Source organism: Chiloscyllium punctatum, chromosome 7 (genome assembly GCF_047496795.1).
Source record: "Chiloscyllium punctatum isolate Juve2018m chromosome 7, sChiPun1.3, whole genome shotgun sequence".
Lineage (NCBI taxonomy): Eukaryota > Metazoa > Chordata > Chondrichthyes > Orectolobiformes > Hemiscylliidae > Chiloscyllium > Chiloscyllium punctatum.
Window position 1 is genome coordinate 131,446,327 of NC_092745.1, and position 144,179 is coordinate 131,590,505.

A 144,179-nucleotide genomic window follows, 5' to 3' on the forward strand; every position below is an offset into this window, starting at 1 on the left:
GGTTTGCTAGGTGTAATTGTACTTACATTTAACTGTTCATTTTCATCAGATGCAAACCTACAATATACCAACTTCCAGGCGGAAAGTGTTCAAAGAGAATACATTGACAAGCAAGAGCTTTGCAATATTGTTTGGGAAGATTACAGCTGAAGGTCTCATAGTAAGAACATGCAACAAACAACTTTTTATTCTTTCACAGGATGTGGGCACCACCAGCTGGGCCAGTATCTATTCAGAGAATCAACCCCATTGCAGTGAATCTGGAGTCACAGATAGGTCAGACCAGGTAAGAACAGTAGTTTCCTACCCTAAAGGATACTAATGAACCAGATGGCATTTCCGCTCCCCCCCAACAATGGTTTCATAGTCATCGTGAAACTCTTCGATTTTCATTGAATATCAAATTCTACTACCTGCTGTGGCAGGATTCAAGCCCATGGCCCCAGAACATTACCTGAATCTCCACCTTCCTTTCTGGTGATAATACCACTAGGTCATTACCTATCCTCAAAGAGAACTGCAAGTTGAAATAGAGTACTAGTCAGATCAAGGTTCACCTTCTCCCATGTAAACCAATCTCTGTTCACCAGTTTAACATAACACATCACTGTTGTAAATGTGAGGGAGGGATTTGATCCAATATTGTTAAGTATTCCAAAGATGCATCACTAACAATAATTTCCACCCTTGTCAGCAGAATTAATTAATTTTCAGGACTAAAAACATTTCAAATGCTTTAAAAATTTGAACCTGTATTATTTCTCCCCTAGATCACTAAAACAATGAAGGATTTCTCCTTATTAAAAGCTAGGTTTTGAAATGAAAAATACATGAACTTTTTATTTAAGATTGTCTTAACAGAAACCTGTTGGTTGTCACATGAAATAAACAAGAAATTCAGTCAAAGATAAAAAGATTTTACCAAAAAAAATGTATACAAAAATCTTCTTTGATATTTTGGCAAAAGTTGAAATATTTAAACACGATTAAATAATATTGCAATAATTTCACTGTTAAAAGGGTGTTTGGCAAGAAACATCTGAAATGACTGTTGCAGTTTGATTACAAAAGTGACTAAGGGCAGTGTATAACGCATGGATGTGATGAGAAAGTCACTTGGAAACATAACCAAATTCAAACTAATAGCCCTTCTGGTAAAATAGTAGCACAATTATAATGTTGCTTTGAATGTATACTTCTTCAAACTTATGAATATGAGTGGTGCAAGTTAAAATGGACCAAACGCATTCAATGTAGCATTGGCAATGACTTTTATTTCATTCACATGAAGCAGATGAAGAACACAACAAGCAATCAAATTTGACAATCGTGAGACATGGTAATGCTTTGTGGCAAACTGAAGACAAAGCAGCCTTTGGCACAAACACTGGCAAACGAGTCAACCTGACTTAAACAGAACCATTGCCCCAAGTAAGGTCGAAGACAGAATGGAGCTGGGTCATTTAGAATTATTCATTACTGCGAGGTCTATGCAATGTCAAAGCAGGTTGTGGAATGCAAACGAAGGAGACAGTTGAAGGCATGCAAGTCACCAAGTGTTGTATTCCAAAACCTGCGCTGCGAGATATTAACTAGCAACTTTTTTCATTCGTTGGAAAAGAACCAAAACAAAGGAAAACTAATTCCCACTTACAAAACAATCAACTGTAGTAAGTAAATAAAAATTGTAATCATTCTCTTATAAGATTAAATTCACCCTTTTAACATCTGAATATATATATATATCCTCGTCAAAATTTCTGAGCAGTTAATTCAAAGAAAAGGAAGTTATACAGAGTTTTAATCACAAGGTGGCAGTAACAGTCTACTTGATCCCAGCCTTCCAAAACACAGCATTCAGAGCACAGTGGAAGAGAAGGGTTTAGAAGAACTCAAGTAAAGATTGTAGTTTCAGAATAGATTCAGTAACATAGTAATCACATTATTGCCAATTAAAAGAAATTTCTTTTTTTGTTTAAAAAAGAGGAGCTTCATATTTCAAGCGCCTTTGTTCAGAAGTATGGAACAGCAAGTAAGGCTTCCATCAACTTTGGCCAGTTCAGTGTTGGAGACTGGAATCAATGTATAGTTGACCAGGCTTTTAAAAATCTGGGAGGAAGAAAGAGATAAACACATTTAAAATCTTCTCGAACTCACATGCAGACATATGTGTCGCTGAGACCTTTTGTCTTGTTTCAAACAGGATGAGCCACAAGAATGCCAAATTTCAAGTAATGTGGGGAGCTAACAGTCTAGTGGTATTATTGTTGGACTGCTAATCCAGAGACCCAGGGAATTGTCTGGGGAAACGGGTTTGATTCCCATTATGGCAGATGGTGGAATTTGAATTCAATAAAAAAAATTCTGGAATCAAAAGTCAAATTGTCGATTGTTGGAAAAACCCATCTGGTTCACTGCCTTCCTTACCTGGTCTGACTTACAGGTGACTCCAGACCACAGCAATGTGGTTGACTCACAACTGCCTTCAGGGCAATTAGGGATGGGCAATAATTGTTGGACTAGCCAGTGATGCCCATGTCCTGTGAGTGAATAAAGAAAATCACAACAGGAGCAAAGGATGGGGATTGGTGACAATTTGACTCTTGATTAATTGAAGCATTTTCATGGAGAAAGCAACTCCATTCCCCTCAACCCTCCAAGTTATTGCTGTGATTGTTTGAAATTTGACATTCCTGCATTTGTCCTGATGAGCGCAAAATAAAAACAGCTTGAAAGACATTTTCAAAAATGAATCACAATCTAATGACGACCGAGTTGAGAACTTTAAAGGCTGAAAATGAAATGAATTTCCTGGTTCTAAATGATTCTGAGAAATATTTCTGACGCACTGAGTCAGACGGTTTGGAATTCCCATTTTTAAAGTAAATTATGCTTCACCCTGAATTAAAAATCATTTCAAACACACTGTTTGCAGATTTAACAAAGTTATCATTTCTTGTGGGTACCAACCAGTTAGAAAAGAGTGGACAATTTATATTTCTCAATTGGAAAACTTTGCAGAACATGTTACAGCGACTTGAAGTATTTTTGAACTGTAGTCACTGATGCAATAGGTAATATAGAAGCCAATTGTGCACAGCAAGATCCCATAAACAGCAAAGAGACAATGTATAAGATAATCAGGGGCATGGGCAGGGTGAAGAGAGAGCAGCTGTTCCCCTTAGATAAAGAGTCAATCACAGGAAGTGGGGCAAGGAGGGGTTTTAAACTAAATGACAGGAGGCTTGAAACAGGTTTGAGGTGAATTGCTTTCACGCAGAGGGTGGCGGGGGTGTAACATGCACTGTCTCGGAGGGTGGTTGTATCAGAGAACCTCACAATCTACAAAAAGTACTTGATGACCACGTGAAGTCTCATAACATAGAGGGCTATAGGCCTCGTGTAGCAGAGTGGGGTAAGTGTACAGAGTATTTTTGGCAGCACAGAATTGATGGGCCAAAAGGCCTCCCCTGACCTGTATGAGTCAATGATTCCATAATGACCCCCAACGGCTTGTATCAGGTGATGCTGATTGAGGGATAAATATTGAAAAGGCCACAAGAACAACACAGCTTTTCTTCTTCAGTCGGTTTAAGGTGAGAGGGAGAACACTTCAAGGAGGTTTGTGAGGGAAGTCTTTTACACAGAGGGTGGTGGGTGACTGGAACATGTTGACAGGGGAGGTGGGAGAAGCAGATATGCCAGCAACCTTTAGGAGGAATTTAGACAGACACAAAAACAGACAGGGAATAGAGGGGTATGGAGTGTGTGCAGGCAGATGGGATTAGCTTAGAATGGCATCATGGTCAGCACAGACTTGGTGGGCAGAAGGGACTGTTCCTGTGCTGTACTTGTCTGTGTTCTATGTACTATAGTGCTTGCTGGTTTGGAGGGCTAATAGGACCTTGATTTAATATTGCATCCCAAAGACATTGCAGCACGCTCTCTGTGCTATTCTGGAGGTGTCATCCCAGATAACCGTACTCGAGGCGATAATAGGAGTCTGATCACTAGCCTGTCGGTCAAAGGGAGGAATCCTCCTAACAGAGCCAAGGCTAACAGAGAGCTTCAAAAAGACCAAAAGCTGTAATGGCTTGAACCCCCTGAGTTTCTGCAACATCGTCTCCAGACTTGTTCTGAGTGATGCTGCAGGAGACCTGCTCGTTCAACGAAAGCAGCCAACAATAAATTTCAAGAAATATATCTTTATTCCAAGTGACAAGTGATTGTTTTGAAGATATATCAAGCAATTCAATAGAAATAAAAGCACTCAGGTGGATCAAAATGTGATTCTATGGCACACAAGGAGAGTTGTTAGGGCTAGAGTATTAGTGTGCATAGAGGACTGGTTGACTAACACGAAGCAAAGAGTGGGGATAATTGAATTGAATTGAATTTATTGTCATGTGTACCGTGGCACAGTGAAAAGCTTTGTTTTGTGAGTAATACAGACAGATCACAGAGTTAAGTAGCATCGATAAGTAAAAAAAAGGAAAACAGCAGCAAAAACAAAAACACAGGGACAGGCGAATGTTAAGAGTTTGTGAGTCCATTCAGTACTCAGTAGATAAGGAGCTGTTTTGAAACCGGCTGGTGCATGTGTTCAGGCTTCTGTACCTTCTCCCCGATGGTAGAGGTTGTAGAAGAACATTGCCAGGGTGGGAAGGATCTTTGAGAATGCTGGCGGCCTTTCCTTGACAGTGGGCCTGGTAGATAGATTCTGTAGATGGGAGGTTGGCCTTTGTGATTGTATGGGCCGTGTTCACCACTCTCTGTAACCGTCTCCGATCTTGAATGGTACAGTTGCCATACCAGGTAGTGAGACACAAGAAACAATTTGATTTCAGATAGTCAACATGGTTTCATCAAGGGCAGGTCGTGTCTCACAAACCTCACTGAGATTTTTGAGAAGGTGACCAGGCATGTAGATGAGGGTAGGGCAGTTGACATGGTATACGTGGACTTCAGTAAAGCCTTTGATAAGATTCCACATGGTAGGTTATTGGAGAAAGTGCAGAGGCATGAGATTGAGGGTGATTTAGCAGTTTGGATTAGAAACTGGCTTTCTGAAAGAAGGCAGCGAGTGGTGGTTGATGGAAAATACTCAGCCTGGAGTCTGGTTACTAGTGGTGTGCCACAAGGATCTGTTTTGGGACCACTGCTGTTTGTCATTTTTATAAATGACTTAGATGCAGGCATAGGTGGATGGATTAGTAAATTTGCAGATGACACTAAAGTCGGTGGAGTAGTGGACAGTTTGGAAGAATGTTACAGGTTGCAGGGGGACCTAGATAAACTGCAGAATTGGGCTGAGAGTTCAAATGGAGTTCAATGCATCTAAATGTGAGGTGGTGCACTTTGGGAAGAATAATGGGAAGGCAGAGTACTGGGTCGATGGAGAGATTCTTTGTGGTGTGGATGTGCAGAGGGATCTTGGAGTCCATGTACATAAATCCCTGAAAATTGCTACCCAGGTTGATTGTGCTGTTAAGAAGGTATATGGTGTGTTAGGTTTCATTGGTAGAGGGATTGAGTTCTGGAGCCGCAATGTCATGCTGCAACTGCACAAAACGCTAGTGCGGCCACACTCAGAATATTGTGTACAGTTCTGGTCCCCATATTTTGGGAAGGATGTGGGAGCATTGGAAAAGGTGCAGAGGAGATTTACCAGGATGTTGCCTGGTCTGGAGGGAAGATCTTATGAGGAAAGGCTGAGAGAATTGGATCTGTTCTCATTGGAAAGAAGAAGGCTAAGAGGGGATTTGATAGAGACATACAAGATGATCAGAGGATTAGATAGGGTAGACAGTGAGAGTCTTTTTCCTAGGATGATGACGTCAGCGTGTACAAGAGGGCATAACTACAAATTGAGGGGTGATAGATTTAAGACAGATGTCAGAGGCAGGTTCTTTACTCAGAGAGTGGTAAGGGCGTGGAATGCCCTTCCTGCTAATGTAGTTAACTCAGCCACATTAGGGAGATTTAAACAATCCTTAGATAAACACATGGACGATGATGGGATAGTGTAGGGGGATGAGCTGAGAATTGTTCACAGGTCGGTACAACGTCAAGGGCCAAAGGGCCTGTTCTGCGCTGTATTGTTCTATGTTCTATCCAGACATAATGTTCTCAATGGCGCACCTATAAATGTTGGCAAGGGTATTCACCGTCATGCCAAATTTCCTCAGCTGCCTGAGGAAGAAGCGATGTTGTTGGGCCTTTGTAACCAGTGCGTCCACATGAAGAAACCAAGAAAGCTTGTTGTGGTTGACCACTCCCAGGAGCTTGACACTCTCCACTCGTTCCACCTCTGTGCTGTTAATGTGTGTGTGTGGGGGTGGTCATGCTCTGAGTGCACGGCCTGGTACTCCGTCTGGTCCCATCGCTTTCCTTGGATTCACTTGAAGGAAAACTGATCTGCCCTCTGATGCAGTGACTGTTGGGATAGGTTCGTGAGGACTTGTCGGAACAGGTGTTACCTCTCCATCGAAATTCTGCTCAAAGCAAGCGTAGAAGGCGTTGAGATGATCCGGGAGGGATGTGTCATTGTCTGCTATCTTGCACTGTCTCTTTTTAGAACCTGTGATGTCATTCAGTCCTTGCCATAGTTGCCGGGTGTCTCCTCCACACACTTGCTGATAGAGTCTGTGATGGCTGTGGTGTACTCGTCCAGGGTACCTGCGGCCTGTTTGAACATGTCCCAATCAGCCAATTCCAGACAGTACTGGAGTTGATCCTCTGCCTCCTCCGACCAGCACTGGCCCTGTATCCACGAGGGAGTCTCCTGCTTGAGCTTTTTCCTGTATGCCGGGAGCAGAAGCACGGCATTGTGGTCGGGGTTTCTGAAATGAGGGTGGGGGATGGAGTGGTAGGCATCTTTCACAGTGGGTGGAGCAGTGGTCTAACATGTTCGGGCCCCTGGTGGGCCAGGTAATGTTCTGGTGGTACTTGGGCAACACTTTCCTTAGATTGGCTTGATTGAAGTCACCAGTCACAATAAACAGGGCCTCAGAATGTTCTGTCTTCAGGGTGTTAGTGGTGGAGTAGAGCACATCCAGACCTTCCTCAACCTTTGCTTGTGGTGGTATGTACACTATTCTGGCTGGCAGTCAGTGACTAGTGGTGTGCCTCAGGGATCCATGTTGGGAACCACAAATTATTTATAATTTATATCGATGATCTGGAGTTGGGGGCCACGTGTAGTGTGTCAAAGTTTGCCAATGACACTAAGGTGAGTGGTAGAGCAAACTGTGCAGAGGATGTGAAACTTTGCAGAGGAACATAGATGCATTGAGTGAGTGGGTTAAAGGTCTGGCAGATGGAATACAACATTAGTAAATGAGACATCATCCATTTTGGTCAGAGTAACAGTAAAAAGGATTATTACTTGAACGGTAAAAAGATGCAGCATGCTGTTGTGCAGAGGGACCTGGGTGTCCTTGTGCATGAATCACAGAAGGTTGGTCTACAGGTACAACAGGTCATTAGGAAGGCAAATGGAACTTTGTCCTTCATTGCAAAAGGGATTGAGTTTAAAAGCAGGGAGGTTATGTTGCAGCTGTACAAGGAGCTGGTGAGGCCACACCTGGACTAGTGTGTGCAGTTTTGGTCTCCTTACTTGAGAAAGGATGGACTGGCACTGGAAGGGGTGCAGAGGAGGGTCACTGGGTTGATTCTGGAGTTGAGGGGGTTGGTTTATGAGGAGAGACTGAGGAGACTGGGATTATATTCACTGGAATTTAGAAGAATAAGGGGGATCTTATAGAAACATATAAAATTATGAAGGGAATTGACAAAATAGAAATAAAGAGGATGTTTCCATTGGTAGGTGAGACTAGGACAAGAGCACATGGCCTCAAGATGAGAGGGAACAGGTTTAGAACTGAACTGAGAAGGAATTTCTTCACCCAGAGGGTTGTAAATCTATGGAATTCCTTGGCCAGGGAAGTAGTTGACGCTCCTTCAGTAATCACCTTTAAAGCGAAGGTAGATACTTCTTTGAAAAATAATGGAATTAAGGGATATGGTGAACCAACATGTTAAGTGAAGCTGAGGCCATAAAAAGATCATCCATGATCTTATTAAATAGGGGAGCAGGCTCGATGGGCTGGACGGCCTCCTCCTGCTCCTGATTGTATGTTCTTACGTCAATGTGAAAACACAAACGAAATTGCTGGTGAAGCTCAGCAGATCTGGCAGCATCTGTGAAGAGAGACCCGAAATGTTAACTCTGATTTCTCTCCATAGATGTTGCCTGAGCTTTTCCAACAGTTTCTGTTTTTGTTCCTAATTTCCATCATCCGTAGTTTTTTTTTGGTTTTGGAGAAGTGTTAACATCCCAGAAGGTAATGAAGCAGGCCAGGTGTTAGAATTGGAGGTAGGTGAGCACTTTGGGGACAGTGACCACAATTCGGTGACTTTTACTCTAGTGATGCAGAGGGATAAGTGTGTACTACAGGGCAAGAGTTATAGCTGGGGGCAGGGAAATTATGATGCGGTGAGGCATGACTTAGGATGCGTGGCTTGGAAAAGTAGGCTTCAAGGCAAGGGCACAATTGATATGTGGAGATTGTTCAAGGAGCAACTATTGAGTGTTCTTGATAAGTATGTACCTGTCAGGCAGGGAGGAAGGGGTCGTGTGAGGGAGCCGTGGTTTAATAAGGAATTGGAATCCCTTGTTAAAGGGAAGAGAGCGGCCTATGTAAAGATGAGGCGTGAAGGTTCAATTGGGGCGATTGAGAGTTATAAGGTAGCCAGGAAGGATCTAAAGAGAGAGCTAAGAGCAGCAAGGAGGGGACATGAAAAGTCCTTAGTTGGTAGGATTAGGGAAAACCCAAAGGCTTTCTATAGGTATGTCAGGAATAAAAGAATGACTAGGGTAGGAATAGGTCCAGTCAAGGATAGTAGTGGGAAGTTGCGTGTGGAGGCTGAAGAGATTGGGAGACACTGAATGAATACTTTTCGTCAGTATTCACTCAGGAACAGGACATTGTTGCCAATGTAAATACTGAGTCACAATTAATTAGAATGGATGGCTTTGAGATATGTAGGGAAGAGGTGTTGGAAATTCTGGAAAAGGTGAAAATAGATAAGTCCCCTGGGCCTGATGGCACTTATCCTAGGATTCTCTGGGAAGCAAGGGAGGAGATTGCAGAGCCATTGGCCTTGATTTTTATGTCCTCGTTATCTACAGGAATAGTGCCAGAAGACTGGAGGATAGCAAATGTGGTTCCCTTGTTCAAGAAGGGGAGTAGGGATAACCCTAGTAATTATAGGCCGGTGAGTCGCACTTCTGTTGTGGGCAAAGTCTTAGAGAGAATTGTAAGGGATAGGATTTATGAATATCTGGATAGGAATAATGTGATCAAGGATAGTCAGCATGGTTTTGTGAAGGGCAGGTCGTGCCTCACAAACCTTATTGAATTCTTTGAGAAGGTGACTAAGGAGGTGGACGAGGGTAAAGCGGTAGATGTGGTGTATATGGATTTTAGTAAGGCATTTGATAAGGTTCCCCATGGTAGGCTACTGCAAAAATATGGAGGTATGGCATTGAGGGTGAGTTGGAGGTTTGGATTAGGAATTGGCTGGCTGGAAGAAGACAGAGGGTAGTAGTTGATGGTAAAAGTTCATCTTGGAGTGCAGTTACTAGCGGTGTTCCGCAAGGATCTGTTTTGGGACCATTGCTGTTTGTCATTTTTAAAAATGACCTGGAAGAGGAGCTAGAAGGTTGGGTGAGCAAGTTTGCAGATGATACAAAAGTCGGTGGAGTTGTTGACAGTGAGGAAGGATGTGGCAGGTTACAGCGGGATATAGAGAAGCTGCAGAGCTGGGCAGAAAGGTGGCATATGGAGTTCAATGTGGGTAAGTGTGAGGTGATTCACTTTGGTATGAGTAACAAAAAGATGGGGTACTGGGCTAATGGTCGGATACTTGGTAGTGTGGATGAGCAGAGGCATGTTGGTGTCCATGTACACAGATCTCTGAAAGTTGCCACCCAGGTAAATAGTGCAGTGAAGAAGGCATATGGCGTACTGGCTTTTTTTGGTAGAGGAATTAAGTTCCGGAGTCCTGAGGTCATGTTGCAGCTGTATAAGACTCTGGTGCCGCCGCATCTGGAGTATTGTGTGCAGTTTTGGTGGCCATACTATAGGAAGGATGTGGAGGCACTGGAACGGGTGCAGAGGAGGTTTACCAGGATGTTGCCTGGTATGGTAGGAAAATCGTATGAGGAAAGGCTGAGGCACTTGGGACTGTTTTCATTGGAGAAAAGAAGGTTTAGGGGTGACTTGATAGAGGTGTACAAGATGATTAGGGGTTTAGATAAGGGTGACCATGAGAACCTTTTTCCACGTATGGAGTCAGCTATTATGAATGGGCATAGCTTTAAATTAAGGGGTGGTAGGTATAGAACAGATGTTAGGGGTAGATTCTTTACTCAGCGAGTCGTTGAGTTCATGGAATGCCCTGCCAGTAGCAGTGGTGGACTCTCCCTCTTTATGGGCATTTAAACGGGCATTGGACAAGCATATGGAGGATAGTGGGCTAGTGTAGGTTAGGTAGGCTTCGGTCAGCGCAACATCGAGGGCCAAAGGGCCTGTACTGCGCTGTATTCTTCTATGTTCTATGTTATAAGGCTCACCATCTTTGAATTTTGCTCATGTTTGCAAAAGTCAGCTCTAAGGCTTCAGACAAATTCTAATTTCATGTTTATTTGCAAGCCACAGGCTAAATTAGATTACTTACAGTGTGGAAACCGGCCCTTCGGCCCAACAAGTCCACACTGTCCCTCCGAAGCGTAACCCACCCAGACCCATTTCCCTACACCTAACACTATGGGCAATTTAGCATGGCCAATTCACCTAACCTGCACATTTTTGGAATGTGGGAGAAAACCAGAGCACCCAGAGGAAACCCACGCAGACACGGGGAGAATGTGCAAACTCCACACAGAGTCACCTGAGGCAGGAATTGAACCTAGGTCTCTAGCACTGTGAGGCAACAGTGCTAACCACTGTGCCACCGTGCCACCCAGAACAAGGCTATCTAAAACAAAGATAGCAATAACATCAATTTAATTCCGGTCACTGCAATATCTCCATATGATCCCTGTCATTTGATGTTCCTTGGTCTGGTTTATGTTGTGTTCACAAAGAGAAATTCAGCCAATTCTCACAATCTTTGCATTTACAAAAGGAAAGTTTTTAAAGTTACTCAAAACTGTCATTGAACTGAAATGCAAAACATAAAACTAAATGACATGTTTGACAATGTTTTAAAAAATGCCAAGCAAGACAAAAGTAGTTTTCTTCTTACAAAATTCCCAGATTCCAAGGGGTGGTATCTGAAAACCTTTATGAGTGATTCATCTCTGTACTGTGTTTTGTCTCATTTACTTCAATCATTTGCAAGTCTATCTTCTTATTACCAAAAGAAGGGCCATAACTTGTCTTCCAGGGCTGGGCTGTGGGTATAAATTGGAGGATCTTTCAAAGAACTGGTCGACATATGATGGGCTGAATGGCCACTTGCCACATGCTGAGATACTATGATTCCATTGGGAAAATGTCATGACTGCTGTGTAACTTAACTCATCTTCATATTTATTCAGTGGAAACACGGTCAATAATAACTTTTCAAAGAAATTGCATTTAACCCTCAGCATTGAACACTGTACAGGAGCAGGGGGCTGAGAACATTGCAAACAATGAGCCATCATAGGCATCTTGCAGTGCTGGGGATTTGATGATTTTAATATGGGTAGCATGGACTTGTTCCAAATTGCAGCTTCTTAATAATAACAAGGAAATGTAAGAACAATTTTGTTCCCCCTTGCTTGGGGAAGGATATAGCTATATTGGAGGCAGTTCAGAGGAGGTTCACTAGATTGCTTCCAGAGATGAGAGGTTTGTCTGAAGAAGAGAGATTGAGCAGGTTAGGCCGACACACGGTGAAGTTTCCTCATGTTGGGTGATCTCGAATGTGAAGTCATTGTTTTAGGACAAGGGGTAGTAGATTTAAAACAGAGATGGGGAGAAATTATTTCTTTCTAAGTATCATGAATCTGTGGAGCTCAGTGCCCAGAATGTGATGGATGCTGGGACCCTGAAGTAAAATTGCAGGAGGAGGTGGACAGGTTTTTCACTGGCAATGGGTTGAAGGGCAGAAAAATGGCATTGAAGCTGAGATGAGATCAGCCATCATCATATTAAATAGAAGGGCTAAATGGCCTACTGCTGTTTCTAGCTTTTTTTAATTCATTCATGGCATGTGGGCATTGCTGGCTCGGCCAAGTAGTTATTTCCCAACACTTATTGCCCGGGGGACAGTTCAGTGTCAGCCACATTGCTGTGGGTCTGGAGTCACATGTAGGCCAGACCAGTAAGGATGGCACTAAAGGGCATTAGTGAATCAGATGGGTTTTATAATAGTCAATAGCAGTTTTATGGTCATCAGTAGATTCTTAATTCCAGACATTTTTATTTATTCAATTTGAATTCCGCCATCTGCTGTGGCGGGATTCGAACCCAGAACATAACAGTCTAGCGATAATGCCACAAGGTTCTTATGTAACAGCAAGTTAGCTATAAAAGCTCCTCTTCTGAGAAAAAGTTCGTTAAGAAGTTCACCAAAGTGAGAGCAATGTTTGATTTACCTTAGCACTTTCAGGAAACTCCTTTGCAGTTCGGTGCAGTAGAATGTGGCCCTTCTCTGGGCTGTTCAGGTAAACACAGTTTGCAGCTTCATCATCTGGCAATACAAGTGTGCTGTAGCTGTGGTCACTCAAGCTCAGCATTTGCTGTTGAGTAAAAGAAGTCAGTCAAACTCAGTGAAGCAGCCACAGTAAAGCCACACTTAACTGGCTCAGTTAGCAGAGACAACCTCTTCCTTTATTTTCTGACCTGATGGGAGCAGGATGTGGCTTTCTAGCCTGTTCCATCAGTTCATGAACTGATCGTCGGTCCAACCAGGGACAGGCATGTCCAGTTAGTTTTCACCATACAGAGAACCAGGTGAGAAAGAGGTGCTCATTTTTTTCATTACACTCTGAAATAATTCTGAGTGATTATGAAGAATTCACAGTGTAGAAACAGGCCATTCGGCCCAACAGATTGATGCCAGTCTCTCTGCTGTGTGTGAACCTCCTTCCTCCTCATATTGATCACACTATCAGTACATCCCTCTGCTGTTTGTCACTTGTACATTTATCTGACTTCCCCTTAAATACATCTCTGCTTTTCTCATAGTAGTGAGATCCACATTCTCACCCCTGTCTCTAAACAAGCTTTCCCCTCTATTAGTTAGTTCATGGTTTTAATTGGTGGCTCTTATAGCTGGCCATTACTCTACCAGAAAGAATTAACTTTGAGGTTTTTTTTATTCATTCACAGGAGGTGTGAGTATCACTGGGCCAGTATTTATTGCCCATCCCTAATTGCCCAGAGGGCAGATAAACTGAGCCACGTTGCTGTGCACCTGGAGTGACACGTAGGCCAGACCAGGTGAGAATGGCAGTTTCCTTCTTTAAAGGGAACCTGAGGAGATTTTTCCTGATTACCGACAATGAATTCATGGTCATCATTAGACTCTTAATTCCAGATTTTTATTGAATTCAAACCCACCATCTGCCATGGTATGAGTCAAACTTGAATTCCTGGAATTATATCTGGGTCTCTGGATTAACGGTCCAGTGACAGTAGGACATTGTCTCCCCTTGACTATCTATCACCATCCTGACTTGGAACTATACTGGTACAACTTCAGTGTCACTCAATCAAAATCCTTGATCTTCCTCCTTCATAGCTTTGGGAATGTTACAACACCCAAACAACTTGGCAGCTCTAAATCAGCTTGTCCAGGGTAGTTAGGTTTGGGTGATAAATACTGGCCTAACATCTATTGAATGAATAAAAGAACTCACCCACTTTTATGCTTTATTTCTCTAATATTTTTCTGTGCCTTCCATCACACTGTTATGGCTATACTGCTGTCTCACACTACTGATCTCCACACAGTCAGGAGCTTTTATTGACACATTTTGAGTTACACCTCCAAACCCAACACCTGCAATTTCATTAATATAAAACCAAAATACTGCAGATTTGAAATAAAAACAGAAAATGCTGGAAAAGCCTGATGGATCGGCATGGTGGGATCTGTGGAGAGAGAAACAGGTTTAATATTTTGAGTCCTGTGCCTCTCCTCGATAACCAAAGGGAGGTAGAAATACAATGGGTGTAGCTGATCAAAAGGATGGCATGGGAAAAAGAGGGGTGGATTCAGATAGCAATGAGGGCAGAGAGGCTACATTACATTAAAGATGTCACAGAACAAAAGGCAAAGGAAGCAGTGGCGGCTTTAGGAAAGAAACAAAGTGTTGATCTATTGTGTGTGTTAAAGACAGAACAATGAACAACTGTGTCTGAGAATAAAACATGGAGACAAGATTTAAACCACTAAGTGGTCAGCATTCACCCTCAACAGAGAGTGAAAAAGCCTTCTTAGTAAGAGGATTAAATTATAACCTCCAGGATGCGGACAAGAAAGATTTCTTAGCAGCAGCACAAACAACATTGAAAGACAACCAACTCACAGGCAGACTATCAGACAGACAGTCGCACCAACATTCAGCAGAAAAAAGGAAGGAAACACACTCAATACACAAGAAAGGAAAGGATTTTTAAAAAATAAAAATGTCGCTATGCTTCCTGCAAACAAAGGATGCTTGACAGTCATTCTAAATCAAAGAGACTACATTGAGAAAGTGAATGCAAAAGTGTTGCAGATACCAACACTTACCAACAGATGGCGATAGACCCGACCCCACAACAAGAAAACCGAATCACAGCCCTACTCAAAAACACTTTAGAAATTTGGAGAAATAACTAAGACTGACTTCCAAAAAATGAAACCAGATGGATCCAACACACCACGCTTGTATGGATTACCCAAAATTCACAAACCAGGAGATACCCCCCACTCAGATCCATAGTCTCACTGTCTGGAACTCCAACTTATAGACTGGCCAAAGACTAATACTTAGTAGAAGACTCACCCCTCTCCATCCACTCCACCCAAGAATTCCTGAAGACCATCAAAGACACCAAGATGGAAGAGGATGAACTAATGGTCTCCTTTGATGTAACAGCCCTGTTTACATCAATTAACATTAACCTGGCCAAGGAAACACTGACTACACTATTAGAAGACCCAAAGACACATACACCAAACACCATTAACTTCATCAGCAAGGACAGTATCGTCAAACTAGTGAACCTATGTCTTGCCACACACTTCACCTTCAACAACAAAATCTACAGACAAACCAACAGAACACCCATGGGATCTCCGATATCAGGGTTCTTAGCAGAGGCAGTAATGCAGAGACTCAGACAAACATCTACCAACCATCCAACCCAAACTCTGGGTCCGCTACGTGGATGACACCTTTGTCATCACCAAATGAATTAAATTAGAGGAAACCTTCAAGACCATCAATCATACCCTTACTGGCATAAAATTCACTAAAGAGGAGGAAAACAACAACAAACTGCCATTCCTAGATGTTACGGTCGAGCGAACAGCCAATGAGGAACTTCAAACCAGCGTCTACAGGAAAACAACACGTACAGACCAAATACTGAACTACAGAACCAATCATCCCAACACCCACAAACGAAGCTGCATCAGAACATTATTTTAACGAGCCACCCACACACTGCAGCAGGAACTACGCAGAGCAGAGGAAAATCACCTATACAGTGTATTCAAACAGAACGGGTCCCCAATGAACATAGTCCGCCGATTTAGAGTCATAGAGTTATAGAGATGTACAGCATGGAAACAGACCCTTCGGTCCAACCCATCCATGCTGACCAGAATCCCAAGGAGAAAGTGAGGACTGCAGATGCTGGAGCTCAGAGCTGAAAAATGTGTTGCTGGAAAAGCGCAGCAGGTCAGGCAGCATCAAAGGAGCAGGAGAATCGACGTTTCGGGGATAAGCATGATTCCTGAAGAAGGGCTTATGCCCGAAACGTCAATTCTCCTGCTTCTTGGATGCTGCCTGACCTGCTGCGCTTTTCCAGCAACACATTTGTCAGACCAGAATCCCAACTCAATCTACTCCCACCTGCCAGCACCCGGCCCATATCCCTCCAAACCCTTCCTTATCCCATCCAAATGCCTCTTAAAAGTTGCAATTGTACCAGCCTCCACCACTTCCTCTGGCAGCTCATTCCATATATTTTAAGTTTAATCAAGAGACGTATCTCCAAAAACATATAACCAAGAAAGAACCCACTCTACTCACTACTGCAGCCTTTCTATTGGACACATTTAAAACAGCGATTAACTTATCTGATTCTGTGCTGTGAACTTCGCCCAAACAGGTTCCTCCAAGATTAGTTGTGAAATTCACTGTTTGTTAATTTTCCCAGATGCACTCCGATGTCCAGCAATACATGAATTCAAAAAAGCAAAGGCAGTAACTGTGCAGATTCTCTCTCTCTCTCTCTCTCCTTCCCACACTGTCCTCACCATGTGCTTCCTTTGTCTGTTCTTCTCTCTTTTAAAACTGCTGTTGTTTTGACTTTTTTTTCCCAAAGTTCCAAAACAATGCAACAGCATATAAAACAGTAATTGCTGCTCCTGGAATTCGAGGAAATCACCTCCAACACCTAAAATACCTCAAAAAAGGAGCAGCCGATACAGCCAGAAATTTTTCCCGTCCTCCATCTTGGATTACCCAGAATCCTTCTGAGCAACAAACCCAAACAAGCAGACAAAGCACATCCAGAAACCCTAGCCACTCTCCCCTACATCAAAGACATTTCGGAAATGACTGCCAGGCTACTCAGACTCCTTGGCATCATGGTAGCCCACAAACCCACCAACACATTAAAACAGCAGCTAATGAACTTGAAAGATCCTATATAGACAAGTCATTTACAAAATACCTTGCAACAACTGTAACAAACACTATATTGGACAAACAAGCAGAGGACCAACCAGCAGGATACATGAACATCAAAAAGACATGAAACCTCTCTCACTAGTATCCTTGCATACAGATGAGGAAGGACACCACTTCAACTGGGGACAATGCATCGATCCTAGGGCAAGCCAAACAAAGACATGCACGAGAATTCCTAGAAGCAAGGCATTCCAACCGGAACTCTATCAACAAATACATTGACTTGGATCCCATTTACGGCCCCCTGAGAAAAAGAACAGGATATTACATCATCATAGGAAATTATGTCATCACAGAAAATGATGTCGCCAACCCAAGGAAACCTAAACACATAAATGAAAAGTGGGCCATACCACCAGTGCTTCACTGGAGGCTCACTGATGATATTACCTAGTATGGTGATGAGATGTCTCCCTGAAACCAAACCTTCCAGCTCACTGAGCAAACATACATCCAGAAGCATTTATTGTCTCAAACTGTTGAACACAATATTGAAGTGACTTCCATATTTAAGACGTTGATAATTCCAAATAATATGCCTCCAATGTCAAGATTACTCAGCTTTCCAGTTGTGCTTTTATTTAAATTTTTACCTCACCAATTACATTACATCCTCCCATTATTCACCACCATTACAATTCACCAAAATAATTCACAGCTCTAATCATTCCCAGAAAGAACATCAATAATTTTTATCAAATCCCTACAGCATGGGAATAGACCCTTTAGCCCATCAAACTCATACCAACCCTCTGGAGAGCATCCCACACAGAGCCACCCCCCTGCCCTATCCCTATGTTTTCCTATAGGTAATACACCTAACTTACACATCTCTGGAATCTATAGGCAATTTAGCACAGGCCAATCCACCCTAACCTGCACATCCTTGGACTGTGGGAGGAAACTGGAACAGCCAGAGGAAAACTACACAGACAAGGGGAGAATGTGCAAACTCCACACAGACAGTCACCTGAGGCTGGAATCAAACCTGGGCCCCTGGTGCTGTGAGGCAGCAGTGCAAACCACTGAGCTACACCCCGTGTGCTGCTCTCGCTGACTAATCAGCCAGAGTTCCAGATGCTATTCCGATAAAATGCCTGGTGGAGGAATGACAGGCGAAAACATTCAAATAAAAACAAAACACTGCAGGTGCTGGAAACCTAAACCAAGCACAGAGAATGCTGGAGAAACTCAGCAAGTCTGGCAGCATCTGTGGAGAGAGAAACAAAGTGAAGGTTTTGAGTCTGTTATGATGAAAAAGAGTCATATCAGACCCAAAACGTGGTGAAGCGGTGTCTCTGAAGTGGTGTCACTCAGCCCGTGTCGAGATGGCTGTCATGTTAACTCAGTGTTCCATAAAGAAAATGCAGTGATGCTGGAGCTCTGTTGGATGAGGCTGAAAGGTACTGAAAGGGTTAATGCTGAGGCACACCCGCACTGTAGTGACATGGGGAGAGAATGCCTTCATATCCTCAAGCAGCGAGAGTTATCTTTGCACAATCACCATGGTACGGATCCAGGGATGTATAGGGACATGGGAATATTAGATCTAAGAGCAGGAGAAGGCCATTCAGCCCCTTGAGCATGCTCCACCATTTGATACAATCATAGCTGAGCTCATCTCGGTTCATCTCCACTCTCCTGCCCTCTCCCAATAGCCCTTCAACCCATTACTCAGTATTAGAGCTGCACTAATGTTCCAAAGGCATGGTCTCCAATCCCAGCACACCAGTTGGGGAATTTAAAATTCAGTCCATTGGATAAAATCTGGACTGGAAAGCTTTGTTAGAAACCTCTTAAAGAGAGGGAACCACTCTTCACTGGCACAAATCCCTGCCCTCTGACACTGCTGGGACCCAGGTAACTCCAGGGGAGAGGGTGCTGGGGTGGAAGGGCTTGATTACCTCAATGGGGTAGGGTTTGGATTCTGAAGTATAGGCTGAGAGACACCACCTATCCGCTCCATCCTCCTCTCCGACCTATCACCTTCATTCCCTCCCCCATTCACCTATTGTACTCTTGGCTACCTTCTTCCCACCCCCATCCTCCTCTCATTTATCTCTCCACCCTGGAGGGTCCCTGCCTCCATTCCTGATGAAGGGCTTTTGCCCGAAACGTTAATTTTCCTGCTCCTCGGATGCTGCCTGACTTGCTGTGCTTTTCCAGCACCGCTCGAATCTAGGCTCTGATCTCCAGCATCTGCAGTCCTCACTTTTGCCTTGGAAGGATATTTGTCAAGAGCAGGTGGTGGGACTAGTTTAGGTTGGGATAATGTTTGGCATGGACTGGTTGGACGGAAAGGTTGTTTCGGTGCTGTCTGACTCAATGATTATGACATTGATCAAACAAAATTCAACGCCAAAGCCTGCAAGGACATTATAAATCCATCTGGAATAGGAGCAGGAATAGGCCTTTTGGCCCCTTGAGCCTGCTCTGCCATTCAATAGGATCATGGATGATCCGACATTCCTTACGTCCACTTCCCTGTGTTTTCCCTGTAATCCTCGAAGAGTTACCAGGCGTGTAATATTAGCTCTGGTTTCTTCCCTCAAATGTTGCCCAGCCTGCTGAGTTTCTCCAGCAATTTCTGTTTCTGTTAACGTGGTAAAGAAGGAGAAAAGGGGCTAGGACAGATGACACCCCTTCTCCAATGGGCTCACCCTATCAGTGAACTGAAATCGATTCACTCAGAACTGAGTCCTGACTACATTGGGGACTCCCTGGTTTCAAATGTACCTTAGTCACAGGCTAAACACCAGCTATGCTGGAGATTCAGACAAAGTCACGTTGCTGAAAGGAAGTTCATTTCGGACATGAAGTAGGCCACCTTTTCTCAAACTGCTGTGTTTCAGAAATAAGAACCAGCAGATTATGAGAGATGTTAGTTTGCTCAGAGCTAGACTACCTTCCAGCACAGATACAGCTGCTGAGCACAAATCCCAGCACAGCTACCCAGAGAGTTCAGCCACATCATTCACTGGTCTCCAGTACCTCCCTGACACTGATGGGAAGGGACATGAACTGAAAGCAAAGCATTCAATGATTCAGAAAAGAAGGAACACAGACACAGACAAAAATAATAAAGGACACACAGAGTTTGCGCTCAGCTGCAAGTACAACATGATGTCGGGGAGCTGGTGTTGGACTGGGTCAGAGGTCACATGACACCAGGTTATAGTCCAAAAGGTTTGTTTGAAATCACAAGCTTTCAGAGCGTTGCCCCTTCACCAAGTAAACTGATGAATGCACTGCACCTGACGAAGGGTCAGCGCTCTGAAAGCTTGTGATTTCAAATAAACCTGTTGGACTATAACCTGGTGTCATGTGCCTCTGACAATTACAACAGACAGGTTTGCAAGGTTGTGATGGATAAGTGCACAGCAACTCCCACGACCAGTGACAATGAATTCAAAATTCTCACATTATTAATTTCTATTTGAAACCAGGCTCAGCAGAAGTCGATTCAAAAAACCTTCTCATTGTGGTTTCAACTGACCTTTCAGGGTACCCGGCCTTATTTATGACAATAGGCAATAGGTGCAGGAGTAGGCCATTCTGCCCTTCAAGCCAGCACCACCATTCATTATGATCATCCTCAATCAGTATCCTGTCCTGCCTTATCTCCATTACCCTTGATTCCACTATCCTTAAGAGCTCTATCCAACTCTTTCTTGAAAGTATCCAGAGACTGAGACTCCACAGCCTTCTGGGGCAGAGCATTCCACACACCCACCACTCTCTGGGTGAAGAAGTTTCTCCTCAACTCTGATCTAAATGGCCTACCCCTTATTTTTAAACTATGTCCTCTGGTTCGGGACTCTCACATCAGCAGAAACATGCTTCCAGAGTGTCCAATCCTTTAATAATCTTATATGTCTCAATCAGATCCCCTCTCAGCCTTCTAAACTCAAGGGTATACAAGCCCAGTCACTCCAATCTTTCAGCGTAAGATAGTCCTGCCATTCCGGGAATTGACCTCGTGAACCTACATTGCACTCCCTCAATAGCCAGAATGTCTTTCCTCAAATTTGGAGACCAAATCTGCACACAGTACTCCAGGTGTGGTCTCACCAGGACCCTGTACAGCTGCAGAAGAACCTCTTTGCCTCTACACTCAATCCCTCTTGTTATGAAGGCCAGCATCCTATTAGCTTTCTTCACTACCTGCTGTACCTGCATGCTTGCTTTCATTGACTGATGTACAAGAACACCTAGATCTCGTTGTACTTCCCCTTTACTTAAATTGACTCCATCCTGATGAAGGGCTTTTGCCCGAAACGTTGATTTCGCTGCTCGTTGGATGCTGCCTGAACTGCTGTGCTCTTCCAGCACCACTAATCCAGTATTTGATTTTCAGCATCTGCAGTCATTGTTTTTACCTCCATTTAGGTAGTAATCAGCCTTCCTGTTCTTGCCACCAAAGTGGATAACCACACATTTATCCACATTAAACTGCATCTGCCATGCATCTGACCACTCACCTAACCTGTCCAGGTCACCCTGTAATCTCCTAACAGCCTCCTCACATTTCACCCTGCCACCCAGCTTCATTGCACAGCTGTTAACAATTCTTTTGTCACGTATAAATGTTTGTTTACTCGGTGGTAAAGACATTATCTGATTTGTTTTGTGATCTCTATCGCCTTTGTCCTTGCTGTCTTCCTGTAATTGGAGTTGCATTTTACTCGTGCCCTGGTGAGAGGTTGGTGTCTGGATGAGCATGAGGAAGGTGGGTAACATGGTGAAGGAAGGAAGGGGACAAACTGCCCATCAGGTTCTCAATGCCAGAACATTCTGCCAACAATACCCTGGGACGGTTTGATGGGGACAGTGTACAGAGAACTTTACTCTATATCTAACCCCGCGCTGTCCCTGTCCTGGGAGTGTTTAATGGGGACAGTGTAGAGGGGGCTTTACTCTGTATCTAACTTCATGTTATACCTGTCCTGGGAGTGTTGGATGGGGGATAGTGTAGAGAGAGCTTTACTCTGTAACTAACCTTATGCTATCCCTGTCCTGGGAGTGTTTGATGGGGGATGGTGTAGAGACAGCTTTACTCTGCAGCTAACCCCGCGCTGTCCCTGTCCTGGGAGTCTTTGATGGGGACAGTGTAGAGGGGGCTTTACTCTGTATCTAACTTCATGTTATACCTGTCCTGGGAGTGTTGGATGGGGGATGGTGTAGAGAGAGCTTTACTCTGTAACTAACCTTATGCTGTCCCTGTTCTGGGAGTGTTTGATGGGGGACAGTGTACAGATAGCGTCCCCTGGCTACCCCCAGCCACCCTGATTTGCTGACCCCTGGAAAATGGCAGAAGCTCCAGTGACATTTATTGAACTAGAATGAGAATACAGCCGAGCTCCCAGTAATGTCCATGCAGAGTCACTGCTCACTCTTCAGCCCGTTGTTAGGTCAGGCAGAACTGGACTTAATCCGATATGGGGAAACTTGCACAATGAAAATCATTGCAAAATTGCACAACGCTGAACACCATCACTCCTCAGATAGTGAAGCAGTCCTTGTTCAAACACAACAAGATCTAGACAATATCTAGACTTGGACTGACAAGTGGCAATTGGGCGCCACGGTGGCACAGTGGTTAGCACTGCTGCCTCACAGCACCAGAGACCTGGGTTCAATTCCCGCCTCAGGCGACTGACTGTGTGGAGTTTGCACATTCTCCCCGTGACTGCGTGGGTTTCCTCTGGGTGCTCCGGTTTCCTCCCACAGTCCAAAGATGTGCAGGTTAGGTGAATTGGCCATGCTAAATGTAGGGGAATGGGTCTGGGTGGGTTGCGCTTCGGCGGGTAGGTGTGGACTTGTTGGGTTAAAGGGCCTGTTTCCACACTATAGGTAATCTAATCTAAAAAAAAATTGGTACAAATTTACAAGTAACATTTGCACCACACAGGATATGACCACGAGTGTGGTGGAATACTCCTCACTTGCCTAGATGGGGGCAGATCCAACAACACTCAAGAAACTCGATACCATTCAGGACAAAGTAGCTACTGGATTGGCACCACATCCACTCCCTCCAGCACCGATGCTCAGTGACTGCAGTGTGTACCATCTACACGATGCACTGCAGAAACTCATCAATGATCCTCAGGCAGCACCTTCCAAACCTACGACCACTTCCATCTAGAAGGACAAGGGCAGCGGATAGATGGGAGCACATTCCCCTCCAAGCCAGAAACCATCCTGACTTGGAAATATATCGCCATTCCTTCACTGTCACTGGGTCAAAATCCTGGAATTCCTTCCCTCAGGGCATTGTGGGTCAACACACAGCACATGGGTTGCGGCGGTTCAAGAAGGCAATTCTCAAGGGGCAACTAGGGATGGCCAATAAATGCTGACCCACTCTGTAATGCCTATATCCTTTTTAAGAAAAGATCCTTACCAACACCCTGCACAACTTCTGGTCCCTTTCATGTTTTTAATTCATTGGGGATCTGAGGCTAATTAACTGAATTCCTGTTGTGGCTTATCATCCTGTTGCCATTGTACCTTATTTGTCAGTACTATGATCCTACATTTATATAGCACCTTTCCTGCCTGCAGGAACTCTCGTGGTGCTTGTAGTCATTGTAATATTATTGAATAGTTGTCCATGTTGCCACTGTGTAAAACCAGAGGCTGGGAGAGAGGTCAGAAACAGTTCTTCATAACAGTGCGGCAATGCTGTGGAACTCTCTTGCACAAAGCACATTATGTGTTTGTTCGGTAAACTCTGAGCACCCGCGATTGGAGGAAACGTTGCGGTGTTGTGGGGAAATGGCGTGAAGGTTAGCAGCAGCAATTACCAATGCGGATTGAGTGCCTCTTCCTGTTATGTCCTACATACCTCCAGAGTCTTCTCAGCATCTACGCTTGAGCCAATGGCAATCAGGTCAGGACCAGCCATAGTGCAGAAAGTCTTCAGATGCAGAGTACCTGTCACATTCACTGTGGAGACTGCATAGTCCTGTAATCAACAAATATCAGCTTAATCTGTTATTGGCTGAACCAAATCAATACCTCCAAAATTACAGCTAATTGCACATAACCAGGACTATATTCATCTGCTGCCTAAAGATTGTTCTGTGTCGTATTGACTTTTTGCCTGCTGTTTTTTCTGCAATACTCTGATTGTTATTTTCTGTGGTGTGGGCCACTTCATCTTTCCAGTGTTAAATCTGTTGTTTCAGTGTGGCTCTGCCTGTGAGGGTGTCCCGAGAGTACTTAGTGCAGGGAAACTGGGTAATATCACAGCTACACACACACACATGCACATAAATACACACGCACACACAGACACATGCACACACAGTGACAGACACACACAGGTACACAAACACACACACAAATACAGAAAACACACATAAACATAAAAAGACACATATGCACAAAAACACATGGATACATAAATGTGCAGACACACACAATCTGATATACACAGACACAATTAGACAGATACAACACACCCACAGCAATACCAGCATATCATGCCAACAAACCTATTCATGTCCACACAAGCTAACACATCATAGTTTAAAAGTAGGAGGTCATCTACTAAAGCAGAGAAAAGGAAACAGTTTTCTCAGAGGGCTGAGGGAATTTCCTTCCTCAGAAGGCCATGGGTAAACGAGCTTTGAAGATTTTTAATACAAAAATGGACAGATTCTTGATGAACAAGCGGATGAAAGATTCTGGGTAATGTACAGTAAGGGTAGAAACATTCAGCCACAATCTTATTGAATGGTGGTACAGGCTTGAAAGGCTGAATGGCCTACAATTGTTCCTTGTTTGTATCTACTGAGAGAGCAACAAGAATGGCTGAACAGTGACCCTCAGTGGGAACCTCAGGTGAACTTTGCTGTGGAGTAATTCCACAAGACCCCACTAGCAAATTAGAGTGAGTGTGAGGGCAGTGAGCATCACTGGCAAGTCACCACTGAGGAAGGTACAGCCATGAATTGGTACCCGACCGACAGAGGGCTGTGATCAAATAGACAAGGAGGAACCAGATCAACAGACAGAACAAATCAGTTTTGGTAACTGGCAAAACAATTAGAGGAGAATTGTTATGTTTTGAAATATGCTGCCTGAAAGGTCAGTGGAAACAGCCTCAATAATAACATTGCAAAGCCAGTGCGTGAAGAGCTATGTGGGGAAGCAGGACCAATCAAAGATCCAGTACTGGGCTGAACAAGCTCTGATTGTGTTATAAAATTCGATGATAAGACAAACACTTAATGAACGCACATACATATGAGTGTAAGTCACTGAATAGTGCTACTCAGTGTCTGAATACTGGATGACTGGTTTGCGCCACAGGGAGACGCTGAATAGGCTTTTTTTCCCTGGAGCATCGGAGGCTGAGGGCTGACCTTATAGAGGTTTATAAAATCATGAGGAGCATGGACAGGGTGAATTGACAAGGTCTTTTCCCTGGGGTGGGGGAGTCCAGAACTAGAGGGCATAGATTTAGGGTGAGAGGGGAAAGATATAAAAGGGACCTAAGCGGCAATTTTTTCACACAGAGGGTGGTACGTGTATGGAACGAGCTGCCAGAGGAAGTGGTAGAGGCTGGTACAATTACAATATTTAAAAAACATTTAGATAGGTTATTGAATAGGAAGGGTTTAGAGGGATACAGGCCAAATGCTAGCAAATGGGACTAGATTTATATAAGATCAGCACGGACAAGTTGGACCAAAGGGTCTGTTTCTGTGCTGGACAGCTCTGACTCAAAGTGCAACTGCTGTTCCCAACTGAGAACTGAAACATAGAGAGTCAGGGAGTAATTGCTCAATAAATACTGAATAAAATCATGTTTTCCCATGAGTGAATAAATACAAAAACAGAAATCTGTCACTTCGAAAATAATTCACAGGACACAACATGCGTTCTTTACACTTAATCTTTGGCTTGCCCCTCACGAACAGCCATTGAACACCTCACCATTCCCTCCCACATCAACTCCTCTCCTCCAGATACATCACAGACTGAGATTAAACAGAGTGTTTACTCACCTTAAAAACATCTGCCAAAATTTGGGCACCACGCTGATTGGTTCTGCTCGAAAGACCCACAAAAAATTCTTTACCTGAATAGGAGCAAGTGCAAAGAGTGCAATGTTGGAATTGTATCAAGCACACAGGCTCCTACAGAGGAGATGAATACAACTGTTAAAGGGAGTGTGGTGCTCCCTGGTCTGCAATGGCATTTGGGTTAGGCTTAGGATCACTCTTAGGGCTAAAGCTAGTGTTACGCTTAGTGTTAAGATTAGTGTTAATTTGGGGGGGTGTTAAGGTTTGGGTTCATGTTAGGTTGGGGTTACGGTTAAGGTTAGTGTTACTAACAAAGTTAAGTTTGGGTTAATTGAAAGTTAGGTTGACTGAAAAGTTAAGGTTAAGTGATAAGGATAGGGCGAGGTCTCTGGGAGAGTGGGACAATCTCATCACCTTGTTGACAGTCTACAGCAGGTAGGAGAGACAGAGAGAGAATACCAGAAGGGGAATTCTGTGCAAGTATTGACCTTTGGACACAGATCAGCTCCCCCCCCCCCACCCTGCTCTCAGTCCTGGAATCCTCCCAACACCCTCACAGATCGTTCCAGAAAGGACAAATCAAAGCTGTCCCAGTTAGTGAAGAAGGACTGAGGGATGAGGAGAGACAGGATTGGGGAGGCTGATATTCACTACAGTTCAGAGGAATGAAACCCCAAACTAAACAGGTTAAACACAGCAAAGGATGTTCCTGATGATAGGCGAGTCCAGAACCAAGGGGGGGTCACAGTCTAAGAATATGGGGTAGGCCATTGGGGACAGAGATGAGGAGAAATATCTTTACCCAAAAAGCAGGACGCATCGCCACAGAAGGTAATTGAGACAAAAACATTGAATATTTCCAAGAAGGAGTTAGATATAGTTCTGAGGGCTAAAGGGATCGAAGGACATGGGGCGAAAGCAACATCAGGGGACTGAGTTGGATGGTAAGCCATGATCATATTGAATGGTGGAGGTCACTCAAAGGGCCGAATGGCCTACTGCTGCTATTTTGTATGTTTCCATATCATCGTGAACAGCAGTGCAGCAATTGATGTAGAAATGAGATTCATAAAGAAACTAGATAGAACAAACTGCAAACCAGCCTGTGAAAATAAAGGTGTCAGACTACCTAAATGAGTGTGAAAGCAGTGTTCTAGTCTCTATTGCAGTAATTATTAAAAGTTTCCACCATCATTATTCACAAGGCAACAACATTACAATTTGTGCAGTTAATTCCAGTGTCACAGCGTAATAATGTCTCAAGATTTTGCGCACGATATACTTTTCATGCAGAAATTGAGACAGAAGAATATTTGTGTATTTTAAACAAGATGTTCCCCGTGTTGAGGCTGTTCCTTTTGCCAATTGTCTTAAATCTCTGGCTTCTGCTTATTGCTCTCTCCGGCACTGCATTCAGTTTCTCTTGTACCCAAGTACTGTTCTGCAATGATGATCATTTTTGGAACTGCTCCATTCTACAACATCCTTTTTTCATTTGGGATCTGCAGTTGATTTTCTCAGTGTGCTAGGTCAGCGGTTTTCCGAATACTGGGAAACGTGGAAGTAGAACGACGGGGAAGGAGAAATTCTCTCAAAAACATCTCAACTCCAAGCACCAAAACAAATTGTTAAAATCTATAAACACTACAGCGTTGTCAACTTCTGCAGAAGAGTAAGCAGCTGAATATTTTAAATTAGAAAGAGTCAACCAAACACTAAGAATCATTGAGATGTACAACATGGTAATAGACCCTTCGGTCCAACTCATCCATGCCGACCAGATATCCTAACCTAATCTAGTCCCAGTTGCCAGCACTTGGCCCATATCCAAACCCTTCCTGTTCATATGTCCATTAAGGTGCCTTTTAAATGTTACAATTGTACCAGTCTCCACCACTTCCTCTAGCAGCTCATTCCATACACGTACCACCCTCTGGGTGAAAAAGTTGACCTTTAGATCCCTTTTATATCTTTCCCCTCTCACCCTAAACCTATGCCCTCTAGTTCTGGACTCACCTACATTGAGAAGAGAGATCCTATCTATTTACCCTATCATGCCCCTCACAATTTTATAAACCTCTATAAGGTCACCCCTCAGCCTCTGATGCTCCAGGGATAACAGCCCCAGCCTTTTCAGCCTCTCCCTGTAGCTCAAATCCTCCAAACCTGACCACATCCTTTCTTCATTATCCTATCTATCTGCAAGTCCCCTTTCAAGGGGAGAGAATGCCAGAAGGGGAATTCTATGCAAGTATTGACCATTGGACATAGATCAGCTCCCCTCCCTCCACCCCTAGCCCCAGTCCTGGAATCCTCCCAACACCCTAACAGATCGGTATCTGAAAGGACAAAACAAAGCTGTCCCAGTCAGTGCAGAAGGATTGAGGGATGAGGAGAGATGGGATCAGTGAGGCTGATATTCACTGCAGCTTAGAGGAATGAGGGGCTTAATGCATAGAAACCTAGAAAATTCAAACAGGACTAAACAGACTAAATATAGGAAGGATGTTCCTGATGATAGGCGAGTCCAGAACCAAGGGGGGTGGGAGGGGTCACAGTCTAAGAATATGGGGAAGGCCATTGGGGACAGAGATGAGCAGGAATCTTTCTGCAACTCCTCTTTCAAGGAACTATTTTTGTATTTTTTAAAAATTCAACCATTGGATGTTGAAATCACAGGAGAGCCCACATTTTGGACTTAATGCTGAGTTCAACACCTTCAGATTGTGAACCCACTCACACTCCTTCCCTTTCTTTGAGCTTTACTTGTTACATTCTCTGTCACCATGCCCTCTCTCTTCCCTCCCCCCACCCCAATGGGTCTATCTGTCCTTTCCAGTCTGACAGTTAGACACACCATTGTTAGTGAATTTTGAGAAAATTTGTAGCTCAGGTTGAGGTTCTGGATGTAGGTTTGCTCACTGAGCTGGAAGGTTCATTTCCAGACGTTTCGTTACCTTACTAGGTAACATCTTCAGTGGGCCTCAGGGGAAGCAGTGTACACGATTCCTGCTTCCTATTTATATGTTTGGGTTTCTTTGGGTTGGTGATGTCATTTCCTGTGGTGGTGTCATTTCCTGTGGTGATGTCACTTCATGTTCTTTTTCTCAGGGTTTCAGGTCCAGAAACGTTAACCACTCTCCCCTACATCAAAGACATCTTGGAAATGACTGCCAGACTACTCAGGCCCCTTGGCATCATGGTAGCCCACAAACCCACCAACACACTAAAACAGCAGCTAATGAACTTGAAAGACCCTACACAGATAATAAGCAAAACTACTGTCATTTACAAAATACCGTGCAAGGACTATAACAAACACTAAATTGGACAAATAGGCAGAAAACTGGCCACCAGGATACATGAACACCAATTAGCCACAAAATGACATGAACCTCTCACACTAGTATCCTCACATACAGATAAGGAAGGACACCACTTCAACTGGGACAACACATCTATCCTAGGACAAGCTAAACAGAGACATGCATGAGAATTCCTAGAAGCATGGCATTCCAACTGGAAATCTATCAACAAACACATCGGATTAGACCCCATCTACCACCCCCTGAGAAAAAGAACAGTGAATGACATCACCACAGAAGGGTTTGGAGGGATATGGGCCGGGCGATGGCAGGTGGGACTAGATTGGGTTGGGATATCTGGTCGGTATGGACGGGTTGTATTGAAGGGTCTGTTTCCATGTTGTACATCTCTATGACTCTATGGCATCACCAACCCAAAGAAACCTAAACATATAAATAGGAAGCAGGAATCATATACACTGCTTCGCCTGACCCCCACTGAAGATGTTACCTAGCAGGGTGACGAAACATCTGGAAATGAACCTCCCAGCTCAGCGAGCAAACCTACATCCAGACACCATTGTTCTGCCATTCTCACATTCCAATCACTTAATCAGCACTATCAGCAGCCTTCCTATCCCAGCACTCTAACAAAGCCCCCAACTATAGCTTTAATGCTGTCCCCCTCCACACTTCACATCAGCTCTGGTGAAAAGTCATCTCGAATTGACATAGTAGCTTGCTGTCTCTCCATGGATGCTGCGTGACCTGCTGGGATCTCCAGCATTTGTTGTTTTCAGTACAGATTTCAGCATTGGCAGTAATTTGCTCCTAGAGGCTGGGCCAGTATTTATGCCCATCCACAGTTGCCCTTGACCTGGATCGCTTGCTGGGGTTACTTCAGAGGGCAATTAAGAGTCAACCACATATCTGGGAGCTTAACACGTCATCCAACATTGTCCAAATGCAATAGATTGCTTTGATATGTCACTATAACATGGACAATAGCATTTTCCACCACGGCTACAAAAGCTAGAAAGGGGTCATAATGTTAATGTGCCTCAGACTGTGATAAGGAGAATGTTCTTAACTCAGAGGGCCATGAATCTTTGAAATCCTCTGTCACAGAAAGCTCTGGGTGCAGAGACCTTGGCTATGCTCAAGATTAAGGGGTGGTACAGAGGCTCAGTGGTTAGCACTGCTGCCTCACAGCACCAGGGATCCGGGTTCAATTCCGGCCTCAGGCCACTGTCTGTGTGGAGTTTGCACATTCTCCCTGTGTCTGCGTGGGTTTCCTCCGGGTGCTCCGGTTTCCTCCCACAGTCCAAAGATGTGCAGGCCAACTGTATTGGCCATGCTCAGGTGCCCATAGTGTTAAGTGCATTAGCCAGGGGGAAATGTAGGGAAATGAATCTGGGTGGGTTGCTCTTCGGAGGGTCAGTATATACTTGTTGGGCCGAAGAGCCTGTTTCCACACTGTAGGGAATGTAATTAAGAGCTTTGGACACTGAGAAAATCAAGAGATATAGGGATCAAGCAAAAAGGTAGAGTTGACTTGGAGATCGGCCATAACCTCAATCAGTGTTCGAGTGGACCTGAATGGCTGCTGGTTGTATGTAATTTGACCAAGATCCAGCTCGCAGTGTTCAGGAACAAACAGACTGAGAGGGCTGACTGAATGGACTGACTGCTTGCTGAGTTCCTGTATACAAGACACATACCTGTAAAGAGGACATCCCCACCATCAAGAGTTGCTGTCTCGTCCTTCATTTCAACGATATTGAATTTAAGCCGCTCCAGAGTTTGCTTCACACTGTTCACCTGTTAAGAAAAGGAAATGGTTGGTTTCAAATGGCAGGAAAGAAGCAGGCCCATGTGACCCCAATCATCCTTGCTAGTGGGCCTTCTCCACAACCCTGAACTTTCATAATATACAATATACTTATCTAGCTTTCCCTGACGTGAACTATTCACCTCAACCACAAACCACTTGCCCTTCTAGATGGAAGTGGTCGTGGGTTTGGGAGGAGCTGTTTGAGGATCTTTGGTGAGTTTCTGTAGTGCATCTTGAAGACAGTACACACGGCAGTTAGGGGTGGAGGGATTGGATGTCAGAAAAGAGAAAGCTTAGGAGAGACCCGATTGAGATGTAAAGAATGAAAACGGGCCTGGATGGGGAGGATTGGAAGAGTTCATGTCTCTTAGTAGAGTGAAAAATAAGAATTAGAATAATTGATAGAAGGATTGGGGTGCCTCTGTTTTAGTGGGGCTCCCTGGTGGATGGAGTGGCAGAATTAGTAACCCTGATTGTGTAGATATGGACTTGACATTCAGATCCCTGCAGCTAAATGAACCAAGAGCTGGAAAATGGGATGAGAGTGAAAAACTCATTCTCAGTAAGCATGGACACAATAAACCTCGTCAGATTACAGTGAGTGAGCACCTTTCACTCACAGGGTTAGGGGTAACAGGGAAGGTCTGAGAAGTGCCCCTATCCAGATTTGGGATTGATTAGAATGGAGTGATTAGAAATATGACACCATAAAAATAGGATCAGGTGGAGGCCATTCAGCCCCCTCAAGCCTACTCTGCCATTTGATGGGCTTCTCACATCCACTTTCCTGCCCTTTTCCCTGGAATTCTTGATTCCCTAACTGATCAAGAATGTCTCTCTCTCTCAGCCTTAAATATCCACAAGGTCACTGCCCCCACAGCTCTCTGTGACAAGGAGTTCCAAAGACTCACAACCCTCTAAGAGAGGAAATTCCTCCTCATCTCAGTCTGAAATTGGTGCCCCTTTATTCTGAGTCTGTGCCCTCTGGTTCCAAACCCTCCCATGAGGGGAAACATCCTCTCAGCATTGACCTTGTCAAGCCCCTTAAGAATCTGATATGTTTCAATGATATCACCTCTCACTCTGCTAGACTCCAGTGAGTAGAGTCCCAACCTGTTTACCCTAAGCTTTTAAAACAATCCCTCCATCCCAGGGATCATCCTAGAGAACCTTCTCTGACCTACCTCCAATGAAATGATATCTTTCCTTAAATAAGGGGAGCATAACTGCTCACAGTACCTCAAATGTGGTCTCGCCAGCCCCTTGTACAGTTGCAGTAAGACTTCCCTACTCTTATACTCCAACCCTCTTGAAATGAGGGCCAACATTCCCTTAGCCTTCCTGATTACCTGTTGTCCATGTGTACTGGTTTTCTGTGTTTTGTGCACAAGTTACCCCCAAGTCCCTTTGTGTCACAGCTTTCTGCAGTATCTCTCCAGTTAATTAATGAGGAAGAAGTCTTTTTTCTACTTAGGTACATTTTAAGCAGAAGGGACTCCCTGGTGAAACACTAAGTAAGAACAAAATGAATTTTGTGTTGCTTTTTCTCCTTTGGTGCTTTTTGACCTTTGGTACAGGCCAATAGGAGAAAGTGAATTAACCAGGAACTATTAAGATATTCTGCTTCCCTTGCCCTGCACCCCCAGTAAGCCAGGCCTCAGCCTGTTATATTCCATACTCTAACATGTGAATGGATGTGACATGTGAACCAGCAATGCTGGCTCCTTGCTCCACGTGCATTTGTGCTCAGCAGATGGGTCCCTTTCTTTATAACTTGAAGCTACAATGCTTTTCACCAGGTCAGACCAAGCATCCTGCATGCATTAGTTTCTCTTGCTTTCCGACAGCATCTTCATACAGCCTCGAATTGCATGGCATCTCTGAGAGAGCACAGGGGAGATTTCCCAGAACGGCACAGCAAATGAGAGGTTTTCCCCATGAGGTCGGGAGTGTTCGTCCTGGAGCAAAGGAGGTCGAGGGGAGATGTCTTCACATAAGCGTACAGATGAGGAATGGGCCATTTGCGACCCCTCCCCACCAAGAAGACCAAGGCTGATTTGAATACTCCACATACATCCCTGCCAAACCCCAGGAGTCAATCACTGCCTTGCCCAGCCAGGACCTAACCCCTTCTGCCTCAACCATATTCACACAGCCTGCTTCCACCGCCTTTCCAGGAAGTCAGTTCCAAAGGTTCAAGCTCCTTGATGAGAAAACAAATTCTCCTCATCGCTGTCTGAAATGGTTGCTCTTTTATTCTTAAATAGTGACCCTTAGTGTCAGAGGCTGAGGGGTGACTTTATAGATGCCTATAAAATCATGAGGGGCATGGATAGGGTGTCATTGCAAGAGGGTTTGAGTACATGAACAAGGAGTTTTACTGTAGTTGGACATGGTGATGCTGAGACTACACAGGAGTATAGACAAGGTCTTTTCCCCGGGGCGGGGAATCCATAACTAGAGAACATAGGTTTAAGGTGAGAGGGGAACGATTTAAAAGGGACCTAAGAGGCAATTTTTTAATGCAGAGGGTGGTGTGTGTATGGAATGAGCTGCTAGAGGAAGTGGTGGAGGCTGGTACAAATACAACATTTAAAAGGCATCTGTAAGGGTATATGAATAGAAAGGGTTTGGAGAGATATGGGCCAAATGCTGACAAGTGGGACTAAATCAGTTTCGGATATCTGGTTGGCATGGGCAAGTTGGATCATGCTGTATATCTCTATGACTATACAAGTAGCACTCCGAAAGTTTGTGATTGGACTGTAACCTGGTGTCATGTGATTTCTGACCTTATCAGGCAGTGCATTCCAAATCTTCTTCTAATTGGCCAGATTTTTCTGTCAGTCATCCTAAATCCTCTGTTCACTCTAATTTCAGTTGTTGGAATCAATTTCTCCTTAGTTACTCTTCTCAAAATCCTTTATCATTTTAAACATCTCTTGATCAAATCTCCTTCTAGCCTTCTCTGTGCTACGCAGAACAGCCTCTCCTTCCTCAGTCTCTCCACATAGTGTAATCTCTCCACATTGGATCTGTTCTCGTAAATCCTTTCTGCATGGAGGCTCCAAAGCCTTCATAATATTCTTCCATGGCACTCCAGTGTGTAATCAGGCCACAGAAGCAGTGTTTCAGGATGTGTGAAGAGAATGTTGGAACATGGCTGAGTACAAGACCATTGCAACACCCCTGGCCATGTTCTAGTGCATACGTAATGTCAACTTAGCATTGGACCGAAGGGTCTGTTTTCATGCTGTATGAGTCTATGACTCTAAATCCTACTGCTGTACATCAAACATGTGCACAGCTCCTTATTTGATTCTCCCCAGGCCTTGCTGATGCAAGGAGGAAGGTAAAGTCACTCTTTTTGCTCTTTTTAAGCAGCTCAGACCTGTGCATCATTCCCCTTAGCCACTAGATCTGTGCATATAAATAATGAACGCGACCAGGGGTAGATCATTTGATTCCTTGAGCCATCTCTGGCATTGACTGAAGGCACAGTCATCTGTTTGTGTTGTGAATTCCACATTCCTGTTCACCTCCAATAATCCTCCAGGCCCTGCCTAACCAGAATTGATCCCGTTCCACCTTCATAATATTCACTGACCCTACCTACCCTGCCTTCTGATGCTCAGGGTTCTTCCATCTTGTCATCTCCGTTCTGAGTCGGTGATTCTTCATCTTAAAACACTGCTGTCTAGTTCTGGACTGACCTATGAGAGAAAATATCTTTCCCACACCCACCTTGTCCAGATCATTCAAGATCTGATACATTTCAATCAGGGTCACCCCCCTCCCCCCACTCTCCTAAACTCCAGCAGAAACAAGCCCAGTCTGTCCAACCCTCCCCCATAACCCAACCCACTCCTACCTGGGATCAATCCAGTAAACCTCCTCTGAACTTTCTCCAATGCATTTACATCTTTCCTTAAATAAGGAGACAAAAGCCGTGCACTATGTCATAGAATCTGCACAGAGGGGAAACAGACCATTTCTCCAATCAAGTTCACGCCAACCCTTCAACCCCCAATCCTGGGCGCTACAGAACAACTTAGCATGGCCAATCCACCTAACCTGCACATCTTTGGACTCTGGGAGGAAACCGGAGCACCTGGAGGGGGACCCACGCAGACACGGGGAGAATGTGCAAACTCCACACAGTCTCCTGAACCTGGAATCCATCCCAGGTCCCCAGCGCTGTGAGGCAGCAGTGCTAATCATTGAGTCACCGTGTCACCCAAAACAGGATTCAGCAACAGCCTGTCTAACTGAAGTATAACACCCTCATTTCAATCTTCAATTCCTCTTACCATAAAGGATAACATCCCATTAGTCTTCTTGGTTATTTACTGCACTTGAATACTGAGTTTTTGTGACTCATGTACCAGAACACCTCGATCCCTCTGCACCTCGGAGTTCTATAATTATCTGTGTTTAAGTAATTCTTTGTTTCATTATCATCCTTGCCAACATGGCCGACTATAGGAGCGTCTTTACACTGACGACAGTGGTTTAGGACTGGACAATGTACACTGGCCTTGCCTACATCCCCAGAAGGTATAAAGGATCAAAATGAAACTCACTGAGAGAGAATGAAAAGCTCAATTAAAGGTTTGCAAGGTGACCACATAACTAAATAAATACAGAAAAGACTTCTGCTCTTAAAGTGACTCCCTTCAGACCAGCTGCATGGCTTTGAGCTCGAAAACGAAATCATCTAAAATAAAAGAGTGTTAAATCCCCATCACTAAAGAAGCCACTATCCTCACTTACTCAAGGTGATAAAACCAGTAACGAGAAAGTTAACAAATATCACCTGCACAGCATGGTAAAAACAGAGAACATGAGAACAAACTGCAAGCAGCCGTTGAATAAATTTTCTGCAGTGCAGCACGACCTGTTTATTTCCATTAATCTCAGGAAACCCAAGAATCAAAGAAATTTAAATTATTCGAGTCAGGCTTTTGGGATGCAGTGGTAACTCTGAGCCAGGAGGACCTGGGTCCTATTAGCTCCAGAGATGTATCCACATATGCCCGAACAGGTTGTTATAAAATATCTAAAACATTCTTGTGTAGATTTCCAGCAGGAGGTGTACAAGCTCAGACTTGCAGAATGTGGCTGTATTGGACAAACCATGTCTTTATAAATAATGGGTGATCAATGGAACGTTAGCACCTGGGTCCCTTGTGCTTTGTCTCAGCTCGCACTGTGGCTGGGAATGCAGTGCGTTCATAATCATTCTGACAGTGAAATGCCGCAGAATATTTCAGGCAATGTGGAGGCTACTTATTTATTCATCATTTTTTATCTCATTATTCGGAAGTGGGTACCTCTGACTGGGCCCAGTATTATTACCTGTCCCTAGTTGCCCCTTGAGAAGGTGGGGATGAGCTGCAGTCCATGTGTTGTGGGTAGACCCACAATGCCCTCAGGGAGGGAATTCCAGGACTTTGACCCAGTGACAGTGAAGGAATGGCGATATATTTCCAAGTCAGAATGGTGAGTGGCTTGGAGGGGAATGTGCAGGGGATGCTGCCCTTGTCCTTCTAGATGGAAGTGGTTGTGGGTTTGGAAGGTGCTGTCTGAGGATCTATGATGAATTTCTGCAGTGCATCTTGTAGACAGTACACACTGCTGCTACTGAGTGTCAGTGGAGGAGGGAATGGATGTTTGTGATTGTGGTGCCAATAGAGCAAGGACTGCTTTGTCCTGGATGGTATCAACCTTCTTGAGTGTTGTTGGAGCTGCCCCCATCCAGGCAAGTGGGGAGTATTCCATCCCACTCCTGACTTGTGCCTTGTAGATGGTGGACAGGCTTTGGGGAGTCAGGAGGTGAGTTACTCGCTGCAGGATTCCCAGCCTCTGACCTGTTCTTGCAGCCACTGTGTTTATAGTTTGTTCAGTTTGGTTTATAAGTTCCATCACTATCTTAAGACAGAATTGGTTTAAAAAATACACTGAAACCTGCTTGGAACTTCTTCTTAACATGACCATAAGAATAAGGAGCATGAGGTGCTGACTGTACCCTTGAATCTGCTCCACCTTTCGATGAAATCATGGCCAAGTCCACTGTGACCATAATTCCTTAAAGTGGAAAGATTTCTTATTCTCTTGGGACATAGCTATTGCTCAACAATAACGGTGTGTGTTTGTGGGATCTTGCTGTGCGAAACTGGCCACTCTGTGTCTCACATTCCGACTCTCTGAAAGCCCTTTCTGTAGGAAAGACAGTAATGGTTCATCTAGAGATGGAGAATGGATGCCAGCCTTGCCAATAGACCCCACACCCAGAGTATGCGTAAACAAAGAGATAAAGGAATGAATTCCGTCGTATCCCAGTGTGCTGGGGCGTGGGTTGCTGCACAATTTTCTTTCGGTACAGTTCAATCCAACAGCTCACAAAGAAATCAGTTTGCAGTTACACATACGTTCTTAATGTGTGTGATGAGAACTCATTGAGCTGGAATGCTGGGCTGGAGTTTAGGTATTTGGTGAGGTGAAGGCAGGGGAACTGATAATGAACGATTCCAACTCTATTCCATTCATTCCACACCCGTGCGCAACATGAAAGTTGGGGGTGGGGTGGGGGTTAGGGTGGTTCTCTGTTGAACCCAGTCTGGTGGGTTCAGGTGGATGAGGAGCTGTGCTGTGAACATACTGCCAGTCACAGCCAACAATCTGAAAGCCCCCTCCCTTCTCATCATCACTACGTATTGCACACACTCCAATTCACTTCATCCACCTTCATGCCAGCTCCTCCGAATTGGCACAAAACACTCCCAAACACTTCCTAGACAGATATCCGGAAAACGCAGGTGGACAATGAAACACTGCACACAACTGGAACACTAACAAACCCAGAAGCTTGTTCATTGGTGATTTCAAAATAGCACATGGGTTTCTGATTTCTGCAGTCGCTCTCCAGTAATCCGAGAGGCTTGATGCAATGACACTCAGAGGGTGGGAGGAGTGACAAACACAGACAGTGCTGGAGAAACTCAGCAGTAGCCACAGAGAGAAATCAGGGCCCATGTTGCGGGTCCAGTGACCTTTCTTCGGGAGGTTCTGAGAAATGCCCACATAGAAAACTTGGGGCGGTACGGTGGCTCAATGTTTAGCACTGCAGCCTCACAGCACCACTGACCCAGGTTTGATTCCAGCCTCGGGCGACTGTCTGTGAGGAGTCTGCACATTCTCCCTGCGTCTGCATGGGTTTCCTCTGGGTGCTGTCGTTTCCTTCCACAATCCAAAGATGTGCACATTAGGTGAATTGGCCATGGAAATTGCCCATGGTGGTCAGGGGTAAATACAGAGGGAAATGGGTCTGGCTGGGTTACTGTATGGATGGACTTGTTGGGCCAATGACCTGTCTCCCCACTGCAGGGATTCTATGAAAACTCCTTGTGACACTTCTTCGGGGGAAACCAAATGCAGAAGGAGGCCATTCAGTCCATTGGGTAGGTGTTCTCCTTGACAGTGTCTCCAACTTCCACGCCTTCTCTCCATAGCTCTGCAAACTCCTTCTCTTCAGAGAGCTCTCCAATTCATCTTTGAAGCAATGATTGAGTCTGCATCCTCTACAAGGTATGAAGGTGACTGAGAGGAGAGGTGGGGAGGGGAGAGGCTCTGACCCCCCCCCCCCCCCCCCCCCCCCCCACCGCCAACCCATCTCTGAGCTGTCAAACTCTCTAGACATAACCTCCAAATGGCCTCCAATTTTTACAGAGTGGCAAGGAGAGAGGTCAGAGAGAAGCAAGGGCTGCTGGGAAGGGTACATTCTCCCACTTACAAAGGGACTTTCCTTGGGAGTTGGGCCTCCATTTTTTTATTGGTGAGGAGAGAGGGTGGAGAGAAACAAGGGCTACCGGGAAGGGTGAGTTAATGTTTTTTTTTAAGTGGGTGAGTGTTGTTAATGAGAACTATGAGGAGCTGGGAAACAGGCTTGAACAGATCAAGATTGATGAAGTTGATGTGCTGGAAATTTTGGCAAATATTAAGATTGATAAGTCCCCAGGGCCAGACCAGATTTATCCTAGGTTGCTCTGGGAAGTGAGAAAGGAAGTTGCTAAGTGACTGGCAAAGATCATTGCTTCCTCATTCTCCACAGGAGTCCAACTGTGGGATTGGTGGGAGGTGAATATTGTTCCTCTTTTCAAGAAGGGTAATAGAGAAATCTCTGACAATTACAGATCAGTCAGTCTTACGTCTGTAGTCAGCAAGGTTTTGGAAAGAATTCTGAGGGATAGGATTTATGACTATTTGGCAAAGCATAATGTGATTAAAGGCAGTCAGCATGGCTTTGTGAGGGGCAGGTCACGCCTCACAAATCTTATTGAGTTCTTTGAGGAGGCAACAAGACAGGTCGATGAAGGTGGAACAGTGGATGTGGTGAATGTGGACTTCAGCAAGGTTAAAAATCACATAACACCAGGTTATAGTCCAACAAGTTCAATTGGAAGCACACTAGCTTTGCTTCCAAGCTAGTGTGCTTCCAATTAAACCTGTTGGACTATAACCTGGTGTTGTGTGATTTTTAATTTTGTACATCCCAGTCCAACACCAGCATCTCCAAATCATGACTTCAGCAAGGCATTTGATAAGGTTCCCCATGGTAGACTCATCCATAAAGTCAGGAGGTATGGGATACAGGGAGATTTGACTATCTGGATTCAGAATTGGTTGGCTGACAGAAGGCAGTGAGTGGTTGTAGATGGAAAGTATTCTGCCTGGAGGCCAGTGTTGAGTGGGATCCCACAGGGCTCTGTTCTTGGGCCTCTGCTGTTTGTAGTTTTTATAAATGACTTGGATGAGGAGGTTGAGGGTTAGGTTAGTAAATTTGCCAATGACACTAAGGCTGGAGGTGCCATTGATAGTATTGAGGGCTATTGCAGGCTGCAGCGTGACATAGACAGGATGCAGAGCTGGGCTGAGAAATGGCAGATGGAGTTCAACCTGGATAAATGCGAAGTGATGCATTTTGGAAGGTGGAACTTGAATGCTGAATGTAGGATTAAAGACAGGATTCTTGGCAGTGTGGAGGAACAAAGGGATCTTGGTGTGCAAGTGCATGGATCCCTTAAAATTGCCACCCAAGTGGGTAGGGTTGTTAAGAAAGCATATGGTGTTTTGGCTTTCATTAACAGGGGGATCAAGTTTAAGAGCCATAATGTTTTGCTGCAGTTCTACAAGACCCTGGTGAGACCACACTTGGAATATTGTGTCCAGTTCTGGTCGCCCTACTATAGGAAAGATACAGAGGCATTGGAGAGGGTGCAAAGAAGGTTTACCAGGATGCTGCCTGGACTGGAGGGCTTGTTTTACGAAGAGAGGTTAACTAAGGTTGGAACTTTCTTTCTGGAGAGAAGGAGGAAGAGAGGTGACCTGATCGAGGTGTACAAGTTAATGAAAGGTATGGATAGTGTCAATAGCCAGAGACTTTTCCCCAGGGCAGGATTGACTGGCACTAGGGGTCACAGTTTTAAGGTGTTAGGAGGAAGGTATAGAGGGGACGTCAGAGGAAGGTTCTTTACGCAGAGAGTTGTGAATGCATGGAATGCTTTGTCAGTGGTGGTGGAAGCAGAGTCATTAGAGACATTTAAGTGACTGCTGGACATGCACATGGATCGCAGTGAGTTGAGAGATGTGATGGTTCGGTTATTTTATTTTATTAATCCTCAGCACAACATTGTGGGCCAAAGGGCCTGTTCTGTTCTGCACTTTGCTATATTCTATGTTCTATAGTGTCAAAGCTCTCACATCACAGGCACAGGTCTGCCAGTGCTGTCAAAGCTGTCTGCAATTCGCCTTCACTGGGGATGGGGGGCTTTCACCATTTTACCTGTAAATGCCTGTCATCCTTAAAGCATGTCTTTAAGAGGATTCTAAAAGCCGCATACATTACTGATGGCTGCTAAGTGTTCTTTTTGCTGCTCAAAGATTGGTCCCCTGAGCATCGTGATGATTATCTCACTGACTGGTCATCATTTTAGAATTTAAAAGCCCTGGCATGGATCCAAAGAGACTGATGTTATGGAAATCAGTTCCTTTTCCTTCCTAAACAGCAAAAGTAGTCATGAAGTCGGCTTCTGAGGGTGCATTGTTTCCTTTCATGGACCTGAGTGCCCATTCTTTGTGCCAATCCCTCGTTGTCCCTCACTGAGCGGTTTGCTGTTGCCATTCAGTGGGTTGCTCTGAGACATTTCTGTGGGTGTGGAGACAGACCCAATTACAGCATTTTAGGGATTTTTTGAATTCCAGGGCAGAGAAGATCAATTTTCTTTGCAAAATTAGATAAATGAATAATTCTAACGTAGAGCAAGCTTTGCCCTCAGCTGCCACAATCCATGTTTTGGTTGTACAGGATGTTGCTGAGGTCTCTTCTGGAGTATAAGGTCAGAGGTCACATGACACCAGGTTATAGTCCAATGGTTTATTTGAAATCACAAGCTTTTGGAGCAACATGATTTCAAATGAACCTGTCAGACGATAACCTGGTGTCATGTGACCTCTGACCTTGTCCACCCCAGTCCAACACCAGCACCTCCACATCACCTCTTCTGTGTCCAGTTCTGGTCTGCCTGTTATAGGAAGGATATTATTAAAATGGAGAGGATATAGCAAAGTTTTACCAGGGTGTTGTCAGGGGGCAGCGGCTGGGGTGGGCCTGGTGATTAGTGCTGCTGCCTCACAGCTCCAGGGATCCTGGTTCAAATCTGACCCTGGGTTACTGTCTGCACATTCTCCTCGTGTCTGCGTGGGTTTGCTCTGGTTTCCCCCCACAGTCCAAAGATGTGCAGGTTGTGTGAATTGTCCATGCTACATTAGTCAGTGGTAAATAGGGAAGGGGAGTGGGTTACTCATTGAAGGGTCAGTGTGGACTTGTTGGGCTGAAGCACTGTTTCCACACTGCAAGGATTCTATGTTCTAACTATTCTATGAATGGAGGGTTTGAGTTCTAAAAGTAGGCTGATTAGGCTGGGACTTTTTTCACTGGAAGTTGAGGGGTGACCTTGTAGATCAGGTGAATGATATGGGTCTTTTCCCTAAGGTGTGGGAGTTCAAAATTGGGGGGGGGAGGGCATGTTTTTAAGATGAGAGAGGAAAGATTTAAAAAGAACATGACGGGCAACGTTTTTACACAGAGAGTGGTTCATGTGTGGAATGAACTGTAAGAGGAAATGGTAGATGCAGGAACAGTTACAACTTTTTAAAGTTGGATAAGTTTCTGAACAGGAAAGGTTTGGAGAGATATGGGCCAAATGCAGACCAGTGGGACTAGTTTAGTTTGGGAACATGGTCAGCATGGACTGGTGGGGCCAAAGGGTCTGTTTCCATGTTGTAGGACTCTAGGTAATTGTAAACAATGTGATTCTGACTGCACACACTTAGAGTGAGGATTCACAACAACTAGCCAACATTAATCTTTAACTTAATAAAAACCATGCTGGAAATCAGAAACAAAAACAGAAATTGCAGGAAAAGCTCAGCAGGTCTGGCAGCATCTGTGCAGAGAAATCAGAGTTAATGTTTCATGTCCCATTCTGACGAATGGTAACTGGGTCTGAAACGTTAACTCTGATTTCTCTCCACAGATGCTGCCCGACCTGCTGAGCTTTTCCAATAATTTCTGTTTTTGTTAGTCTTTAACTTATTCTTTCATGGGATGTGGGTGTCACTAGTTAGACCAGCATTTGATCCCTAATTGCCCTTGGACTGAATGGCTTGCTGAGCAATGCCATTGGACAGTCACCACTCATGTCATAATTGGCCAGGTCATTACCAATGTAACTTTCTATCTTATTATCATCACTATTTCCCAAAATTTCCTTTACAGCAAGGTATTAATGAGCATCTTCCCATTTGCACAATATTATTAAAACAGACTGATCCCCTAAATGACTCTTTAAGACACTGTCCCTGAAACCCATCTCATGCACACACTCCAGGAAGTTAAAAATCACATAATGCCAGGTTATGGTCCAGCAGGTTTATTTGGAAGCAACAGAATTTACAGTAAAAGTGTCTTATGATCTTATACTCCACAACCACCTGATGATGGAGCAGTGCTCTGAAAGCTAGTGCTTCCAAATCAACCTGTTGGGTTATAACCTGGTGTTGTGTGATTTTTAACTTTGTACACCCCAGTCCAACGCCGGCACCTCCAAATCAACACTCCAGGAATTTATCTTCAACAGTGTTATTGCTGAGTAGGTTTACCCCGTCCATATGTAAATCAAAGTCACCTCTCTACTGCTGTGTTAACAATGATGTATGTATCATTTCCTGAGTTATACCATTCCCAACATTCCTATTATGGCTTGGTGACTGATAAACAACTCCCACCATTGCTCACTCCCCTCTGCTATTCCTCAGCTCCACCCAAACAGATTCCATGGTGGGGAATCTAGATGTTGAGGGAAAGCAGAGATTACAACGGGCATAACCCTATGGCCTGGGTAAAACATCTGCTGTTTTACTATGTCGGTGGTTTTTCAATTCTTCTGAATCACAGTGCATCTTTCCCTGTGCTGGGAAGTCAAAACACCCTTGCTGAGTTTCTATTTTGGTCTTTACGTGCTCTTTAATAATAGAACCGAGATCATGCAGTCAATATGCCATTGAAGAGATGATGAGCTACAGAGCAGTTTATATGAGTGGCCCACCAAGAATGTTAACAGGATCCACAGCGCACTTCAAATGGACAGAAATATTCAAACAAAATTCCAACCAGATGTTTAGCCTAAACTGAAAATAAAAAAACACCTAATGTTGACGGAAAATAGAATGCAGTTCCTACCAATTCAATAGACACAGGCAGTCTAACAGCAAACTGTATCAAACCAGTCTTTGAAATGTAATGAGGTTTAAATATTCCTTGTGTAACTTGGATGGAATTCAACAAAAGTAGTTCCCGACATAAGTGCTAGCCATAACAAATAGGACGAGGAAGTGGTTAACGGTTTTGAATTTAATTTCTTCATTCAGGTTCCAAATACCTTTAATAAGCAAGCATTTAAAATTTGCAGTACCAATTAAATCATTGTCAATTCACGACAGCCCTGATTAACAACTATCACTGTTACCTCTGAATACCCTTTCCCAGATATCAATTAAAACCACAGCATCTATTATTTATAAAATTCATACTTGCGCAGTATTCAGAAAAACATAACCTTATTTGTGGTATTTTTCCCAACAGATTTTTGATTCTGGGGATTTTATAACAAGTGTGCCGCATCCATTTCCCCTTCCCAAAGCAGCTGCAATTTGACCTTGTCTCCTGTGATTCCCCTCACCCCCCCCCCACCCTCCCCATGTTATTTCTGCAAACAAATCTATGGGTTCATCAGAGGTCCCAGTGAAATTTTAGCTCTGGGGTGGAGAGGTGGCAGCTGGTCAACATTTCAGTTCCTCACTGGCTTGGTCAAAGTTCAATGCCCTCAGACACAAAGTCAGGAAGCGCCACACAGACAGAAACATTGGTCTGATTGGAGCTGTCCCATTTCTGTCAACTTTCTTCTCTGTAGATTCTGTCATGCCTGCTGCGATATCCTTTGAAAGGATGTCCCAATAAATGTTTATTTATTTATTTGTACAGTAAATACATCCAACATTCATGATTCACCGATGCTCTGCGGTTCAGTGTACGTGGGTTGCAATTGGATAAAGGAATTCCATTTGGAATTTTGGAATACCATTGATAGTCTGGAGATCTCAGTCAGAATTTCTATAAATTCTTCAATGAAGCAACCTTATTGAGAGGCAACCTTACTGAAACATACAAGATTCTAAGGGGACTTGACAAGGGAGATGTGGAGAGGGTATATCCCCCAAGTGGGAGAGTCAAGGGCCAGTGGGCATAATCTCAGAGTAAGGGGTCACCCATTTAAGATAGATATGAAGAGGAATTTCTTCACTCAGAGGGGAATGAATCCATGGAATTCTTTACTGCAGAGAGCTGTGAGACTGGGTCGATAAGAAAACAAAAGACTAAAATGGGCAGATTTTTATTTGGGCAGGGAATCAAGGGTTATGGGGAAATGGTAGGAATGTGGAGATGAGGATGATCAGATTCATCGAATGGCAGCTCAGACTCAATGGGCTGAATGGCCTGCTTCTGCTGTTACATTTTTTGGTCTCATGGAAGCAGAAAGTGCACACGTTCCAAACCATCTCACCTTTGTGACCAGGTGAGGGAATGCTATCCATAGGGTGAAACTGAAAGGCAGCACACATACTTGATGTAAGAGATACTTTGGTTGGGTATAATGTACAATAGGTGAGTTCCTTTGGTTATAACATTCAATCTTCACAGCACCAAGAAATGATAAAATGGTCTGTTTCCATACATTTCTATGACTCTAAATCTAATGTGTTTTATTCAGTTCAAGGATGTGGGCATCACTGGCTGAGCCCACCATTTATTTCCCATCCCTAGTTGCCCCTTGAGATGGTGGGGGTGAGCTGCCTTCTTGATTTATTAGATTTTTCTTTTGTTTTCAGAGAGGATTCTGGGTAATCCAAGATGGAGGATGGATAAAATTTCTGGCTGTAACAGTTGATCCTTCTTTGAGGCATTTTAGGCATTGGAGGTGATTTCCTCGAATTCCAGGAGCAGCAATTACTGTTTTATATGCCGCTGCATTGTTTTGGAAGCTGGAGAAAAAAATGTCAAAACAACGGTACTTTCAAAAGGGAGATAAATGTGAGGTGCTACATTTTGGGAAAGCAAATCTTAGCAGAACTTATACACTCAGTGGTAAGGTCCTGGGGAGTGTTGCTGAACAGAGAGACCTTGGAGCGCAGGTTCATAGCTCCTTGAAAGTAGAGTCCCAGGTAGATAGGATAGTGAAGAAGGGCTTTTGCCTGTAACAATGATTCTCCTGCTCCCCGGACGCTGCCTGACCTGCTGTGCTTTTCCAGCACCACACTGTCAACTCTAATCACCAGATCTAGAGTCATCACTTTCGCCTAGTGAAGAAGGCGTTTGGTATGCTTTCCTTTATTGGTCAGAGTATTGAGTACAGGAGTTGGGAGGTCAAGTTGCGGCTGTACAGGACATTGGTTAGGCCACTGTGGGAATATTGCATGCAATTCTGGTCTCCTTCCTATCGGAAGGATATTGTGAAACTTGAAAGGATTCAGAAAAGATTTATAAGGATGTTGCCAGGGTTGGAGGAGTTGACTCTTTGGAAGAGGCTGAACAGGCTGGGGCTGTTTTCCCTGGAGCATCGGGGGTTGAGCAGTGCCCTTATAGAGGTTTATAAAATCATGAGGGGCATGGATAGGATAAATAGACAAGATCTTTTATCTGGAGTGGGGGAGTCCAGAACTAGAGGGCATAGGTTTAGGGTGAGAGGGGAAAGATATAAAAGAGACCTAAGGGGCAACATTTTCATGCAGAGGGTGATGTGTGTGTGGAATGAGCTGCCAGAGGATGTGTTGGAGGCTGGTACAATTGTAACATTTAAAAGGCATCTGAATAGGTATATGAATAGGAAGGAATTGGAGGCATATGGGCTGGGTGCTGGCAGGTGGGACTAGATTGGATTGGGATATCTGGTCAGCATGGATGGGTTGAACCGGAGGGTCTGTTTCCATGCTGTACATCTCTATGACTCTAAATCTAATGTGTTTTATTCATTTCAAGGATGTGGGCATCACTGGCTGAGCCCAGCATTTATTTCCCATCTCTCGTTGCCCCTTGAGAAGGTAGGGGTGAGCTGTCTTTTTGAACCACTGTAGTCCATGTGCTGTAGGTAGACCCACAATGCCTTCAGGGAGGGAATTCCAGGATTTTAGCCCAGCGACAGTGAAGGAACGGCGATATATTTCCAAATCAGGATGGTGAGTAAAGGATGCCAATTGTTGGCTGCTTATGCCTAAAATAGCTACAAATGTTGGACATTGTCATTAATAATTGGGCTTCAACGTGAGGCATTCAAGAGGGCATTAGATGAATTATAGAATCCCTACAGTGTGGAAGCAGGCCATTCAGCCCATCGGGTCCACAATGACCCTTTGAAGATGATCCAACCCAGATCCACCCCTTACCCTATCTCTGTAACCCTGCACTTTCCCATGGATAGTTCACTTCGCCTGCACATCCCTGGACGCAACGGGCAATGGCCAATCTGCCTAATTTACATTGATTATTTGGATAGTAGATTGGAACTAGATAATAGTACTGACAAAGATATGATGGGTCAAATAGCCTCTTGCTGTATTGTGACAATTCTGTGATTCTGTGCGTTGCGTGTGTGAATGCATGATTTGAATGGAACTTCTTCCTCTGTTATTGGTGAAGCTGAGAGGGCCCCCTCCTTGAGATTTCTCTAGTAATTGTCTGCAATCACTCAGTGTATTTATGTCAGGAACTACCTTATGGGACAAGTATGCTGGAAAAGGTCACGCTCATAAATAAAAGCAATGCCTTGCTGCTGATGTTATTTTGTTGAATAGCTTCCCAAAAGAAAAACAGAATTCCAGAACTCTGCAATGCACTTTTTCTGACAACGAATGGAATAAATTTTTCCTACCCTTTCAAATCTGGAGCACAGCCACATATTATCCAGTACGTAACCGGAAAGAATTGTTGTATATGGGTTGTTCTTTCTCCTATGAATCCTCTCTCTCTCTCTTTCTTTCCTCGATATGTGGGTTGGAGCTTGAATTTGATTATCAAATGTGCAGTTTGGAGCTTCAAGATTTGACCACAGGCTGTTCCTTGTTCATGAAACTGGGTCACCCTCCTTAAGGCTATATCTGATCCTGTGCTCTCAATGTGTTTTTACCAGAAGTGCTGACTTCTGGTAAAGTCAGCTTTATTGAGCACGCCTTACCCTCCCTGATCTGAGGCACTGGCACCTAATGTCCATGTGACTGTACCTCTTGATGCTGGCTGAGCTGTTGCCAACTAACAGTCCAATCCCTGACCTCCTACCTGGTGTTTCCAACCTAGAGGCCAGGTAAAGATTGACTGGTTAGCCGGTCAGCACCCCAATTCCTGCACTGGCCATGCCAACCTTCCCTGAGGGCAGTGACCCTCAGATTAAACTCTCCTCCAGTCTCTCTCTCTCTTCTCTCTAATTGGACAGTGGGACGATTGTAACGTCACCTTTACTCGATTTTACTGCTACTTTACAGAGGGCAACATGGTACAATGTGACTTACTTCTCACATCAGAATCCCTACCTTGCAGAAAGAGGCCATTCGGCCCATCCAGCCCACACCGACCATCCAAATGGCATCCCACCCAGACTCAGCCCTCCACCCTATCCCGGTAACCCCGCATTTAGCACGGTCAATCTACCCTAACCTGCACATGTTTGGACTGTGGGAGGAAACCGAAGCACCCGGAGGAAACCCGCACAGACACAGGGAGAATGTACAAACTCCACACAGACAGTCACCCGAGGCTCGAATCGAACCCGGGTCCCTGGTGCTGTGAGGCAGCAGTGCGAACCATCGAGCCATAAAACTGGGCATTATAATGAGTGTACAGCACAGGAAGAGGCCATTCAGACCAGCTCATGCATGCAAGCCTTCCCCCACTCTTCAAAAAACTCACCCTATCAGCCGACCTTTTTATTTCCCTCTTCTGCATGAGCTTATCTGGCTTTTCCTAAAATATTTCAGTACTATCACTGCCCTGCTTTCTGCCCTCAGATTAAACACCTTGCTCCGATATCTACCACTAAATTTACAAATAATGGTATTCGGAGCAGGAGCAGGCCATTCAGCCCTTCAGGCCTGCTTGCCCATTCAGTAAGATCCTGGCTGATCTGGTTACTCCACATCCCTGTCATTTTAGTGTTGGGGTATTGAGAATCCTCCCACCTCTACCATAAAAATATTCAAGCCCTCTGCTTCTCTCCCCTTTTAAGAAACAGAGTTCCAAGATCTACCAATTCTCTATGAAATCAAATTTTGTCGTCTCAGTTTTCAATGCGTGACCCGATATCTTTAAGCAGTGATTCCCCCTTAGATTCTCTGCGGAAAAGTAAGGGGATCATATTCCTGATGAAGGGTTTCTGCCTGAAACATCGACTCTCCTGCTCCTTGGATGCTGCCTGACCTGCTGTGCTTTTCCAGCACTGCACATTTCACCCCTAGATTCTCTCACAATCAAATCAGCTAAGATTTAACTAAATGACAGATTAGCCTTACATATCGTTATACAATGGAGGAAAACTTCCTTCCTTAGTCTCATAAAGCCACTGGAAAACCAAATACAAGACAGATTCAGCAAATAAACTGTTTATATAATCTTTCATTTTGTTTCCAGTTGAATTGTTCTCTAAATGGCAGATACCAAGACATCTCCCTGAATCAAATGTTACCATCTATTCACTGTTGAATGTCTAACTGAGAGCAAGTGTTTATCTTCATTTTCCTTCCACCTTATAAAAAAGGCTGGATCATTCCATCATTAATTCACCCACTACCTTCAACTGAGGAACAGTTTACATAATCACCAGACATGAGATCATCACTGGGAGCAACAAGACGCAATCCAATCCTCCAAACAGTTTGAAAAAGGTTCTTGTACAATTAAATGGCAAAAATATGTGGGGCTCAAATATGCACAGAAGATGGAAAAGAAAATTCCTGTTAGTCTTGGACCCAGCAACTTATAGACATACTGTTTGATACCATGACAACAAATTGACGTTTGCTGCTGAGTGTAACTTTACAAAGCCACATGAAAGCAGCCACAATCCTACCACAACCATGTTTCTGAACCAAAAAAAAATCTTCGTTTGCAACAGTTCCATATATGCATGCCTGCGTGTCTGAATGTATGTGGCTCTGAGCATATGTGCGGCTGTTTGTGTGGCACACATGTGTATGTATTTGTATGACTGTGTATATGTGTCTATATCGGTAAAAACAATGACTGCAGATGCTGAAAATCAAATACTGGATTAGTGGTGCTGGAAGAGCACAGCAGTTCAGGCAGCATCCAACGAGCAGCGAAATCAACGTTCCTGATGAAGGGCTTTTGCCCGAAACGTTGATTTCGCTGCTCTTTGGATGCTGCCTGAACTGCTGTGCTCTTCCAGCACCACTAATCCAGTATGTGTGTCTATATCCCTATCTAACTGCGTATATATCTCTGCATGTGTTTATGTGTGTATCTATATGTAACTGTATATGCCTATGTCTGTGTGTGTGTGCACATGTTTGTGTGTGACTGAGTGTATGTGACTGTGTGTGTTTCTCAATGTGCATCTTTGCATTTATGTGTGTGTGCATGTGTATCTGTACACCTGTGTTTGCATATGTCTACGGCTGTGTATGTCAGTGACTGTATGTGTATCTAACTCTGTGTGTATGTGTGTTTGTGTGTGCACATGCACACAAATGTATCTGTGTGTCTGTGTTTGAGTGTGTCTATGGGTGTGTGTGTGTATCTAACTGTGTATGAGGTTATGTGTATCTCTGTGTGTAACTGTACATGCCTGTGTCAGCAAGTGTGTGTACGTTTGTGTATATACACACGCAGACAGGCATGAACACATGGATAGTTTTGATTAGCATCGGGTGACTTGCTGAAATAAATATAAGTGAAAGAGAACACAGGCCATTGTGAGCTCATACACAACTGAGGATCAGCATGAGTGGGCTGGAAACATTTAAAGAAAAACAGATGAAGTCGTAGTGGAAAATTAATTGGAGACATCCCTTTCCATGAGGAGTGTTTAATAAATCTGAGATCTTTGCACTGCTTTTGTAGGCACACACAGCTGTACGCTGTGAGATTCACGCACTCATAACGCCAACATGAAAACATGATTTCATTGAAATTATTACATATATATTAAATCATTAGGAAAGCATGCCTCAATCTTCAGAGATCATTAAAATAAAAATGGGTATTTTGACTCAGACATTCAATGAAGTGCCAGACATTGGGTAACCCTTGGTGTGGAAACTTAACTACAGACAACAGAGGAACAGGAGGAGGCCATGGTCTGAGCTCTGCCTTTCCAGCTCACTCCACCCTAGGGAAGTAGAGCAGACAATCACAAGATAATTTCCATTTCGGAAATGGACAATACAGACATTAATGACCAGTATTTGGTATTCCTGATGAAGGGCTTTTGCCCGAAACATCGATTTTACTGCTCTTCGGATGCTGCCTGAACTGCTGTGCTTTTCCAGCACCTCTAATCCAGTACTTGGTAACCCCCAATTGCTCTTGAACTGAGTCAGTTGTTTCAGAGGGCAGTTATGAATCAAGCACATCACTAGAGTAGGGAGTCACATGTAAGTCAGACCCAGTAAGAATTCCTTTTCTAAAGGTGAACTGGATGAGTTTTTTTATGACAACTGCTAATAATTGTTATGGTCAACATTATGGAGACTAGCTTTTCCATCCAGTTTTTTTCAAATTCCATCAGGGGTGGGATTTGAACTCATAATTCAGAACTCCAGATTGTCGGGTTGGGGGGTGATGGCTTGATGAGATTGCCACCAGACAATTACTCTGAGACCCATGGCACATAGTGGAATTTTAGTTTGATAAAAATCTGGAACTGAGTGCAACAGTAACTCTGAAAATGAAAACCCCATCTGGGTCACTAATGTCCTTCAGGGTAGGAAGCTGTCATCCTTACCCAGTCTGGCCTACATGTGACTCCAGACCCACAGCAATGTGGGTGACTCTTAACCACCCCCTAAGCAATAAATGCAGGTTGAGCTGATGACACCCACATTCCATGAGTGAATACTACATTCCGAACTCCATTGACCAACACATTGCTTTAAAAGCAATCCTCCCAGTCTCTTCCTTACTTCTGATAGAATGATTTAATCACAAGGAGGAATCTGATACAATCTGTCTCTCCCTTTGCCTGCAAATCTGCTGAGCATTCCCCATATTTTCTGTTTTGATCATAGATTTCCAGCCTCTGTATGTAATTTGTGATTTTCTGTCTCTGAGCCCACTGTACCAACAATAACCTCCTTCAGTGTGTCAATCAAATGGTACAGCATCCTTCAATAATTCTCAGGATTTGGATCTTCTCCTTGGGATCCCCTCTTGGCTCCCTCCATTACTCCAGTCTGTCCTCACCACTCCCTCTGACAATGATGGCTGGCATGGTGGCTCAGTGGTTAGCACTGTTGCCTCACAGCTCCAGGTGCCTATCTTTGAGTCCAGCCTTGGGTGACTGTCTGTGTGGAGTTTGCACATACTCCCCGTGTCTGCGTAAGTTTCCTCTGGGTGCTTCAGTTTCCTCCCACAGTCCAAAGGTGTGCAGGCTAGGTGGATTAGCCATGGCACATGCAGGGTTACAGGGATAGGGTAAGAGGGTGTGGGTCTGGTTGGCATGAGAGTCGGTGTGGACTTGATGGGCCAAACGGCCCACTTCCACACTGTAATGATTCTATGAGTACCCCAGAGGCCAGTATGTGAGCAGCTGCTGCCAAAGACTGAAAAGGATTACACAATGAATACAAGCAGGAGGTTAAAGACAGAACCGCTGTTAAACAGCATGATGTCACATACCAAACCCTCAAATAACGGAAGCAGAGTTAAAAATCCCAACAGCACAGTCAATTCTCTTTATGCTGAATATCGTCGATTTGAAAAAGTATTTGCTATGAACCTCGATATCGTCGAAATTTTGCTTGGACTCTCTCTGGTGACTCATTATTTCACATGTCTGTATGGAGTATTATTCTTGACTGTGTAACCCTTTGCTGAATCAGTGGTATTTGTCAGATATACTTTGATATGTGCCGAGCCAAGGGCTCCCCACCTACTCCAGAGCACACTGACAGACATGGGGCTTCCCCATCACAGACCAAAATCAATAACTGCCTGAGCTCATTTGGTTTTAAGCCCCTCCATTTTAGATAAAAATCTCAGCTCATTGTAGTAAATCTAATTTCTCTCCTGCTGCTTTCCCTATCTATATGCAAATTAAACTGTCCAATCCTACAGCGTGGTTTTCTCACCCTTAAATATTCTTCATGTGTTTTCAGACAGATAATCTCTCAAAGCAAAACAAACTTAACAGTCGTAGAGATGTACAGCATGGAAACAGACCAGATATCCTAAATAAATCTAGTCCCACCTGCCAGCATTTGACCCATATCGCTCTAAGCACTTCCAATTCACATACCCATCCAGATGCCTTTGAATGCTGTAAGTGGACCAGCTTCCACCACTTCCTCTGGCAGCTCATTCCATACACACACCACCCTCTGCATGAAAACGTTGAGGGAGTGCTGTACCGTCAGATGGTCAGTGCTGATGGAGTGACGCACTGTTGGTGGATCAGTGCTAAGGGAGTGCTGCACTGTCAGAGGGTCAGTGCTGAGGGAGTGCTGCACTGTCAGAGGGTCAGTGTTGAGGGAGTGCTGTACTGTCAGAGGGTCAGTGCTGAAGGAGTGCTGCACTGTCAGAGGGTCAGTGCTGAGGGAGTGCCGCACTGTCAGAGGGTCAGTGCTGAAGGAGTGCTGCACTGTCAGAGGGTCAGTGCTGAGGGAGTGCCGCACTGTCAGAGGGTCAGTGCTGAGGGAGTGCCGCACTGTCAGAGGGTCAGTACTGAGGGAGTGCTGCACTGTCAGAGGGTCAGTGCTGAGGGAGTGCCGCACTGTCAGAGGGTCAGTGCTGAGGGAGTGCCGCACTGTCAGAGGGTCAGTGCTAAGGGAGTGCTGCACTGTCAGAGGGTCAGTGCTGAGGGAGTGCCGCACTGTCAGAGGGTCAGTGCTGAAGGAGTGCTGCACTGTCAGAGGGTCAGTGCTGAGGGAGTGCCGCACTGTCAGAGGGTCAGTGCTGAAGGAGTGCTGCACTGTCAGAGGGTCAGTGCTGAGGGAGTGCCGCACTGTCAGAGGGTCAGTGCTGAGGGAGTGCCGCACTGTCAGAGGGTCAGTGCTGAAGGAGTGCTGCACTGTCAGAGGGTCAGTGCTGAGGGAGTGCCGCATTGTCAGAGGGTCAGTACTGAGGAGTGCCGCATTGTCAGAGGGTCAGTACTGAGGGAGTGCTGCACTATCAGAGGGTCAGTGTTGAGGGAGTGCCGCACTGTGAGAGGGTCAGTGCTGAGGGAGTGCCGCACTGTCAGAGGGTCAGTGCTGAGGGAGTGCCGCACTGTCAGAGGGTCAGTGCTGAGGGAGTACCGCACTGTCAGAGGGTCAGTGTTGAGGGAGTGCCGCACTGTCAGAGAGTCAGTACTGAGGGAGTGCCGCACTGTCGGAGGGTCAGTGCTGAGGGAGTGCCGCACTGTCAGAGGGTCAGTGTTGAGGGAGTGCTGCTCTGTCAGAGGGTCAGTGCTGAGGGAGTGCTGCGCTGTCAGAGGGTCAGTGCTGAGGGAGTGCCGCACTGTCAGAGGGTCAGTGCTGAGGGAGTGCTGCACTGTCAGAGGGTCAGTGCTGAGGGAGTGCTGCACTGTCAGAGGGTCAGTGCTGAGGGAGTGCTGCACTGTCAGAGGTCAGTGTTGAGCGATTGCCGCACTGTCAGAGGGTCAGTACTGAGACAGCATGTACGATCAGGGGCAGTTTTAAGGCAGCACATTGCTGCCAATCATTTTGAACGATGATAACGTTTCCATCCAGTTATTCCCCTTGTTTTAATCTTTGTGTTAACGATGAGGCAGAGTGGCTGCTGAGGAGGAAAGAGATGGGCACAACAAGTGGCTTACTCTTATTTCCAAAAGAATATTCCAGAGGTTTGGAATCAGATTTTCACCCGCAAAAAATCCGAACACCTGCCTTAAAATGAACAGTTTTTGGAAAAATCCTTTGGTTGTCTCTGTCTCTTGGCAGCTGGCAATGTGGGGTGATGGAGAGGTGGACATGTAATGGTAATGTCATCAGACTAGGAACCCTGAGGTCTCAGCAAATGTCGTAGGAACGTGCTCTCAAATCCTACCACAGCAACTGGAGATCTAATCAGCTGAATTTACTGCCATGAAAATAAAATACCCCTCACCCCAACCTTCACATGGAGGTGTGGTTGACCTGCAACTGCCCTCTAAAATGGCCTAGCGAGTCACTCAATGCAATTAACAATTACCTCATTGCCTGTTTTTGCTGTTTGGAGCCTGGAACTGTGCTGTTTCTCTCCAGCATCAATAAATATCTGACATACACAAGAATCATTGGAGCTTCCATTATTTGTTATCCAATTACTTTCAATCCCTGTCACCTTTCCAGGGTTTTCATGGGACTCATCCCTGCATTATTAGAATGGCAGTATCTGCCTTCTGACTCTAGACGATGTTAAATCATAAATCCATCTTTGCTGGGAAGTAACCACATCAAAAAAATGTCAGATTCAATAGTTTGTAATGAAGCAAACCTGACAGCTCAATTCAAGTGGCAATTTACTGCAAAATGTTGGACGGTTTCAATGTTATAAGCTTGATGGTTGTAGTAGATTTCTGCTACAAGAACTATTTTCAGTTTCACTGTGGGCTTTGAGTTAAAATCAGGACTGGACCATGTACCATTTCACTCATTATCCCCCTATGCCTCACTGACCCACATTGGCTCTCAGTCCAGCAAAACCTGGATTTTAAAACCTTCATCCTTGCTTTCAAATCTCTCCATGGCGTCAGCTCCTCCCTATCTCTGTAACCTCCTGCAGCCCACAGTCCTCTGGGATCTTGGGATTTCTGGCATGGGAACTTTTCCTCTCTGTCTGTGTAGCTGTGCCTTCAGCTGCCTGCTTTCTGATCTCTGGGACCCCCTTCCAAAACCTCTCCACCACTTTCCTCTCCTTTCAGATCCTCAGAAAACTCCCTCTTTCAATGAGCTCCTGCTCACCTGTCTGACTCAGTGTCAGATTTATTCAATGGAGCACCTCGGGGTGACTTTGAATGTTTTACCGAGAAAAACAGACCAGTACAATTGCCGAATGGGACACACTGGTCCAACTGGTCCTGAATGCTTCAAAATGGGGCTGGGGTACCATCAATACATTCAGCTCCCAGTATTACTAATAATTTATTATTTAGAGTATAGAGATGTACAGCATGGAAACAGACCCTTCGGTCCAACCCGTCCATACCGACCAGATATCCCAACCCAATCTAGTCCCACCTGCCAGCACCCGGCCTATATCCCTCCAAACCCTTTCTATTCATATACCCATCCAAATGCCTCTTAAATGTTGCAATTGTACCAGCCTCCACCACTTCCTCTGACAGCTCATTCCATACACGTACCACCCTCTGTGTGAAAAAGTTGCCCCTTAGGTCCCCTTTATATCTTTCCCCTCTCACCCTGAACCTAATTCCCTCCAGACTATAGAAATTCAAATTGCAGTTGATGCTAAGTTGAACAATATCTATTTCATTTCCACTTCATGAAACATTTAAAGTTTAAAAGATTCGGCTCTAAGGTCTACCCCCATGAATGACAATGCTCGAGGATAAGGAAGAACACTTTTTAGGCAATTCATTTATTGGCCACTAGAAGGAGCTTGAGAATGATTTTGCCAGGCCAGTGGGCATTACCCTTGAGCTTCTATATTTGAGTGTTTGCTCTTAGATATGATATTGAAGGTTACACAGATCCAGCACACAGCTCCCCTCGTCACTTACTCAACTAAAACACTGGTCTGGGTTCAGGATGTCAGAATGGGGGAAAATAATTCACTTAAAATCAACAGGGAAGTAACAGATAATCAGTGGACTGAATGTAACAAGTTATATGAGGAAAGAAGTATTGGCTCCTCAAAAAAAACCATGTTGGTCCAAAGCCAACACATTCCACATGGAATGTTTTGTCCATCATCTCATTCCTTGTCAGTTCTTCCAACAGGCAGAAGCCAGATTACCAAAGGAGTGACCTCACTTCCTGCTGAGTTTGTTAAAACAACAATCCTGAGGTATAGCAGGATTTAAATACAGCTATAAATAAATAAGTGATTTGCTCCTGGCTTTAATCTTGAGCTGAGTCTGATCTCCTATCTCTTTGCAAGTCTGCCACTACCAGAACATCACTCAACCTCACCCTGCTGAAACTATTACCCCTGCTTTTGTAACCACTGAATGTGACTATTCCAATGCTCTTGCTGACCTACATCAGCTCCCAGCCTGGAAAACCCTCCGTTTTAAAATGCTCTTCCATCTGCTCAAAACCCCCCGGGCTCAGCCCTCCTGTAGACCTATCCCCCTCACTGTGCCATCACTGCACTTTCCCCCAAATCTGATCCATTAACTGTTCTTCGTTACTGGCACTCCACCATTGCTGGCTGTGCCTTTCTCTGCCTGAGTACCAAGGTCTCCCTGAATAAACCACTTGCTCCTCTCCCCTCTTTCTAGCTGCTGCGGAGGAACCGACTCTTGGCCAACCTTTTTGTTCATCTGTGCTCATATGTGGCGTGGTGTCAATGAACAGTCAGATAAAGGGATGGTCCTGTGAAACATCGGGATATTTCACTACATTAAAGACATCATATAAACGCCAGCTGCTCTGCTAATTACTAATGAAAAAGATTTTGCGTTTTCCTTAAACACGGTCTCAACTTTAACAGATCTTTGATGTCGAGCTCTACAGTATGGTTTTTTAAAAAGTGTGAAATAATACAATTCCAGCCAGAGCCTAGTGCAGTACATTGTTAGCTGATTGCGGAGAAACTGCTTGGGTTTGGTGTGGATTGTTATTTATTATGAACTCTTGGTCACAATGCCAATACTCCTCACGACGTCATCCGGTTAATGAATGCAGAGGGCCTGCCTGTGAAAGAGATAAAACAGAGGCTCTCCAAGCTCTGCCAAGATTTCAGATCAGAGCAGAGGCCAAAGACTAACGTCATGCAGCAATAATGTCCGAGTAAAGCTGGGAGAATGTGTGATACTGCAGCAGGAGTATCTTTAAGGCGATACAGTTTGCACATAGGGTACAATTCTGCTGAGTGGGCTTTTACACTGACAGCAGATCGAGTACCAATCAGCAGGGAGCACATCCCATTAACCACTTAGCCATTTGCTTCTGGAGACAGGTCTAACCTGGACACGCGGAGCCTGCTGGATTTCCTGAAGCTCTTTGTTCTGTCTAGACAGCTGCACTTTGGCCTTATTTCTCCTGACAGAAACAATAAATGATTGTTTCTTTAAAATAAGATAACATGCTTTGCGGAAAATAAGATGTATCTTGTCCCCTGGATGGTCAGATCAGAGAGAAACTGCCTTTCTGAGAGAGGTCTTAGTTTTTGGATAAGGTCTAGCAGGTTTACAGCAGAGGTGAAGGGAAATGACTTCTCTCGTGAATTTGTGGAATTCACTCCCCCACTGAGTAAATGTAAGGAGGAGAGTTTTAATGAGCAATGGGTTGAAGGGCTCTGGAAACTGGACAACAAAATGACGTTGAGGTGGAGATGAGATCAGCCACAGTCGTATGAAATGGTGCAGCAGGCTTGAGGGGCTGAATGGCCTTCTGCTCCTAGCTCTTATGTTCTCCTGGTCTGGAGCCTCAGATATTGCAAATGACTTGAAAGATTATTGAAGAGTTGTGGTTCAGGAAGAGAGTTCATGAAAGGTCTTGGTGCAGTTAGCTGACACCAAAATACAAGATAGCCATTCAATGGTGTTACCATCACTGAGTGCCCCCTTTATCAATATCCTGGGGAATGCCATTGACCAGAAACTCAACAACACTCACCATATAAACATGGTGGCTAGGTCAGAGCCAAGCAAAACTGCAGCGAGTAATCCAACTCCTGACTTCCCAAAGCCTGTCAATCATCTGCATGGACACAGGCCCTTCGGCCCAACCCACTCATGCCAAACAACTTCCTAAGCTGAACTAGTCCCATTGGCCCATATCCATCTAAATGTTTCCTATCATGTACCTGTCCAAATATCTTTTAAATGTTGTAATTTTACCAGCCTCTGCCACTTCCTCTGGCAGCTCATTCAATACATGTACTACACTCTGTGTGAAAATGTTGCCCCTTAGGTCTCTTTTAAATCTTTCCCCTCTCACCTTAAACCTACACATCTAGTTTTGGACTCCCCTACCTTGGGGAAAAGACCTTGGCTGTTCAGATAATCTATGCCCCTCATGATTTTTATAAACTTCTCCAAGGCCACCCCTAGCCCTCCTACACTGCAGGGAAAAGAGTCCCAGTCTATTCAGCCCCTCCTATAACACAAACCCTCCAGTCTTGGTAAAATCCTTGTGAATCTTTTTTGAACTTATTCCAGTTTTATAACATCCTTATATTCTGTACTCCAAATGTGGCCTTCCCAGTGTCTTGTAAAACAGTAACATGATGTCCCAACTCCTGTACTAATGTAGGCAAGCATGCCAAATGCCTTCTTCACCACCCTGTCTCCCCGTGATGTCACTGTCAAGGAACTATGCATCTGCACTCCGTGGCCTCTCTGTTCGAGGACATACCCTACCATTAACTAAGTAAGGCCTATCCTTGTTCCTAGTTTGTATGTCCCAGAGGGAACAGCCAGGGATACTTGGAAATGAACATACTGGCCCTCTGTATTGGAGAGTGCAACATGATGCGTGTGTCACTCATCGGTTTCACTGGCTTTTCCCTGAAAGTTCTCAAAGCACAGCCATGAATCTGAAGTGCTGCTATTTACTGAGTCAACACTTCAGTTTCCTAGCTGCTAGTTCTCTGCCTCTCTTGTTGAAACCATACAGCACCTGTCCATGAGATTAGGGAATAAATTGGCACACCCTGAGGAGATGCATTTGTATGTATATCAACTCTCTCGTTACAACTTTCAGACAAACATGCTGACACCAAACGTTGTTGCCTCACAAATCCTGCTTCTTTGAAAAGAGAAGTTACAGCAGATGTAGACACATGGAATTAGGTAACTGCTTTGCAAACTTAAAAACTTAAATCCTATACGTGTTGCAACTTCCTCTTCATTCCAGTAAAGTGTGAGAAATTCATTTCATTTGTGACAAAATCCACCCATTTATGTCATCTCACCTCAGAGGAATCCTGCACCTGCTAGAATCTCTCACACTTAATAACTTAGCCGTCAAGTATTCTGGGTAATGCCCCATTAATGTTCTCTACAGTGCACCGTACACAGGTCTGTCTCTACATCATAAATAACTAGCACAGGCTTCGGAGAAACTGTGAGAAAGTATTTACAGTGGCAATATCAAGACTGCAAGGATCTGAATATAGAAAACATTGAGCAGGCACTTCACTTGAGAAGGCAAGACTCAAGGTTCTCAGTCATGAAGGGATTTGACAGGGTTGGCACAGGGATAGTAAATCCACTTATCAGGGAGTAGATGTGAATGAGAATTCAGGAGAAACATCTTTCCTTCCCCAAGGACGCACTCCCACAGGGAGTGGTCAAGGTGTGCACAGTGCCAACACATTTCAGGGAGAAGCTGTATAAATACCTGTGGGTGGGGGGAGGGAGACAGGAACTGGGGGGATCTGGTGATAGGGTGAGATAAGGAGGGGCTTGGAGGGGGTCTGTATGGAGGAGGAACACCAGCATAGAGCAGCAGAGTCTGATTACACTCGATACAGCTCCACACCAGCTGCCTGACAGAGACAGAGAGAGACACAGACAAAGTATTGAGGTTGCACAATATGATGCATGCATCAATGTCCCTGTCTGTGGGTGGACAGATAAAGGAGAGTACACCATTCCTCTTCACAGCTAAAAAATAATTGACCCTGTTTCAGCAAAATTAATTCTTCTCACTTCACCTTGTTACTTGGTTCTGAGCAATTTCTCCAATTTCTTTGTTTTTATAAACATTTCCTGACAAGATTGTATTATATAACCTGCAATTTTCATTGCAAGGCATCACTGCAGATTGCAGGAAGCGTTGTGTATTGATGCTATTTCTCAGCAGTCGGTATTGTTCTTGGAATTGAGAATTGCAGCTGATCTCAGATAGGTGTCAGTGTAATGCAGTTTAATCACAGGTTCCCCTCTGCTACAGGTGGTGACTGCCTCAGAGCCCTGCTTCAGTTTAATGGTGATATTTCCGGGAGGTTAAGAGCTGAAATGTCCTTGCCCCTGGCTGGAGAGTCTAGAATTTAGGATGGGCACAGCCTCTGGATAAAGGGTCAGCCATTTCAGGAAACATTTCTTCAATCACAATGTTGTGAGTCTTCAGAGGTCTCTATCATCGAGAACAACACATGCTCAGATTTCTCAAGGGCGAATAGGCACAGGGAGGAAATGGGGAAATGTGAGGACTGCAGATGCTGGAAATCAGAGTCTAGATCAGAGTGGTGTTGGAAAAGCACAGCAGGTCAGGCAGCATCCGAGGAGCAGGAAAATCGACATTGCGGGCCAAAGCCCTTCATCAGGAAGGGCTTGGAGGGGGTCTGTATGGAGGAGGAACACCAGCATAGAGCAGCAGAGTCTGATTAAACTCGATACAGCTCCACACCAGCTGCCTGACAGAGACAGAGAGAGACACAGACAAAGTATTGAGGTTGTACAACATGATGCGTGCACAAGGAGGAAATGCTAGACCAGTCAGGAATGCTCATATCGCAAGAATGAATTAATAAAAAGGCTCGCTGAGTGTATTTAACATAGAGGCATGGAAAATAGGAGCAGGAATAGGCCATTCAGCCCATTGAGCCTAATCCACCATTTAACACGACCATGGACGATTCTCTATTTCAAAGCCATGCTCCTGCTCTTTCCCCAAGCCCACAATGACTTTAACCTCCAGAAATAGAGTCATAGAGAAGTATAGCATTGAAACAGACCCTTCGGTCTAACCTGTCCATGCCGACCAGATATCCCAACCCAATCTAGTCCCCACCTGCCAGCACCCGGCCCATATCCCTCCAAACCCTTCCTATTCATATACCCATCCAAATGCCTCTTAAATGTGGTAATTGTACCAGCCTCCACCACATCCTCTGGCAGCTCATTCCATACACATACCACCCTCTGTGTGAAAATGTTGCCCCGAAGGTCTCTTTTATAGCTTTCCCCTCTCACCCTAAACCTATGCCCTCTAGTTCTGGACTCCCCGACCCCAGGGAAAAGACTTTGTCTATTTATCCTATCCAAGCCCCTCATAATTTTGTAAACCTCTATAAGGTCACCCCTCAGCCTTCAACGCTCCAGGGAAAAGAGCCCCAGTCTGTTCAGCCTCCCCCTATAGCTCAAATCCTCCAATCCTGGCAACATCCTTGTAAATCTTTTCTGAACTCTTTCAAGTTTCACAACATCCTTCCAATAGGAAGGAGACCAGAATTGCACACAATATTCCAACAGTGGCCTAACCAATGTTCTGCACAGCCACAACATGACCTCCCAACTCCTGTACTCAGTACTCTGACCAATAAAGGGCCAATAAATTTATTTCTTTCTTAAATATATTCAGTGACTCAGCCACCACCTCCCCAGCCTTCAGGGTGAGAGAATTCCACAGGTCCACCATCCTCTCCCTTCAATCTCAGTCTGCAACAGCTGAGCTAAGAACCTGACCTTCTGTCCATGACCAACCAAATCCTCACCCCACCCCACCCCTACAGAAACATCATCCTGTATCCAGTCCATCCTGCTGTGTCAACATTGAGATCAATAGATGTTCAAGACACAGTGTGACTCGAGGGATAGGGAACAGGTTGTGGTAGAGTCAATAATGTAGGTCAGCTTGAATCTTGTTGAATGACAGAACAGATCCAAGGGGCTGAATAGCCTCCTCTTGCTCCCATTGTGTTCCTACAATCCCCAAGGTGGTGATTATGTTTTTACAAATTCATTTGTGTGAAATGAGCTTTGCTGGCTGGGCCCAGTGTCTATTGCCCGTCCCTAGTTGCTCCTTGAGAAGGTGCAGTCCATTGGAAGACACTCTTAGCGAGGGGGGGGGGTTGGAATTCCAAGTTTTTGATGCAGCGTTACTGAAGGAATGACAATTAATTTCCAAGTCAGGATGGTGAGTGGCTTGGAGAGGAACTTGCAGGTGGTGGTGTTTCCATGTACCTGATGTCCTTTTCTTCCAGATGGAAGTGGTTGTGGATTTGGAAGGTGCTGTCTGAGGATCTTTGGTGAATTTCTGCAGTGCATCTTGTAGATAGTACACACTGCTGCTACTGAGCGTCAGTGGCGGAGGGAGTGGATGTTTGTGGATGTGGTGCCAATCAAGTGGGGGCTGCTTTGTCCTAGATGGTGTCAAGTTTCTTGAGTGTTGTTGGAGCTGCCCACATCCAGGCAAGTGGGGAGTATTCCATCACACTCCTGACTTGTGCCTTGTAGCTGGTGGACAGGCTTTGGGGAGTCAGGAGGGGAGTTACTCACTGCAGGATTCCCAGCCTCTGACCTGCTCTTGTAGGCACTGTGTTTATGTGGTGAGTCCAGTTGAGTTTCTGGGCAATGGTAACTCCCAGGATGTTGATAGTGGGTGTTTCAGTGATGGCAACACCATTGTGTTGGTGTTAAGAGCCAGTGGTTAGTTTGTCTCTTATTGGTGACGGTCATAACCCGACATTTGTGTGGCGTGAATGTTACTTGCCACTTGACAGTCCAAGCCTGGATATTGTCCAGATCTTGTTGCATTTGAACACAGACTGTTTCCGTGTCCAGAGTGTGGTGCAGGAAAGGCACAGCAGGTCAGGCAGCATCCGAGTAACAGGAGAATCAACGTTTAGGGCATAAGCCCTTCATCAGGAATGAGGCTGGTGGGCTGGGGCTGACAGATAAATGGGAGGGGGGGTGGGGTTGGGGAAAGGTAGCTGGGAATTCGATAGGTGGATGAAGGTGAAGGAGAAGGTGACAGGTCAGGGGTGTCTTCAGTGTCTGGGGAGTTGCTGAACATTGTGCAATCAGCAGTGAACATCCCCACTTCTGACCTTATGATGGTGGGAAGGTCATTGATGAAGCAGCTGGAGATGGTTGAGCCCTGAGGGACTCCCACAGAGATGTCCTGGACTGACCTCCATCAACCACATCCATCTTCCAATGTGCCAAGTATGATTCTATCCAGCGGAGAGTTTGTCCCCTAATACCCAAATGATTCCAGTTTTGCTAAGGCTCCTTGATGCCACACTCAATTGAATGTGACCTCAATGTCAAGGGCTGTCTCTCTCCCCTCCCCTCTGGAATTCAGCTCTTTTGTCCATGTTTGACCAAAGGCTGTAATGAGGTCAGGAGCGGAGTGACCCTGGCGGAAGCCAAACTGAGCAGGTTATTGCTGAGTAGGTGCTGTTTGATAGCACTGTTACTGACACCTTCCATCACTTTACTGAGGATGGAGGCGGGAATTGGCTGGGTTGGATTTTTCCTGCTTTTTACATACAGTACATACGTGGGCAATTTTCCACATTGTCAGGTGGATGCCAGTGTTGTGACTGGACTGGAACAGCTTGGCTCGGGGAGCAGAATGTTCTGGAGCACAGCATTATTGTCAGAGTAGGCGTCAGGGCCCATAGCCTTTGCAGTATCCAGTGCCTTGAGCTGTTTCTTGATATCACGTGTGGTGCTGAGTGGGTACTACCTTGTCTTGAAAAATAGCGTCCTGTCTTAAAGGCTTTGCTTTCCTGTTCAATCAGTCACGTGGTCTACTCTTGCTCTGATTATTTCTGTGTGATTTGGATTTTCCCTACTTTCACAAACAAATTGGATAAAAACTATAAGGACTTTTAAAAATACACAATCGTCTTATGCAGACAATATGGTGAGTCTGACTAACTGCTGATGGGCTGAACTATAGAACTGGCATGGACACAATGGGCCAAATGGCCTCTTTTGCACTTGATCAGTTTATGAAATAACTTGAGCTCCAGGGAGGAGGTAGGTACCTGAGTAAACTGAGAGTCGACATTTTGAGCATTAGCTCTTCATCAGGAACGTTGATGAAGAGCTTATACCCAAAATGTCAATGTTCCTGCTCCTCGGATACTCCCTGACCTGCTGTCCTTTTCCAGCACCACACTTTTCAGGTCTGTTTCTATCCTGTATGACGCTGAACATTGTGCAATCAACAGTGAACACCCCCACATCAATCCTGATGAGGGGCTTATCGAGTCTCCTGCTCCCAGATACTGTCTGACCAGCTGCGCTTTTCCAGCACCACACATTTTGTCTCTGATCTCCAGCATCTGCAGTCCTCACTTTCTCCTCTCTGAGTAAACCCACAACTCTGTTACCTCGTGGCTCTGTGCAGGATGCTTTCCGGCTGTGAAAGGAGCTGAACCTCTGTTTGTCACAGTGCTCTCACCGAACCGTCCACTTCGTCACATCTCAGCCACTCCCACACTGCACTGTCCATCTCTCCCTTCTCATTTTTCAAATATCGATCCACTCCCTTTTAAAAGCTGTTACTGTGGAACCTGTGTGTCACAGTCTATTTCCCATCCCAACTACTCTGTAGAAACAATAGAAATCCTTTCACTCTGACTGAGAGGATTGCAAATTTATGCCCAGGGCTGACCACAACACCCTGGATTTGTACGGGACCTTTAGCATCGTACCACGTACTCCATCAGAATTAGGGCAGTCAGAGGTAAGAGGGTGGGTGAGAACAGGCCTGGCCAAAGGGACAGCTCTTAAAGGATGGTTTAAAGGAGGGGAAAGTGTAAGAGAGAGATGTCTTGGGAGGGCATTCCAACACTCATGATCCAACAGCTGACGGGGTCTGGGATGATCTATTGCTCCATATCACCAAAGGAACTCTTCTGTTCTGAACCCCAATCCCCTCCTCATTGTATTGGAATATTTAAGCAAGGTTGATTCGTACTACAGCTGCCCACTCTATCAAGATCAAGCAATCAGGACCTTTACAGTAACCTCGGATGGTGCAGGAATTGAACCTGGGCTGTTAACATCACTATGCATCACAAATCAGCTGTCCAACCAACTAAGCTGACCTGTTCTGAGGAGGGGTCACTCTGATTTCTCTCCACAGATGCTGTCAGACCTGCTGAGCTTTTCCAGCAATTCCTGTTTGCGTTTCTGGGCTAACCAAAGCCCCTCCTTAGGTTGGAATGTGCAGGTAAGGGGGCCATTGGTTTTGGGTAGGATGTTCTTCAGAGGGTTGGTGCAGACTCAATGGGCTGAACGGCCTCTATCTACACTGTAGGGATTCTATAATGAACCTGATACAATTTTTACAATAATAACTTTGTATTCAGCATGACTATGAACTGTTTCCAACTCCAGGTTTTAGTAAATTCCACCAGCTACATATGCCAACCCTCCCATACTGTCAGAGTAGGCCATTCGGCCCCTCAGGATTGCTACAGTATTCAATAAGATCAAAACTCATTGGATTGAACTCCACTCTCTGTGTGAAAAGGCTGATTGAGCTCAGTCCTGACTAAGTTCAGCTGTGGATTCACAGCTCTCCCGGGCACCTATAACTACAGATCATTGTTTCATTAACTGGTCAATTTTTCACACCTGCCTCTCCATTTATTTAAGAATAAAAGATCCAGAGGCAGAATGAATGGCAACTTTAAATAAAAAGGAATTGATCGAAGACGTGAAAGGAATATAATTTCAGAAGTAGGAAGGAAGACAGCGGGGGAGTGGGACTAATTGGATAGCCCTTACAAAGCACTGCATGGGAATAATGGGCCGAGTGGCCTCCTTCTCTAGTATCATTCCATGATTATGTGGAGGACTTGCCTCTTGGTCTTGCAAATGTAATTTATTTCAGTTTACAGTGTGCTCCATGAATTCTATGCATTTTAAATCTTTCAACGATCTGCTACTGCTTCTCCATGTTAAAGCATCGTAGATTCATCACTCCCTGAATCAGTACATTTCATAATAACTATTCCTTCTGTTCCAAGTTACTCACATAAACCAACAACAAACATTACAAATAGCAGGCGGGCTCATCCCCCAGGAACACAATGCAGCCTCTCTCTCGGGATGACAGCAAAGCCGGAGCTGGCTGGGGCCTTTGTCCAAAGAATTCAATCTCATCAAATCCAGAGACTGCCTTGGAACACCATCCACCCCAGGAGGTCTCACAGGAACATAGATCTCTCACACACATGGACTCACGCACACATACACACACTGATACAGGTATACACACAACCACACACACACACACACCGATACAGGTACACACACACACACACACACATATATACAACAATACAGGTACACCGACACACAGACACACAAACTGATACAAGTGTATACACACACACACATACAAACATAGATACAAGTGTACACACAAACACATAGATACACACACCGATACAGGTATGCACAGACACCGATACAGGTATATACACACACACAGATATACACACACACAGATTCAAGTATACACACACACACACCGATACGGGTATACACACACCAATAGAGGTATATACACGCACAAATACACACACCAATACAGGTATACACACACACAAATACACACACCAATACAGGTATACACACACACAGATACACACACCAATACTGGTATATACACACACATAGATGCATACATTGATCCAGGTAAAGACACACACACACACACAGATATATCGATACAGATATACACACACATACAAATACACACACCAATACAGGTATACACACACAGATACACACACAGATGTATGGCAGCTGGTAGTAATTCAACTCTTACAATTTGGAAATGGAAAACTGGTCTCAGTGATGGTGACCATGAAACCACCATCAATTGTTGTTTGTGGTTCCCTAAAGTTCTGTAAGAAAGGAAATCTGCTGCCCTTACTAGATCTGGGCCTACATGAGAATTGGGAGTGTGGTGCTGGAAAAGCACAGCTGGTCAGGCAGCATCCGAGGAGCAGGAGAATCGACAGTTCGGGCATTACCCCTTCATCAGGAGCTTCCTGATGAAAAGCTTATGTGCAAAACACCAGTTCCTGCTCCTCGGATGCTACCTGACTGGCTGTGCTTTTCCAGCACCCTGTTCTTTACTTTAATCTCCAGCAACTGCAGCCCTCACTTTCTCCAGGGCCTACCTACATGAGTTCAGACACACAACAATGTGATTGTCTCTTAACTACCCTGTGAGTCACTGAGTGCAAGCAATGCAGAAGCACGAGGAAATCACTGGAATTTCCCTCCTTACCTTTCTCTTCCTTTAATATACTCCTTAAAACCTATGTTTTTGAGCATGTTCGATCATCTGACATTATACGGCTGGGATTCAAATTCAATTTACTAATGGCCCTGTGAAAAGCCATGGGACATGATGCTAAAGACACTACACAAATGCAAGTGTTTGTTATAGAGGCATAGGGTCATACAGCACAGAAACAGATCCTTCCGTCCAACTCGTCCATGCTGACCAAGTTTCACAAACTAAATTATTCCCATTTGCTTGTATTTGCCCATATCACTATGAACCTTTCCTATTCACATATCTGTCCAGATGTCTTTTAAATGGTGTAATTGTACCTGCATCTACCACTTCTTTTGGCTGTTCATTCCATACACGTACCACCTTCTGTGTGAAGAGGTTGCCCCTCAGGTCACTTTTAAGTCTTTCTCCTCTCACCTTAATCCTGTGCTCCCTAGTTTTGAATTCCCCCACTTTGGGGAAAAGACCTTGGTTATTCACCTTACCCATGCCCCTCATGAACTTATAAACCTCTATCAGGTCACCCCTCAGCCTCCTCTGCTCCTAGCTCCCAGTGGAACCACGCCCATACTGTCCAACCCTTCCTCATTCCCGGAGCAATCCACCACGTGAATACGAGTGCCTGGCTTTATTTTGGTCTGGGGTTATTTTGGCAGGAAACAATTGGGCAGAAAGGTGAGATCTACCAACTGGAGGTAAATGGAGGGTGGGGGAGGGAAGCAGACATGGAGTATCGCAGAACATGGCTTTGAAAGCTTCTTCATGCAGCTCTCTTTCCACAGTTCAGACACACGATAGCAATCGGGCTCCAGCGCCCAAATCTAATCTTCCCTTCAAAGCGGGCCAATCACTCAACTCATCCGGGCACCAGAGACATGGCCACAGAAGCAACATTGGCCTCTTGGCCTCCTGCCAGACCCAGGATTGCATCAACCACCTCCTCCGTCACCCTTCCCTCATTCTCGCCGTGAGGACAACTTGCTTCCCACTGACCCGGTGGCCCACAAATCTGAAGACACATGTTTACTAGAACAGCCAAAAGATTTGTGAAAGCTCCAATCTCTCTCAGCAGCTCATATTAATTACCCAGTAACAACAGATGAGAGCTCAGTGTGAGGCCGCATTTGGCTGACATGCAGAGGAGCTGCTTTCCTGTCTTTTGCCTAATATGGAGACAAGCTAACACGATCCCTCGGCTGCACTTCACAACATATTCCCCGTCACTGCTGTAAGTCTCATTAAGCTAGTGCTCCAAGTCTGGCTGGCTGGACATAAATCTCAATGAAAAGTTAATGCCATTGCACAACTTAAAGCAAAAAATGACCTCAGTTCCATGTATCTGGAACATAGAACAGTGCAGTACAGGCCCCTTGGCCTGTATATGCTTGACTCTTGTGTTTTAAGGCAGAGAGCTGTGTGTACAGCACTGAGGGAATATGAGCAGACAAGCCCAGACTGAAATAAAACATGGTGGATTGATCTGGGAATGAGGAAGGGTTGGACAGACAGGGCGTGTTCCCGCTAGGGTTTTGGTGATTGGCTGAAGTGTGTCAGATCCTGAATACTCTTGACCAGGTTTTTTTTCTTTATTCATTTATTAGGCAAAAGTGAGGACCGCAGATGCTGGAAATCAGAGTCTAGATCAGAGCGGTGCTGGAAAAGCACAGCAGGTCAGGCAGCATCCGAGGAGCAGGAAAATCGACGTTTCGGGCAAAAGCCCTTCATCAGGAATGAAGGCAGGGAGCCTCCGGGTGGAGAGATAAATGGGTGAGGGGTGGGGCTGGGGAGAAGGTAGCAAAGATATGATAGGTGACTGGGGGTGGTAATGGAGGTGATAGGTCGGAGAGAAGGGTGGAAAATGTGTTGCTGGAAAAGCGCAGCAGGAGGAGCCGAATAGCCTCCTTCCGGTTATTGTGTTGTTCTTCTTGTAAAATAGATGGGCTATCAGGCTTACATACATCGATGAACAAAATAGGAGCAGACCATTCAGCCCCTCAACTCTGCTGTACATTCAATAAGATCGTGGCTGATCTGTTTGTGTTTCAAGTTCCGCATTCCCTGATAATCTTTGACCCCCCCCCCACTTAACTTCTGTCTTAGCCAGTTCACTGCCACTATCTTGTGACTCAGTCGCATGACCCTCTGAGAGAAAAAAGTTCTCCTGACCTCTGACCCAAAAGCAGGACCCCTCATGTTAAAACTGTACCCTCCCGTCCCCGAAATGTCGATTCTCCTGCTCCTTGGATGCTGCCTGACCTGCTGCGCTTTTCCAGCAACACATTTTTCAGCTCTGATCTCCAGCATCTGCAGTCCTCACTTCCTCCGGAGAGGAGGGTGGAGCAGATAGGTGGGAAGGAAGACTGGCAGGTAGGACAAGTCATCGATTTTCCTGCTCCTCGGATGCTGCCTGACTTGCTGTGCTTTTCTAGCACCACTGTGATCTAGGCCAGCATTTATTGCCCATCCCTAATTGCCCAGGGGGCAGTTAAGAGTCAACCCCATTGCTGTGGGTCTGGAGTCTCATGTAGGCCAGACCAGGTAAGGATGGCTGTTTCCTTCCCTGAAGGACATTAGTGACCCAGATGAGATTTTCTGACAATGGATAGTGGATTCAGAGACTCTTAATTCCAGATATTTATTGAATTCAAATTTCTCCATCTGCTGTGGGAGGATTTGAAACCAGTCCCTAGCACATTATCTGGCTCTCTGGATTAATAGTCCAGCATTAATACCACTCGAGTCCTCGCCTCTCTAGGTGGGTGTGGTAAGAATGGTTCCTCGTGTGGATCAGTGCAGAACTGGGGCCAGGAGGGTACAGTTTTAACATGAGGGGTCCTGCTTTTGGGTCAGAGGTCAGGAGAACTTTTTTCTCTCAGAGGGTCATGCGACTGTCTCACAAGATAGTGGCGGTGAACTGGCTAAGACAGAAGTTAAGTGGGGGGGGGTCAAAGGTTATCAGGGAATGCGGAACTTGAAACACAAACAGATCAGCCATGATCTTACTGAATGTACAGCAGAGTTGAGGGGCTGAATGGTCTGCTCCTATTTTGTTTGTTGATGTATGTAAACCTGATAGCCCATCTATTTTACAAGAAGAATAACACAATAACCGGAAGGAGGCCATTCAGCCCCTCCAGCCTGCCCTGCTCCTTGGGAAGATCATGCCTTGTCTGATTATAGCCTGAATTCCACTTCCGTCCTGTTGTCGGGAGCCTGCACTCCTCTGTCTGACCCAGCTGTGATAATCCAGGCGACACTGCCCACAGGGAAACAAAGGTCCACAGGCTAACAACTCGCTGTGATAAAAACATCCCCCTCCTCAGCTCCAATTAAACGGGGAAAAGGACAGTGCAGTATCTGATAATCACAAGTGCTACTTGCAACTGGAGCATGTGACCCTGTTTTACGATATGATTGGATAATACAGTCCTGTGAATTAACCTGGAATATGAACTATGTGAACACTGCTGGCTAGACACAGTGGGAGGCAATAGCCGAGTGGTACTATCACGAGACAATTAATCCAGAGATCTGGGTAAGATTCAGGGGATCCCAAATTCAAATCCCACTATCTTGGAATCTGAATTCAATAAAAATCTGGGATTAAGAGTTTAATGATGACCAGGAAGCCATTGTCAGGGGAAATACCCATCTGGGTCACTAATGTCCTTTAGGGAAGGAAATCTACCGTCCTGACCTGGTCTGACGCACACATGACTCCAGACCTGCAGTGATGGGGGTGACTCTCAAATTAGGGATGGGCTATAAATATTGGCCTGGCCAGTCATGTCCATGTCCCATGAATGAGTTAAAAGAAAAGGGTGAGTTAGTGTATGTTACTTGTAGAAATAGTTAACACCATTGTTTTAAAGTTTGAGCTGCATACACCTCCCATGTATATGCATGAATAAATGTTTCAACAGAGAAACCTGACTCGTGTCTGGTCTGAAAGAGGGATTAAGGGGTTAAATCACCCTTTCACCTACCTTAAACTGGACTCCTTTATTTTGAAACAATGCCACTGTTGTAGTCTCCTTCCTCCACGAGGGGGAGATATCCTTTCAGCATCAACCTGCCAAGTTCCCTCAGAATGTTTTAAGATCACTTCTCATTTCTCTAAACCCCAAAACTGGCACAACTTTTCCTCATAAGGACACACTCCCTCACCTCAGCAATCAGTCATATTCTAGAACCTTCTGTGGACAGGACCTCGTGCAGGTGTCGGTGAACACCGTAATGTTGACCCATAGATCAGAGAGAACACTGCTCTTTTGTTAAAGTATGTCCATGAGATATCTCACATTCACATCAGGGAGTAACCAGGGCCTCAGTAAAATGGCTCATTGAAAAGGCAGCACCCCAGCCCTCTGTCAGTCCGGCAATGTCAGCCTCGAGTTTAATCTCAGGGTCCTGGAGTGGGGTTTGAACTCACCTCAATCAAAAGTATAAAGGGAAGGCAGAGGTGGTGCAGTGGGAATTGCACTGGACCAAGATTCCGGGCCAACACAGAAATTGCCGGAAAAGCTCAGCAAGTCTGGCAGCATCCATGTTGAGAAATCAGAGTTAACGTTTCAAATTAAGTGACACTTCCTCAGATCAGTTCTCAGGAAGGGCCACTTGATCCAAAATGTTACCTCAGATTTCTCAACACAGATGCTGCCAGACCTGCTGAGCTTTTCCAGCAGTTTCTGTTTCTGATTTCCAGCATCCGCAGTTCTTTTGGGTTTTTTGTCTAACACTCTGGGTTGAAATCCCAACCTGGCAGACTATGGTGTTTATTGATTTCAAGTATTTTGATTAAAAAGCAAGCCTGGCGGTGACCTGTTAACTATTGGTGTTAAAAAGCATCTGATTCATCAACATCCTTCAGGAAAGGAAACCGCGGTCCTCACCTGGTCACCTGCCATTAGTCCCGTTGTCTCAGCAGGTCTGGCAGCATCTGTAAGGGGAGAAAAGAGCTGACGTTTCGAGTCTAACTGACCCTTTGTCACAGCTTTGACAAAGGGTCAGTTAGACTCGAAATGTCAGCTCTTTTCTCTCCTTACAGATGCTGCCAGACCTGCTGAGATTTTCCAGCATTTTCTCTTTTGGTTTCAGATTCCAGCATCCGCAGTAAATTGCTTTTATTTTAGTCCCGTTGTCTTGTTATACTAAAAACATTCAAATTTCACCATTGGTCATGGTGAGACCCCAGAACATTAAAACAAAAATAAAATCCTGTGTATTCTGGAGATTGGAAATAAAAGTGGAGAATGCTGGAGAAACTCAGTAGGTTTGGCAGCAAGGCAGGAGCGAGAAACACAGTTAACGTTCCAAGTTTGATGTGAACCTTCTTCCGAACATTCCAGAAAATCAGTCCGGCCTGTTGGATTCCTCGATTAGTCACACTACTACAACAGTACCAGCTCCCCTAACATACCTGGGTACACACACACAGCACAGATTTACACAATGGCACACTGAAACACACTCAACCACTGACATAGATACAAATACACGTACCTATATGGATTTTCAATATTTACTACTTCATATGATAGACCGTTTTTAAATTGGAAAGTATTTATCTAATGAACAGTGCCTGCTAATATTACCTCAAACAAAACAGCTTTCACATTCATAATATGCGAGTTTAAAATTGCTGCCAAATAATCATGAAAATAACACTGAATACCTGTCTTAATTCTTGAAGACTAGTTTGAATGTTTCAGATGAGGTGTTAAATTGAATCCCCATCTGATTCTCAAATGGTACAATTTCCAAGATAAGGCTTAGGCCAATATTTAACCCACAATCAAGGGCAATAACAGATTATCTGGGAATTCCCACATAATTATCATAAGTGTGCTGCACTGTCAGAGGGTTAATGCTGAGGGAGTGCTGCACTGTCAGAGGGTTAATGCTGAGGGAGTGACGCATTGTCAGAGGGGCAGTACTGAGGGAGTGCCGCGCTGTCGGAGGATCAGTGCTGAGGGAGTGCCACACTGTCGGAGGGTCAGTACTGAGGAAGTACCGCACTGTCAGAGGGTCAGTGGTGAGGGAGTGTTGCACTGTCAGAGGGTCAGTGCTGAGGGAGTGCCACGCTGTCGGAGGATCAGTGCTGAGGGAGTGCCACACTGTCGGTGGATCCGTACTGAGGGAGTGCCACACTGTCTGAGGGGCAGTACTGAGGGAATGTGTCACTGTAACAGGGTCAGTACTGAGGGAGTGCTGCATTGTTGGAGGGTCAGTACTGAGGGAGTACCACACTGGTGGAGGGTCAGTCTTATATTTTTTCAGGAGCACTCAAGCTCTGCTTTACCAAGGAATTATTTCAGAACAAGGGAATGCAATTTCTAAAACTCAAATGAGGCCGTTCAGGGATGATTCTTCACTCAAGAAGATATAGAACTCAAAAAGCTGGTGAAAGTGGTGGGCAAATGTAAATTTAAAACCTGAGCTTGTCAGATTTTTTGAGATAAAGACATTAAAAGGTGGCCCTGTGAAGGTCAGCCAGAAATCAGCCCTGATCTAACTGAATTGTAGTACAGACTCAAAGGGTTGAATGGCCTCCAACTGATCCTTCAATGCCGGATATTTCCTGATTGTCTCTGCATTTTCAGTGATTTATTTTCCTCCGGGTTTTATGTTATTAGGATATTAAAGCTTCCGCTAGCATTCAAGCAGATTGATCGTTGTGTTGTTTTGAGGTTTGCTGATGTATTACGTTGCTGAGTACTTTCTGACTGGTTCCGACTGGGAATTCACTGTGAGACTGTGCTTCCCATTTTCCAGACTGCGAACCAATGTGAGACAAATGGACGAGTGGGAGCGGGTGGGTATGGGGGTGGGGGGTATTTACACAGGGGTTTAGAGGTGGGGTATTTACTCAGGGGTATGGAGGTGGGGTATTTACTCAGGGGTATGGAGGTGGGGGGTATTTACACAGGGGTATGGAGGTGGGGGGTATTTACACAGGGTTTTGGAGGTGGGGGGTATTTACACAGGGTTTTGGAGGTGGGGGGTATTTACTCAGGGGAATAGAGGTAGGGGGTATTTACTCAGGGTTATGGAGGTGAGGGGTGTTTACACAGGGGTTTGGAGGTGGGGGGTATTTACTCAGGGGAATAGAGGTAGGGGGTATTTACTCAGAGATTTGGAAGTAGGGGGTATTTACTCAGGGGTATGGAGGTGGGGGTATTTACTCAGGGGTTTGGAGGTAGGGGGTAATTACTCAGGGGTATGGAGGTGGGGTGATTTTACTCAGGGGTTTGGAGGTAGAGGGTATTTACTCGGGGGTTTAGAGGTGGGGGTATTTACTCAGGGGTATGGAGGTGGGGGATATTTACTCAGGGGTATGTAGGTGGGGAGAATTACTCAGGGTTTGGAGGTGTGGTTATTTACTCAGGGGTATGGAAGTGAGGGGTATATACTCAGGGGTATGGAGGTGGGGGGATTTTACTCAGGGGTATGGAGGTAGTGGGTATTTACTCAGGGGTTTGGAGGTAGGGGGTATTTACTCAGAGGTTTGGAGGTAGGGGGTATTTACTCAGAGGTTTGGAGGTAGGGGGTATTTACTCAGGTGTATGGTGGGAGGGGGGATTTACTCAGGGGAATGGAAGAAGGAGGGTATTTACTCAGGGGTATGGAGGTGGGGGGTATTTACTCAGGGGTTTGGAGGTGGGGGGTATTTACTCAGGGGTTTGGAGGTGGGGGGTGTTTACTCAGGGGTATGGAGGTAGGGGGTATTTACTCGGGGGTTTGGAGGTAGGGGGTACTTACTCAGGGGTTTGGAGGTAGGGGGTGTTTACTCGGGTATGGAGGTAGGGGGTATTTACTCGGGGGTTTGGAGGTAGGGGGTATTTACTCGGGGGTATGGAGTTGTGGATATTTACTCGGGGGATGGAGGTAGGTGGGTATTTGCTCCGGGGTAGGGAGGAAGGGGAATATTTACTCAGACCCTCAGTCCCATCATCACTGCCACACTTCGGGGAGTGGTGCAACATGTTCTCAGAGTGAGCCTGGGTCAGATGGTCAGTGAACACTCCAAGGAGCAGCAGCAGCTCGGAGCTAACAGATTACTGTTTGCACAATGTCCTCAACCAGCACAGTCTGTATAAGAGAGCAGCTCTCACCTGATTAGTTAGTGAGCAAAACCCACTCCCCAGTCAATTGAATCCTCAACCAGACAAAACAATGCTGTGCTTTTCCAGCACCACATTTTTCAGCTCTGATCTCCAGCATCTGCAGTCCTCACTTTCTCATGGGAAACACCAGCACTGATGAATTCACTTCCATTTAAAATTCCCAGTCTGATTTATTCACACTTTGGGATGTGGCCATTCGGCCCTTCAAGCCTGCTGCACCATTCAATATGATCCTGGCTGATCATCCAGCTCAATTCCCTGTTCCTGCTTTCTCCCCCATACCCTCTAATCCCTTTAGTTATAAGAACTAGATCTATTTCCTTCTTGGAAGCATTCATTTTCCCTCAACCACTTTCTGTGGCAGAGAATACCCCAGGCTCCCCATTCTCTGGGCAAAGACATTTCTCCTCATCTCAGCCTTAAATGGCCTTACCCCACATCCTTACACTGTGACCCCCTGGTTCTGGGCTCCCAGGTTATCAGGAACATCCTTCCTGTGTTTAGCAGGCCAGAACGGGTAAGGACAGCAGATTTCCTGTCCTAAAGGAGATTAGTGAGCCAGACGGGGTTTATTACAATGGTTCCATGGTCACCATGAGATCAACTCTTTATCGCATTCAAATGTCACCACCTGCCAAAGTGAGATTGGAATGTTCAACCTGAGAAGAATATCAGAGATCCTTTCTAATCCCCTGCTCAGAGATGTTATTACACACCTCGGGAGGAGGTGGAAGCCTGGGGCTCGAGATCAGTAACTGAGTAACATGACCGCTCTTCCTGTTAACCAAGTCAGCTGATATTAGAGTTGGAAACTTGTGAGATGTCAGACACAGGAATCCACAGGCACAGCTGGAGTGTTTAACACGAGTGAGGAAAATCCCAAACACAGCCCAGCAAGGGATTATTGCACCATAGATATCCCACTCTGTTCCTGACAAACCATTCCTCTGGTCAGGGTCTACTCCTGCCTAATAATTGCAATGGTTACAGCAGTGACGGAGAGCAGTCTGCCCATTGTGCCTGTGTTGACTGTCAGCAAGAGCAGGTTGGATTTTTTAGGACTATGTGCCTGGATAAAGCTTCAGCTATAAGCCTGCATTCTATGGTATGGACTGCACACAGCGATGTAAAACTGGGAGATGTTTTCACTCCTATCTCCAAAGGACAATCAGCCTGCCCAGTGTAATGACTGCTGACAGTCCCTGCTGGGGCTGTTTCTATCATGTGGTTACCTGATACTACACAGATCCAGTTCACCAGTCACCACTGCAGCTCATTCATCAACAACTTTGCAATTTCAAAAACATTTTCCTCACATTTAAATCTTGTCCCTTCCTATCTCTGAAAACTCTTCCACTGCTACAAGTTCTATACCTCCCCTTGACATTCAGTGGTGTTACCATCATTAAATCCCCCACTATCAATATCCTGGGGGTTACCATTGAGCAGGATCTCAACTGAACTCATCCCATAGTGGCACAAGAGCAGGTCAGAGGCTGGGAATCCTGCAGTGAGTAACTCACCTCCCGACTCCCCAAAGCCTGTCCACCATCTACAAGGGACAGGTCAGGAGTGCGATGGAATACTCCCCACTTGCCTGGATGGGGGCAGCTCCAACAACACTCGAGAAGCTTGACCCAATTCAGGACAGCACAGCACAATTGATTAGCACCCCACCCCACCATCGGCAAAGTTTCTTCCCTCCACCACTGACACACAGTGACAGCAAGGTGTACTGCAGTAAATTTGCAAGGGTCCTCCACTGAGCCAATGACCTCCATCCCTTAGAAAGACAAAGGCAGCAGGTACATGGGAACACCAGACCCTGCAAGTTCCCCTTCAAGCCACTCATAATCCTGACTTGGAAATATATCACCGTTCCTTCAGTGTTGCTGGGTCAGAATCCTGGAAATCCCTCCAGGAATTCCAAATTTCTATTCCACATGGTTTCACAGATCAATAATCCATCAAAGAGTATTTACATGAACTTCAGCAGTTACATGGTTAAAACTGTGCCTTTTGTTTGAACGCTGATGTTGAAAGTTTGGTGGAAAATAGACGTCTGGGACGATCTGACTGAAACAATGAACCCATTCATACATTCAGTTTTTGCAAAGTCATCACAGGTCAGGAAAGCTCATTGTCACTGAAGACTGCTCTGTCTGCAGAATGAGCAGCTTTAAATAATTCTGCTCCCAGCATCCGATATAAGGAAGGGTCACTGTAATTTTAGACGCTGGCAGCATTTTTGCTGTTTGCAAATTTACCATGGCAACACAAGCTCCAAAACACAAGCGCTTTTTTTAAAACTGAGGCACACATTATTTTGCTGGGAACATTCCATAGCAAGACCCATGTTAAGACTTTTTCTTTCATTCTTCGGCCAAGCCCTTTGTCTGACAAATTGCAGAGAGTGTGCATTAATCAGACACCAAGGCCATGTGGAAGCTCAGTGACCAATATGACCAGGGATCTCTCTCCTTCACCAATGAGATTTCAAAATCAGACAAGAAACACAGAAGTGATGGAAAAGGATTTCGACATGAATTATGCTCAATTTGTGTACAGACTGAGAAACGAAGGATGGAAAGTTTGGATTAAGTGACAGAGAGAAAGAAGAGGAAGGACAAAAATGTTGTAAGAACTGATGCCATGAAGGAATGAGTCTCTAAATTTTCAAACTTTTTCATTCCAAGTTTTTTCAGTGAATAGTGAGTGAAATAGAAATTATGTCTATTAGGTTGTTACCGTTTCAACAGCAGTATCTGAGGAGAGAGAAACAGGATTAACGTCTGGAATCTAGTTTAATTCTCTTCTTCAGAACTGGATTGAAGTTCTGTGAAGAGTCATATTGGATTGAAACATTAACTCTGTTTTTCTCTCTCCACAAATGCTGTCAGACCTGCTGTGTTCCTCCAGCATTCTCTGTGCTGGCTCCTTTTTAAATTTAATTTGATACCACACATTGAAAAATACTCTCTGCATTATCGAGCCACGGGAAGTCAGAGAAGCAGCAAAAGGACTTTATCCTCTTGCTTTATAACTTAAGACTTTATAACTCTATCTGTTCATTCTAATTTATGCTGCTACATTTCACTTCTAACGTTAATTTTGGAAAATTTAACAGAGCAGACTTTGTAGAAGGTTCACAATTGACTGTAAGAGTGTTTTTGGTGTGAAGCCGGGGTGTGAGCGACTGATTGGTCAGGTACTATGAGGAGACGGCCCAGAAGAAGGAACTAATACAACTCCCAAACTCTTTCAAAAGCTCCAGCTGTTTCCTCACCAACGATCACAGAGGTGCTCAGGGGGTTTCACATATTCGGAGGTCAGAACTGCTAACACGAGATTCAAACAGGAGCAAATTGCTGTTGATGCTGGAACCTTAATGGAAAACAACAAATGCTGGGTTTGGAGGGATATGGGCCTGGTGCTGGCAGGTGGGAGTAGACTAGGTTGGGATTTCTAGTCGGCATGGACGGGTTGGACTGAAGCGTCTGTTTCCATGCTGTATATCTCCATGACTCTATGAATGGCAATGATATAAACGCTTAAAACCACTAACCATTAGGCTATTAACACTAAGTCCCCCTTTACTTCTCAAGATTGCACTAAAACCTGACAGACAAGATAAAAGGTTAGTTTTGGAGGTTAGATATGAGGTTAACAATGGAAAGAGAGAAAGGGGGTAAGCCATTTGTCTGGACTGAAGAGAGTTTGAGTCTCAGAACAGAAAACAACAAATGCTGGAGACCCCAGTGGGTCAGGGAGCATCCATGGAGAGAGGACAAGCTAATGTTTCCAGTCTAGATGACTCTTCATCAGAGCTGGAGTGAAGAGTGGAGGGGGCAGCTTTTAACCCCACCCCTACCCCACACTTATGCATAAATGCTGCCCCCTTCACACTTCACTTGATGCCTTACCTACTGTGCCTTTCCAGCACTAAACTTTTCAACTCTTCTTGTTCAACCTGCTCTTCCATGATTTGTGGAGCATTTTTTTATTCATACATGAGATGGTGGCTTAGTTGGCTGTGCCCAGCAATTATTGCCCATCCCTAACTGCCCACAGGGTAGTGAAGAGTCAACCACATTGCTTTGGGCCTGGAGTCACATGTAGGCCAGACCGGGTAAGGCTGGCAGATTTCCTTCCTTAAAGGACACGAGTGAACCACAGCAGGAAATGTGAGTTTGCCCATTTTACCTGGCCTGGTTCACCCAGAAAAGCAGAACATCATTTAAATGGAGAGAGGGGACTGACTGCTGAAGGACAGAGCGACCTGGGTTTCTTTGTGCAAGAATCACAAAAAGTTAACATGAAGTCACAATAGGTAATTAGGAAGGCAAAAAAAGGTAGGCTTTAATACAAGGGGGAAGAGAAGATAAAAGTAGAGATGTACTGTGCTACAATTATAGAGCACATTAATGAGACCTCACTTTAGAGTATCATGTACAGCTGTGGTCCCTTTAATTAAGGAGATCTACATTGGAGGAAGTTCAGAGAAGGTCCATTGGCTGATTTCTGGGATGATGCAGCTTTCTTATGAGGAAAGGTTAAGCAGGTTCAACCTGCATTGGTGTTTCCAATAATGACTGGTGATATTATTGAAATATTAGCACTGCTGCCTCACAGTGCCAAGGATCCGGGTTCGATTCCAGCCTCGAGTGACTGCCTGTGTGAGGTTGGCACATTCTCTCCGTGTCTGTATGGCTTTCTTCAGCGTGCTCTGGTTTCCTCCCACAATCCAAAGATGTGCAGGTTAGGGGAATTGGCCATGCTAATTTGTCCATAGTGCTAGGTGCATTAGTCAGAGGAAAATGGGTCTGGGTGGGTTACTCTTCGGAGGGTCGGTGTGGACTGGTTGGGCGAAAGGGCCTGTTTCCACACTGTAGGGAATTTAATCTAATCATGGGAGGGCTTGACAGGGTGGACACTGTGGCAGAACTGAGAGCTGAGGATCACAGTTTCAAAATAAGGCGTTACCACTTCAAGAGAGAAAGGAGAAGGAGTTTCTTCTCTCAGAAGTTCATTAGGCTTTGGAATTCTTTTACTCCAGGAGCAGTGGAGGTTGGATCATTGAATTTATTTGAGAATGATGGAGACAGATTTTTAACAGACATGAAGCAGGAAAGTGACGTTGAAGTCTCGATCAGATCAGCCAAGATTATTTGATACAGGGGAAATACCGAATGTTCCATTAGGGTGAGACTCTTCCTTTAAAAATGGGACGATTGTTCAACTGATCATGTTTCACATTCTGGAAACTTTCCAGTCCTATTGCTGTGTCCTGGTTTCTCAATTCAGTGCCTTGTCCCTAGATTACTAAATTTCGAGATTTCTTCCTGGTTCTTTGTTCAGCATTTTACTTGCATTTGGTTTACATATTACTCATCCAATTTCTTGAAACTAATCTGTGAAATGTCCTAACCTCTTATGTGACAAATTTGATTTCACAATCCTTTTGTGAAAGATTCTGCCTTAATTTAAATCCAAGGTGATATGGCAATTATTAAAATACAATGACGCAAGTAATTAAATTTGTTACAGTTATGTGATCCATGGTTAAACACAGGCTGACAATATTATAGCCACAGTATTGGGGTGGTTGTGGCCTACTAATATTGTCACTAAACTATTGATACAAAGACCCCAGTTAATGTTCTGGTGATATGGGTTCAAAACCTGCCATGGTAGTTGGTGGAATTCAAGTTCAATTTAAAATAAATCTGGGATTAAGAACCTAATGACAACCGTGGATCAGTTTTTGGAAAAACCCATCTGATTTTATATTATATCTTCACTGTCCAGCAGGCTCCTCCGTCATGTTACACTAACTACCATCATTCTTCGCAACAATTGTTATTTGCGATCAACTTCACTGTAAAGGGTGACAGTCAAAATGGAGAAAGCTACAATCTCAAAATGGTTGCCTTCCTCCATGACTTCATGATCATGTTTCATTCATGAGGATAAAATATCTTCCTTTGCTCTTTACAACAGGCTCCCAAAAGAAGATTTTAGCTGAATCCAACTGCTGAGGAAGTCTGGATGTTTCTCCTCTACCTGCGACAGCAAGGAGTCTAATGAATCTACATTAAGATATTTTACAGTTTCTAAAACTAACCTTGCACAGAGAAAAAAATAACTGGAGTGGCAGCAAGTGCACACGGTCTCTCACAGGAGCAAGTGCCTCTGCTCAAAGCCTGAATAACACAGCTCTTTTGTTTTCATTTAATCATTCACAGGACACAGACCTCACTGGCCCGGCCAGCATTTATTGCCCAGAGGGCAGTCAGTGTCAACTACACGGCTGTGGGTCTGGTGTTAAAATGAAGGCCAGACCAGGTAAGGATAGCAGATTTCCTTCCCCGAAGGACATTAGTAAATCAGATGGGTTTTTCCAAAAACTGATCCACAGTTGTCATTAGGTTCTTAATCCCAGATTTATTTTAAATTGAACTTGAATTCCACCAACTACCGTGGCAGGTTTTGAACCCATATCACCAGAACATTAACTGGGGTCTTTGTTTCAATAGTTTAGTGATAATATTAGTAGGCCACAACCGCCCCAATACTGTGGCTATTTAGCCCATTGATTAGCCCATTGCACCTGTTTCTTGGTTGATCTGAATCCTAACTCCAGCCACGTGCCTTGGCTCCATATACTATTGCACCTTTATCCAAATTTACATTAGCTTAAATTACTGAGCACCAACCGCCAGCTGTGTGGGGTTAAGAGTTCACTTTTGATGCATAAAGGTGTTTTACTCATTGATGCATGGGATGTGGGCATCACTGGCTGGGCCAGCATTTATCGCCCGTCCCTAGTTGTCCCCCCTTGAGGTGGGGATGAGCTGCCTTTTTGAACCGCTGCAGTCCATGTGCTGTAGGTAGACCCTTAGGAAGGGAATGCCAGGATTTTGGCCTAGTGACAGTGAAGAAACGGGTATATATTTCCAAGTGACAATGGTGAGTGGCTTGGAGGGGAACTTGCAGGAGGTAGTGTTCCCATGTATCTGCTGCCCCTGTCCTTCTAAATCACACTCTGACCTTTTGCATGTCAGGGAGTACAAACATTATTTCTTTTTTTATGTGTTATGGGCATTACTGACTCAGGCAGAATTTTCTGCCCATTTCTAATTGTCCATGGGGGCTGTGAAGACTCAACCACATGCCAATATCCTCTCAAGGGGACAATGAATCAGATGGGTTTTTCACAACAATCAACAGGGCTACATGTTCACCATTTTGTAATGCTAGATCTGTTGTGGAGGGTTGGTGTGGTCTTGTTGGGCTGAAGGGCCAGTTTCCACGCTGTAGGGAATCTAATCTAATCTATTATTAATATTTTTGAGGACTCATATCGAAAGGATTGTGAAAATTGGTTGATTTGAAGTACATAAGAGACACCTGGACCAGAGTTTCTGTTTTGAAGATCGCTACGGATTTCAATGTACTGCCATAAAGGGATTCGAAGCAAGAACATTAGTCTAAGTCTCTAGATTGTTAGCCGAGTGACATTACACTGCCTTGTCTCTGCAAAATCTCCACACACCTTTGAAGCCCCGGAGATTCTGGTCAATCTCCCGCACTCCTTCCAAGGTCACATCCATCCTTTCTAAAGTACAGAATTCTGAAATACTGAGAGGTGCTACACGTGGTCTAACCAGGGCTTTGAATCTCTGCTGCAAAACATCTCTGCTTCAGATCCCATCCTTCTCATGTGGACACTGACATTCCATTAACCGTTTTGATGATGTTCTCTACCTGATGACTGACATGGTTTCTTGAGTCAAGTATTACTTCCATATGATCTAAGTGTTTGCCAATATGTTAGCTCATGAATCATTACCGCAAAACCTGGATTCTGATTGAGGGATCAAAAGAGAAAATGCTGGAAAATCTCAGCAGGTCCAGCAGCATCTGTAAGGAGAGAAAAGAGCTGACGTTTCGAGTCTAACTGACCCTCTGTCAAAGCTCTTTCTCAGCTCCTTCACCTCCGCCGCAAAAAAACTCGCTTTGAAAAAGGGTCAGTTAGACTTGAAACGTCAGCTCTTTTCGCTCCTTACAGATGCTGCCAGACCTGCTGAGATTTTCCAGCATTTTCTCTTTTGGTTGCAGATTCCAGCATCTGCAGTAATTTGCTTATATTCTGATTGAGGGAGATGCTTTGAAGGACATTAGCAAACACTAAATTGCACTAGTACCACAGACTTAAACACAGTTTGGGTTCAGTGCTCAATAACGCTACAATACATTACAAACACAAAATGGACTGACCACACTGCGTCCGTGACACACAGAAAGAGACTGAACATATCTTTATATCTTTATACCAGAACGTGACATGTCGGAATGTCATGTAACTTTCCTGAAGTTATGTTATCAGTCTGGACTGGAATCTATGCAATAAGACAGCAACTTCTCCACATGTCTATGGTTCGATAGACTAGACTTGTATCCACTGGGGTTTAGAACAATAATAAAGATGCTTCTATTAGATGGGTTTCATGGTGGCTCAGTGGTTGGCACTGCTGCCCCCCCTCACAGTGCGAGGGACCTGGGTTTGATTCCAGCCTTGGGCAACTGTGTGGAGTTTGCACATTCTCCCTGTGTCCGCATTGGTGTGCTCTGGTTTCCTCCCACATTCCGAAAGATGTGCAGATCAGGTGAATTGGCCATGGAAATTGCCCATAGCCCCTCTCATTTATCTCTCCGCTCTGCAGGCACCCTGCCTCTATTCCTGATGAAACGTCGATTTTCCTGCTCCTTGGATGCTGCCTGACCTGCCGTGCTTTTCCAGCACCACTCTAATCTAGACTGTGAGGTTCATTAGTCAGGAGTAAATGTAGGGAAATGAGTCTGGGTGGGTTAACCTTCAGAGGGTTGGTGTGGACTTGTTGGGCAGAAGTGCCTGTTTCCACGCTGTAGGGAATCCATTATTAATATTTTCGAGGACTCAAAAGGATTGTGAAAATTTGTTGATTTGAAGTACATTAGAGATACCGGGGCCAGAGTTTCTGTTTTGAAGATCACTACAAGGTTATGATGGGACCCCATTTTTAAAAGACATTTACTGGAAGTCACATGATATAAGCTAACTGCTTGAACTAGTTTACTGTAAATCACCCAAGTGTACAATGTCAAAGTGGGCTTCAGTGACCTACTCCTGCTGTTAATACATCTGTTCAGGAATTTGATAGTGAATCCGTCTTTCCTGTGAGAATGGTGAATGGTGAGGGGAGGGGAATAGTACAGATGCATTTCAGGCAAGGATTGGTAAACTTCTGAAGGAGAAAGAAATATAAGGCGTGCTGATGGGGTGAGCATTTTGACATATTCGTATATCAAAATGTGGAAAAAAACCCACATCGAACTCTTGCTTTGCATTATGGCGCTCCTTAAATCCCACATCGATGGCCAAGCCTTTACCCTTCTTCCTCCGTGACTCAGTGTTGAATTTTATTTGATGCAGCACTAGTCTGGCACCATGCAATGTGTTATTCCATTTCAGGAGTGCAGGGGAGATTCACTTTGCTTATTGATCAGAATGTTTCCTGGGATGGAGGATTCAGTGATGAGGAGAGGCTGGATTAGCTCAGGTTGTTTCTTTGGAGTGGAGACAGCTGACAGGGAACCTGATTGTGGTGTGTACGATTATAAGGGGCATGGACAGGTGCGATAGGAAGCAGCAAGTGCCCTTCGCTGAAGGGTCAATAACAAGAGGACACGATTTTAAGGTGAAAGGCAGAAGGTTATGATGCAACTTAAGGGAATTTTATTTCACTCAGAGGTGGAGGGGGTTTGGAATGCACTGTGTGGGAGGGAAGTTCAGTACTGTATGATATGATGAAATTTGACCTGTTGTGGAGGGACAGTTTGAGGCCAACACTGGAAAAGAGTTTATCTTTGCATTTCTGTCTTCTACATGATGGTTTTTAAAAAAAAGATTAGGTTCCCTTCAGCTCAACAAGTCCATACTGACCCTCCAAAGAATAACCCCCCCTTTCCCCCTGACTAATGGTCCTAACACTGTGGGCAACTTAGCATGGCCAATCCACCTGACTTGCACATCTTTGGATTGTGGGAGGAAACCAGAGTACTTGGAAGAAACCCACACAGACACAGGGAGAATGTGCAGAGGGTTACCTGAGGTGGGAATCAAACAGGGTCCATGGCGCTGTGAAGCAGCAGTGCTAACCACTGAGCCATTGTGCCACCCACAGCAGAGTCTTTACACTGCCCCTACAAAACCCTCCATCAGCTCTCTCAGGACCCCTATTCTGCACACCACCTGACTATGTGATTACTATGTTTGTGCCAAGCTGAAGGGAGTGCTGGCGATAGTAAACTCTGCCAGATTGTGATTACTCAGCCTATATTGTTAAATCAATTGTACTCAGGGCATGGAGTCGGCAGAGTGACGAGGGAAATTTATTTGTAAATTCCAGTCGATCAAGATGAGCAAGTTCACTCAAAACATCTTGAATCCTGTTGCAATGACTATGCCAAATCAATCTTGCACAACAAACATTTTCTTTATTAATCTCCCTCATTTCATTGTTCAGAATAATCTCCAACGAAACCAACAGCTTCACCACTCCCCCCCCACCCCCCACCCCGTCTCCCCTTTTATTTCCTGCTCTCCCTTTTCCTTCTTGAACACCTGCCACGTCTCCTAAACGGTTCCATTACTGAGGAAGGGTCACTGCACTCAGAATATTAACTCTGTTTCTCACTTCACTGATGCTGCCAGACCTGCTGAGTTTTGCCTGCAATTTCTGTCTTATTTCAGATTCCCAACTTCCAGAGAACATTGCTGGCTGGATGTTGCTTATTCAACCTTTAACACATGGCTCTCAGACAGTGGGATTCTATCAGCTTTTCCCTTTCAAGAACCACAGCACTTTACTATTTACTGAGGGCCTGGTCAGCAAGGACATGTTGGACCAAAGGGTCTGTTTCCATGCTCTCCAACGCAATGATTTCCAACTGTGTTGGAAATGTCTACCAGACAAATTGTCCCAGTAGATTGCACAGGTCTTGCTTAGAAATAAAACACCACCAATATGAACACTAAAGGTCAAATAACACCACCAGTGAAACACAAGGAGGCCATTCAGCCCCTCCAATCAATTCCACCATTCAAGCAAATTATAGTTGATCTGTATTTTAACCTTATCCACTCACCTTGGCTTCTTAGGGCTTAAGACGTGATGCGTTAGCATAGACAGCTTTTCGGGGGGAAGTGAGTCCCATGTTTCCACTGCCCTGCTGTAATATTTAGGTGCAAGAAGCTGATCCCACCGACAATACTGAACCTCCTTCCAACAAACCCAATGATTGAAAATTTTCACAAATATAAAAGCCATGTAACAGAACTAAACACAGAGAGTGCTGGAGAAACTCAACAGGTCTGACAGCATCTAATAAAGAGAGAAACAGAGTTAACATTTTGTATGTAGTGACTCCTCTTTGGAACTGGTGAGTTTTCACTGGTTATGCCCATTTATGGATTATAAAGTCCTCAAGTCATAAAGAGATCCATTGACCCACTGAGTCTGTGCCAACTCTAATAATTCTCATTCCATTTTCCAGCACTTGGCCCATAGCCTCGAATGTTGTGGTCTTTGAGGAAGCTTCAAAAAAATGAAGTGGGCCTTTTGGACCTTCATAGAATCTACAGAGTGGGGGCAGACCATTCAGCCTATCAAGCCCATGTGCCCTCCAAAGAGCAACCCAGCCTATTCCTACATTTCCCACAGCCAATCCATCTAACCTGCATACCTTTGGACTGCGGAAGGAAACCCATGCAGACACGGGGAGAATGCACAAACTCTACACTGACAGTCACCCAAGGGAGAGATTGAACCTGGCTTCCTGGTGCTGTGAGGCAGCAGTGCCAGCCACTGTGCCACCCTTGTTCCTAAAAGTCTTTGTAAAGCTTCTGAATGTCATTGTTAAAAAGAACATTACTAAGAAACTGATGATAGCACCTCAATAATCCTTTATATTCTTTACATCAGATGAGCTACAGTCTTACTGAATGGCAGAGCAGGTCTGAGGGGCCGAATGGCCTCCTCGTGTTACTACTTCTTATGTTTTTACCTAAGCATGGAAAGGCAGCATCTCCTTGAGTGCTTGAGCAGGTATGAGGAAGCCAAAAAAAAACAATGTTATATTACAAGAATGGTTGTTTGTAGGTTAGGGTTGGAAATGGGTGCTTTGCAGAGTGAACAGAAATAAAGAGAATCGAGAACACAGACTCATGATGAGTTTTGTGTAATGTTCCACGAATAGACTTTTCTGGGGAATTCTGAGAGAACATATTATAACCTCGCAACAAGACCAGTGGCAATTGTCTTCCTGGTACAGAAAGCTTTTTCGTTGTTCATGTGTGGGAGGTGAGGATCACTGCTCAGACCAACACATCTTCCAGAGAATGGAATTTTATACACTGTCCTTGAGGAGATGTTCAGTTGCCATCCTCACCCACCTGCCCATATTCACACTATTACTAGGGAAGGAGACGGTTTATTTTGTTCACTCATGGGGCATGGGCATCACTGGCTGGGCCAGCATTTATTGCCTGTCCCGAGTTGTCCCTTGAGAAGGTGGGGGTGAACTGCCTTCTTGAACCGCTATACATGCTGTTGGTAGACTCCACAATACCCACAGGGGGAGGGAAATCCAGGATTTTGACTCAGCGACAATCACAGAATCCCAACAAAGTGGAAGCACACCATTTGGCCCATCGAGTCCACACCAACTTTCCACAGAGCATTCCATCCCACTACCCTATTCCTGTAACCCTGCATTTCCCATAGCCAATCCTTCTTTGGACTGTAGCAGGAAACCAGAGCACCTGGAGGAAACTCACAGGGACACAGAGAGAACATGCAAACTCCAACAGACAGTTGCCCAAGGGTGGAATCAAACCCTGGCCCCTGGCACTGTGAGGCAGCAGTGCTAACCACTGAGCCAACTGCAATGAAGGAACAGTGGTATATTTCCAAGTCAGGGCTTGGAGTGGTTTGCAGGGAGGTGGTGTTCCCAAGTATCTACTGCCCATGTCCTCCTTGACAGAAGTGGTCATTTGGAAGATTGAGTCAAAGATATTGTTAAACATGAACTATTCACATTCACTTTAGCATTTATTGACAACAGTCGAGAGTGTGGTGCTGGAAAAGCACAGCAGGTCAGGAATTCCTGATGAAGGGCTTTTTCTCGAAACGTCGATTCCCCTGCTCCTCGGATACTGTCAGACCTGCTGTGCTTTTCCAGCACCACACTCTCAACTCTAATCTCAAGAATTTGTAGTCCTCACTTTCACCATTTATTGACAACAGTTGATTATCATCCTCACAACTCAGAAACTGGTTTGAAAAGACATGTTGGGGTAAATCTCAGTCACAGAATTGAGAAGCTGGAGATGAACTGTACCTATGGGTGTGGAGGTAATGTCAGTGTTAGCAGTTAATCAGAACCCCAGCCTAAAGATCTTGATGAGGTCGATGGTGAAATTTCAATTAATTGAAAAGCTAATCTAATGGTATGCCTCATTAACCAGGTGGATTTGTATAATATCCTTTAGGTAAGAAATTGCTGTCCTTACCTGGTCTGGCCTACATGTGACTCCAGACCCACAGCAATGCGGTTGACACAATGACGATTGGACAATAAGTAGACAATAAATACTCCATGAGTAAATACAAATAAAAAAATTTTGTTAATATCAAGCTCCTGGGCTAGAACTCCCAAGTCCCTTTGCACTGCAGACTTCTGAATTTTCTCCCCATTTAGAAAATAGTCCATGCCTCTATTCTTTCTACCAAAGTGCATGACCTCACATTTTCCCACATTGTATTCCATCTGCCACTTCTTCACCCACTCTCCCAACCTGTCTAAATCCTTCTGGAGCCTCCCTACCTCCTCAATGCGCCCTGCCCCCTCCACCTATCTTTGTCTCATCTGCAACCTTAGCCAAAATGCCCTCAGTTCCTTCATCTGAATCGTTCATGTATAAAGTGAAAAGTTATGGTCCCAACACTGAGCCTTGTGGAACACCACTTGTCACTGGCTGCCATCCTGAGAAGGACCCTTTTATCCCCACTCTCTGCTTTCTGCCAGACAGCCACACTTCTATCCATGCTAGCACCTTGCCTCCAACACCTTACTCAGTAGCCTCCTGTGCAGCACCTTGTCAAAGGCCTTCTTGAAGTCCAGGTAGATTACCTTTAATAGGGTCTCTATGGTCTAACCTGCTTGTTACTTCCTCAAAGAATTCTAGCAGATTTGTCAGGCATGATCTCCCATTGATGAAACCATGCTGACTTTGCCCGTTTCCCATATACTTCTAAGTGTTCAGAAATTTCATCCTTCACAATGGACTTTTCCATTTTTCTAACACCTTCTCCTTGGTGATGGCCACTACACTCAGCTCTGCCTCCCTGCTCTCTTGAATGTTTGGGATATTACTCATGTCTTCCACCTTGAAGACCGACACAAAGTAATTACTCAGTTCCTCAGTAATTTCTTGGCTCCCCATTACTAATCTCCAGTGTCATTTTCCAGCAGTCCAATGTCTCTTTATCTCTCTTTTGCCCTTTATATATCTAAGGAAACTAAAGAAACTCTTGCAATCTTGCAATTTATCTGTGAGGGCCAAAGGAAGCTGGTTACTAAGCCTAGAAGGAATTCTAATCTTGGTTTCCTTAAGAAAGAATTTTTAAAAATTGTATCATTTCAAACTGTATTAAAGGCAGCAACCAGCTGTGCTAGAACTGAACACACAAAAGCCATTATATACTCATGATCAATAGTGAATGTTATTCTTATTTTTCACCATCAAAGGCTGCAGGGACAGTGTGTCAAGTTATTTTGGCATTGTGTTCCTGGGTTTATTCAGCTGTGCCAGAGAATGCACTAATATTACTGACGAGGGTGGAGGACATCCTGAATGTCAGTGTCAGGTACAATGTAGACACAGTGCTATGTTAGGCTGTCTATCAACTGTACAGGCATGAGGAAACAGTAGCTGAGTGACAGTGTTGCTGGACTAGGAATTGAGTGACAGAGGCTAACATTTGAGGGACATGGGTTCAAATCCCACCACAGCTTCAGGTAGAACGTAAACTAAATTGATTAATTAATACGGAATGTCAAGCTAGTCTCTCAGTCCATGATCATTACTGATGATTGTTATAAAAACATATCAGGGCTCCTTTAAGAAAGACAATCATCAGGCTGGCATGAGACTTCAGACCCACAGCAATGTGGTTGACTCTTAACTGCCCTCTGACTTCCCCGAGCAAGCCACTCAGTTCAATGGCCATAAGGGATGAGTAGTAAACAAAGCAGAGGGGGTTGCTATTTTGAGGGAGTGCTGCACTGTCAGAGGGTCAGTGCTGATGGAGTGCTGCACTGTCAGAGGGTCAGTACTGAGGGACTGCTACACTGTCAGAGGGTCAGTGCTGATGGAGTGCTGCACTGTCAGAGGGTCAGTACTGAGGGACTGCTACACTGTCAGAGGGTCAGTACTGAGGGAGTGCTACACTGTCAGAGGGTCAGTACTGAGGGACTGCTACACTGTCAGAGGGTCAGTGTTGAGGGAGTGCCGCACTGTCAGAGGGTCAGTACTGAGGGACTGCTACACTGTCAGAGGGTCAGTGTTGAGGGAGTGCCGCACTGTCAGAGGGTCAGTGCTGAGGGAGTGCTGCACTGTCAGAGGGTCAGTGCTGAGGGACTGCTACACCGTCAGAGGGTCAGTACTGAGGGAGTGCCACACTGTCAGAGGGTCAGTACTGAGGGACTGCCACACTGTCAGAGGGTCAGTACTGAGGGAGTGCCGTACTGTTGGAGGGTCAGTACTGAGGGAGTGCCGCACTGTCAGAGGGTCAGTACTGAGGGAATGCCGCACTGTCAGAGGGTCAGTACTAGGGAGTGCCACACTGTCAGAGGGTCAGTACTGAGGGAGTGCCACATGGTCAGAGGGTCAGTACTAGGGAGTGCCACACGGTCAGAGGGTCAGTACTGAGGGACTGCCACACTGTCAGAGGGTCAGTACTAGGGAGTGCCACACTGTCAGAGGGTCAGTACTGAGGGAGTGCCACACGGTCAGAGGGTCAGTACTAGGGAGTGCCACACGGTCAGAGGGTCAGTACTGAGGGACTGCCACACTGTCAGAGGGTCAGTACTGAGGGAGTGCCGCACTGTTGGAGGGTCAGTACTGAGGGAATGCCGCACTGTCAGAGGGTCAGTACTGAGGGAGTGCTGCACTGTCAGAGGGTCAGTACTGAGGGAGTGCCACACTGTCAGAGGGTCAGTACTGAGGGAGTGCCGCACTGTTGGAGGGTCAGTACTGAGGGAATGCCGCACTGTCAGAGGGTCAGTACTGAGGGAGTGCTGCACTGTCAGAGGGTCAGTACTGAGGGAGTGCCACACTGTCAGAGGGTCAGTACTAGGGAGTGCCACACGGTCAGAGGGTCAGTACTGAGGGAGTGCCACACGGTCAGACGGTCAGTACTGAGGGAGTGCTGCACTGTCAGAGGGTCAGTACTGAGGGAGTGCTGCACTGTCAGAGGGTCAGTACTGAGGGAGTGCCGCACTGTCAGAGAGAGGGTCAGTACTGAGGGAGTGCCGCACTGTCAGAGAGAGGGTCAGTACTAGGGAGTGCCACACGGTCAGAGGGTCAGTACTAGGGAGTGCCACACGGTCAGAGGGTCAGTACTAGGGAGTGCCACACGGTCAGAGGGTCAGTACTAGGGAGTGCCACACGGTCAGAGGGTCAGTACTGAGGGAGTGCTGCACTGTCAGAGGGTCAGTACTGAGGGAGTGCTGCACTGTCAGAGGGTCAGTACTGAGGGAGTGCCGCACTGTCAGAGGTACTCTCTTTCCAATGAAATGAGAAATTCAGGCTACTTCTGACCCCAATCCAAAGATGTACAGGTTAAGTGGATTAGCCATGGTTAATAGAAGGTTATGAGGCTAGAATATGGGGGTTGGTCACTGCAGATCTGATGGACCAAAGGACCTCTGTCGGCACTGTACAGATTCTATGAATCTTTTGTCTCAGATATGATCTTTTTGATGTTAAGATATTCCCTGTTTTCTCACCAACATCTTTCACTGAAACTCTAAAATACAAATAACCTTGTCTTAACCACACTGTGGGAGTTTCCAGGCTGTACATTGGTGGTCATGCTTCGTGTAGAACAAGAGAGGTTTCATCTATAAAATGCTTTAATGTGTCTGTAATACACTTCACACTATCTGATGACTTGAAAGGTACTATACAAATGAAGAATCAGTGACATCCAGTTCAGATTCTGCCAGAATCACCCAGCTCTTGACCTCATTACTTGGTACAAATATGGGTAAATGAGCTGAGTTCCAGAGGGGAGGTGAGAGTGACAGCCCTTGATATCAAGGCTGCATTCGACCAACTGTGGCATCAAGGAGCCCTGGCAAAACTGGCATCAATGGGCAAACTCTCCAAAGGTAGGAGTCATACCTGACACATAGAAAGATGGTCATGGTTGTTGGAGATCAGTTATCTCAGCTCCAGGACATCTCTGCAGGTGTTTCCCAGGGCAGTGTCCTGGGCCCAACCATCTTCAGCAGCTTCATCAATGACCTTCCCTCCATCATAAGGTCAGAAGTGGGGATGTTCGCTGATGATTGCACAATGCTCAGCACCATTCACCACTCCTCAGTCACTGAAGCAGTCTGTGTATAAATGCAACAAGATCTGGGAAATATCCAGGCTTGGGCTGACATGTGGCAAGTGACATTCACGCCACATAAATCGCAGACAATGACCATCATCAAGAAGAGACAATTGAACCACTGCCCCTTGACATTCAGTGAATCCCCCACTACCAACATCCTGGGGGTTACCATCACTGAATCCCCCACTACCAACATCCTGGGATTTACCATCACTGAATCCCCCACTACCAACATCCTGGGGATTACCATCACTGAATCCCTCACTACCAACATCCTGGGGGTTACCATTGCCCAGAAAAAGACCTGGACTCACCACATAGATGCAGTGGCTACAAGAGCAGGTCAGAGGCTGGGAATCCTGCAGGGAGTAACTCACCTCCCGACTCCCCAAAGCCTGTCCACCATCTACAAGGGACAAGTCAGGAATGTGATGGAATACTCCCCACTTGCCTGGATGGGGGCAGCTACAACAACACTCTAGAAGCTTGACATCATCCAGGACAAAGCAGCCCCCGCTTGACTGGCACTGTATCCACAAACATCCACTCCCTCCACCCCCATCTCTCAGTAGCAGCAGTGTGTATCATCTACAAGATGCACTGCAGAAATTCACCAAGATCCTCAGACAGCACCTTCCAAACCCGTGACCATTTCCATCTGGAAGGACAGGGGCAGCAGATACATGGGAACACCACCCCCTGCATATTCCCCTCCAAGCCACTCACCATCCTTAGAAATATATCCCTGTTCTTTCACTGTTGCTGGGTCAGAATCCTGTAGTTGATAGTGGAATTCCCTCCCTATTGTGGATCTACCTACAGCACATGGACTGCAGCAGTCCAAGAGGGCAGCTCACCCCCACCTTCTCAAGGGGCAACTAGGGACAGGCAATAAATACAGTGCTCAGCGAGCAACACCACACCCCATGAGCGAATTTGAAGAGAAACATAATTTAGACATATAGATAAGGTTGTGAGAAATATGTGCAGCAGGGGAGGTGAAATAGAACAATAGTAAACACATTAACCGCAACAATTCAACAAATGCAGCTGAGAAATCCAGTGCATTGACTATCCCAGACAAAAGGCTCACAATGCGAGAAAGGTTACTGAATGGAGTGTGTATTTTCAAGAACTGTTATTCTGAGACTGTGATAAGGATAAATGTGGATACATTACACAGTGATAGCATAATTAAAATATACTGCATTGTGGGAACACTGCACCTAATCATTCCCTTAAGATTGAAACAAAGCCAATTATGCACTTAAGGTGAATCAGTCCATTAGAATCATTCGATCAGCCTTTAGCTCTTTAGCACAAGTCAGATAGTTATAATGGCTGTGATGCTTGTGCTGTGTAAAGTGTGAACAGGAGATCGAAGCAGCTAACTGGCTTCTCTCTAGGTTCCTGGTTGTATAAGACCAATAAGATCACAGGAGTGGAAGCAAGGCCATTCGGCCCTTAGAGTCCACTCTGCCATTCAATCATGGCTGATGGGCATTTCAATGCCACTTACCCGCTCTCCCCGTAGCCCTTGCGAGATCAATAATTTATCAATATCTGGCTTGAAGACATTTAACGTCCTGGTCTCCACTGCACTCTGTGGCAATGAATTCCACAGGCCCACCATTCCAGCTGTATGTCACTGCTCTGTGTTGTGCAGACACCTGTGTGTTACATTGCTAGAGAGCCCACAAGCATTTGAACACTTTCTGAATTTCAGCCAGGAATTTGCCCCCTCCTGAGGAGGAGGTTAGCACTGCTGCCTCACAGCACCAGGGACCCGGATTAATTCCCATCTTGGGGACTGTGTGGAGTTTGCACATTCTCCCCGTGTCTGTGTGGATTTCCTCCGGGCGCTCCGGTTTCCTCCCACAGTCAAAAAGATGTGTAGGTCAGGTAAATTGGCCATGCTAAATTGCCCATGGTGCATTAGTCAGAGGGAAAGGGGTCTGGGTGGGTTAATCTCCAGAGGGTCAGTGTGGTCTTGTTGGGCCAAATGACCTGTTTTCACACTGTATGTAATCGAGTTAACTAATCCAGGCCCCATCTCAGAGACTTATTGGACAACTGATCCCATGTTTTGTATGCCTTTTCTTGCTATCTGCCCATACTACTCACAATCAAAGCTTTTTGCTGTACTTAGATACACGTGACTACAATACTTCAAATCAAATTGAGTAGTTGGCATCCCTGGAATCTCACTGATGCCAGCTCTCAGTGATGGTCTTACTGGTACAACAGATGGTTCCCAACCCCAACGAGGATTCTGGATAAGACGGGGGACCATGGATCTCAGCAAGGACAGTGATGGGACTCAGATAAACTGGACAGTGTCGTCAGGATTGGGGGAAGGGGGAGAAGGTTAAAGGGGTAATGGAATGGTCTTTAGGTGGGTGCCTCTGAAGAGGTTCCCTCTCCCAACACCAGCCCAAATAGTTGGCGTGAGTCACCCTCTACCTGAGTGAAATGTGGGCAGCAAGGTGAAGCCTTTAAAGGACCAATAGTTAGCCACTAAAGGGCTTTAACAGGTGCTGGCAAGAGCGGGTAATGTGATGACCCCACCAGATTACTGGCACGCTGGGTGGGGGGGCGACTGAGTTAGCTACCCATTGGACATTGCAAGGTAGGTATCTGTAACTCACTGCCTGAAAGGATGGGAGGTGTAGGAACCCTCACAACATTTGTGTTCACTTGAAGTGCCAGAGCATATAAGGCTATGGGGCAAGTGCAGGAAAACAGGGCTAGAATAGGCAGATGTATGAAGACCAGCAGGGACATGCTGGACCGAAGGGTCTCTTTCTGTATGGTAAAGCTCTAAAACTCTCTGACCTCACCTTCACTACTCTCAGGGGAAAGAGAGTTCCACATACTCACAACCCTCAGAGATAATAACTCCACATCTCTGTGTGAAATGAGAGACAGAGTCATGGAGTTCTCCAGCACGGAAACAGACCGTCTGTCCAACTCCTCCATGTCGACCAGATATCCCAACATAATCTCGTCCCACTTACTAACATTTGGCCCATATCCCTCTAAACCCTTCCTATTCATATACCCATCCTGATGCCTTTTAAATGTTGTCATTGTACCAGCCTCTACCACTTCCCCAGGTGGCTCATTCCATACACGCACCACCCTCTGTGTGAAAAGGCTTCCATTCAGGTCCTTTTTAAATCTTTCCCCTCTCACCTTAAACCTATGCCCTCTAGTTTTGGAGTCCCCTACACTGGGAAAGGAGATCTTGGCTATTCAACCCTCTCAATGCCCCTCATGATTCCATAAAGCTCAATGAGGTCATCCTTCAGCCTCTGATGCTCCAGGGTAAACAGCCCCAGCCTATTCAGCCTCTCCCTTAGCTGAAACCCTCCAGTCCCAGCAACATTCTTGTAAATCTTTTCTGCATCCTCTCAAGTTTAACAACATCCTTCCTACAAAACGGCAAGCAGAATTGTATTCAGTATTCTAAAAGTGGCCAAACCAAAGTAGTGTATAAGAGCAACATGACCTCCCAACTCCTATACTCAATGTTCTGACCAATAATGGCGAGCAAACCAAACACCTTCTTCACCCCCTGTCTACCTGCAACTCCACTTTCAAGGAAATCTGAGGAATGGTCACCGGACCCGAAACGTTAACTCTCAGGTGTACAAGATAATTAGGGGTTTAGATAGGGTTGACAGTGAGAACCTTTTTCAGCTAATAAAGTCAGCTGTTACTAGGGGACACAGCTTTAAATTAAGGGGAGGTTGGTATAGGACAGATGTTAGGGGTAGATTTTTTACTCAGCGGGTTGTGAGTTCATGGAATGCCCTGCCAGTATCAGTGGTGGACTCTCCCTCTTTATGGTCATTTAAGCGGGCATTGGACAAGCATATGGAGGTTATTGGGCTATGTAGGTTAGGTAGGCTTCGGTCGGCGCAACATCGAGGGCCGAAGGGCCTGTACTGCGCTGTATTTTTCTATGTTCTACGTTCTATTCCTCTTCACAGATGCTGCCAGACCTGTTGAGCTTTTCCAGCAATTTCTGTTTTTGTTCCACTTTCAGGGAACTATGAACATACACTCCTAGGTGTCTCTGTTCGACAACACTCCCCAGGACCCGACCATTAATTGTATAAGTTCTGCCCTGGTTTGCCTTACCAAGAAACAACACCTCACATTTATCTAAATTACTGTCTCACCTACCTCACAAGGCAGGGCGAAGAAGCCTTTCAGCACCAACCCTGTCAAGAATGTTCAGGATCTTTTATTTCAATAGCAGCAAGCCTCATTCTTCTCAACTCCTCGGGATGTAGGGCCAGCCTGTCTCACCTTGCCTGTTAGAATAATCTCCTCATCCCAGGAATCAGTGAGAAAACTTAGAACAATGACATTGACTAAGAAGTGTCTTGAGACTTTGGGGAAAAAAAATGAATTTGGATCGTTCTTTACTTCATTGATGGCCCAAGCTTTTGGAATCCATACAGTCTGGAAACAGGCCATTCAGCCCATCAAGTCCACACCAACCCATTGCCTGATATTTACCATAAGTAATGCACCCAACCAACACATACTTGAACACTATGTGCAATTTAGCATGGCCAATCCATCTAACCTTTGGACTGTAGGAGGAAACCAGAGTACCCCAGAGGGGATCGATGCATGCAATGTGCAAACATCACACAGCCAGTCACCTGAGGCTCAAATTGAACCTGGGTCCCCATTACTATGAAGCAGCAGTGCTAACCACTGAGCCTGACCCAGTAATGGTTGAGGTATCAATCTGACAATGCTGTGATTGGGAGTATTCTTGAGCAGGCTGATCTTACTGCACCTAACACATGGTTGGTGACAAATAACTTCATCCAAGTAGATACCACATGAACTGTGCTATTTGCTTCCCCACACCTAGTTCTTGGGGAAGTTACCATAGATATCAAATGTAACAGACAGTACAGACTACACACTGACCAGAGGTGAACCAATATAAGCAGATACTATTTATAATGTCAGTGCACCGATCCATCTGGTTAAAGCACTCAAGTAACCAACGAAGAAAGAAATAAACACTGCCCTTCGCATGGCCGGTCACCCACAACTCACGCGTGAATAAATATGGTGTGCAATTTGGTGGGGCTAAAAATATCATTGTCTGTCAAGGTATCAGCCCTGTCAGCTTTACGATGACCTGTGAGGCTCAAAGGCTGTTTGTGGTTCTCCATTCCCACTCCCTGACCCTGTGTAAATGAGCTGTGGAGCCATTTCCTTTAATGACAAGAACAACAGCATCTTGGATTTACATTGCCCCTTTGACATACTCTACTGTCTCTGATGTTCTGCACAGAAGTAACTATTTGACACTAAAAATATGTCACACACTAAAAAAATGTAGAGCAGTATGGTGGCTCAGTGATTAGCACTGCTGCCTCACAGCATCAGGTACCTGGGTTTGATTCCAGCCTCGTGTGACCGTCATGTGGAATTTGCACATTCTCCCTGTGCCTATTACACGCCCAACTGGTAATGGTAATTGGTTGAAAGAAGGAAGAGCAGAGAAACATGAGTGTCACTAAGAAGAACAACATTATTGAAGCTTGCTGTCTTATGCTCATCAGAATAACGTTTTTAAAATTATGTTCATTCATGGGATGAGGGTATCACTGACTGGACCAGCATTTCTTGCCCATCCTTAATTTTTCAGAGGGCAGTTTAAAAGTCAAGTACGTTGCTGTGGGTTTGGAGTCACATGTAGGCCAGACCAGGGAAGGATGCCATTAGTGAACCAGATGGGTTTTTTCTGACAATCAACTCTGGATCCATGATCATCATCAGTCTCTTTACTTCCTGATTTTTATTGAATTCAAATTCCACCAGCTGCCATGGTGGGACTTGAACTTGGCACCCCAGACCGTTACCTGGATTGCTCTACGGCAAAAGAAAAACATAGGAGAATGCAATACTACAGTAAAATATGTGAAAAATGTCTATTTTTAACTTGTTCACACCTTCCAATGGCCTGACCTTATGGGCATTGAAAAATGTGGGAGTCAAGTCTGGAAACGCTCAGGAATGTTTTTCTGCTCAATGTTCCACTTCCTAACAGTCCACCGTGTCTTAGTGCTGGCAAATATGCTTTCCTTCTTATTGTGCTGCATTGCAAAATCCAAGAGCACCTCCACGGCTTTTTCCTTTGATTCACTCATGAGATGTGAGAGTCACTGGTTGGGCCTGTCCCTCGATGCCCCCTTGAGAAGGTGAGGGTGAGCTGCCTTCATGAACTGCTGCAGTCCATGTGCTGTGGGTTGACCCACAATGCCCTTAGGGAGGGACATCCAGGATTTTGACCCACCAACAATGAAGGAACAGTGATATATTTCCAAGTCAGGATGGTGAGTGGCTTGAGAGGAACTTGCAGGGGGTGGTGTTCCCTTGTCCTTCCAGATGGAAGTGGTCATGGGTTTGGAAGATGCAGTCTGAGGATCTTTGGTGAATTTCTGCAGTGCATCTTGTAGACAGTACACACTGCTGCTACTGAGTGTCAGTGGTGGAGGGAATGGATGTTTGTGGATGTGATACCAATCAAGTGGACTGCTTTGTCCTGGATGGTGTCAAGCTTCTTGAGTGTTGTTGGAGCTGCCCCCATCCAGGCAAGTGGGGAGTATTCCAACACATTCCTGACTTGTGCCTTGTAGATGGTGGACAGGCTTTGGGGAGTCAGGAGGTGAGTTACTCGCTGCAGGATTCCTAGTCTCTGACCTGCTCTTGTAGCCACTGTGTTTATGTGGCAAGTCTTGTTCTGCTTCAATGGTAAACCTCAGGATGTTGAATGTGGGAGATTCAGTGATGGTGAGGTCACTATATATCAAAATCAGATTCTCTTGTCAGAGACAAACACAGCCTGGCACTTGTGAGGCGTGAATGTTATTTGCTACTTGTCAGCCCAATCCTGGGTACTGTCCAGGTCTCGTTGAATTTGAACATGGACTGCTTCAGTATCTGAGGAGTGGCATTTGGTGCTGAACATTGTGTAATCATTAGTGAACATCCCAACTTTTGACCTTATGATAGAGGGAAGGTCATTGATGAAGCAGCTGAAGATGGTTGGGGGTGGGACACTATCCTGAGGAACTCCTGCAGCAATGTCCTGGAGCTGACATGACTGACTTCCATCCACCGCAACCATCTTCCAATGTGTCAGGTATGACTCCAACCTGTGGAGAGGTTTCCCCCGATACCCATTGTTACCAGTTTTCCCAGGGCTTCTTGATACCACACTTGGTTGAATGCAGCTTTGATATCAAGGGCAATCACCTCCCACCCACCCTGAAATTCAGCTCTTTTGTCCATGTTTGACCCAAGGCTGTGATGAGGTCAGGAGCTGAGTGACCTTGGTGGAACCCAAACTGGGCGTCACTGAGCAGGTTATTGCTGAGCAGGTGCTGCTTGATAGCCCTGTTACTGACATCTTCCATCACTTTATTGATTTTCAAGAGTAGACTGATGGAACAGTAATTGGCCGAGTTGGGTTTGCCCTGTTTTTGTGTACAGGTCATACCTGGGCAATTTTCCACATTGTCAGGTTGATGCCAGTGTTGTAACTGTACTGGAACAGCCTGACTAGGGGAGCAGCAAGTTCTGGAGCACTGGTCTTCAGTGCTATTGCTGGAATATTGTCAGGGTACAAAGCCTTTGCAGTATCCAGTGTCTCCAATCATTTCTTGGCATCACATGGAGTGAATCAAATTGGCTGAAGTCTGGTAAATGTGACACTGGGGACTGCAGGAGGAGGCCAGGATGGATCATCCACTGGGTACTTTTGCACTGATGTGCTGGGCTTCTCCATCATTGAGGATGGGGATATATGTGGAGCCACATCCTCCGGTGAGTTGTTTAATTGTCCACCACCATTCTCAACTGGATGTGGCAGGACTGCAGAGCTTAGATCTGATCCATTGGCTGTGGGATCACTAAGCTCTGTCTTTTGTGGCTTCAACTGGGAAAATGGATAACTGAGTGGGCAGTTATTTCAGAGTTACACCAGACAACAATCCTCTCCTTATTGACACATTGTTCCCACCTTCCTGATAAAGTGTTTCGATTGTCACTACCTATGTGGGCAGTGCCTTGATAATGAGGTAAAAACAACACAACTTTCTGAATGTTTTGGTGCCATCTACATTGGCACAAGCAACGGCAGTGGCGCACGTAGAGGTTGGGCCAAGGGCTAAACGCTAATGATGATATTTCACTGCTGCAAGAGGCAATAGATTGTCTAGGATGGACTGATCGGCTGCAATTGTTAGTGCTATTGGACAGTCTGCATGACCTCGAAGCGGTCTGTTCCTTTCTGGGCTGAAGACACCAGCTGCAGCTTGTTTTCCTGTCGATTATCTGTACTAGCCAGCAGTTTTGTCTTTTAGTTTCTGTCTGTTACACGTTATAACTGAGAGAGAGAGAGAGAGAGAGAGAGAGAGCTTCATTCCGAGGTCAGAACCTCTCCTTGGATTGCAAATGATGCCAGAGCAAACCTGAGTCCCCAGGCCACCATCGATCAAGGGCTTCCAGATTGGCAGAAGGGTGTGAGATGTGTTGCTTTTATCTCCTTTCTTTTTCATTTATTACTCTCAGTATTTTCATTATTATTCATTATTATTACTGAACAAACACCCATAATTAAGAACATTGTTGTTGTCCAGTCTTCTCTTAACCATAGAAACCCAAATCCGAAAAGAACCATTTCGACAGACCCTGTGATCCAAGACAGCACATCCATTTTCTTTCAGATTCACTCAGAATTTTTCCCAAGCCCCTTTGTGTTCCAGCTTTGCGCAGTTTTTCTCAATTTATAGTTTTAATTCAATCCATTCATAGGATAAGGGCATTCTAGGCTCATCCAGCATTTATTGCCCATCCCTAATTGCCCAGAGGGCAGTTAAGAGTCAACCCCATTGCTGTGAGTCTTGAGTCACATGTACGCCAGACTGGGTAAAGATGGCAGTTTCCTTCCCTAAAGGACATTAGTGAACCTGTTGGGAACCCCCCACCCCCCCCCCCCCCCACTACCCCCCCCCCCACTCCCCCACCCCCCACCCCCCCCACCCCCCCCACCCCCCCCACCAACCATCATCAGCTTCACATTGATTCTTAATTCCAGATTTGTATTGGATTCAGATTCCACCATCAGCCATGGCAGGAGTTGAACCTAGGTCACCAGACTCTTACCTGAGTCTCTGAGTCAATAGTTGAGCAATAATACTGCTGGGTATTGCTCCCCCCGAAACAGTAACGAGTGATCCTGTATAAGGCAGTATTATTGACCATTCAGGGCATGAGTGAGACCATTGTGTAGCCAACGTTTACAGGTATACCTGTAAAGTCCACTTTCCCCTTTGCTTAATTCTGCCCTGATTGGTTGGCAGAGAAGGCTACGCGTTTGGCTAATCTGGAGTAACCAGTCCAAAGTTTCAGCTAATCATTGGGATTCTTCTATTGGATTTTCTATTCTGCTGGTGGGAATGGTTGACAACTTGGACAGAACGTGATTTTGAGGTAACCAAGTCTGAATCATTGCCATGTTGCTGCACAATGTACTTGGTGTATTCATCAGTGCAGGTTAGGGTGATAAATCATGAGTCAATGCTTCAGAGATGATGGTGAAACCAAAGGGTGGCTCAGAATTAAATTTCTCAACAGCCTAGAAATTACAATAAAGAGGAAACAATCTGTTTCTCCTGAAGCAACACGAAACTCTTCAAGTGCTCACCTCGACCATTTCCTGCTCTTTGAAAAGAGTATTTATGTATATGTTCCTTTGTGAAAAGGTTTTCGCAATAGTTGACCAATTATCTTCTCAATGGCCTCTCAAGTTCCTTGTTAAACCAGGTGTTTGGTACACTTGCCTTTATTAGTCAATGCATTAAATATAGGAGTAGGGAGGTCATTTTGCGGTTGGACAGGGCATCAGTGAGGCATTATTGGAAAACTGCATGCAATTCTTGTCTCCCTGCTGTAGGAAGGATGTTTTGAAAATAAAAAGGGTTCAGAAAAGATTTACAAGGATGTTGAAGGGATTGAGTTCCAGGGAGAGGCTGAATAGGCTGTGGCTATTTTCCCTAGGGTGTCAGAGGCTGAGGGATAACCTTATAGAAGTTTATAACATCATGAGGGGCATGGAGACGGTAAACAGCCACGGCTTTTTTCCCAAGGTAAGTGAGTCCAAAACGAGATGGAATAGATTTAAGGTGAGTGGGGAAAGATCTAAAAGGGATTTAGGGGGCAACTCTTCCACAGAGGGTGGTGCATGTGTGGAATGAGCTGCCAGAGGAAGTGGTGGAGACTGGTACAATTACAGCATTTAAAAGGCATCTGGATGGGTATGTGAATAGGAAGGGTTTGGAGGGATATGGGCCAAGTGCTGGCAAATGGGACGAGGTCAGATTGGGATGTCTGGTCAGCATGGATGAGTTGGGCCGAAGAGTCTGTTTCCGACTGTATGACTCTATGGGCTTAGCCTCAATAGGTCACTCATGGCCATCTTCTCCTCTTTCTAATGACCACGTGTTGACAGCACTCTCAAGGTTTTTCACAATTGGGATCTTCTCCTAACTTTGTCTTCTATTTCACGAAAAAAACAAAGCCCATTTGTATCGCACAGAATCTTTTGCTGTGCCCAATATCCATTTTTGTGACTGGTAATGTCACTGAACTAGCGATCTGGAGGCTCTGAAGGTAAGGGTTCAGTTCCCATCTGATGGAATTTGAACTCAATTCAAACCTGATTTTATTTTTTAAAAGCTATCAGGGGTTATATAGTCATAGAGTCATAGAGATGTACAGTACGGAAACAGACCCTTCAGTCCAACCCGTCCATGCCGACCAGATATCCCAACCCAATCTAGTCCCACCTGCCAGTACCCGGCCCATATCCCTCCAAACCCTTCCTATTCATATACCCATCCAAATGCCTTTTAAATGTTGCAATTGTACTAGCCTCCAGAACTTTCTCTGGCAGTTCATTCCATACATGCACCACCCTGTGTGTGCAAACGTTGCCCCTTAGGTCTCTTCTATATCTTTCCCCTCTCACCGTAAACCTATGCCCTCTAGTTCTGGACTCCCCCATCCCAGGGAAGAGACTTTGAATTTGTAAACCTCTATAAGGTCACCCCTCAGCCTCTGACGCTCCAGGCAAAACAGTCCCAGCCTATTCAATCTCTTCCTATAGCACAAATCCTTCAACCCTGAAACATCCTTGTAAATCTTTTCTGAACCCTTTCAAGTTTCACAACATCCTTCCGATAGGAAGGAGACCAGAACTGCACACAATATTCCAAAAGTGGTCTAACCAATGTCTTGTACAGCTGCAACATGACCTCCCAACTCCTGTACTCAATTCTTTGACCAATAAAGGAAAGCATACCAAATTGCGTTCTTGACTATCGTATCTACCTGCAACTCCACTTTCAAGGAGCTATGAACCTGCACTCCAAGATCTCTTTGTTCAGCAACACTCCCTAGGACCATACCATTAAGTGTATAAGTCCTGCTAAGATTTGCTTTCCCAAAATGCAGCACCTCACATTTATCTGAATTAAACTCCGTCTGCCACTTCTCAGCTCATTGGCCCATCTGGTCAAGATCCTGTTGTAATCTCTGCTGTCCACTACACCTCCAATTTTGGTGTCATCTGCAAACTTACTAACTATACCTCTTATGCTCGCATCTAAATCATTTACATAAATGATGAAAGTTGTTGGAAAAAAATCCTCTGGTTCAATAATGCTTTTCTCTTCTTGACCTCTGGTGTACATGAGACTGCAGACTCACAGCTCTGTGGTTGACATTGAACTGCCCTGTGAAACTGCCCAGCAAACCACTCAGTTCAAGGGCAATTAGGGATGGGCAATAGAAGCCTGCCTTGCCAGCAATGCCCAACTCCCCTGAAAGACGAACAGGTTAAAAACTGAACGATAAAAACAAATCCCTTCCAGAAAGTCTGATGGAACAGGTTTGGGGGCTGAATGGCCATCTCCTGTTCTTAAATGATACACCTTGCTTTGAAACAATTAAAAGTTGAACAGGTTCCTGGTTGAACATCGGAAATGTCACATTTGCATGACACACAGCAAAATTTTATTGAGGAATCAAAGCTACAGATTTTCTCATCCCAAAGAAAGAACCTTGTTCTGCCAGTTCAGATGCATAAATCCTTACTCCTGGGAGCGATACACTGTTGCAAAATCCAGGAACACCCTTGCTAATGGCACTTTCAGTGTCTTGACATTACACAAGAATGCAGCGCATCCAACCTTATCCAGAGCAACGAGGGATCGGCAAGTAATGATGACCCAGCCAACATAGCCCACAACCCATGAACACTAGGAGTAGGCTTCATCGAGCTCACTTAGGATTGAATGGGTTGAAATTGGTATAGAACAGAGCAGTGAAGCTGCTAAAGAGATATTTTGAAACTGCTTTGTTCTCCTGGGTCTAAAGAATCCTACAGGTAGATACAGAGATAGTGGATGCTTGGGTATAAATTTCCAAAAATGCTTGGGTTCTGGAGAAGTACCAGATGGTGTGACACCCCTATTCAAAAAGGGAGGGGGGGGGGGGGGGGGCAAAAAGCAGGTAGCTACAGGCTGACTAGCCTAACATCTATTATTGGATAAATATTGGAGTCATTATTAAGGAAATAACAGCAGAACATTCAGAAAATCCTAATCTAATCAAGCTGGGTCAGCGTGGCTTCATGAAAGGGAAATCGTGTTTGACTAATTTATTAGAGTGTTTTGAGGAACTCTCAATCAGAGTGGGTAGAGACAACTGTCGCATTTGGATTTTCAGAAAGTATTCAACAACTAACCTCACTGGTGGTTAATCATAAGAGCCCATAATGCTGGAGGTAGGATATTAGCATGGATAGAAAATTGGCTCATGGGGCAGGAAACAGTGAGCGGGGATAAAGCGTTCTTTTTCAGGTTGGTGACCTGAGACCAATGGACTTTCACAAAGATCAGTGTTGGGACTGCAACTCTGGGAAGCCAGGGAGGAGATTGCCGGGCCTTTGGCATTGATCTTTAAATCGTCATTGTCTACAGGAATAGTGCCAGAAGACTGGAGGATAGCAAATGTGGTTCCCCTGTTCAAGAAGGGGAGTAGAGACAATCCTGGTAATTATAGACCAGTGAGCCTTACTTCAGTTGTTGGTAAAGTGTTGGAAAAGGTTATAAGAGATAGGATTTATAATCATATAGAAAAGAATAATTTGATTAGGGATAGCCAGCACGGTTTTGTGAAGGGTAGGCTGTGCCTCACAAACCTTATTGAGTTCTTTGAGAAGGTGACCAAACAGGTAGATGAGAGTAAACCGGTTGATGTGGTGTATATGGATTTCAGCAAGGCGTTCGATAAGGTTCCCCACAGTAGGCTATTGTACAAAATGCAGAGGAATGGGATTGTGGGAGATATAGCAGGTTGGATCAGTAGTTGGCTTGCTGAAAGAAGACAGAGGGTGGTGGTTGATGGGAAATGTTCATCCTGGTGTCCGGTTACCAGTGGTGTACCGCAAGGGTCAGTGTTGGGTCCACTGCTGTTCGTCATTTTTATAAATGACCTGGATGAGGGCTTAGAAGTGGGGGTTAGTAAATTGTGAGGTGATTCACTTTGGTCAGAGTAACCGGAATGCAAAGTATTGGGCTAATGGTAAGATTCTTGGTAGTGTAGATGAGCAGAGAGATCTCGGTGTCCATGTACACAGATGCTTAAAAGTTGCCATCTAGGTTGACAGGGTTGTTAAGAAGGCATACAGTGTTTTAGCTTTATTAATAGAGGGATCGAGTTCCGGAACCATGAGGTTATGTTGCAGCTGTACAAAACTCTAGTGCGGCCACACTTGAAGTATTGTGTACAGTTCTGGTCACCGCAAGGATGTGGAAGCTTTGGAAAGGGTGCAGAGGAGATTTACTAGGATGTTGCCTGGTATGGAGGGAAGGTCTTATGTGGAAAGGCTGAGGGACTTGAGGCTGTTCTCGTTAGAGAAGAAGGTTGAGAGGTGACTTAATAGAGACATACAAGATAATCAGAGGGTTAGATAGGGTGGACAGGGAGAGCCTTTTTCCAAGTATGGTGACAGCGAGCATGAGGAGGCATAGCTTTAAATTGAGGGGTGATAGATATAGAACAGATGTCAGAAGTAGTTTCTTTACTCAGAGAGTAGTAAGGGTATGGAATGCTTTGCCTGCAACGGTAGTAGATTCGCCAAGTTTAAGTACATTTAAGTCGTCAGAGGACAAGCATATGGACGTACATGTAATAGTGTAGGTTAGATGGGCTTCAGATTGGTATGACAGGTCAGCACAACATCAAGGGCCGAAGGGCCTGTACTGCACTGTAATGTTCTATGTTCTAACTGTCTCCAATATATATGAATGACTGGTAGGAAGGAAGTGGATCGACTGTAGCCCAATTTGCAGATGACACTAAAACTGGGTGACAGGCAGGTTGTGAGAAGGAGAGATATTGCACAGTTCTGAAGGAGGGTCATTTGACCTAAAACATTAACTCTGATTTCTCTCCACAGATGCTGCCAGACCTGCTGAGCTTTTCCAGCAATTTCCATCTTTGTTTCGGATTTACAGCATCTGTAGTTCTTTCAGGTTTTTTTTGCAAAGATATTGATAGGTTAAGCAAATAGATAAAAAAAATTCACAAATAGAATCTATTGTGGGAAAGTGTGAAGTTGTTCATTTTGGAAAGGAGAAAACCAAAACAGAATCGTATTAGTAAACCAGGTGGTGGTCTCATGGTATTATCACTGGACTATTAAGCCAGAGATCCAGTTAATGTCCTGGGGACCTAGATTTGAATCCCACTGCAGCAGATGGTAGAAGTTGAACTCAATAAAAAATTTCAGGAGGTTCCAGTCTAACGATGACCATGAATCCAATGTCGATTGTTGGAAAAGCCCATCTGGGTTACTAATGACCTTTAGGGAAGGAAACTGCCATCCTTACCTGGTCTGGTCTACATGTGACTCCAGACCCACAGCAATGGGCAGTAAAATCGACGTTTCAGGCAAAAGCCCTTCATCAGGATAGCCTTTGCCCAAAATGTCGACTTTACTGCTCCTCGGATGCTGCCTGAACTGCTGTGCTTTTTCAGCACCACTAATCAGAATCTGGTTCTCAGCATCTGCAGTCATTGTTTTTACCTGCAGCAATGGGGCTGACTCTTAACTGCCCTCTGGGCAATTAGGGATGGGCAATAAATGCTGGCACATTCAGTGATGCCCTCATCCCATGAGTGGATTGAATTAACATTCTAAGTTGAGAAAAACTGCAAAGGAGAATTTGTGCACAGAAACACAGAAAGCCAGCACACAGGGGCAGCAGGTAATCAGAATGGCTCATGGACTGTTGGCCTTATTTCAAGGGGATTGGAGTATAAAAGCAGGGAGTCTTAATGCAACTGTACAAGGGTCTGGGGAGACCACATCTGAGGCACTGTGAGCAGTTATGCCCCCCTTATTTAAGGAGAGATATTATTTCATTGGAGGCAGGTCAGAGAGGGCTCATTGGGATGATCTCCAGTATGGAGGGATAGTTTTATGAGAAAACTTTAAACAGGTTGGGGCTCTACTCACTGGAGTTTAGAAGAGTCAGAGGTGATCTCATTGAAACATATCAGAGTTTTAAGGGGCTTGACAGGGTCAATGCTGAGAGAATGTTTCTCCTCATGGGCGAGAGTCTAGGACCAGAGGGAACAGACTCAGAATAAAGGGCAACCAGTTTAAGACGGAGATGAGGAGGAATTTCTTCTCTCAGAAGTTTGTGAGTCTTTGGAACTCCTTGTCACAGAGAGCTGCACGGACACAGTCCTTGTGGATATTTAAGGCTGAGGGAGAGATTCTTGATCAGTTGTGGGGAAAGGGCAGGAAAATGGACATTAGGGATGCTGGATCAGCCATGGTCCTATTGAAAGTAGACAGGCTGGAGGCTGGAAGAACACAGCAAGCCCGGCAGCATCAGAAGGTAGGGAAGTCCTGAAGAAGGGTTACACCTGAAATGTTGACTTCTCTACCTCCTGATGCTGCCTGGCTTGCTGTGTTCCCCCAGTCTACTGCCTGTCCCTCCTGATGCTGCCTGCCTTGCTGTGTTCTTCCAGCCTCCTGCCTGTCCCTCCTGATGCTGCCTGCCTTGCTGTGTTCTCCCAGCCTCCTCCCTGTCCCTCCTGATGCTGCCAGCCTTGCTGTGTTCTCCCAGCCTCCTGCCTGTCCCTCCTGATGCTGCCTGCCTTGCTGTGTTCTCCCAGCCTCCTGCCTGTCCCTCCTGATGCTGCCTGCCTTGCTGTGTTCTTCCAGCCTCCTGCCTGTCCCTCCTGATGCTGCCTGCCTTGCTGTGTTCTCCCAGCCTCCTCCCTGTCCCTCCTGATGCTGCCTGCCTTGCTGTGTTCTCCCAGTCTACTGCCTGTCCCTCCTGATGCTGCCCGCCATGCTGTGTTCTCCCAGCCTCCTGCCTGTCCCTCCTGATGCTGCCTGCCTTGCTGTGTTCCCCCAGCCTCCTGCCTGTCCCTCCTGATGCTGCCTGCCTTGCTGTATTCTTCCAGCCTCCTGCCTGTCCCTCCTGATGCTGCCTGCCTTGCTGTGTTCCCCCAGCCTCCTGCCTGTCCCTCCTGATGCTGCCTGCCTTGCTGTATTCTTCCAGCCTCCTGCCTGTCCCTCCTGATGCTGCCTGCCATGCTGTGTTCTCCCAGACTACTGCCTGTCCCTCCTGATGCTGCCTGCCTTGCTGTGTTCTCCCAGACTACTGCCTGTCCCTCCTGATGCTGCCTACCTTGCTGTGTTCTCCCAGTCTTCTGCCTGTCCCTCCTGATGCTGCCTGCCTTGCTGTGTTCTCCCAGACTACTGCCTGTCCCTCCTGATGCTGCCTGCCTTGCTGTGTTCTCCCAGTCTACTGCCTGTCCCTCCTGATGCTGCCTGGCCTGCTGTGTTCTCCCAGACTACTGCCTGTCCCTCCTGATGCTGCCTGCCCTGCTGTGTTCTCCCAGACTACTGCCTGTCCCTCCTGATGCTGCCTGCCTTGCTGTGTTCTCCCAGCCTCCTGCCTGTCCCTCCTGATGCTGCCTGGCCTGCTGTGTTGTCCCAGACTACTGCCTGTCACTCCTGATGCTGCCTGCCTTGCTGTGTTCTCCCAGCCTCCTGCCTGTCCCTCCTGATGCTGCCTGGCCTGCTGTGTTCTCCCAGACTACTGCCTGTCCCTCCTGATGCTGCCTGCCCTGCTGTGTTCTCCCAGACTACTGCCTACCTACTTTGGATTCCAACATCTGCAGTTTTTATGTCTCATGATCCTATTAAATGACAGAACAGACTCAAGAGGCTGAATAGCCTCCTCCTGTTTCTATTTCTTTTGGTCAATGGGTCGTCATCCAATTCAATGATAGTTTTCCTTACTGTTTCCTGAAGTCAGTACATTTGAAATGTAAAGAAACCAAACAGGAAGCTGCTATTTTGCTGCAGTGTTGCTGACACAATTCCATTCCAATCTATCCAAATTTGAAATTTTGTTTTACAAAATGAACACCTTTATGTTAGGAATGAATCCTTTCCAACACTGCTGGGGTTTGCAGACACTACACTGGGCCCAGGAATACAGTCCAGAAGAGGTTGCAACTGGAATAGGCCATTCATCCTTTCGAGCCCACCTCATCATTCAACAAGTTCAACATTGATCTTCTGCACGCAATCCTCCCAGACTCTCCCCACACCCCTTAAAAACCCAAATACCCAAAACCTCTTGATGTCAATCATGAATATGTTGAAAGATTGACTTCTGCAGTCCTCTGCTGTACAGATTACCAAAGATTCACCACCCCCTGAGGCAAGAAATTATCTTCTCCTCTTGATGCTAAATGGCTGGATGTCTTACTCTATGACAGATAAAGAAGCTGAAACAAAAACTGCAATTGCTGGAGAAACTCAGCAGTCTGGCGGCATCTATGGAGAGAAATGAGAGCTCGAGTCCAGTGGCCCTTCCTCATAACCTTTCAGTTCAATAGATTCAAAATATTAATTGCCTTCTCTCCACAGATGCTGCCACATCTTGCTGAGTTTCTCCAGCAATTTCTGATTGATCCAGGTTTCCAACAACCTTGGGGTTTTTTTTTGTTCAAAGAAGATAAGGATCTGGATTTTGAATCATGCCCAGCTTCACTTCACGCCCAATAACAAGGAAAAGGTGGGTCCCTATCTTCAGCAGTTTCATCACAAAAACAAAAGGTTTGTAACAAGAGTCGACAATTTCACAATGTGATTGTAACCTTTCTCTAGCAGCTACCTTTTTAAAGGCCAAATCATTCCCAGTAACTACCTGCCCTTTACCTCACTGAAATTGAATGATTTCATAGAAGCAATCATAGGCTCTTTCAGGTTTTAAATTTCAAAGCAGTCAGAGCCTCAGGAATTTGTTAAATTAATTCCACACCATATCAGTAATTGCCTGTTCACTCAATACCAAAACTGTGTTAATAATTGAAAAACATTCACTATATAATGGGAAATAATTAACTCAATTTCAATAGAAAGTTAACAAAATCTAACAAGATCAAAGTGCAGAGTTGCAGGAGGATTGTCAGGTAAACATTGATTTAACTCCCTGAGAAAGTGTTAGGGATAGCTATCTTAAACAATCAGATTTACAAATGAATTGATACATCGTTCATATTATTTTGCAACTTATATACAGAGTGAGAGAGGGGGGACAGGGTGCAAGTTAGTAAGGGTAAGGAGAGTGTGAGCAGGGTAAGGTGACAGTGACAGGGAAGAGATAGAGGGCACGGATTGAGAAGGTGAAAACCACCAAACATATTTACATCAACTTGCAAGGAATAAGTCAAAATTCAAGGGTGATGGGAGCCCACACAGCTCTCCGTTTCAATGAATGAGTGAAAAGAGAGGTGGGGGTCATGGGAGGAGGTGGGGTGAACAAGAACGGGGTAACCGCAGGAAAAAGGCAGGGAGAAATGGAGAGGGAGTAGAAAAGGCAGAAGAGGGAGAGGGGATACAGGATGGAGAGAATGGGAAAGAAAGTGAAGGCAGTACAGGAGAGTGGAACGGAAGATGGGTAAAGAGAATGGGACCAAGAATGGAGCAAGGGATCCAGGATAGAGGGAGAGAGGGAATGAGGATGATGTTGGATAGATGCAGGATGGAGGGATTAACAGGAGAATGCATGCAGGATGCAGTGTGAGGGGGAAGGGCGAGGATGGAGATTGAGGATGAGGAGAGGATGGGATGAAGTTGGGGATGGGGATGGGGATGAGGATGGGGGTGAGGGTGAGGTTGGGGATGGGGATGGGGATGAGGTTGGGGATGGGGATGGGGATGAGGTTGGGGATGAGGATGAGGGTGAGGTTGGGGATGGAGATTGAGGATGAGGAGAGGATGGGATGAAGTTGGGGATGGGGATGGGGATGGGGATGAGGATGGGGATGAGGATGAGGGTGAGGTTGGGGATGGGGATGAGGGTGAGGTTGGGGATGAGGATGAGGGTGAGGTTGGGGATGAGGATGAGGGTGAGGTTGGGGATGGGGATGAGGGTGAGGTTGGGGATGAGGATGGGGATGAGGGTGAGGTTGGGGATGGGGATGGGGATGGGGATGGGGATGGGGATGGGGATGAGGGTGAGGTTGGGGATGAGGATGGGGATGAGGGTGAGGTTGGGGATGGGGATGGGGATGGGGATGGGGATGAGGGTGAGGTTGGGGATGAGGATGGGGATGAGGGTGAGGTTGGGGATGGGGATGAGGTTGGGGATGGGGATGAGGGTGAGGTTGGGGATGGGGATGAGGTTGGGGATGGGGATGAGGGTGAGGATGGGGATGGGGATGAGGGTGAGGGTGAGGGTGGGGATGGGGATGAGGATGAGGTTGGGGGTGAGGGTGAGGTTGGGGATGGGGATGAGGGCGAGGTTGGGGATGGGGATGAGGGTGAGGGTGAGGTTGGGGATGGGGATGGGGATGGGGATGAGGGTGAGGGTGAGGTTGGGGATGCTGAGAGCAGGGTACCTCTGCGCGGCGGCTGGTTGCCCCGGGCCGGCTCAGTAACGCCGTATCTCCGCACACCACCGCGGTGTCCTCCACAAACACACAGTCCGGGAGGCTGCTGTCCCCCGGCAGCTCCACCACCTCCAGGCCCTGGATAGAGCGCAGGGAATCGATGTAAATCTTGTGTTCCTGGCGAGCCTTCTCCATGTCCACACGCTGCTCCTGATCCTTGTTCATCCGCAGAGCCTGATCCGCCAGAGAATCCGCCAGATCCCGCACGATAGCGACATTGTAGCGAGCGTAAGGAGCGGCGGAACCTGCCATGCTGCCCGGGACACCCTCTCTGACTCGGTCTGTCTCTGTGTCTCTGACTCGGTCCCTGTCTGTGTCTCTGTCTCTCACTCACTCCCTTTTTGACAGGTTGGCGTGACCGCGCACTCTCAGCCCTGCGCGTCCCCGATTCTCACTCCGCCCTCATTCCCTCCTTGATCCTCAGTGCCTCAGACACAAGGTTTCTCTCCCTCTCCCTCCTCTCCCCTCTCCCCGTCCCCCCTCTCCCCTGTCCCTCTCCCCGTCCCCCCTCTCCCCTGTCCCTCTCCCCCATCCCCCCTCTCTCCCTCTCCCCTGTCCCCCCTCTCTCCCTCTCCTCCGTCCCCCCCCTCCCCATCTCCCTCCCCTCTCCCCCTCCCCATCTCTCCCTCCTCTTCCCCCCTCCCTCTCCTCCATCTTCCCTCCCCCCTCCCCTGTCCCTCCTCTCCCTCTCCCCCGTCCCCCCTTTCCCCCATCCCCCTCTTCCCTGTCCCTCCTCTCCCTGTCCTTCTCCCCCATCCCCCCTCTCTCTCCCTCTCCCCCGACCCCCTCTCCCTGTCCTCCCTCCTTCTCCCCAGTCCCTCCTCTCTCCCTCTCCCCTGTCCCTCCTCTCTCTCTCTCCCTTCCTCCCTCCCTCTCCCCGTCCCTCCTCTCTTCCACTCCACGTCCCCCCCTCTCCTGTTCCCCCCTCCCCTTTTCCTCCTCTCTCCCTCTCCCCCTCTCCCTGTCCTCCCTCCCTCTCCCCGTCACTCCTCTCCCCCTCTCCCCTGTCCCCCCTCTCTCCCTCTCCCTGTCCTCCCCTCTCCCTCAATAAGGTGAATGACCAGGGCATTTTCCCCAGTGGGGGAGTTCAAGATGAACGGGTAGATTTTTAAGGAGAGAGAAGAAAGATTTCAAAAGAACAGGAGGGGCAACTATTTTTAGACAGAGTGGTTCATGTGTGGAATGAACTTCCAGAGAAAGTAGTGAATGCGGCTACAGTTACAATGTTTAAAATATACATTGATAAATACATGAATAGGAACGGTTTGGACGCACATGGGTCAAACGCAGGAGATGGGACCAGTTTAGTTTGGGATTCTGATCACATGGACTGATTGGACCAAAGGGTCTGTTTCCGTGCTGTATGACTCTATGACTCACCATTCCTTCCCCTGTTCTCCCCTCTCTCCCTCTTCTCTCCTCTGTCCCTCCTCCTCTCTCCATTCTTCTTTCGCTCCTCCTCCCTCTCCTTCCCAACCCTCTGCCCACTCTCTTCTTTTCTCTTCCTCATTTTCCAACCTTTTCCTACCTTCCCTCCATCCCACTCCCTACTCTTCCTCTCCTGCCCATTCTCCATTTCTTCTCTCCTTCCTTCTCCCATTCTCCCTCCTTCTCAGTTTCTCTCTCTACCCTCCATCTGAGAGATCCCCTCCCTCATTGTACTAGAAGTGGGGTAGGCTTTCTGGCCCATCGAGCCTGCTCCACCATTCATTACGATCATGGCTGATCTATCCATCATCTCAGCTCCTCCTACCTGCACTATCCCCATAACCCTTAATTCCCCTACCATGCAAAAATCCATCCGACTGTGTCTTGAACACATGTAATGAAGCTGCCTCTACTGGTTCCTTGGGCAGAGAATTCCATAGATTCATTACTCTTTGGGAGAAGCAGATCCTCCTCACCTCTGTCCTAAATCTATTCCCCCTAATCTTGAGGCCATGTCCCCCAGTCCTAGTCTCACCCATCAGTGGAAACAACTTGCCTGCCTCTATCTTATCTATCCCTGTCATAATTTTATATGTTTCTATAAGATACCCTCTCCTTCTAAATTCTCACGAATACACTCCCAGGTGATTCAATCTCTCCTCATAGGGTAATTCCTTCATCTTTGGAATCAACCTGGTGAACCTACTCTGCACTGCCGCCAAAGCCAATATATCCTTCCTCAAGTAAGGAGACCAGAACTACGCACAATATTCCAGGTACGGCTTCACTAACATCTTGTGCAAGTGCAGCAGAACCTCCCTTCTCTTAAAGTCAATCCCTGTAGCAATGAAACCTAATATTCCGTTTGCCTTCCTGATTACTGGTTGCACCTGCAAATCAACTTTAAGTGATTCATGTACGAGTACTCCTAAGTCCCTCTGCACAACAGCATGCTGCAATCCTTCACCATTTAAATGATACTCTGACCTACTACTTTTATTTCCAAAGTGGATAACCACAAACTTACCTACATTGTACTCCATCTGCTAGACCCTTGCCCACTCACTTAACCTATCTAAATCTCTCTGCAGACCCTCCACACCCTCTGCACAGTCTGCCTTTCCACTCAATTTAGTGTCATTGGCAAACTTGGATACAATACACTCAGTCTCCTCTTCCAAATCATTTATATACATCATGAATGGTTGCAGGTCCAAGAGCAACCTCTGTGGCACCCCACTCACCACTGATCTTCAACTACAGAAACACTCATTTATCCCAATTATCTGCTTTCTATTAGTTAACCAGTCCTCTATCCATGGTAGTACATTCCCTGTAACTCCATGCATTCTTATGCATGAGTCTTTTATGCGGCACCTTATCAAACACCTTCTGGAAATCCGAGTATACAACAGCCACCTGTTTTCCTCCATCCACCGCGCTTGTTACATCCTCAAAGAACTCCAGTAAGTTTGTCAAATATGACCTTCCCTTCCTGAATCCATGCTGTGCCTGCCTGATGGAACACTTTCCATTCAGATTCGATTACCTACAGTGTGGAAACAGGCCCTTCAGCCCACACAGACCCTCTGAAGAGTAACCCCCCAGACCCATTTCCCTATGACTAATGTACTGAACACTATGGGCAATTTAGCATGGCCAATTCATATAGACTGAACATCTTTGGACTGTGGGAGAAAACCGGAGCACTGGAGGAAACCCACACAGTCACCCAAGGCTGGAATTGAACCTGGGTCCCTGGCACTGTGAGGCAGCAGCGCTAACCACTGAGCCACCGTGCTGCTCCAGTGTCACACTATTTTTCTTTAATGATAGCCTCCAGCATTTTCCTGACTACAGATGTTAAACTAATTGGCCTACAGTTACCTGCCTTTTGCCTACACCCTTTTTTAAAAAGCAGTGTAACATTCTTTGTCTTCCAATCTGCCAGGGCCTGCCCAGAGTCCAGTGAATTTTGGTAAATTACCACTGACACATCTACTATAACTTCCACCATTTCTTTCAGCAGCCTGGGATGCATTCATCAGGACCAGGGACTTACCTATCTTGAGACCCTCAAATTTGCTCAACACTACCCCTTTAGTGATAATAATTGAATTGAGGCCCTCAACTCCCATCGTATCCTTAACATCATCCTTTGGCACGTTAAACACATCTTACACTGTGAAGAAAGTGAGGACTGCAGATGCTGGAGATCAGAGTTGGGAGTGCGGGGCTGGAAAAGCACAGCAGGTCAGGCAGCATCCGAGGAGCAGGAGATTCGACATTTCGACCAGAAGCCCTTCATGAGGAATGAGGCTTGTGGGCTGCTGGGCTGAGAGATAAATGGGAGGGGCGGGGTGGGGCAGGGAGGGGGGTGGGGGGGGGAAGATAGCTGAGAATGGAGATGGAGGTGGGGGGTATTGGTGACAGGCCAGAGGGGAGGGTGGAGTGGATAGGTGGGAAGGAAGATGGACAGGTAGGACAGGTCATGAGGGTGTTGCTGAGTTGGAAGGTTGGATCTGGGATAATGTGGGGGGTGGGGGGGAGGTGAGTAAACTGGTGAAATCGATATTAATCCCGTGTGGTTGGAGGGTCCCAAGGCGGAAGTTGAGGTGTTCTTCCTCCAGGCGTCGGGTGGGAAGGGAGTGGCGATGGAGGAGGCCCAAGTCCTACTTGTCTTTAGCGGAGTTGGACTCCCCACTTATCTGCTCTCCTTCCTCTCTGACCTCTTACCATCAACCCCACCTTCATCCACCTATCGCACTCACAGCTACCTTGCCCACAGCCCCACCCCCCCTCCCATTTATCTCTCAGCCCCCTAGGTCCACAAGCCTCATTCCTGATGAAGGGCTTATGCTTGAAATATTGACTTCCTGCTCCTCGGATGCTGCCTGACCTGCTGTGCTTTTCCAGCACCATACTCTTCGACCTTTACCACTGTGAAGACTGACACAAAATAGTTATTCAAGGCCTCAGCTGTTTCCACATTACCCAATAGTAATTCTCCTTTCTCATCCTGCAAGAGACCTTCACCTATGTTAGCCACCCTTTCCTGTTTTATATATTTATAAAACTTTTTCTTACCTGTTTTTATTTTCTGTGCTAGTTTCATTCATGATCTACCTTTCCTTTCTTTATTGCTTGCTTCGTGGTTTTTTTGCTGCTTTTTCAAGATTTCCCAATCTTCCTGTTTCCCACTACTCTTGGCTATTTTGTAAGCCTAAGCTTTTAATTGAATGTCTTCCTTTATTTCCTTGGTTATCCAAGGCTGGCTGTTCCTACCCTTGCTATCCTTGTTTTTGACCAGAATATACTTTCCTTGAGCACTGTGAAAAGTCTCTTTGACAGTCCTCCACTGTTCCTCAACCATCCCACTGTATAACTTATGTTCCTCGTCTAATTTAGCCAACTCTTTTCTCATCCCATTATTGTCTCCCATGTTTAAGCCTAACACCCTGGTTTTAAATGATATTATTTCATCCTCATTTTGTATCCGAAATTCGATCATACTGTGATCACTCTTTCTGAGAGGATCCTTAACTATGAATCATTAATTTACCTGTCTCATTGCACAGGACCACACCTAAGATTGCACGCTGCCTTGTAGGTTCAGTAACACGTTGTTCAAGAAAGTTATCATGGATGACTCCTATGAACTGCCTCCACCCACTTGATTCAGCCAATCAATGTTCCCGTTAAAGTCCCCCATGACTTTATTTTTACATGACGTTCTATTTTTACATGCATCAGATATTTCTTGACTGATTGCCAATGCCACTGTTGCATTACTATTGGGGGGAGAGAGTGAGGGCAGCAGATGCTGGAGATCAGAGTCGAAGAGTGTGGTGCTGGAAAAGCACAGCAGGTCAGGCAGCATCTGAGGAACAGGAGAATCAACGTTTCGGGCATAGGCCCTTCATCAGGAAACATCGATTCTCCTGCTCCTTGGATGCTGCCTGACCTGCTATGCTTTTCCAGCACCGCACCCATTATTATTGGTTGGCCTATAGACTACTCCCACCAGGGACGTCTTCCCCTTACTATTCCTGATCTTCACCCAAATGGATTCAACATTTTGCTCCTTAGATGCTATATCATCTCTCCTTATCGCCCTAATCTCATCCTTAATTAAGAGTGTGACACTACCTCCCTTACCTTCCATGCCTATCCTTCCTAATTACCTGACACCCTTGGATATTTAATTCCCAGTCATCACCACCCTGCAACTACATTTCTGTAATGACTACTAAATCATATCCCTTTATACTGATTTGAACAACAAGTTTGTTTTGAATATGACAGGCAATCAGATAAAGTGCCCTTATACTCTCTGTCCCTTTAGAATCTAACAATCTCATTGTCTTTTGCATATGATTCTGTCACCCAATTTTTCTTTTCGAATGTTTGCTCTGGTCTCTACATCACTTCCTTCTGCCCAGACTCCCATCCTCTTGCCAGTTTAGTCTCGCCTTCCTCACAGTCTCTCTGCTCGCTGCATCGACCTTTATACCAACTGCTGCATCTTCTGACCTGACGCTCTGGTTCCCACCCACCTCCCTCTCCCCAACCTAGTTTAAATCTTCCCCAACACCTCTGGCAAGCCTGTCCACAAGAATATTGGTCCCTTTTGTACAGGTCATACCTTCCCCAGAAGAGAACCCAGTGATCCACAAATCTGAAACCCTGCCCCCTGCACCAACTCTTCAGCCACACTTTAGAACATAGAACAATACAGCACAGAACAGGCCCTTCAGCCCACGATGTTGTGCTGACCATTGATCATCATGTAAGGTAAACCTAATGTACGAACCTTCAAATTTCTGTGACCATATGCATGTCCAGCAGTCTCTTAAATATCCCCAATGACCTCGCTTTCACAACTGCTGCTGGCAACGCATTCCATGCTCTCACAACTCTGCATAAAGAGCCCGCCTCTGACATCCCTTTATACTTTCCGCCAAACAGCTTAAAACTATGACCCCTCGTGTTAACAATTTCTGCCCTGTGAGAAAGTCTCTGGCTATCAACTCTATCTATGCCTGTCATTATCTTGTATACCTCAGTTAGGTCCCCTCTCTTCCTTCTTTTCTCCAATGAAAAAAGTCCGAGCTCAGTCAACCTCTCTTCATAAGATAAGTCTTCCATTCCAGGCAGCATCCTGGTAAACCTCCTCTGAACCGTCTCCAAAGCATCCACATCTTTCCTATAATAGGGCTACCAGAACTGGACGCAGTATTCCAAGTGCAGTCTAACCAAAGTTTTATAGAGCTGCAACAAGATCTCACGACTCTTAAACTCAATCCCCCTGTTAATGAAAGCCGAAACACCATATGCTTTCTTAACAACCCTGTCCACTTGGGTGGCCATTTTAAGGGATCTATGTACCTGCACACCAAGATCCCTCTGTTCCTCCACACTGCCAAGAATCCTGTCTTTAATCCTGTACTCAACTTTCAAGTTTGACCTTCCAAAATGCATCACTTCGCTTTTATTCAGGTTAAACTCCATCTGCCACCTCTCAGCCCATCTCTGCATCCTGTCAATGTCCCACTGCAACCTACAACAGCCCTCTATACTGTCAACGACACCTCCAACCTTTGTGTCGTCTGCAAACTTGCTAACCCATCCTTCAATCCCCTCATCCAAGTCATTAATAAAAATTACAAAGAGTAGAGGCCCAAGAACAGAGCCCTGTGGAACACCACTCACCACTGACTTCCAGTCAGAATACTTTCCTTCCACTACCACTCGCTGACTTCTGTCAACCAGCCAATTCTGTATCCAGACAGCTAAATTTCCCTGTATCCCATTCCTCCTGACTTTCTGAACGAGCCTACCATGGGGAACCTTATCAAATGCCTTGCTGAACTCCATATACACCACATCCACAGGTATGACTCCGGTGTCTGCCATACCTTCCTAATCCTGCCGTCACTAGCGTGCGGCACAGGCAGCAACCCAGAGATTACTTGCCATGAGGTCTTTTTTTAAAACTTCCTTCCTAACTCGTGAAATTCACTTTTCATGACCTCATATCTTTCCCTACTTATGCCATTGTTCCTGATGTGTATCACGACCTCTGGCTGTTCACCCTCCCCCTTAAGAATCCTGTAGACTTGCTCCGAGACATCTCTGACCCTGGCAGCCGGGAGGCAACATACCATCTGGGTGTCTCATTCTTGTTCACAGAATCTCCTGTCTGCTCCCCTAACCAATGAATCCCCTATCACTATCGCTCTCCTCTTATGCCCCCTTCCCTTTTGAACCAACCATCCCAAACCATACCCTCACTAACCCCAGTCCCTCCACCTCCAGCTCACTCTGCATTTCCTTCCTCTCTATCCAATCCTTCCCCCTCCCTCCTTCATTCCCTTTCTCTTTCTATCTAGCCTCTGTCCATCAACTGCCCTACTATCCCCCACATTGGGAAATTTCAAACAGGTGATCCAGGTCACTGAGCCTCCTAAAGAAAGTGAGAGAGAGGTGAGAGTTTTTGGGAAAGAGTTGCATAGCTCAGGGTCCAGGCAGCAGCATTCTTGCAATATTTCAGTGATTACGATGGGGAGTGTTCAAAAAGTTGGAATTAGAAGCATGCAACAATCTCAGAAGATGCCAGCGCTGGAGGAGATTACAGAGTTCAGCAGGGGAGCAACCAGGGAGGGGTTTGTAAAGGTGATTGAGAATTTTCAAATCAAGTGCAACTTAAACAGTTTCCTACACCATAAACCAGAATGCACAGAAGGGATAAAGGGATAGGGTTTGTTGTGCATTCCTGATGAAGGGCTTTTGACCGAAATGTCGATTTTCCTGCTCCTCGGATGCTGCCTGACCTGCTGTGCTTTTCCAGCACCACTCTGATCTAAACTCTGGTTTCCAGTATTTGCAGTCCTCACTTTTGCCTCGGATTTGCTGTGCACTGGGGTCAGGGCACAGATACAGAGGGATTTTAAACAAAGATGAGTATTTTAAAATAAAGGTGTTACTCTGCTGGACAGCACCAACCATGTTAATACAGTGCCTATAAGAGCAGGTCAGAGGCTAGGAATCCTGGACCCAGTAACTCACCTCCTTACCCTCCCGCCTTTGCCACCTTCAAAGATTGATACACCCGAACCCTCAGGTTGCTCTTTAGAATTGTGCCATTGAGTCTACTTGCCTCTTCCCATCCCTTCTCCAAAAATGTATCACATCCCAGCTCTCTGTATTAAATTCCTTCTGCTACTGTCTGCTCATTCTATCTAACATCCTGTTGCATGATATTCATGACATGCTCACTATCTGTCATACCTACAAAGTTGGTATCATCAGCAAGTTGTGAAATTTTACACGACCTTCCAATATCCTTGTCATTTACATGCATCCAAAACAGAAATGGTCTTTGGTATCTTTTCTATCCCTCCCTCCCTCCCTCCCATCTGAATAACAAACATTTGATCTTCATGCTCAAATTCTGGAGTGGGATAAGCGTAGTTAGGTTGACTGGGACAATGCATCCATCCTAGGAGAAGCCAAACTGAGACATGCACGAGAATTCCTAGAAGCATGGCATTCCAACCGGAACTCTGTCAACAAACACAACGTGATTTTGAGGTACCAGTGTTGGACTGGGGTGGGCAAAGTTAAAAATCACACAACACCAGGTTATAGTCCAACAGGTTTATTTGGAAGCACTAGCTTTCGTAGCGCTGCTACTTCATTAGATGGTTGTGGAGTATAAGATCATAGAATTTACAGCAATGGTTGCTGATAAAGGAGCAACGCTCCAAATAAACCTGTTGGACTATAACCTGGCGTTGTGTGTTTTTTAATTTTGAACAACAAACACATCGATTTGGATCCTAACTACCTCCCTCTGAGAAAAAGAACAGGAAATGACATCACCAACACAGGAAGTGACATCGCCAACCCAAGGAAACCTAAACACATAAATAAAAAGTGGGACATATCACCACTGCTTCACCAGAGGCTCACTGATGATGTTACCTAGTATGGTGACGAAACGTCTAAAAACGAACCTTCCAGCTCAGCGGGCAAGCTTAGATCCAATAGTTAGGTGGTTGTTTTTGATGAGCACAGATGCACTGGGCTGAAGGGCTCAGTGCTATGTGTCTATGATTCTGTGGAGAACTGAACATGAAACCTTGTAGATTCAGTGACAAAACTAGCTGAGGCCTGGTTGCTGAATGTTTTGCTTAGTCTGAGACCCACTGCGATTTAGCTGTCACTTCACTGTGTTTGACACTGAGCATTGCTACATGAGTTTCCTTTAACATTCCCCAAGCACTGTGGCCTTAGATGATGTTTCTCTTACCACTCTAGCTTGGAGCTGTTAACATTGCACATGGCGAGACTCGAAATCAGTCTCAATTTACACAGGGTCTTAGAATATTAACACTGCACCGAGGCATCGTAGACTAAGATGTGACATATGGGGAGGATATTATTCAGGTGGAGAGAGTCGGAAGAGATTTACCAGGATGGTGCCAGGTATAGAAGGTTTTAGCTTTAAAAAAAGGCTGGATAGGCTGGGACTTTCTCCACTGGAGCGTAGGAGGTCAAGAGGAGACCTGATAGAAGTTTAGATAGAGTTAATGGTAGTTGTCTTTTCCCTAGGAGGAGGGATTTCATGACTCGGGAGCATATTTTTATGAGAAGAAAGAGAGTTTAAAAAGATATGAAGGGCAATTTGTTTACACAGAGGGTGGTTCACGTGTGCAATGAACTTCCTGAGAAAGTGGTGGATATGGGTACAATTGCCACATTTAAAAAACACTTAGGTGGGGATATGAATCGGAAGGGTTTGGAGGGATATGGCCCAGGAGCAGGCAGGTGGGACTAGTTTAATTTGGGATTACGTTCAGCGTGGACTGGTTGGACTGAAGGGTCTGTTTCCATGCTGTATGACTCTATGTAAGGAGATATTACGCCAGGATGAACAAAAGGACAGTGGGTGGTTTTAATTAATGTTCAAAGTTGGAGAGGTTTAGGAAGGGGATTGCAGAGCACAGGGAGCAGGCAGCTGAAGGGAAAACTGTTCATGAGTCTTTCAAATTGGGATGGCCAAGAGGCTGGAATTGGAGGAACATGGAAACCTTACAAGCAGGTGGAGCTAGAGCAGATTACAGAGCTCAGCAAGGGAGAGACCACGGTGGGGTTTGTAAACAAGACCGAGAACTTTAAAACTGAGATGCAACTTAACCAGCTGCATACGCAGGTCAGGAAACAGGGGAGTAATGAAGGAACAGGATCTAGAGTGTGGTGGGATCGGGGCAGTAAAGTTCAGAATGATTTCAGATCTGGAGAGGAATATTCTGATCTGCACCCTGTTTGGGTAAGGGGCAGTGGTGAACACTCTAGAAGAAGCTGACTGGCAATTATTTGTGAAGCTCGCTCCTTATTGTAGTTACACTCAGTTGCAGAGTCAGATTCTGATCCGAGTGCAGAAGGAGCAGAATGCCATCCGGTTGGAAGAGTGGACATTGACTCTGGTGCAACACAGAGCTCCAGTGTAGGATGGGGTCTGGTTTAGAAAGGAATCACTGTATTAAGAGCATTTCAGCAGTTTGCAAAGTTAGAGGGAAAGCCAACACCACAGATATTGGAAATCGAGAATACTTTACCAGCTGGTTAAAGGGTTACCCCTCTCTATGTGCTCACAGTGTGATGAAACCAGATTAAACATCCTCTAAGAAGTAGTGATCATAACATGACAGAAATTAATATTCAGTTTGAGAAAGCTCAAGAGTGAGAATGTTGAGTCAGAAACAAATGTGTTTAACATAAATAAAGGGACTTCTAATGCAATGAGGATAGAGTTAACTAAGATTAGCAGGAATGACAGATATTTAAGGAGGTAATTCATGGCTGTCAGCGAAAATATATCCCAGTGAGGAGGAACGATTCGAAGAAAAGAATGAAACAGCCATGTTAACCAAGGAAGTTAAGGATAGCATTGAGTAGAAAGGAAAAGCATAAGGAAGGTGAAACTCAGAATTAAGCAAAGGAAGAGTAAAAAGGTAAGAAAGACAAAGAAAATAACCAATGAGTGCAAACTAGCAAGGAAGACAAAAACTGTAATTAAGAGCTTCTTTAAATATATGAAAAGGAAGAGAAAGGTCAAAGTGAACATAGGGTCCTTAGAAAATGAATCTGGGGAGACAGTTTTGGGGAACAAGAAAATGGCCGAGGCATGAAACAGATATCTTTCATCAGCCTTTGTGGTGAAAGATACTTCAAACATTCCATTCACACTGAGCATTGGGATGAGGAATTAAGTTACCATTGGCATCACAAGAGAAGTCAGATTAGACAAACTAATGGGGCCAAAGACAGCCACATTCCCTGGCCCCAGTGCCTAACATCCCATGATTCTAAAAGAAATATCTGCAGAGTTAGTGGGTGCATTGCTTATAAATTTCCAAAGGATTGGAAAGCTGCTGAAATGACACCCCTATTCAAAAAGGAAGAGAACAAAATGTGGGAAATTATAGCCAATTAGCCTAATGTCTATTGCTGGAAAAGTATTGGAAACAATTATTAAGGAAGTAATAACATTTGAAAAATCATGATCTAATCGATCAGAGTCAGCATGGCTTTATGAAAACAAAATTATGTCTGACTAATTTATCAGAGTTTTTTGAGGAAGTCTCAACCAGAGTGATAGAGGGGAACCAGTCAATGTGCTGTATTTGGACATTCAGATGGTGTCATAAAATAACAGTCTACAGTGTTGGAGGTAGCATATTGGCATGGTTAGAGAATTGGCTCATGGGCAGGAAACAGCAAGTGGAGATAAGGAATTCTTTTTCAAGTTGGTGACCTGTGGCTCGTGGGGTTCCACAGGGATCAGTGCTGAAACTACACCTCCATTTACAATATTAATGACTTGGAGGAAGGAAGTGGATATAATGTAGACAAATTTGCAGATAACACAAAAATAAATGGAAAGACAGGTTGTGAGAGGGATAGAAACCTTTTAGTAAGAGATATTGATCGTTATTGACAGGTCTAAATTAATTTAGGATATCTGGTCGGCGTGAGTGAGTTGAACCAGAGGGTTTGTTTTTATGCTCTCCAATGCTAGGACAATAACTCCAAGTGCTGGTGAGACCACACATGGAGAACTGTGCGCTGTGGTGGTCCCCTTATTTAAGGAAAGACAAAATTTCATGGATGCAGTCCAGAAAAAGTTAACGAGAATGTTTGCTGGTATGGAAGGATTGTCTTATGAACAAAGGCGAAACAGGTGGGGACTCTACTCACTGGAATTTCGGAGAATGAGAGGTGATCTCACTGAAACCTCTCGGATTCTTAAGGAGTTTGACAGGGTCAATGCTGAGAGGATGTTTCCCCTCATGGGAGAGAGTCTAGGACCAGAGGGCACAGACTCAGAATAAAGGGGCACCAATTTAAGACTGAGATGAGGAGGAATTTCTTCTCTCAGAGAGTTGTCATTTAACTCTTTGTCACAGAGAGCCGTGGGGACGGAGTCCTTTTGTATATTTCAGGTGGAGAGCGATAGATTCTTGGTCAGTCGGGGAATCAAGGGTTACGGGGAAAGGGCAGGAAAGTGGACATGGGGAATGTCGGATCAGCAATGATCCTACTGAATGGTGGAGCAGGCTTGAAGAGCCGGAATGGCTCCACTCCTGTTCCTGTTTCTTATGGTCTTCGGAAAACACTAATGCTGGTTCTATCTCCACAGATATTGTCAGGCCAGCTGGGCGTTTCGAGCATTTTCTGTTATATTGAATGTTGAGAGTTTATTTCAATCATTTTGAGCATATGTACCCAGACTAGCCTTTTTCACAGTGCCAGCATCAATGGAAACGTCTAGATTTTATGTCAACTTTCTCTGGTACTGCATTTTGGAAAGGCAAATCTTAGCAGGACTTATACACTTAATGTTAAGGTTCTGGGGAGTGTTGCTGAACAGAGATCCTGGAGCACAGGTTCACAGCTCCTTGAGAGTGGAGTCACAGATGACAGGATAGTGAAGATGATGTTTAGTATGCTTCCTTTAATTGGTCAGAGTATTGAGTACAGGAGTCAGGAGGTCATGTTGCAGCTGTACAGGACATGGGTTGCGCCACTTTTGAAATATTGCATATAATTCTGGTCTCCTTCCTATCGGAAGGATGTTGTGAAACTTGAAAGGGTTCAGAAAAGATTTACAAGGATGTTGCCAGGGTTGGAGGATCTGAGCTACAGGGAGAGGTTGAATAGACTGGAGCATCAGAGGCTGAGGGGTGACCTTATAGAGGTTTATAAAATCATGAGGGATATGGAAAGGGTAAATAGACAAGGTCTTTTCCCCAGAGTGGGGGAGTCCAGAACTAGAGGGCACAGGTTTAAGGTGAGAGAGGAAATATATAAAAGGGACCTGAGGGGCAACTTTTTCACGCAGAGGGTGGTACGTATATGGAATGAGCTGCCAGAGGAATTGGTGGAGGCTGGTACAATTACAACATTTAAAAGGTATCTGGATGGGTAAGTGAATAGGAAGGGTTTGGAGGGATATGGGCCGGGTACTGGCAGGTGGGACTAGATTGGGTTGGGATATCTGGTCAGCATGGACAAGTCGGACCGAAGGGTCTGTTTCCATGCTGTACATCTCTATGACTCTCTGACTCTGTGTGGGCTGTGCCCAGCTTTTCTTTTTTACTTCATTTGAGTCGCAATTTCCTCAAATCCACATTGTGTTCCTCAAATTGTGCCCTGTACAAGCATAAACATTTCCTTTCTGCATTTGAGATTATGACTAAGACTTTCCACATCAAAATCCTCTTTGGCTTCTGAGGTGCCCTTTAATGCCTGCACCATTTTAAGCTTAAAATCTGCCCTTTTTCTCTCTTCCTTGTATCTCTAGTTCAAGTCTTCCCCATTCCCCATTCCATTTCTCTTCAATTTAATTCCAATGGACTTTCCATATCTTTTCCTGCCCTTTGGGATTTCAACTCCAGTTTTTTTCATAATTTCTTTATGCTCACATTTCTTTAATTTTAAATCAATATCCGCTGCTTCAGATATTTCACTACTCAGTGTCCCCAGTTCCTTCTGCACTTCCAAGAAACCCTAAACTGTGTTTGCCTTCTTAGCTCTGGAAGGAAATTCCAATTGCGATTTACTTATCAGTTCAGTTAACCTGACGATGTCGGAGCAGATGACTGCAGATGCTGAAATCTGTACCAAAAACAAATGCTGGAGATGACAGTGGGTCAGACAGCATCCATGGAGAGACAGCAAGGTAATGTTTCGAGCCTAGATGACTCTCCAGATGCGCCTGACCAGATGGGATCTCCAGCATTTTATTAACTTGACTTTGTGATCTTGTGTGAGTTGCTCAGGAACACCTCTGCCACCTGCAGGAAGACCTTAGCAGTTTCTCATGCCGTTTTGTTTTTATACAATACAAAACCTTATTGTTCTTTGAATCCTTTGTCCACTTATTAACTTCATACCCATATCTTCATTGTTTTTGTTCTCAAACAATTGTTGGCAATGGACCCTTTTTGCTCATCATGACCCACTCGGGAGAGTGTGCTGATGCTTAATTCTGCCCCAGAAACATCACAAAAATTAAAGATTTAATTTAAAAGGCATCTGGATGGGTACCTGAATAGGAAGGGTTTAGAGAGATATGGGCCAAAAGCTGGCAAATGGGACTAGATTAATTTAGGATATCTGGTTGGTATGGACGGGTTGGACTGAAGGGTCTGTTTCCATGCTGTACATCTCTATGACTCTGAAATGATCAAAGCCCCCAATTTTCCTGTGTGGTGAACTCAGATTGGCAGAAAATCACTGACCAGATTTCTGAACTTAATGACAAACTACTCTTTATTGCAAATTAAATCAGTTCTAACCTCAGACAAAGAAATTATCGCTGATCACTCTAACTTAAACTGCACCCCTACTTAAATCCTACACACACACATGCCAACAAATACAGACTATCAACAAAAAAAAAGACATTATGGGTAGAGACAAAAATGTTCGGGGAACACAGTTCAATGGCACCAGCCTGCAGAATTCAACAAGACGTCCTTTTGCTTCTTCTCAGTCCTGATCGCTGACCTTGTTTGTTCCAAGTCCCCTTTGCTCTGCACTGCACACACAGGGTGGGTGGTGCACCCATGTTCAGTTTCTCATCCCCTAGGTAAAGACAGCAGCTTTTAAGCAGCTGGTGAGTGAGAATAGCAAGCTAACCTCCAATTCCCATTGACTTCTCCACATGGTGAGAGGGTGTTGTGTTTTTCGCATCTAGAGGCTATTTGCTGCTATATTGCTAACACATAGGTGGCCCCCACTGCCCAATAGCCTATCAGAGAGTGACATGTTGAACATTCCTAACTCATAACTGGTCCTGATTGAAACAAACAATCAATCAGCTGTATTAGAGCAAAACTTCCCCAAACACACACTCACTCACTGTGCCAATAAGTCCAGTAATCATTCCCCACTGCTTGAGCACACAGAGAGTGGTCAGGGCGTGGAATGCCCTACCTGCTCATGTAGTCAACTCCGCCACATCATGGAGATTTAAACAATCCTTAGATAAGCACATGGATGGTTTTGGGATAGTGTAGGGGGACGAGCTGAGAATAGTTCACAGGTCGGCGCAACATCGAGGGCCGAAGGGCCTGTTCTGCGCTGTATTGTTCTATGTTCTATGTTCTAAAAGTCACACAACATCAGACTATAGTCCAACAGGTTTGTTTGAAATCACAAGCTTTTGGAGCACTGCTCCTTTGTCAGGTAATGAAGGGGCAGCACTCCAAAAGCTTGAGATTTCAAATAAACCTGTTGGACTATAGCTTGGTGTTGTTCGATTTCTGACTTTCTCCACCCCAGTCTAACACTGGCACCTCCACTGGCACCTCCACTGGCACCTCCACTGGCACCTCCACTGGCACCTCCACATCATACTTGAGGGAGGCAGCAGTGTAAATCCAACTCAACATGAACTCCAGCAACTTGCACAGCTTCCTTGGTTTAAGTCAGTATCCTTTCCCGATAAGGGATCACTGGAATCGACATGTAAACACTGTTTTCTTTTCACATACTTTGTTACACTTGCTGAGTTTCTGTTTTTGTTGGTTTCAGACCTTCAGCATCTGTTGTTCTTTGTTTAATTTATCATTTTCCTAGTTTCAGACACAAACCATCAATAAAGAAAAATAAAATAATGTGGTTTTACGGAACTGAAGAGAGAGGTGGATAAGTGATGGGTTTTGTACCATAAATTGGTGAGGAGAGGCATGACTGAGCAGGGAAAGGTTAGACTGTGAGGAAGAATAGAGATCGCAGGTGTCACATCATATCACTTGTGCTGTTTCTCAAGAAAACAGGAATACAACGTGGTGGAGGTGATGCTCAAGTTAGAGAGAGTATTGATTAAATTTTACATGGAGTCCCATGTTCAGCTTGTGTTTGACAACTCGAAAAGGTGGACATTGGCCTTTGTGAGATTAAAGAAGCAATTTACTGATTGAGAATGATCAGCCATGATCATAATGAATGGTGGTGCAGGCTCAAAGGGCAGAATGGCCTACTCCTGCACCTATTGTCTATTGTCTAATAATGCCTGTCCCTAGTTGCCCCTTGAGAAGGTGGGGGTGAGCTGCCTTCTTGAACCGCTGCGGTCCATCGGCTGTGGGTTGACCCACAATGCCCTTCGGGATGGAATTCCAGGATTTTGACCCAGTGACAGTGAAGGAATGGCAATATGTTTCCAAGTCAGGATGGTGAGTGAGAAGTGTTAATAGATTTGGAAGATGCTGTCTGAGGATCTTTGGTGAATTTCTGCAGCACATCTTGTAGTTAGTACGCACTGCTGCTACTGAATATCGGAGCTGGAGGGAGGGAATGTTTGTGGATGTGGTGCCAATCAAGCGGGGGCTGCTTTGTCCTGGATGGTGTCAAACTTCTTGTGTGTTGTTGGAGCTGCCCCCATCCAGGCAAGTGGGGAGTATCCCATCACACTCCTGACTTGTCCCTTGTAGATGGTGGACAGGCTTTGGGGAGTCAGGAGGTGAGTTACTCGCTGCAGGATTCCCAGCCTCTGACCTGCTGTTGTAGCCACTGTGTTTATGTGGCCAATCCAGTTCAAGTTCTGGTGAATGATAATTCTAGATGAGTTGGATTGAAGGGTTTGTTTCTGTACTGTATACATCTATGATTCTATGTTATGAGGTCATAAAAGGGGCTATAGAAATGCAAGAGTTTTTATAAGTGCAAATATTTATTTAGTAAGTGTCTGTGTGAGTGCACATGTCTGGGTGACAAGACCTCTCTGACTGTGAGTGGTGGACGAGTGGCCCCTAGTGGCTGCTTGTGGTAGATATAGTTAAAAATACAGGGAAACAGCAGAAAAGTGGACATAAAGAATGTTGGATTAGCCACTACACTATTGAATGAGCAGGCTTGAGGGGCTGAATGGCCGACTCCTGTTCCAACTTCCAATGGTCTGATGTCTGTAACAGTTTGATTAAATGTATCTACCTCTGTGTGGAGGAGCCAGTCTTGGACAGGGGTGGACAAAGTTAAAAATCACACAACACCAGGTTATAGTCCAACAGGTTTATTTGGAAGCTCTAGCTTTCGGAGCGATGCTCCTTCACCAGGTTTTCATCACCACCTGATGAAGGAGCATCGCTCCGAAAGCTAGAGCTTCCAAATAAACCTGTTGGACTATAACCTGGTGTTGTGTGATTTTTAACTTTGTCCACCCTAGTCCAACACTGGCTCCTCCACACAGAGGTAGATACATTTAATCAATCTGTTACAGACATCAGACCATTGAAAGTTGGAACAGGAGTTGGCCATTCAGCCCCTCAAGCCTGCTCATTCAATAGTGTAGTGGCTAATCCAACATTCTTTATGTCCACTTTTCTGCTGTTTCCCTGTAACCCTTGATTCCCCAAGCTATCCATCTCAGCCTTAAATATATTCCAGGACTCTGCCTCCACAACTCCCTGGAGCAAGGAGTTCCAGAGCCTCACAACTCTCTGAGAGAGCAAATTCTTCCTCATCTCAGTCTTAAACAGTGCCCCTTTCTTCTGAGGCTGTACCATCTGGTCCTAGACCCTCCCATGAGGAGAAACACCCTCTCAGGATTATGCTATATGGATGGGTATAGGGTGGCACAGATGCCACTATCAAGAGGGCTGCTTGTTTGTTGGAGGCTGACGTGAATGAGTCTGCTCGGGATTTGGGTCTGAGTTTTGGGCATGTCTAACAGATGGCCAATCATGGGTGAGCAGCTCTTAATTCCTGATTGGATAAAATCCAGAGGACTGGCTTGGTGTGCTCAAATTGTTTAAATTTTAATTTTAGCAAAGGGAGGTGACAGCTTCCTGGTATTATTACTTGACTATTAACCCAGGGACTCAAATCATGTTCTAGGGACCTGGGTTTGGATCGTGCAGTGGAAGATGGTGGAATTGAGTTCAATAAAACCCTGGAATTAAGAATCCTGGCTATTGTCAATTCTTTTTTTAGGTTAGATTCCCTACAGTATGGAAACAGGCCCTTCGGCCCAAAAGCCCACACCCATTTACCCTTGACTAATGCACCATGGACAATTTACCCAATCTGGGCATCTTTAGATTATGGGAGGAGACTGGAGAACCCAGAGGAAACCCACACAGCATGTGCAAACTCCACACAGACAGTCACTTGAATGAGGAAGCCACCCAAGGTCCCTGACACTGTGAGGCTGCAGTACTAACTACTGAGCCACTCTCTTAGAAATTTGGCTTTAGTGAGCCCGACGTGATTTGAACGCACAACCGTCCGATCTGGAGTCAGGCACACTACTGTTGCGCCACAACCCATTGTTAGTAGTTTTTAAAAATCTGGTCACTAATGTCCTTTAGGAAAGAAATCTCTCTGGTCTGGCCTACATGTGATTCCAGGGCCTCAGCAAATTGTTTGAGCTTAACTGCCCTCTGGGCAATTAGGTTAAAATAAGGAGGTGTGGCTGAAGAAGGGCTGATGCCCGATATGTCAATTCTCCTGCTCCTTGGATGCTGCCTGACCTGCTGTGCTTTTCCAGCAACACATTTTCAGCTCTGGGCAATTAGGGATAAATAGTCAATGATGCCCACATTCCCATGAATGAATGAAGATATTATAAACTAGTCCAGAGCAATTAGGAACATGTAACACATTTGTCTTTGTCAGCGATCCCACATCCCCACAAATTGTTTTTACTTTTTAAGCAAAACTTACTTCCACGCTCTGTAAATGTTCCCACTGTAGGAACACCCTGATGAGATCGGATCCAATAACAACCAAAATTCATTCACAGAAACCTTTTGAAAAATATCATCTGAAATTTACAATGGATTTGACTAGGTGTGAAAAACAAGTTGGATCTTTTTTCTAAAAAAAAGTATCAAAACAAAAAAAAGTTAGATTCCAGCAGGAAATGGATAAAGATAGAGCGAACTCAAAATGAGCTGACACTAAATCTCCCCAGAGACACTCTGGGCATGCAGATTGCTTTATATGGTAATTCCTGCCATTGTTCTTGCCTGTTAGGAAGGTAATTTCAATGAGTTCAGAATCAATATGCCTCTCCCCACAACAACAGCACAAAAGTAACATTGATAATCCAGCTGGGGGTGTCATCTGAGGAACCCCATATTGTAATACAATAAACAAGTCCCATCCCTCATTAACGGAAAACACATTATTGTACATGTAAGAGAGGTATTTGGTTTTTTGGATAGAGTCAAAGTCCAATGGACTGTTTGTTTACTTGATATGCAACAGTACTTAACAGAACTGCATCTTTGACAATGTATAAAGAGAGTTTCTTTTTGTGAATAAAGTTTTTTTTGAAATAAGAAGTATTTCTGGAAATGCTAAATATCCAGGATTCAGAAAAAGACAAACCATTTCACACAGAAACTCTTCGATTCCTTGGAATGATGTACAGGGTGTTTGCTCATGAGATGTACACTTTCTGTCCTGGGCGTTTTGCCTCTTACTGTTCCTGGGTTGGAGCTGAACAGTGTTCTGTCCCCTGTCCCATTCAGGTTAGAGGAAAGCAAGCACTTACCCCTTCCACATGCAGTTCCGACTCATCAATCCACACTGCCTTGGAGATTCGCCTCAGGCTCTTGAGGTTAAAACAAAACTGCTCCAGCAACTCCTGGGACAGATTGTGCTCTGGGACGGTCTTTCTCCAAACAACATTCTTGGAAAAGTTAACCACCGCATGAAATATTTCTGCTTAAAGTCCCAGAAACCTGCCCTGGAACTATCTCACGACTAAATATATATATTTTTAAAAATGATTTTGTTTTTCTTTAAAATCTCTCCAGGATCATGTCACTTCTGATTCAGATGTAACGGTGATTGGTTTTAGAAGCACATTTCTTCTGTGTGTGTGTGGAGGGGAAAGTAAAACACAGGAGCTCTGTCAGTGTCAAAGTTAGTCTGCCACCCTCTCCCCTTCTCCCCTCACGCACGCCACTCTCACATTTTGTGCCTTTATTCCAACTTTACAACAATCTTTCAAGCTGGAGCCTTGCTGCAAACATCAATCAGTTCCTTTTATATGCATCATGAAAAAAAAATGCAGTCTCGGGAATAACAGCAATACTTTGTGGTAACCAGGCAGCTCAAAAATGTGGAAAAGACAAGAATTCTACCAAATATGGGAACAAAGTTACGTCGCCTGTGCGTATTCCATCTGGAAATACTTAGGAAGGATGAAGAAAGTGGTTAGGAATTCAAAGTCATAAACTTCCCCCTTCTCTGAAGTCAAGGCGAAATGATTTGTAAATATTTCATGATGCAAACTTCAAAGTATGTTCCACCCCCTCCCCCCCCCCCCCCCTTAAGAGGATGTGATTAAATGCTGTGCTCTGTTTTAATGGGGATGGGGCGAGAGAGTTTGACTGGTTTCTCTCTCTCTCTCTCTTTAGCTGGGGCGGTGTCTGAGAAAACGCGCCAGAAACATTCCTAGGATTCCTGACCCTGAAATCAAACAAGATGTGCAGTCCCAGACAGCAGACTAACGTCAGCCTCTAGAGAGAGAGCCGCTTATAAAAGGCACAGTCCTGCAGACAGTCTCTACACAAAGCAGCTAGCAACACAGAGAGAGAGAGAGAGAGAGAGCCGGGCTTACAGACATCCAGAGACAAGCCAGGAGGAAGGAGAGGAAACCCCTCACACACACACACACACACGGACAAGAAAGTCACAGCAGCTTGTGTGTGCTCACAACTGATCTTTCCAGATCTCCTTTCCCTAAAATGTTCCAGTCTGTAGCATTCGCTGCCATCCTCACAGTTTGCCTTGCTGAGGTGAGTAACTTATTTCTCTTGTTACTGTTATTTCATTTAGAAAGTCTGTAAAAGTTAATCATCTTAGCTGACTAGAGAAATCTATTTCAAAAAATTAATGTCTCAACTGGGCTGAGGGAACTACAAGCTTTCAGAAATGAAGGTTTTGGATAAATATTTGTTTTATTTAAATTTTTTTTGCTGGTGGACTGGGGGAAGTGTGGTGGGGGCTAACTGTCAAAGAAAGGGCTGGAGGGTAAGGAACTGATAGCAGACGCTGGAACAGTGAAGCAAAGACAGAGAAACCTCAGCAGCTCTGGCAGCTTCACATTCAGAGCCCAGGCTAACCCTTCGGGACATTTTTAAAAGGAGTTGGGTCAGACACAAGGGGCCAAATGGCCTCACTGCTGAGCAGCATCACTCTGAGAATGGCAGAAGCTTCAATGCAGGAGAGGGGAGAAGAAAAAGAGCTAGCAGCTGACAGAATGGGCCAAATGGGCTCCTTCTGGGCAATGGTTAAGGGATATGTGTGAGTGTATGTGAGTATGTGTGTGTTTGTGAGTGTTTGTGTGTGTGGGGGGGGAAAGGAGGGGGGTCTTTATTAGCAATGTACCTTGCCACGTTGTGGTTTTATTGTGAGCTGGAGACTGAGGGCATTTGTCAAATTTTGTCTTGAACCCACAGGCGACATTAACCTGCCCACCGAAATGCCAGTGCCCGCAGGAGGTGCCCAGCTGTGCCCCAGGGGTCAGCCTGACTCTGGACGGCTGTGGATGCTGCCGTGTTTGTGCCAAGCAGCTCAATGAGGATTGCAGCAAGCTGCAGCCTTGTGACCACACCAAGGGCTTACAGTGCAACTTCGGCGCCAGTCCCATTGCTCAGCAGGGCATCTGCAGAGGTAAGAGATTCCTGGGGCTCAGTGAAAATGTGTTCAAACTGCTCAGGATGTCTCCTGCTATTAGTTGAAATGGAAAGCAGTTCTTGTCATATTTTAAAGCCATGTTTGGTTATGTTTTATTGTTCTTTGGATGTTGGTTGGCAGCTAGGCTTGTGAGTTCCACAGTCAGGAATGTAACTCACTGTGTATGGATGTTTGAGGGGAAAGTGATTCCTGAATAATCCATTGTTCAATTCCTGCATTCCTCCACGGACCGGTGCTTACAAATCCCTCAGCTATGTAGCTTGTAAACATAGGATTTGTTCTCCAATTAGTTCTTCCCTTTTAATAATTAAAGGGAAACCTTTCTGTTTATTTTCACAGCGCGGTCTGAAGGAAGACCTTGTGAGTACAACAGCAAAATCTACCAGAACGGGGAGATCTTTCAACCAAACTGCAAGCATCAGTGCACCTGTATCGATGGAGCAGTGGGCTGTGTGCCACTGTGTCCACAGGAGCTCTCCCTGCCCAACATGGGCTGCCCTAACCCCCAACTGGTTAAGGTGTCAGGCCAGTGCTGTGAAAAATGGGTCTGTGATGGGAACAAGGCAGGAGCAGAGGCCCACGACACAGACGAACTCTTCAGCCAAGAGACAGTGGGCAAGTCCTGGCAATCTGGGCCACTCCACAACAATGGGCTGCTCTCCCTAATTCGACAAGGCCTCAAGAGACTACCTGGTAAGTTAAAGCGTCTCCCAGGATAGAAGGATGCCTTTTGGCCCATCTTGCTGATACTGGCTATTGGACGCAGTTATCGCAATAGCCTCAATCTTCCCACTTTCCACCTGATCCTCTCCTCTTGAAATATTTATCCTGTTGCAAGTTATTATTGAATTAACTTCTAAAAGCATTTCAGCGAATTCTGATTGCAACAGCTCACCACGTGAGCCAATCACATGGTTCCCTGCTTTTACGAGCCACCATTGTAAATGTTGAACATAACAGCAGCTGTGTAGCTCTGTTACAGCTTGCCATCACAAAAGATAACTTTATTAACTCCCACGGATCTGTCTGAGGGCTGGTTATCCCTTTGCTGCAGTTTACAGACGGGTGATCACCTTTCAACAGGTGCGTTCCCAATTGTTACTGCAAACACTAAACCACGACCTTCCTGAACTCTCGCCCCATTTCAGGAAATTACAATTAAAAAGAGTTGGAAAACCCCAGTAGAAATGGTGTCAAGACCGGGCGCCATGCGCGATCCACTTCCTTTACAAAGATGGCGAGGTTTACAGAAGCTGCTGGAAGTTACAGGTGGAAACTGCGACTTCCCAATAACCCAGCTGCGTGTCGATTTCTCACTGATGTTAACCAGAAACCGTGCACCAGAACTGTGCGTGATAACCGAATCGGCGAGAATATTGTGTGAGATGACTTGATTGAAAATGGAGCTGTTCCTCTGCAATGTTTTTTTTTCTGAATAGCCCTTGTTATTTTTCTTCTCAGCCTGGAGTGCCAAATGTTTTGTCCAGACAACGGAGTGGTCGCAGTGCTCCAGGACCTGTGGGACGGGCATCTCCACAAGGGTCACCAATGATAATCCTGAGTGTAAGCTTCGAAAGGAGACCAGACTCTGTGACATCCATCCCTGCAAACAGGTCACCTTTCCCAAACTGAAGGTAAGTCCCTCCCCTGCTGCTGAACGAACGGGCGATCCCGACATTTCTTTTTTGCATCCACTTTTGAATGAGTCCATATCCTTACTAATTACACTTCCATTCCTCTTATTGCTCTCCATTCCAGAAAGGAAAGAAGTGCTACAGGACCAGGAAATCCCCTGCTGCTGTCCACTTCACCTATGCTGGTTGTGCCAGTGTGAAGAAATACCGTACCAAGTACTGTGGCTCCTGTGTCGATGGCCGGTGTTGCACCCCTCAGCAGACTCGGACCGTCCGTGTTCGCTTCCGTTGTGACGATGGAGAGACTTTCACCAAGAACATGATGATGATCCAATCCTGTCGTTGCCATTACAACTGCGCCCACCACAACGAGGCGTCCAATCCTTACATCATGTTGCACAATGACATTCACAAATTCCTAGATTGACACGCTGCGTAGCGAGAGGGGGCAGAGGAAAAAAAACCAATTGGTGTGTGACTTAGGGAAAAAGGGATGCCAGCAAAAGGGAGGAGGCCGTTCAGCTCCTAAAGCCACAATGTGGAGGAGCCGGTGTTGGACTGGGGTCAGGACAGAGTCACACCCCGCCAGGTTATAGTCCAACAGGTTTATCTGAAATTACAAGCTTTTGGAGGGCTGCCCCATTGTCAGGAGGTGAAGTAGCAGCACTCTGAAAGCTTGTGATTTCAGATAAACCTGTTGGACTATAACCTGATGCTGCGTGACCTCTGACTTTGTCCAGCTCTTAAAGCGGCAGCCTTTATGGAATAATTCTTCCTTTCACTTTGAAAGTGAGAGAGGGTTTGTCACGGTTGTGGGAATAACCAGCACAATTTAAGATTTGCACTGGCCCCAGGTTAGAATCTCCCCAACTAAATGCCATATCAGTTCCAACATATCATTGGAGAATGTGATGAGGGTTTCCTTTTTTGTTTTGAAGGGGCTGTTGTGTAGGATTCTAAATTTTGCCACGTCTCACTGGCAGTGACATGGAAAGGGATGGGAGGGCACGGGCAGAGAGTTTTGTTGTGATACTGTAGCTATACCTACATGCACTGTTCAGCATTGCCCATGTGGCAGCTAAAGACTGAGGGAAAGAGTCAACCCTCAAAGTTAATCGAAAGCTTCAATTTGTTGGAGCAAGGAGATAGCTTCATTTTGGAGCATAGTTTCTGTGGGCTTTTGTTCTATTTGTAACAAAGCAATTGTATATTTGTATTATTATATAATGTCTTATTGTGTATCATTATCAGTGTATTGTCTTTTATCAAGTGCTTGAATGAAAACATGGTTGTAATTGAAAATGTAATAATTAGTTGGTGTTCCTGAGCAAGGAAATGGTGTGGGTTAGCAACCTTTACGTGGGTCACATCACTTCCTGAAGTGAGCTACACAGCTCACATCATCTGGCAGCTAACAAGCAACTCTCTGTAAAGGCTTTAGCTGTCTACTCCGCATAGCACAGCGAACTGAAGCAGTTATTACCCAGACCTGCAGTATATCCTTCCAATGTTGCATTATTTATCAAAAATGTAGCAAATTCTATTTGGATACAGAAGAAAAATGTCATACTGGAATGAAATGTACATAGATTTTAATTTTTTTAAAAAGAAAATAAAATAAACAATTTATTTATGGACCTGATGACTGGGTATGTCTGTTTCAAAGTGTAACAACAGGTATGAGTCATGTGTGGGATCTAAGTGAGATCAGCTCTACCATCGGTTCAAACACCCTTGAACCATACAAACATCAGGTCTTATGTGATAGTAGCTAATCAAGATAAACACTGTCCCGCATTGAGCACTGTGCTGGGATGCGGGCTCAGACTGCATTCGGAATATTGTGAGCAGTTTGGGGCCCCGTATCTAATGAGGAATGTTTGAGGACTCTGGGTTCTGTACTCGATGGTGTTTCGAAGGGAGGGGTTGGGCGGAATCTGATCGAAACTTACACAATACTTAGAGGCCTGGATAGAGTGGACGTAGAGAAGATGTGTTGGAGAAGATGTTTCTACCAGGAGGAGAGACTAGAACCCAAAGGCAGTGCCTCAAGACTGATACAACAACACTATAGATCTGAGGCACAGAGAATTTCCTCAGCCAGGGGGTGGGGAATCTGTCAAACTCATTGCTGGAGAAGGCTGTCGAGGCCAAGTCATTATGTGTATTTGCAACAGAGATAGGTTCCTGATTACTAAGGGGATCAGTGGTTATAGGGAGAAGACAGGACTGTGGGGTTGAGGAACATATCGGCCATTATTGAATGGTACAGCAGACTCGATGGGCCGAATGACCTATTTATGCTACCTCTTGTGATCTTATATTTCCATGTCAGGATGGTGAGTGGCTTGGAGGGGAACTTGCAGGCGATGGTGTTCCCATTTATCTGTTGCCCTTGTCCTCCCATATGGAAGTTGGAGGTGGGTTTGGAAGATGCTAGCTGAGGATCTTTTGGTGAATTGCTCCCTTAGAAGAAAAGGGATGAATACTTGAGAGATGAAGTGGATTTAAGCAGGAAATGAGACTAAATGAACGGATGTTATGATTCTCAGGCCCAAGGAAGATATTTAACAAGAAATGCAAATGATCCTTAAAGGACCTGCCTAAAGATTCCAGTGGAACAAAAGAACATTCTGATGGATCCATAAACCATCACCCCTGAATGTCACCTTTCAATGAACCCACCCCAAGGTTAACTAGAACCATCCTTCAGTCAAATCTAAGATGGAATTGCAGTTGCACATTGTTGTTTTTCTTTCAGTGACTGAGCCAGCATTGCTGCCAGTCTCTAATTGCCCTTCCTTGGCCAGTTCAGAGGGCACTTAAGAGTCACCACATTGGCTGTGGGTCTGGTGAAAGGCAAACACTGGAAATCCAAAACATACAGAGAATGTTGGAGAAACTCAGCAGGTCTGGCAGAGGTAATGTTTCAAGTTCATGTTTCAGAACTTCTTTGGCCAGTTCTGAAAAAGCTTCATCTTAGACTTGAAATATTTACCGTGCGTAAATTTGAAAATAAGGTAAGGATGGCAGATTTTCACATTTTTATTCCCATTTGAGAATCGGGTGGTTTTTTTTTAAAAATGAAAATTGACAGTGATTCCATGGTCATCGTTAAACTAGCATGTTTAAAATTTCATTGAATTCAAATCTCCTCGTCTGCCATGCTGGGATTTAGACACTTGTGCCAGAACCCAGTCCAGTGACATAAGGTTCAGTTCCTCCCTAGCCACAGGTGTGGTGACAGAGGACTGTAGGACAGCCAGTGTGTTACTATTATTTGAGAAAGGAACATGAGATAAATCCGGAAACTACATACCAGTCAGCTTAACCTTAGTGGTGGGGAAACGTATTCTCAGTGACAGAATTAATCTGCATTTGGTGAGGCAGAAATTAATAAACAACAGTCAGCATGGGAAGGTCATGTCTGACCACTTGACTGAATTTTTTGAAGAGGTAACCATGTGTGTAGATGAGGGCAATGCATTTGATTTGTTCTATTTGGATTTCAGAAAGCTTTTGATAAGGTCACTCATTACAGACCCATAGTGATGGTAAGAGCCCATGAGATCCAAGAAAATTTAGCTAATTGGATCCAGAATTGGCTGCATGACAGGAAGCAAAAGGTGATGGTCTAGGGGTACTTTTGTGACTGGAAGCCTGTGTCTAATGGGTTTCAGCAGGGATCAATGTTGGGGCCCTTGCTGTTTATTGTATTTGTAACTTTTTATTTGAATTAATTGATTTAGACTTGAATGTAAGAGGATTGATCAGTAAGTTCTCAGATGAAATTAAACTTGGTAGGATGGCAAATAGTGAGAAGGATAACCTTAAATTACAGGAGGATATATGTGGTCAAATGGGTTGATCAGTGGTAAATGGAATTCAATCTGGGTAAGTGTGAAGTGATGCACTTGGACAGGAAAAACAAGGCAAGGAAATACATGATGAACAGTTGGAACCTATGTAGCACCAAGGATTCAGAGGGAACCGTTTCAAGTTTTACAAATCTTTCCTATAACAGGGAGACCAGAATTACACACAGAATTCCAAAAGTGGCCAAACCAATGTTGTGTAAAAAGACATATGGGATATTTGTCTTTATTAGCTGAGGGCTGGGGTCTAAGAACAGTGAGGTGATGATGGAACTGTTTGAAACATTGGTTAGGCCATCACTAGATTGGTTCATGCAGTTCGAAAATGCACATTGTCAGAGGGATAGCACTGGGGAGGGTGCAGAGGAGATTTCCCAGGATGTAGCCTGGGCTGGAGAGTTTCAGTGATGAAGAGAGATTGGACAGACTGAGCTTGTTTACCTAAGAGCAGAAGAGACAGAGAGGAGACATGATCGAGATGGAGAAAGTGATGAGGGGCATTGATAGGGTAGACAGGAAGGAACCTCTCCCTTGTTGGAGGGATCAATGACCTGGGGCATGGATTTAAGGGAAAGGGCAGGAGGTTTAGAGGGGGATTTGAGAGTAAATGGTTTCACCCAGACAGCAATGGGAATCTGGAACTCCCTGCCTGTAAGGGTGAGAGAGATAGAAACCTGCAGCATAGGGTTTAGATGGGCACTGTTACACAAAGGCATACAGGGTATGGGCCAAGTGCTGGGATAGTTAGGGGGCTGTGTTTGACCAGCACAGATCTGCTGGGCTGAAGGGCCTCTTTTCAGGGCTGTAGACTGTATAACATTGCACTGATACACTCTCATGCCTGGAGTAATTCAGTTTAAAGAGAAAAAGCAGAGAATCGATCCCGTGTCAGGGAAAATCCTCGCTGATTATGTTCACACACAATCCAAACGTGGGAGAGCCTGTTCAAAATACACCCTGTAAATTTCATCCCAATTGTGAAAGCTCTGCATATCGCAACCTGGATTGGGCACCGACAAAGATTTATATATTCAAGTGGAAGCTTTGAATCGTTATACAACATTAAATAGTTTCTCCATTCAAGCCAGGCGTCGGACTGAAAGGAATTAGCTGGGAGGAATGTCTCCCAGTTTGCAGGTTTCCTTTCACAAGTTGGGCACAGGCAATTATTTCTATTTAATCCCAGTAACACACCGACTAAACCTCGCAAAGATAAGCAAAGAGGAATGCGTGGGATTTCACGCAGGGTCTTCAGACAAGGCAGAGAGAAGTGGGAGGGAGGAGATGAGAGGAGTGATTGTAAGACACAGAATTTGTAGCAATTTATGTCCGATGACCTTATACGCCACAACCACCTGATGAAGGAGCAGCGCTCCGAAAGCTAGTGCTTCCAAATAAACTTGTTGGAATATAACCTGATGTCGTGTGATTTTTAACTTTGCCCACCCCAATCCAACACCGGCACCTCCATATCAAGATAATCCAAGATTTTCTAATGTTCCAAGTCAGCTGTGTGGAGGTAGAGTCTCACACTGAGCAGAGATTTCTCTGCAGGGTCATGGGGACCCTGACTCAATGTTATCAGTGAACTGTAAAAAAATGACATGCCCAGTAACAGGAGGAAGGAATGTTCACACTGAAAGCTCAACTTTCTTCAGCCCTGAAATGGTGCCTGCCATTTAAAATCGATAACAAATTAAATTTACTCCAAAGCAATAATTCCACTGGGAAATTCAACCAAGGGACTTGGGGGGAACTCGTGCATGAAACACAGAAAGCCAGCACACAGGGACAGCAGGTAATCAGGAAGGGCAATGAAATGCTGGCCCTTATTTCAAGGGGATTGGAGTATAAGAGTAGGGATATCTTACTGCAACTATACACATCTGGCATACTTCGAAGAGTATT

The 144,179-nt window shown here is 45.2% G+C and overlaps 2 protein-coding genes across 2 annotated transcripts; one reads left to right on the forward strand and one right to left on the reverse strand.

Moving 5' to 3' along the window:
* Nucleotides 1-1,254: 1,254 nt before the first annotated feature.
* ddah1 (dimethylarginine dimethylaminohydrolase 1) lies at nucleotides 1,255-114,489 on the reverse strand. Its single transcript, XM_072574852.1, has 6 exons — nucleotides 114,059-114,489; nucleotides 31,034-31,133; nucleotides 25,990-26,063; nucleotides 23,820-23,939; nucleotides 12,653-12,796; nucleotides 1,255-2,109 (listed from the first exon to the last, which is right to left on the reverse strand). Exons 1-6 carry the CDS (start codon nucleotides 114,359-114,361, stop codon nucleotides 1,999-2,001), a joined length of 852 nt encoding a protein of 283 aa, XP_072430953.1. The 5' UTR covers nucleotides 114,362-114,489; the 3' UTR covers nucleotides 1,255-1,998.
* A 21,081-nt stretch (nucleotides 114,490-135,570) lies between these two features.
* On the forward strand, nucleotides 135,571-140,038 carry ccn1 (cellular communication network factor 1). The gene is made up of 5 exons (XM_072574853.1): nucleotides 135,571-135,861; nucleotides 136,525-136,738; nucleotides 137,102-137,455; nucleotides 138,224-138,396; nucleotides 138,521-140,038. Exons 1-5 carry the CDS (start codon nucleotides 135,811-135,813, stop codon nucleotides 138,821-138,823), a joined length of 1,095 nt encoding a protein of 364 aa, XP_072430954.1. The 5' UTR covers nucleotides 135,571-135,810; the 3' UTR covers nucleotides 138,824-140,038.
* Nucleotides 140,039-144,179: the final 4,141 nt, after the last annotated feature.

Excerpts from the sequence above, each read along its gene's own strand:
- ddah1 (XM_072574852.1), bottom strand. The coding sequence starts at position 114,361 with ATGGCAGGTTCCGCCGCTCCTTACGCTCGCTACAATGTCGCTATCGTG. Across the intron at positions 31,134-114,058 it reads CAACCAGCCGCCGCGCAGAG|GTGAACAGTGTGAAGCAAAC; the intron begins GTACCCTGCTCT and ends TTTTCTTAACAG. Across the intron at positions 23,940-25,989 it reads TTTTGGCAGATGTTTTTAAG|GACTATGCAGTCTCCACAGT; the intron begins GTGAGTAAACAC and ends TGTTGATTACAG.
- ccn1 (XM_072574853.1), top strand. The coding sequence starts at position 135,811 with ATGTTCCAGTCTGTAGCATTCGCTGCCATCCTCACAGTTTGCCTTGCT. Across the intron at positions 136,739-137,101 it reads TCAGCAGGGCATCTGCAGAG|CGCGGTCTGAAGGAAGACCT; the intron begins GTAAGAGATTCC and ends TTATTTTCACAG. Across the intron at positions 137,456-138,223 it reads AGGCCTCAAGAGACTACCTG|CCTGGAGTGCCAAATGTTTT; the intron begins GTAAGTTAAAGC and ends TTTTCTTCTCAG.